The sequence below is a fragment of the Onychomys torridus genome, chromosome 2 (genome assembly GCF_903995425.1).
Source record: "Onychomys torridus chromosome 2, mOncTor1.1, whole genome shotgun sequence".
Lineage (NCBI taxonomy): Eukaryota > Metazoa > Chordata > Mammalia > Rodentia > Cricetidae > Onychomys > Onychomys torridus.
Genome location: NC_050444.1, coordinates 5,761,222 through 5,905,400, shown reverse-complemented (window position 1 = coordinate 5,905,400; position 144,179 = coordinate 5,761,222). Strand labels below are relative to the sequence as shown.

The 144,179-nt window shown below is 39.5% G+C and overlaps 2 protein-coding genes across 4 annotated transcripts; one reads left to right on the top strand and one right to left on the bottom strand.

The window, feature by feature from the left end:
• Nucleotides 1-59,023: 59,023 nt before the first annotated feature.
• Tgs1 (trimethylguanosine synthase 1) lies at nt 59,024-101,666 on the bottom strand. Of its 2 annotated transcripts, XM_036177504.1 has the most exons (14): nt 100,916-100,979; nt 98,914-98,996; nt 91,005-91,069; nt 89,615-89,775; nt 88,542-89,349; nt 85,767-85,884; nt 83,694-83,780; nt 81,010-81,184; nt 78,949-79,252; nt 75,791-75,943; nt 74,015-74,158; nt 71,225-71,441; nt 68,052-68,130; nt 59,024-59,390 (listed from the first exon to the last, which is right to left on the bottom strand). In XM_036177504.1, the coding sequence occupies exons 2-14, from the start codon at nt 98,949-98,951 to the stop codon at nt 59,262-59,264; spliced, it is 2,478 nt and encodes an 825-aa protein (XP_036033397.1). In that variant the 5' UTR covers nt 98,952-98,996; nt 100,916-100,979; the 3' UTR covers nt 59,024-59,261. The 2 variants fall into 2 exon arrangements, with proteins under 2 accessions (XP_036033397.1, XP_036033396.1); XM_036177503.1 differs by lacking the exon at nt 98,914-98,996 and having other exon boundaries at nt 100,916-101,666.
• Tmem68 (transmembrane protein 68) lies at nt 101,201-127,177 on the top strand. 2 transcript variants are annotated; one of them, XM_036177505.1, is made up of 9 exons: nt 101,201-101,350; nt 105,850-105,931; nt 108,377-108,421; nt 108,994-109,382; nt 113,926-114,090; nt 117,014-117,207; nt 122,274-122,334; nt 124,491-124,630; nt 125,939-127,177. In XM_036177505.1, the coding sequence occupies exons 4-9, from the start codon at nt 109,058-109,060 to the stop codon at nt 126,041-126,043; spliced, it is 990 nt and encodes a 329-aa protein (XP_036033398.1). In that variant the 5' UTR covers nt 101,201-101,350; nt 105,850-105,931; nt 108,377-108,421; nt 108,994-109,057; the 3' UTR covers nt 126,044-127,177. The 2 variants fall into 2 exon arrangements, with proteins under 2 accessions (XP_036033398.1, XP_036033399.1); XM_036177506.1 differs by lacking the exon at nt 105,850-105,931.
• The last annotated feature ends 17,002 nt before the right edge of the window (nt 127,178-144,179 follow it).

Below are 144,179 nucleotides of genomic sequence, written 5' to 3'. Positions count from 1 at the left end.
TGGCTCTAATATTCCTTTCTGTCCTTCAGATCCTATACACTTAATCCATCCCACACTTTCTTTTATATTAGATCATTCCAATACCTGAGAATTGAATAGAAACTTTTTGCAAAGGCCAGATGGGATTCCCTGAGAAATTATAGATACATCAACACTAGAATCTAATAATCCTTTCATCTCAATCCCATTTAGTTTTATTTTTAATTTAGGCCTTTCATCACTGATGAGCACTTTTCAGAACACCACTTTTTCCCAGTACTTCCAAAATCTCCTGTTTGACTTATTGGAGCTGCTTTGCCTTTAAGATATGGGAGTCACAACAACTGAGCAACTTTACCACCAGAATTGATTTGCATAGTCCTTTTACATATGAAATCTATAGAAGCATTGAAAAAAATTTCTATAGGGTTTTAGGTAACTTTAGACAATGCTAATTGGGTATTTTTATAAAAATTTTAAAAGAGGATCCTTTTAATAGATCCCAAGTAACATGTTAATGAAACTTGCCAATTATTAACAGTGTGGAACAAACAATTTACCTGTATTTTATTTAGTGGAAAAAGAACTTTTAAAGGTTCTTTATCAGTAAGAGATTATTTATGAACTTTTACTTTAGTAACCACAATAGTTAATAAGCTAACACAACCTGCTCTGTTTCAGTGTTACATTTCTATAGAATTTAACAAAAAATTCCCAAAAAGCAACTTAAAGAGCAGAGCTTAATTCTCAGTAATGATACATACAAGAGCATATCCAATGATATAGCCCAAAATCATGAATTTTGTTTTACTTTATTATGAAAATTAAACATTCATTTAAACATTAATTAGACAATCAAGAGAAGAGAACATTGTTGCACAAATCCTAATGGTCTTATAATAAAAACCCAGAGCCAGATATGGGGTAAATGCTAAAAGATCAGAGAGACAATGGAACAAGCCACAGCCACTTCTCACCAACTCCTCAGCTGATCCTATATCCACAAATCCTCAGACTGAATGCCTCTGTATTGGTGAAATTATTAAGGCCACTCCACGTAGTTAAAAAGGAGGTTTATTTAGTGGGGTAACTTACAAATGAAAGGATAGGTAACAGGGTCTGGCAAAGGTATGACACAGTCTGGCGGTGTTCTCTGGAGAACTCTGCTTGGTCTACCTCCAGCGTCCAGGGTCCCAGAACCAAGAGAGGCCTTTCCTCTCGATCCTGGGTCTTCAGCTTCCTCCCTTAGACCCACCTTGTGGGTGTGACCATTACCGAAGCCTCAATGGGGGTTGGAACTTCCAGGCCAAGGCTGGGATGGCTACCCACTACATCTCCTCCTTTTGTCTAAATAAGAAAGTTCTAACCTAATACAAGACTATATACAAAAAAATGGTTATCAAATATTGTCCAGGAGTAACGAGGGATAATGACCTAGATAAGTTTGAATTACAATAAATGCAAACAATATCAAACGAAAAACACATACTAAAATCCAGGGAAGTCTAGAGCGTGGGTAGGTGGCATATTACAAAGATCATTCCAAAAGGTGTCCTATCCTAAAGAACCTGAGTCTAATACTTAATATATTCTATCTAAGATATTATATATGTATATATACTAAGTTGTAACTATAACTGCTAGTCTTCAACCTCATCAAAGACTTGAGAAGGAATATAATAATACCTGAGAAATGGGAGAAGGACGCAAGCAACTTTCAGGAGTCTTGCAAGAGTAGACAGAGACAGCTACTGGACAGTCACCTAATGTTTCTCAGCATCTTTGGTGCATTCAAATTGGCTACAGGTCTAGAGTATCTGACAGACCATTTTAAGAAGCAGGAATTCTGAAAGACCTTCTTACCCTGTCTTGGCAAAGTCCAGTGGTCGCTTTCCTTGTGTCCCACTTGTCCAGAAAGGACAGTATTTGTACTGTCAGCAGTTGAGGCTAGGGCAGTTCTTTGCCCAGTAGACCATTTTGTGCCAAGAAGACAAACTTCCAAATGGAAATGTCTTAGAAGCCCAACATTCTCTCGGGATCATATTGGTGCTGCCAGGAGCAATTGTGTCTCACGTCAACAGAATTCTAAGTTATTTAAATGCTATATTCTCTAGGTCCATGAAGTGTTTGAAGATTACCTGTCCATCTGACCTATGTATTTATAAATCTGGATAACCTAACTAACATAATTATAGAGATGACAAGCATAAGTGACAATAAATCTATAAGTCTTATCTACCTAAACAACCTAAAGACTAAGGCTTCATATAAATAAGGCAAACAGTCTGTAAGCAAATGTACAGTAAAAGGACAATGATTTTAAATTGTGACAATACACAAAATATCTTTAACAGAGGTAGGAATGTATAGTGCAGTATGCAATATGATAATAATCCTAAATATATATCAGTATACAGAATATCTTAAACAGAAGTAGAACATACATACAGTATGACAAATATAAATTCACATTTGTATCAATATACAAATATTTCAAATAAGAGTAAAAATATGTGTACAATATAACAAACATAGTTCTGTATTTGTATCAATATACAAATTATCTTAAATAGGAATGTAAAAAGTATATATTTGTATCAACATGTAAAAATTCATAACAGTGCAAAGGCTGCTATATTACTAAATTTGTTTACTAATGTATATGATAGTCTACCATAATATCTTATACATATCCATTCCATTTCTTCTTTTCCCTTTTTTTTTTGAGACATATTTTCTTTCCTTAAGGAGAGTACTGAGTTTAACAGTTTCTTCCACCCCCAACCCTAGAACCATTAACCATACCCCTGAGAAATATGAAACCTTAGGGAGAAGGGGTGTCATTTTCTTAGAATTGCTTCCTGCTGTTTAGCGGGCGATGGTATCTCTGTTGGGTATTATGAGAAAGCTCAGATAGTTAAATCTCAGATAGACTAACTGTAGATTCTGCAGCAACTCTCAGAGTAATGAATGGGTAAGATTGTTTGAAATTCTGGCAAGAAGTGTAGTATGATGATGATTATCATGGCATCATTCTGGATTGGGTAGAGTTGTTGTTGTTGGGGCCCCATCTTCTTTCTGGAGACTTCAGAGATTGCTATTGGAAAAACTTATTTTTTATCAGAATTGAAGGTTTGGATTTAAAGATGACATGACATGTAAGAAAGGATTCCAAGAAATCAAGAGTAAGCATGGTGAGAATTAGAATCTTGAAGACAATGGTCCCTGATAATTGGTTTCCTTCTGTCTCACATCAGAGGGCTCTTCTGATATGGGACTGAAGAATCTCTCAACCTTTCCTTTTATCAATATGCTTGGGTTTTAGAGAAGGAGTGAGACAATTCCATCTCCAAAGCCAGCTTGATTTATAATTGAATTGGAACCACAACTATTCTAGATTGATAGAGATATAGATGTTAGTGATATTTTACCCTGTGTAGATTGGTACCAATAAATTCTTCCTTTCTGCTGTAAACATCCGAATATCCAAGGCCTTATGATTTCTGGAAGATGGGTATTTCCATTATCCTGGAAAGACAAAAACAGAACCCTACCCCAACCTTTGACTGTTAAATTTTTCTTACAACTTCAAGAGATGTCACATTGGTGGATGATCTTTTACTTCTCCTCATCAAGGGGTTTCTCCTGTTTGAATCGAATTTTTATTAATTTTGTTGGTATCCATAGCTTTTCTTCTCCTGTGGAAACAAAAGCAAAACCCCTTCCCCAACGTAGGACATATCCAGGTTTCCATTCTGAGGTCAACACATCTTTGAAATAAACCGGTTGGTTTAGCTCAGGAGTTTTCTCTGTCGTCCAATGTCTCTCTGCAGCTGTTGTTCCTTTCTCATCAGAATTGAGAAAATTCAAGGTTAATAAAGCACTATGCAATCTATTTCTAGGAGTCATTGCTACCTGTTGCTGTTTATTTATCATATCCTTTAAAGTTCGATTGGATCTTTCTATGGCTGCTTGGCCTGTGGGATTGTGTGGTATACCTGTAACATGCTTTATATCGTAATAAGCAAAGAACTGTCTCATTTTATTGGGGCATTATCTGTCTTAATTTGTACAGTTATCCCATGATGGCCATAACTTCTAATAGGTGTGTAATCACAGAATCAGCCTTTTCAGAACTCATAGGAGTTGCCCACTGAAATCCTGACTAGGTGTCAATGGTATGGTGTACATACTTTAATCTTCCAAATTCTGCAAAATGAAACACATCCATCTGCCAAATTTCATTTCTTTGTATACCTTTTGGATTGCTCCCTGCAGGTAATGGAGTTTGGTTATAGAAGGAACAAGTAGGACATTTTTTTTTTTTTTCACAATATCCTTAGCTTGTTGCCAAGTAATGGAGAAATCCTTCTTCAAACCTTTGCTATTTATATGGTGTTTCTTATGAAATTCTGAGGCTTCTAGCACATTACCTATTAGTAACTGATCAATCTCATCATTACCTTGTGCTAGAGGTCCTGGCAGACCTGTATGGGATCTGATTTGTGTTATATATATATAGGATGTTCCCTTTTTCTTTTGAATAATGAAGTTAATTATGAACAACAACAACAACAACAACAACAACAACAACAAAAAGGAGTCTGGCTAGCTCAGTCAGTAGAGCATGAGACTCTTAATCTCAGGGTCGTGGGTTCGAGCCCCACGTTGGGCGCCAGATATTGGTGAAATTATTAAGGCCACTCCACATAGTTAAAAGGGAGGTTTATTTTGTGGGGTAACTTACAAATGAAGGGATAGGTTGTAGGGTCTGGCAAAGGTATGGCGCAGTCCAGTGGTGTTCTCTGGAGAACTCTGCTCAGTCTACCTCCAGCGTCCAGGGTCCCAGAACCAAGAGAGCCCTCTCCTCTCGATCCTGGGTCTTCAGCTTCCTCCCTCAGCCCCGCCTTGTGGGCGTGACCATTACCGAAGCCTCAATGGGGGTTGGAATTTCCAGGCCAAGGCTGGGATGCCTACCCACTACACTTGTTATTCCTCCAAAAAGGCTTTTAGTTCCTGTAGTCTCACATCTTATCTGCCTTTCTCCACCCAGTCATTTCACTTCCTGTCTCATCCTTCTTAGTGCTGGGATTAATGGCATGTGTGCTTCCCAAATACTGGGGTTAAAGGCGTATGCCACTTCTGCCTGACCTCTATGTTTAATTTAGTGGCTGGCTCTGTCCTCTGATCTTCAGGCAAATTTTATTAGAGTACAACAAAATATCACTACAGAACATCCTCCACACAATGAATGACTAATACCTATGGAAATCCAAATAGCATTGACTTAGTATTTTATGTTTTGACTGGAATTGATTTTTACTAAAAGTTGGGCTTGTTTTAATTTTTTCTTTCTCCTATTAATGAGTCATTCCCATTATTAGGGAAAAAAGCAAAAGACATTTCCCACAAAGTAGCCTTTAATATTGAGTTATTTCCACTACGAGGGAAAAAGAAAAGAAAACAAAACAAAAATACATTTACACCAAAAAAAAAAAAAAATTGCTCAGCTTTGTGCTATAATTTTCCAGGTTGCAGCTGTGAGGCCCCACCTATCATTCTTCGTCATTCAGATGTTGCTGCTCCATGCAGGTAGGCTGATCTCTGAAAGAGCTGACAGCAGCTTTGAGTTTCTAAAATCTTTAATTTTTGTCTATTATCGGAAAGAGCTCCTCCCCATTTCTATGTCTACTGGGAAGAGACTTTTTTCTTTTTAAAAAATTTTTCCTTTATAAGGTCTTTTTATTTCTAGGCCTTGGTTCACCATTTTCTCTTCGTCTACTGGGAAAGTCTTTTTTCTTAATTAAACATTTCTCCTTTTTTACATTGAGAAATTTCTTTTTTAAAATTTTCTTTCCTTCATCTTTCTCTATTGTGAAGATACTTTTTTTTTTTTTTTTTAAACTACCTTTCCTTTCCCTTTCTCTACTGGGAAGATTCTTTTCCTTGGTTTGTCTTTGTCCCAGGAGCCATTTTACTTGCTGCTTTGGCATTCTGGACTGCCTCTTGGGGACCCACCCAGCATCCTGATACCATCTTATGTAAAACCCCCTTTAAGGAAAAAAAACCTCTCCCTTCTTCTTCCTCTTTTCCTTCCTCCCTTTCTTGCCATGAGGTAGTGCACACTTCCATTTTCCCTCTTTCAGTCCTCTCTCTCTCTCCTTCCTTCTATTCCCTCTCCCCTCTCCCTTTAATAATATACCTTTCCATGTGGATGCTGTGTCTGCATGGTGTGAGCAAATATCCACTGTGTTTCATTGGTACTGTGTGACTTGACAGGCCCTCCTGGTGTTTTCTCCTACCTGCTGGCAGTCTGAGAAATGCTGGGACCCTGTACCTCCCAACACCATCACATTACCAGGTGGAGGATCACTGGGACCCTTCACCCTACTGGTAAGCCCCTCCCTTCTGGCCATTTTCTATGAGTGAGGATTAGTCTCATCTTGACCATAGTTTCTCACCTTTCACTCTTGTTCCAAAGCTCCAGTACCAAGGGGCCATGTTTCTTGGACTTAGTCCTTAGGCATCTATTCCCATGTGAAAACATACAGAAAAGCTTGACCCGATTACCCCAAGATCTTTGGATGACAATTCACTGACTAGCCTGTGATGTTGTCTGTCCTTGCTGACCACATGGGATGCTGGAGTTCAGTCTGCTGGACCTTCTAGCTCACTCATGGAAAACGAGTCTACCACCAAATCTCTACTATCCCTTACTACTTCGGCCAAGGATCCCTGACTTGTTCGCTCCCCTGTCCCAGCTAACCTGCTGGGTTGCTTCCACTCCCTCATCCTCCTCCAGCTTCTGCCAAAGCAGTTACATCATCACCTGTCACCAGGTCCCTTTCCATGGCATCTGCACCCTTTCAAATTGCCCGCCAGGCAGAGCTTGTTCTCTTTGCCTGTCCTTTACCTCTTATTCCTCTCTTTGTCTGTAATTTCATTTCTTGCCTCTTCTCTCTCTCATTCTTGTCTGTTGCCAGGACCTCATCTGTCTGTTTCACCTGTGGCAGATCTGCTCTAAGAAGGAACCTGGCACTGCCATTTTTTCTGCAGCTGCCTGTCCTTCTTGCCTGACCAGGCTCCAGCTGACCAGGAAATGGGTGGGGCTGAAGTCCAGGACCTGGGAATACCCCCTTGGTTTGAGAGCTTACTAGAAGCATGCAAGCCACGACTCTCCAGGTGGGTGGCAGCAGAAGGCCCTGAGCCCTGCCCCAGGCCAATAAGTGGGCTGGAAGCTAGTGTGATGAAGAATGGGGACCCTTGGGTAATTGGGGGCCCCAGGTCCCACCGGCTGCTGAGTGGAAAGAGTGGAAGATATAACATGATCCCATATGGGATTGCCACCATAGGATTACAAAAAAACAACAACAAACCCACATGACCACATGGTCAAGTGCCAGAGGGTAATCACATGGTCAGGCACCATCTTGACTAAGATCAAAGACAGACAGGTCATATGGCCTCATCACCGTAAGACTCCACCACTGCTTTTACTAAGGGCAGCAGAAAGTCACTTCCTGTCTGTGGCCCAAGCATGGTCAGGGGCAGTGTGTGCTCATGTAGGTGGGGGCCCAGAGACTTATCCTGTCCCTCCCTCCTGGGTTCTTTGGTATCAGCAGTGCCACATGCTGGCGATAAGACTGGAAAGAAAGATGTTTTCCTCCTCTCAACAAGCTGGCTTTCAGTTACCTATGGGCAGGGCTCCCACCGGCCCTAGAGGACCCACCTTCCTGCTGCACTGCTGGAGCCACCCCTCCAGGGTCTTCTTTTTAAGAAGTTTCTTTTTTTTTATATTCTTATATAATTTGTTGAGACTTTCACACAGTGTATTTTGAGCATATTCAACCCAATTTCTGTTATTTCTCTCAGATCCATCCCTATACTCCACCTCCCTAGTCACCCAACATCATGCCAGTCCCCCTACACTTTTCTATTGAGTATTTGCACTGCCCAAAAACACGTGGGTGTGAGGCCTTACCTGGAGTATCATCCACCTTCCAGGGATCGTCACATCCTTAAAGAAAAGTGACTTAATTTTAAGGTGATTTTTAAAAATGTTGTTTTAGAGTGATCTTAAAGAAAATTAATTCTCAATAACCATCTCAGAATTATCCTTCTGGGCGTTGATGCTCTGTGGCTGCTAATTGTCTCATTTCCTTGTGTTTGTTCTCAGCCTAGAAATCTCTGGCATATGCTTGATTGCTTTGTTCCTTCATTTTTCATTTATTCACATAGGTAAAAGCAATTAGCTTCAGCACAGTAAGTAGAAAGGATATTACTTTCTAAGAGCAGTTTTTAAAAGATTTAAATTTATAAGGCTATGGCCAACTTGCCAGCTCATTTTATAGATAAAAAAGTCAAGCTTTACTTTTTCTAAAGCTACTAGGTCTCTTGATTTAAAAAAAAAATGTTCTAAGATGGAAAAATCCATGCATGCTTTGAAGCCTTAAAAATAATTTAAGATAAAAATACCAATTATAAAGATATAAATAAATGATTTAAATGCTTCAGATTACTTCTATAATATTGTTATATTACGATTTTAAATTTTCAAATATTGACAGTAATAGAATTCTGATACTATTTGGGTCACAAGCTCAAGATTTTAAGTTTTCTTTGGTTGTCTTTTAAATATAAACGTAAAAGTTCCAAATAAGTTCATGAATTTTAACTTCTGTTCCCAGTTTGAACTTGTCTCAACAGGTTTCCACTTGGCTGGCAGACACAGGTAAGCATAGTTGCTAACTGCAACCTGCTGACTTCAACCTGTAAACCATAGACTTACTAAAAGCTCATATGGACAACAAGCAAATATAAGTGCTTCTTGTTTCCAGTTTACCAAATCAAATGCTTCTGATAAATGCCTCATTGCCCAAATTCCCTCCTTCCCTTTGACTAGCCTTTCAGCCTTGTTGGGTTCTGACCATCTTTGCCTCATTTCAGTGTGAAGCAATTATAGAACAGAGTACATTTTCCCTACCCCCAAAACAGGGCTAAGTCAAAGGAAAACCCCCTGGCATGTGGGACAAAATGTCTACATACTAGGAAACTGGGCCCAGACTTGTCAATTAATAGATTTATTAACTAAAATGGTTCCTCAAAAAGATAAGACATTTGACCTTCATTATATAAAACAAAAGAGGTATTAAATGACTTAAGAAATTATTATTTCTATATAAATCATTCAGGATTATAATCTGGCTACAGCAATACAGGGCTGTAAAAATGCAATATAAGAATGTATGTCTGGTCTCCTTGTCCTTCCTTGCTAAGGAAGCAACAAGACTCAAATATTTGGGATTGGTATGGATTTTTTATATGATGATAGAGATGCAAAGCTATATTTGATTCAATGCTGATTTATACTACTATATATGAAAATAGAAATTTAAATTTATAAAGATCTATTCAGATTAACAAAGGCTAACTTAGAGCTTTATACCTATGTTTTTGCCAAAGTTCAACACAAAGCTTCTAGAGAATTTAAATAAATGGTGGCATAGGTTTGATAAGTAAGGTATTTGAGAAATAAGATATATATATTCTATGATGGAGTTTCTGGTCCCCCAGAGGGTCCTTTTCTTAGAGGATCCTTTTCTCAGAGTTGGGCCCCTCCCCAACTCACAAGCCCCTTTTCTCTTGTTCCCATTTGGCCCTGGGACCCTTCCCCTGCCACTTTTCTTTCCTTCTCAGGAGACAATTAACTACTAGTCTTATGAAAGCTGCTAATGTATTGGAGACTTAGAGAATATTAGTTGATAGTCAGCAATTCATGTCTAATGGACAGATAGTCCTCAAATGATTAGAGATATGAAGAATATGGCATTTGAAATGTTTAATTAAAAAGCTGTTCATGATAGAGAAACATGCTGGCTCCTGGAAGCACCTTTATTTCCTCCAAAGAAGATGGCTGGGCACAGAAGGACCTTCACTCAGAACTTGCTCCATAGTGGCAACACCACTCACCAAGCAAAAATTGCCTTTCACCTCAACTACTGCCTTTCACCTTGACTGCTGCCAGGGCCTTCTTCAGCTCCTTGACTTCTGCCAGGGCCTTCTTGAAACCATGGGCAGCAGGACTCTGGGAAATCCATTGCCTCACTTTGTTCTAGACAAAGTAGGCTGGTCCTTCCCACAAGTTTCTATCCCACAACTGTCAGATCTTCTGAGGCCTGGCAGGCCTAGGCCCTGAGACCTCTACCTTCAACAACCATGAAGGACCCTGGGGTGGCTGTCTAGGTAGCAAGCTAGTCTCTGTCATTTTTAATTGCTAACTCAGGTAAAAATTATCTTTCTCAGCTCTCTGATGTCACTTGACAACCAAGTTTTGTCAGTTCAACAGTAGCAACCAAGTCCTTACCTGCCTTTTCAGCTCTCTGTGTAAAATTCAAAGGCTTAGTCTCTTAGAGCTAATACTGTATCTCCTGGTGAATTAGATTTTTTTTAAAAGCTTAAAGCTGTCTCACTTCTGTTCACTTATTCATCCTTTTCACATCTGATGATGTTTAGGGAAGCCTCCCTCCTCCTTCACTCACTCAACCACTTCCATTCAATAAATTTCCTCTGGTTATAGAATTAAAGACATATTTCATTGGGCTGAAGCCACACCCTAGAAAATGTTCAGACCTTTTGGCCCAAGGCCATATATAGCTTTTGCCATGACACCAAGATGGAGGTCTGTTCTAGTTGTTTTACATACACAGGTTCCTGCACAGATCCACCCCTCCTGGCAGACTCATGCCAAGGCCAGACCCTCAAAGGCCCTCCAGATACACCACCAGCCACTGCACCAACCAAGGACACCAACTGGGCAAATACTGGCAGGTTAGCTTCACCCACATGCCAACTCTGTTATCTCCTAATTCATTGGCACTTTTGCAGGATGGATGGGGGCATTTCCTTTCTCCAGAGCAACAGCAGCTTTGACGGCTCCTGTACTCCTGATTTGGCATGCCATTCCCCCAAGCTTCTGAACATCACTGCTGGTACCATCACATCAGACTCAAGGGCATATGTACCCTTGCCTCTTCTGTACACCAGGGCACTTCTCCATCCCATTCTTCCTGGCAGTTATCACTCTTCCCATGGCTAGCCCCATTCATGAGGCCAATGATAACAATCTATTTTTTTCCCTAGTAACCTGCCTTCTCAGCTCCCTCAAGGGGTCTCCAGGATGACAGTTACTGAATGCTTCTTCACTCACACCTCCTGCTGTACATGACTCCCAACTTCCCCCTCCCCACTTTGCCCCAAAACAGCAGGAAACAGTCTCGAGAAGTCAGCACCCTCATTTTCCCTTCCCACTTGCTATTCATAACTCACCTTTTTATTATAATCAAAAACAGAAGAATGTTGATATTCTGGCCTATCCCATGGGGACCTACCCAGTGTCTTGAAGTCATCTTATGTAAAGCCCTCTTTAAGAAAAAACCCTCCCTTCTTCTTCTTCCTCTCTTCCTCCCTTTCTCACCATGAGGTAGTACACACTTCCACTTCCCCCTTTCTCTCTCTCTCCCTCTTTCCCCTCCCTCTCTTTTTCCCTCTTTCACTATGCCCCCTTCTTTCTATTCCCTCCCCCCTTTGAATGATAAAACATTCCATGTGGACATGTTCTGGTCCAAATAGTTGGGTCTTTGGACTGGGCAAACAACTAGACCCCAATGTCTATGGATGGCAGCTGTGCCATCAGCAGCTGAACTCATGTGGCAAGCTCTCAAGATCACCCTTTTATGATATACTCTACCTAACGCTTCTCAGACCTTCTGAGTCATTCTTTTCTCCCCTTCTTTGGGCCCTCATGAGTCCAAGTCTTTCACTTATTGTTTCTAGAAAATCCTCAAATTACCTTTGCCTCCAGTCCTGCCCTCTACCTGGCAACCTTCCTGTCCCCTCCTCTTCTGTTACCTCCTCTCACTCCTGCCCAGAGGCTGTAGAGGCCTTATACTCACCCCGCCTGGTCCCCTAGACCAACCCCTCACAAAACCCTAACTCACCCTCTTTGTTGATGGAAGCTTTCTTATAGACAGATCAGGAAAATGCCAGGTGGTGTATGCACTGGTCACTTCCACTAAAACAGCTGAAGCGCCAACCTGCCAATGGGGACCTCTTTACAAAAGGCCAAATTAATCACCTTGACTAGAGCACTCCAGATGGCCAAGGGTCAACAGGCTAACATTTATAATGACTCTAAATATGCCTTTTTAATAGCCTATATCCACTCTGTCTTTTGAAGGGAAAGGGGCTTCCTCACTATCAGGGGAATTCCCATAGTTAATGGACCCCTTATAGCCAAGCTCTTGGAGGCCCTCCAGCTCCCTGCAGAAGTAGTCATAATTCACTGCTGGGAACACCATTCCTCCAAGGATCCAGTGGCCTTAGGCAATGCCAAGGCTGACTTAGTAGCCTGGGGATTGGCCTCTGGCTCCTCTGGATAAACAGAACATATTTAGTTTTTGACACGTTCCTATCATGCTTGTTATCAACCAGAGGAGAGGGACAAACTCTTGAATAAAAGGGGCCATGCAGACAAAGGATGGATGGGTCTACTTAAATAACCACCTCATCCTCCTTCAGGACCAGGCGCTGTCCATCATTTCAGACATCCACCAGACCTTACACATAGGCCCCAAAGCTTTGTTCCATTTCTTAGAGCCCCTCTTTGATCTCACCCATCTTCAAGTTAATATTTCATTTCACAAGTTCACTCCTGCCAAACAAGTGCCAAGGCCAACCCTCAGGGGGTCCTCCAGATACATCAGTCTCTGCAGCAACTTCAAGGGCACCAACTGGGTGAGGATTGGCAGGTTGATTTCATTCACATGCCCACACATAAAAACAAAACAAAAAACAAAACAAAACAAAAAAAAACTCTGTTACCTCCTAACTATAGTTGACACCTTTTCAGGATGGTTAGAAATCTACCCCATCTCCAGGGAAATAGCAGATATGGTGACCCAAGTTCTCCTGGACCACATCATCCCTAGATTTGGCTTGCCACTGGCCATACAAATGGATAATGGGCCAGTCTTCACTTCCAGGGTCATGGACCTTGTGTCAAAAGCTCTCAACATTTCCTGGAAACTACACATCCCCTACCATCCACAACCTTGGGAAAGGTCATGAGGGCCAATGGGCTTATCAAACAACAACTCATCAAGCTCTCCATTGAACTCAAGTTATCTTGGCCATCCCTTCTCCCCATTGTCCTTATTTGCCTCTGGCCCACCCCACATTCTCCTACATGACTGAGCCCTTTTGAGCTCCTTTAAGGAAGGCCATTTTTCCTCAATCACCACCTCCCAGCCCAAACTCCTCCGCTGGCCAGGTACCTCCCCTAACTCTCACTTCTGAGGTCACTTCTCCATTCACATGCTGACAGCTATCTCCCTGACCCAACACCAACAGACCCAACTGCCCCCGAACCTGCCTCACTCTCCCTTTGGCACCAAGTACTTCTCAAACAGCTAGCTCCTAAGTCTCTTGAGGTTTGATAGACAGGACCCTACACCATGATCTTCACCACCCCTTTGGCTGCCAACCTCTTGGGACATCTATGCTGGTACCATTTCTCCAGGCTCAAGCAGTAACCTATTCTGGATACTTGGTTTGTCCAGCAGCTGGGACTTTCCACTCTTCAGTTTTCTAAGATGTCCCAATGAAGGGCCTATCTGCTCTTCTGCCTTGAGTATCCATCTCTGTCAGTACAACTAAGGCAGGTGTTAATGATCTATTTTTATCCTAGCAAATTGCCTTCTCTGTTTCCTCAAGAAACAGCTGTCTGAGGTCTGTCTCCAGGATTGTGGTGATATTTTATTTGTGCTGAAATGTGGTGATATTTTATTTGTGCTCTAATAAATAAAGTTTGCCTGGAGACATTATAAGTAAACACAAAAGTCAGGTAATGTTAGCACACACCTTTAATCCTACCACTGTCTGGATCTCTGTGAGTTCAAGGCCACACTGGAAACAGAGCCAGATGTGGTGGCATATACCTTAAATTTCAACACTAGTTAACCTTGGAGGTCTGGAGGTCTGTAAGACAGACAGGAAATGACAGAGCTGGGCAAGAAGAGGAAGTGATGTAGCTGGACAGAGAGTAAATCAGATGGCAGAACAGCAAGGCATATAGGTATGGGTAGACAGGAAGTATCTCACATTTGGAAGCTGCAGAGTTGGTGAGGTGAGGTTAGCTTGTGGGTGTCCCTGTTCTTCTGATCTCTCTCAGGCTTTAGCCCCTATATCTGGCTCTGTGTTTTTTATTGATAAGACCATTTAGAAATTCATCTACACAGGATGGCAGTTAACTGGATGCTCCTCCACTCACACCTCCTGCTGAGTGTAAGCCCACTAACTCCTGATTCCCTTCTCCCCCTTGCAGGAAGCAGCCAGACATGAACTGGCATCCATATACTCAAAGAGTGTGGAATCTTCTGGAGGAAGCTCCACCTTAGCCCCCTCTCCTCTCTCTCTCACTGATCTCTGCCTCATCTCTGAAAGCCTGCCAAACATGGCTACTTCCCTAAAGATGCTCAAGACCACTCCCACATGGTATTTAAACTGCCCCTCAGAAAATAGACACATGGTTTTTCAATCTCTCTTCCTCATCTCTTCTAGGGGAGGGGGGCAGACAGCAGAAAATCATCTGGGAGCATTTATCCACTAAGCCTTGTCTTTTTTGTAATTCAGTCTGATTCGTCAGTGGAGAGGCTTAATGTTGGGGTGCAGAAACTTTTCAGTTAATATTAAAATATTGTTTTATGCTGTTCTACTTTATTAAAAAGCTGGCTCTGGATTTGGGGTATGGCTTCATCTTCTGACCCAAGCATGATTGTTTAAAAATTTTCTCCAAAATCTCTGTCCTAGTTCAGACTCTAGGACGAAGAGAGAGAACAAAAGATAGGACACTGCTTCAAACAGGTAACATAAAATCTTCTTGTGCCTTAAGATTTGTACACTTACTGGAAATGGATAAAAAAAACCCGTAAAACAAAAATCCATAAAGAAAACAAAAACAACCTGATTCTAACATTTTCTACATTCCTGTAGATGTCTCGATCTTATAGTTTTCTGTTTAATGGCATCTAGGTTACAGATACTTACATTATTCTACAACTTAATGACTTTATAAGATAAAGAATACTTACTAAGCCCCAGGTTGTCTGCCTCCATCTGCAGATAAACACAAACTGGTTATAAAATAAAATCTATCCAGGTGTAGTAACACATGCCTTTAATCCCAGCAACTGGGAGGCAGAGGCAGGTGGATCTCTGTGAGTTTGAGGCCAGTCTGATTTATATAGTGAATTCCAGGACATTCAGGACTACATAGAGAAACCCTGTCTTGAAAAACCAAAAAAAGAAAAAAAAAAAAAAAAAAAGAAAGAAAATCTTCTTGTTAAAAGTTAATATTCCTTCAAAAGAAGGATATAAACAAGGCCATTGGACCTTCACCTAAGAATCCTGCTGGCTGGAAGCAAGTAGGCCTTAATTGCACGAAGCTATGTAATGGTTTGAAAGAAAATGGCCCTCAAAAGGAGTGGCACTATTAGGAAATGTGGCCTTGTTGGAGGAAGCGTGTCGCTGTGGAGGAGGACTTTGAGGTCTCTTTTCTCAAGCTTCCCTCAGTGTGACAGTCACTCGACTTCCTTTTGCCTGCAAGATGAAGCAGTCTCAGCTCTAGCACCATTCTGCCCTGCTCCCTTTCATGATCATAATGGACTGAACCTCTGAAACTGTGAGCCGCCCTCAATTAAATGTTTTCTTTATAAGAGTTGCCCTGGTCATGGTGTCTCTGCATAACAATAGTAAACACTGACTTAGACAAACCACAAGATTTTCTGGAGAACCTAAGCTAAAATCTAAGGATAAAATATATTTAAAGAATAAAATAAAAATAAAAATAAAACATGTATATCCAGGTTAAAAACTAAGGATAAGGATGGGTCCACCTTGGCAACAATGGGAATATATATACTGGGTAGAGCTCTAGATACTGTCTAAACCCCCTAGGAAAAAGTTTCTTGCAACAAATGGTAAATTTATTTATTACTGTTATGTTGAATGCCATTTCAATTTTTTACAGAAGGATTTGTATAAACATTAGGATGGCTAAATGTAATTGAAGATGTCTAGTTCTTTGTGTGCCCCCCTTTCTTGGTTCTTGATTAAAAAAATGTTCCTTCAAGGTCATGGATATTCAAAACTCTTGCTAAAATGTAAACTTTCTTTCTCTCAAGATCTGTAAGACCATTGTGGGGGAAGGGGGGAATGGGAAACCTATAAAATTTCAAACAAAAAATTAGTTTAAAACATGTAATAAAACAGTTAATTACTAAAATTCTATGCCCATGTAATCTTAATTTGCTATTGTGTGCTTACATGTAACTTGAAATCAACTCTGGTTGTCTCCTTTTTAGACTAAGAAAACAACAGGTCCCTGAGATATTTTGGATTAGGGCAGACTTTTATATGATGATTTCTATCCTAAAATTTTAAAATAAAGAACAACATATTTAATAAATAAAATATATTTAATAAATAAGGCTTATAACTTCCTAAGGCCTACTCAGACTAATGAGATCTGACTTGGGAAGATAACCAGAGGCTGCAACCAGACACTGGACCACTGCTGCTTATAGTAGGCAGAAGACAGCCACATACCACTATGATGAGCAAGCATGTGGTGGTGAGATAGAAGAGAAAGAGAAGCAGATGATTGGTACACTATGAAGAGGCAGAACTGGAGATGCAACTGTGGTGAGGAACAGCCTGCTGTGAGAGCCACCTGAATCTATGATGATGTCCAGGCCATGTTGTCACTGAGGGCCATGTCTGGGTCTGTGGTCCTACTGCAGCCAGGATCTATGTTGATGTCCATGGCTTGTGTTACCATTGAAGGTCATGTGGATATTCCTGGTCTGTATTACAGCTTGAAGCCATGTTGATGTCCAAGGGCCATGCTGAACTGGCTATGTCCCTTACTGGCTACCTCGCAGTAGCACAAGCAGAGATGTGGATAAAGGAGAGCTGGTTCCGCTTTTTGACTGGGCAACATGGGAAAGTCGGCTCTTGTGGCATGGGAACTGGAAAGCTGTCCTGCCTCTTGCAGGGGTGGTGTGGGAAAGCTGGCCCTAGATGCCTGGGCATGGTTGAGTGCAGAGCTAGCTGGTCCTGGTGGCATGGCCATGGGAAAAGTCAGGGGCAAACCAACTCAGCTACTACCCAGGCCCAGATCCAGGGCTTTGAGTCAGCTCATCCCAACATCTACCCCATCTATGAGCTGCTGGAGCATGTGAAGGGGCTGGTCCTGCAGAACCAAAAGCCACAGGATCTCCATGACTCAGGGCCACAGCAGGATATCTGAAAGACATCAGTGAGGGTCTAGTATTGATGATGCACCAGAAGTCAGAGACCATGAACCAGATGAATGACTAATTGTAATGAACATGTGCAAGTAAAGCTGTTTAGACCAAATGGTGTACTGGGTGACACAGTGGGGTTGGGGTGCATGATATGAAATTTCCAAAAATTTAGTAAACAATTGTTAAACAACAACAACAACAATAACTGACTTAAATGTTGGGAGCCATGTAGCCTAGTTTCAGATCAACATATGAGTGCTTATCCAATGGGTCTTCACTAGCAAGGCCCATGGAGTTTTAAAAAAAGTTTCCAATCTCTCCATGGACTAAATAAGTTTTGGCATTAATCAATGGAGTTCGGATTGTCCCCTAAACTCCTAACTTTACCTTCTGTCCCTAGTCTATATCTGCCCCAGCAGATTTCCAATCGACTAAAGACTACAAACTGCTCCAAACACACCAGCCTCAGGGGAAACTACCCCAGACTCGCTGAAGCCAATGTAAACCAGGGGCTTCTGACAGAATTTCCTACTAGGTTGAGTCTCAGCTTTGGACCAGCATTCCAGACTGCTCCAAAGCTACCTGCAATTCACTAGCCTCAGATGGTCCAACAAAATCAGGGCAGTAAGCCAGATGCACACTGCCCCCTCCAGGTCTTTGACCAGCATTTCAGCCTTCCTGGGCCGGACAACAACATCCTATTTCAGCTAAGAAGCAGTTACAGAAGACCTGCATTGCCCCTTATCATTAACAAAAGGTTGAAAAGTTTCTACAAAAAACAGTTCTTTTCTACCAAAGGAGCCATTTCCCTGTCACTGTCAAAAGACAAATAGCTATCTATGGTGCCTATTAGTATACCAAAGTTATCCTAGCCTCTAGGCTTCTTCAGTATTACAAATACCTGTTAAAATCAGAGAGTTAACAAAAGGGTTACTCATGCTGGGGTCTGGGATCAGACTGAATGGCTTTATTAAAATATCAACCTTCATTTCTACATAAATCTGAATCAGTGATTAGATTCATATGATCTAGAGACAGTGGGGAATGTTATGGCTAAAGAAGTTTCATTTTATGCTAGGCATCCATCTTGGTATCCATCAGCTATTTGTCTATGACTCCAATCCCTGGAAGATAGGTTCCTAGTAACTCAGACTCAGTGAACCCACCTAAAAATGAACAGCTATGACTAGCTACTTTTTATGATATGACTGATTTCTTTTCTTTTGCTCTGTAACTTGCTTACACAGATACCCAAAGATTGTTTTGAGTTGCCTTAACCACTTAACCTGGCAGAACAGAACAGTTTTTCTTGCTTCCATATATATCGAAGGTCTTTGTATGGTTTTCCCTTTAAAAGTCCTTTTCCATATCCCTCCTACATGACAATCTCAAGTTTATCTCAGAGATTGTTTGTCCTATCAGATAATCAATAAATCTTTAAATTATGATGCCTATGAACTTTTCCCAGAGGTCACAAATTCCATAACAGAAACTTGTGAACTTGGCTGAAACACACACTTGCCTAGTATGTACAAAACCTTTGCCTTAAGCCATGGAAATAAAAGCTGAAAGTTGAAGTTCCAGTGGCTCCAGATGGATCTTAGTTTTGTTTTGTAGTGTTAATAATAGAACTCATGGCACCTGTATATACTAAGCATGTACAAGCAACACCCCCAGCCCATGATTCCAGCTTTTATGAGAACTTGCTTTTAAAGCTGACCTTAAGCCCACTGCTAGAAAGAGTACCACATACCTCCAACACAAGGACATTGAAAGACTCAATGTATGTGGTCTCTATTTGTATTTTTGCAGGGAAGTCCTGATCCTTTCTATGTCTGTCCCTGTATAGGATATGGGTGGTCATATCCATTTTGGATTCTTGTGTGGTAGCTATGTAAAAATACATATGGAATCATGACAACCCACACACCCATTAACTGCAACAACACACGGGTGTTGCTGTAAATATTCTCTGGAGGGGTTGAGACTGCTTCATGGTTTTTTTTTTTTCCAAGCATTCAAATAGTTCATGAGCATGCTATGCCTGAGACATATACAAACAAACCTGTGTATTTCCACAATGTCAGAATTTACTGAATAATAATAAATAGACAAAGTTTAGCTCTTTCAACCACAGTAATTTGTTGTTTGCCTACCTTAGTAGTCTGACTCAGGTGAATGCAGTTTCTTTCGTTTCAGTCTTAATTATTAGTATCACTCATATTACATGTTGCACAGCACACAGTAAACTTAATTATTCTGCTGTTAATTCTACAGATGTGTGGAGAAATACAACTGGCCCAAATCATGGCCAAGTTAATTAAAGCAAGCAATTAATTAAAGTAAGCTTTAAAAAAACATATACATTGGGCTATCTTTCCCTAAAAGTGGTGTTCAAGAGATCAGCATTGGACATAGGTGAGATGAGAGTTTTTATAGTTCAGGAGTAGGGGGTTTCCAAATAGGGAATTTGGAAAGCAAGGAGGTGAGGTTACAGAAGTAGAACATAAGCATAACAAGTTGGTCATAACAACCTATTGAAACAAAGATGTGGTTGCAAGGTGGTCATAACATGGTTGTTATAATAGCCTTTCAAAACAAAGACACAAAGACTCGGTTGTTGTTTTCTGGAACAGGAAGTACAGAACCATTTGGAGTTAAAGTTACAGATGGGACATAACCCAATTCTTGAGAAACAGATTTAATCATAAACAGAAATGAACCTAGTTTGTTTTTATTATAAGATGGCTTTAAAGCCTAAAATGGAGGCAGGCTGGCTTATCAATGCACATCTATGGGTAACAGAATGAATACAAAATAGGAGACTGCAGCAAGGTTCAAGAGGCTTTAGAAGTGGGTGGAGTAAGTTTGTATTGATAAGATGAACCAGACCAGTGTTGACAGGGGGCTGCTGCTGGCTGGAGCTGCTGGAGGTGCTGGAGTCAGGGTTTTAGAATGAAGCTGTTCCAGCTGTGAGGTGGAAGGCTGAGAACAGCAAAAGACCAATTCAGGTTCAGGTCCAGATGGGAGAACTGGTGGCAGGCACTCAGTGGGGGAGGATTAGTCAACACCAGGGAAAGAAGTTAAGCCAAAGCTTCAAGTACAGTCCGGGAATCTTCAATGCACACAATGGGATCAGATGACAGAGAGCTGTGGTGCCATGCCATAGTAATATTAGGTGTAGTGTTAGGACCCATCATTGTATGTATCCAGATGAGGGAGTTACACCTTTCCCTTGGTCTGCTGTGTCTGATAAGTAGATTTTTTTTCCCTTTAAAAAAATTATATTTGTGTTTTAATTTTACACATCAGCCATGGGTTCCCCTGTCCTCCCTCCTCCTGCCCCCGCCCCCACCTTCCCCCCATCCCCTCCCCTCCATTCCCATCTCCTCCAGGGCCAAGACTCTCCTGGGGATTCATTTAAACCTGGTGGATTCAGTACAGGCAGGTCCAGTCCCCTCCTTCCAGGCTGAGCAAAGTGTCCCTGTGTAAGCCCAAGGTTCCAAACAGCCAGCTCATGCACTAAGGACAGGTCCAGGTCCCACAGCCTGGATGCCTCCCAAACAGTCCAAGCCACTCAACTGTCTCACTTATCCAGAGGGCCTGATCCAGCTGGGGGCTCCACAGCCTTTGGTTCACAATTCATGTGCTTCCATTCATCTGGCCTTTCGTCCCCGTGCTTTTTCCAATCCTGGGCTCAACAATTCATGCTCCCACAGTCCCTTCTCCTTCTCGACAACTGGACACACGGAGCTCCACCTGGGGCCTGGCTGAGGATCTCTGCATCCACTTCCATCAGTCACTGGATGAGAGTTCCAGCCTGATCTTCAGGTTGTTTGGCCATCTGATCACCAGACTAGGTCAGATCAGGCTTTCTCTCAACCAATGCCAGCAGTCTACAGAGGATGTATCATTGTGGATTTTTGGGGACCTCTCCAGCACTCTGCCTATTCCTGTTCTCATGTGGTCCTCATCCATCATGGTCTACCATTCCTTGTTCTCCCTTTCTGTTCCTGATCCAGCTGGGATCTCCTGTTTTCCCAAGCCTCCCTTCCCTCAAACCTTGCCCTTCATTTCTCCCACTCTCGTCCAGGTTGTTCATGTAGATCTCATCCATTTCTCTGTCATTGGGTGATCCCTGTGTCTTTCCTAGGGTCCTGTTTTCTAGGTAGCCTCCCTGGAGTTGTGTAGCAGTCTAGTCATCTTTGTTTTATATCTAGTATCCTCCTATGAGTGAGTACATACCATGTTTGTCCTTCTGAATCTGGGTTACCTCACTCAGGATGATTTTTTCTAGATCCATCCATTTGCCTGCAAACCTCACGATGTCATTGTTTTTCTCTGCTGAGTAGTACTCCATTGTGTATATGTACCATATTTTCTTTATCCATTCTTCAGTTGAAGGGCATCTAGGTTGTTTCCAGGTTCTGGCTATTACAAACAATGCTGATATGAACATAGCTGAGCAACTAGATTTTAATATACCTGTGTACCCCTACAGACTCAGTTCACATGAAAAATGTATAGGTTGGCTCCCTTTCTACTTCCAGACTTAAGTAATTCATCAGCTGTGCTGGATGGGTGGTACCTGAGGCTGAGATTTCTGTGTCCACTGAGGCCTGTGGCCAGCCCTCTCCTCCAAAGAGAATCAAAGTCTTCTTGGAAAAATTAAGTCTGCTGGGGCAAGCTACAGCCCAAGAATGCAGTTTTTTACAATATGGAACAACTTGGAGCAGAGCATAGTCCAAACTTAACAGTTTTAACTTCATTTCCTGTGATGTGGCTTCAGCTTTTCAGCTGGAGCAGGTCACTTTCTTCTAGAGAAAGGAATGGAGGACCAATTATAAAATTCCTGTGTGGCAGCTATTCAAACATCCAAAAACTAAAAAAGAAGGACAGGTGCTGGAAGATCTCTGGGTAGGAAGATCTCTGTGAGTCCAAGACCAGCCTGCTCTAACAGAGAGTTCCACGGTGGCCAGGGCTACATAATTACATCTTGTCTGAAACAAATACACAAACCAAACAAACAAAAAACAACCTAAAAATTAAACTATAAACAATAAATTTAATACATTTTTATCAATATTGGAAATTAGTAAATAATAACACTTGATTTTTAGTTTATTTTTTTCCATGTATGAGCATTGTAAAACTTGACTGAATGAGGCTGGAGAGTGTAGCTAGAGTTTTCCTGGTCCTGCCTGGCCATGGTCAGGACAAATCTCTCTCATCCAACAGTCCTGCAGCTGCTTAGACCCAACCAAGTAAACATGCACATGGGAGCCCATTTTCAGGTTCCTCCTGGCTTCACCCAGCAGGTCTGCATAGAGGATGATTAGGACCATGGGCCTGAGTGCAGGTGTCTGAAATGGCCTGCACTTGGCTGTGCTGGGGGAGGGGTCTTTTGCTCCACCCCTTGGCGTCTCTATAAATACCCTTGGGCAGAGACAGTCAGGCCCTCTGGAGGCTATCTTTTGTTTTCTATCTGTTTATCTCTGTGATATAAATCCTTCTGTCTAATATTTCCTGCTACTCACACTCAAAAAAATTCTGGGGAGTTGTGGGGTTGGTGGGTAAACACTCCACACATGCAGAGACTTATATTGCTTACAAACTGTATGGCCATAGCAGGCTTCTTGTTATCTAGTTTTTATATCTTAAATTAGCCCATATCAGGGTTGGGGATTTAGCTCAGTGGTAGAGCACTTGCCTAGCAAGTGCAAGGCCCTGGGTTCAATCCTCAGCTCAAAAAAAAAAAAAAAATAACCCATATCTATTAGTCTATAAGTTGCTACATGGTTCGTGGCTTACCAGTACCTTACATCTCACTTTTCATGGTGGTGGCTGGCAGTGTCTCTCCGCCTCAGCCTTCCACCTCCCAGAATTATTCTTCCTCCTTGTCCCACCTATACTTCTTGCCTGGCTACTGGCCAATCAGTGCTTTATTTATTAACCAATCAGAGCAACTCATTTAACACACAGAACATCCCACAGCAGGAGAGTGAGTTCAAAGATATTGCTTGAGCTCACCACCATGGCCTGTTCACAGTGGCACACCTCGCTCCAGATACAGCAAGATATATCCTCAGGGTAACCAGCAGCCACATAATTAGACTAAAGTTTCACTCAATAGAAGGAAATAAACGTAGCCCACTGCCTGTGCCTGCTGAGGTCATGGGTCTAAGAGGAGAACCAACTCCTGAACCAATGTAGCTTCTAACTATGATCTAAATCCTTATCCTTATCCTTATCCTTACATCTGCAGGTCAGTACAGCTCTCACTTCCCATCAAAGGAGCTAGTTTTTACAGCAGACAGAGATCATTACAGAAAGCCATGTCTGATCAAAATGAAGAGATCAACTCACCATGGAGTGTCCAGCCCAATCTGTTAAATCTACAACACAACCTTTACACCTGAGGCTCAGGGAACATCATGGAAGATGAGGAGGAAAGAGTGTACAAGCCAGAGGACCAGGAAGTCTGCTGTGAGATAGTGACTCTTCAAATGATGGGGATATAACACTTATGAAATCTCAACAATATGGTTGCTTACATAAGACCCCAAAAATGATGTCACCAACTGATATGCCAATGTGAATAGCATGTCAATCCATCTAGGGGGCAATATAAGGCCCAACCCTAGATGAAGAGTTACAGGCAATTAACCTCTGCTGAGAAGATCAGTCATCTCAGGGAGGGGCCCCTGATAGGTTATCCAGTCCCAAGTAGTCAGCTAGAAAGCATACATATATGAGTAGTACTAAATGGATTTAGCATGCTGTATTTATAAACGTGTGTGCATGTGTGAACATTAATAAAGAATAAGAGGAGTGATCTTTGAGATCTATGATCTTTGAGAAGGAGTAAGGGGGCTGTAGGAGGAGTTAGAAGGGGGGAGGGAGAGAAGAAATTATGTAAATGAGAACTTACATGTAAAATTCTCAAAAATTGATTAATGAAAAGTTATTGCTTAAGCATTGACCACAGGTGATGTGAAACACTGATTTTTATCATTGATAGAATAGAAAAACTTTCTTTTAAGAGTTCTTATGGGTTGGGCGGTGGTGGCGCATGCCTTTAATCCCAGCACTTGAGAGGCAGAGCCAGGCAGATCTCTGAGAGTTCGAGGCCAGCCTGGACTACCAAGTGAATTCCAGGAAAGGTACAAAGCTACACAGAGAAACCCTGTCTCAAAAAACCAAAAAAAAAAAAAGAGGAATTTTCTGGATCTGTTTAAATGCTCATGTAGTCTCCTGGGCTTTAGAGGTATCTAAAGCATGCACAGGGTTTGGTGATGCCATCTGGGTGTTGCCTTTCTCATACACAGAAAGGAGGAATCAATGGATGTGTGAACTTGTGTAGAAAGAGGAAGTGGTCCTAAGAGCTCTGGTAGAAGAAAGATTAAAGAACTGTGTGTGTCAGCCAGAAGCGGTGGCGCAGGCCTTTAATCCCAGCACTTGGGAGGCAGGGGCAGGTGGATCTCTGAGTTCTAGGACAGCCAGGGCTACAAAGAGAAACTGTCTTGACAACCGTTGTCCCCACCCCCAAAAGAATTATATGTGCTTTCCTGATTTTGAAACTCACTGGTCATGTGATTGTTGGGTAATCTCAGTTTCTCTAAACTGAACAAGTGCATGGTATCATAATCCCTCACTTGCTCTGTGTTGAATGAAGTAACCCATTTCAGTACATTTCAGCAAAAACAAAGGGCAGGGATGATATCTGTAGCTCTGAATGACTATGGCAAATAAAGGGTTTCCACATTTTAGCAGCCATTTTCTTCTCAAAGCTTCAATACAAAGGATAAACTCCATAGACTGACACAACATGTGAGGTTCTGATCGTGGACAGTGCAGGGTGCGCCAGGAGAGGAAGGAAGGGGTGGCTTTCCAGGGTTGTCCACAGGGGCCTGACTGATGCCAGGCCCTCTGGAGGACCAGAGCGTGAGCTGAGACTTGGCAGCTGAGCTGGTTTTAGAGCAGTGCAGCACATAGAACCTTCCAGTCAAGAGGCAGCCTGGGCAAAGGCTGAGAGGAACTGAAAGCAGCAGTTTTGGGGCTAGAGGGCAAGACAGGGGAGGCCCCGGGAAGGAATTTGAACTAAACAACACGGCACATTTGAGGGAGGGCTCCAGAGTGATACTGTGGAGTTTCCCTCAATCAAGGACAAATGGAGCAACTGTTACTAAGATTGGTTTTTATTTTTAATTGTGTGTGTGTGTGTGTGACTGTGTATGTGTCTGTGAGTGGGTATTTGCACATGTGTGGTCGTGCCCATGGAGTCCAGAGGCGTTGGATTCTCTGGAGCTGGAGTTAGAGATGGTTGTAAGCTGCCTGACAAGGGTGCTAGCAACAAACTCAAGTCCTGTGAAAGAGCAGTAAGTGCTTTTAATCACTTAGCCATGTCTCTAGCCCTCAAAAGAGTTTTTCTTGTTTATTTATTTATGCTGTGATTTGAAGACAGGTCTCCTTCTTGCTGAGCCAAGGTAGTACACACCCACCCAGCTGAAATACTTTAGTGCAGTTGTGCTGGATGAAGAGCTGGAAGACAGAGAACAGTGCTGTAGTTAGGAGGCTTAGTAGAAACTGAAGCTAGAGATGAGAGTGGCCTAAAGGATCACTTGTGAATGGAGTGGAGAAAGATGATTTGCCAGTTGTTTACCCGTTAACTCTATTGAAGACACTAGGGTGTAGGGAGAGTTTCCACAGAGCCATCCTATCTGGCTTGAATTCTTGAATGGTAGTGCCCAGGCTTTGAACCACCTTTTGTTTAAAGTCAGGGCTTTAAGAAGTTGTCTGAGTTATTTCTGAAGGAATTTCAGAGCCTTTGGAACACTTGGTCTTGACAGGACCTGACAAACCAGGAGATCTCATGGCTGAAATTTGCTTAGGCAAAACCCGGGCAATAAGCGGTGGTGGCACACGCCTTTAATCCCAGCACTCGGGAGGCAGAGGCAGGGGGATCTGTGTGAGTTTGAGGCCAGCCTGGTCTACAGAGCGAGATCCAGGACAGGCACCAAAACTACACAGAGAAACACTGTCTGGAAAAACAAAACAAAACAAAACAATAAAACAAAACAAAAATTGGTGGGCAAATGGTTCCTTCAAACAACTCCAGGTAAGAGGTTTTGGTATGTGGAAATTGACTTACTACAAGGTACAATTTGTGTAGCAATAAAAGGAGGCTTTTGCAAAGCCATGAACAGCCAGTCCATCAGAGGCTGGACCTCCCTGCTGTAGAGAGCCTAGAATTGCTCTTGGAGTGACCATTTTTCTTTGGAGACCTGCTCAGAACAGAGCACTGACACTAGAGAAAGTAAAACCCACCTTCTGGGAGCAGGGAGATGGGGCGAAGCATTTGATGAGCAAGCATAAGGACCAGAGTTTGTGTCCTCAGCACTCAAATAAAAGCCTGGCCATGATAGTGCTGACAGGCAGAGAAAGGAGGATCCCAGAGGCTCACTGGCCAGCAAGGGTAGCTATCAGTGAATTCCAGGTTTGCTAAGAGACTCTGCCTCAAAAATTACAATGGGAAGTAAAGGGGGAGACATCTGTAAATGACCACATGAGTGAGCTTGGAAGTGGATCCTCCCCAGTGGGACTCAGTTAAGTGCCAGCACCTTAACTGCAGGGTTGACTGTGGACAACCTTTGGACAGCTGTGGCTTGATCTTTGGCCTCTACCTGCACTCACATGGATGTGCATACTTACACACACACACACACACACACACACACACACACACACACACACAGGGAGAGAGAGAGAGAGAGAGAGAGAGAGAGAGAGAGAGAGAGAGAGAGAGAGAGAGAGAGATCTAGAATTTGTTTTGGTCAACCAAATAGACAAAGTAGGCTTCATGATGGTGATGGTGTGGTATTGGTTATCTGCTGCTGTGTACCAATGATTGCAAACTCAGCAGGTTAAAGCATCTAACTCAGTAAGTAGCTGGCTGTCCCAACTCAAGGTCTTGGTGAGACTGCAGTTAAGGTGCTGGCAGGGTTGCAGTGCCATTGAGTCTCACTGGGGAGGATCCACTTCCAAGCTCACTCATGTGGTCATTTACAGGTCTCAGTCACTTGCCACAGGGGCGTCTATGTGAAAGCTGGTTTCTCAGGTGAACCATCCAAGAAGGAGAGTGTCCAAACAGAAGCCAGTGGCTTTGAAATTTAATCTCAGAATAGATACATCACCAGTTCTGATAAAATCTATTTGTTAGAAGTAAATGAGTCACTCTGACCAAAAAGAAGAGAGGTTTTATAGTTAAATTAAGCTAGAAACTGTTCCTCTTAAGAATTACTTTTGGTACCAAATGTTGTAGTTGTCATTAATAATTTTATGAAAAATTAAAAATTAAGCTGGGTGTGGAGGCAAAATCCCAGCACTGGGGAGCTGGAGGCAGAAAGATCACGAGTCTTAAGCAAGCTTGAAATACAGAGCAAAATTTCATCTCTAAAAGCTCATTGCACACACACCTTTAATTCCAGCACCATGTGGCAGAGGCAGAAGTAAGTGAATCTTTGTAAGTTTGAGGCCAGCTTGGTTCCAGAACAGCCTACATAGTGAGACCTTGTCTCAAAATAACAACAACAACAACAAACTGAAAAGAAACAAAGAGAGCAAAAGAACAATAAACATTAAAAGCTTTTTGAAAAGATCAGTTCTAGGAAGATGAACCACAACTGTGTCAAACTGGTTTACAAGGCGAGAGCATTGGGGCCACTCTAAGGAAGAATGTGTTTCCCAGCATGGGTATCCATCCATGTCTGTAGACATAAATACAGCTTGTGCAGTGAGGCACAGACAGAACAACAAACCCACAAAGGGCTGCAGTCCTGGAATAGACCTTACAGAACCCTTTCAGTCTATTTTGGCTCTCTGTGGCCCTCTGGAGGCTGCCTTGGTGTTGAACAAGAAGTCAACAGAACAATACGGAAGTGCTGGCTTTAGAGAGGCTGGGCAGACAGCAATCACAACACATCTCTCTCTGTTCAACCACAGAAGTGTAACCAGCCCTTAAAAACGAACCTACAGTTCTATATGCACCAAAGAATAAGCCAGAGTCTTAGGAACTGTTCACATTTAAATAGATATGCTGTCTCAGTGGTCACAATACAGAATGGTTGTGTACTGTTACACTGAATGGAGATGATATACTTGGCCAGTCTTCCTTTATTTAATTAATTTTTTCTACATACTAACCAGTCTTCCCTCCCTCCTCTCTTCCCATCCCCTCCCCCACCTCCCATGTACCCCCACATCCACTCCTCCTCCATTCAGAAAGGGGCAGGCCTCCCATGGGAGTCAACAAAGGTGACTAAGCATAGTTTTCAGCAAGGGTGTCAGCATCCTAACAGTGTTGCTTTGCTATGGGAAAGTCCAACATAATTTTGTTCTCAGGGTGCAATCCAGGGCTGCAATGAAGTTAAGCACACGATTACTTGCTGTGGAACATTAGTTTAATGATGCGAAGATGTGTTGCATTCTTTTATGTTGCATTTGTTAAACTCCATGAAGCTGTTTTACTTTACATGGTGGTCTAATAAGTAGCTGATGGCCAATAATGAGGCAGGAGAAAGGATAGGCAGGACTGGCAGGCAGAGAGAAATAGAAAGAGAGAAAGAGATGAGGAAGCAAGAGAGATCTAGGAGTGAGAAAAGAAGGGCCATCTATCCATCCAGCCACGGAGAAAGAGTAAAAGTAAGATTACAGATGTAAGAAAAGGAAAAAGCCCAGACGTGTTAAGAACAATCCATGTTAGTCTATTTTGATGGGTAATAGGGATTTATTAAGATATAAATTGAGGAAATGCACCTGGTTGTTCGACCACACCAGAAAGAAGGAAAAAGGAAGCTTGTGACCCCTCTCCCTTTCCTTTTAAGAGGTCACATACAAAATCAAGAAGTGACACCTCAGGGTTGGGGATTTAGCTCAGTGGTAGAGCACTTGTCTAGCAAGCACAAGGCCCTGGGTTCGGTCCTCAGCTCTGAAAAAAAAAGAAGTGCCACCTCATTTGGGCTGTATAGCCCAAGGTCATGGGTGGAACAAATACCACTACATTTCCCCTTTTTGTCTAAATAAGAAGGTTCTAAACCTAATGTAAACTGTATACAATAAAAATGATTATCAAGTATTATGCAGGAAAAACAAAGGGTAATAACATAAACAAAAAATGGAGCTACAACCAACAAGAACAACATCAAACAAGAAACACATGCTAAATGTCCAGACCATAGGTAAATGGCAAATTACTGAGATTACTCCAATAGCTGTCCTATCCTGAAGAATCTAATTCTAGTATCTAATATGTTCTTAGTTAAGACATGAGAGGATTTTAACTATAACTATGTAGTCTTCAACCCCATCAAAGACCTAAGAAAACAGGAAGTGCAAATAAGGAACATCCAAAAAAATTGCAAGAATTGACAGACAGCTGGCAGCCTGGACTGTCACCTAATGTTTCTCAGCACCATTGGGGCATCCATTTTTGGCTACAGGCCTAGAATATCTGACAGACCATTTTCAGAAGCAGGATTTTTGAAAGACTGTCTTGCCCTGTCTTGGCAAGATTCAGCAGTCACTTTTCCTTGTGTCCTGCTTGTCTGGAAAGGACAGTGTACATACTGTCAGCAGGTGAGGCAAGGGCAGTTCTCTGCCCACCAGGCCATTTTTTTGCCAAGAAGAAGACAAACTTCCATACGGAGTGTTTTTGAAGCCCAACATTCTCTTGGGAATAGATCCATGCTGCCAGGAGCAATTGTGTCTCATATCAACAAAATTCTAAGTTATCAAAACATTTAAATGCCATATTCTCTAGGTCTTTGAAGTGTTTAAAGATTACCTATCTATTTGATTATTTCTGTAAATCTGGAAAACTTAACTAACATAACTATAACTGTGACAAGCATGGGTGACTATTAATCTATAAGTCTTATTTATCTAAATATCCTAAGGACTAAGGCTACACATTAAAAGTTTAAGGACAATGACCTCAAAACTGTGACAATATACAAAATATCTTAATTGGAGGTAGAAATGTATAGTGCAATATGACAATATCCTTAAAATGTATCAATATACAAAATATCCTAAACAGAGGTAGAACATAATATAGTATAATAAATATAATTATACATTTGTATCAATATATAAATATTTCAAATAGAAGTAGAAACATATGTACAATATGATATATACTTTAGTATTTGTATCAATATACAAATTATCTTAAATAGGAATAGAAAAATAATTTACATTTTGTATCAATACACAAGAATCCAATACCAGTGCAAATTATCTAAGACTGACAGTTTGCTAAATTAGTTTACAAGTAGATATAACAATAATCTACATTAATCTTATCTATTCCCCTTATTTGTTTTCCAAAGGAGAATTTTGAGTCTAAACTTTATTGGTCCACTCCCAACCCTATTACAACTTATAACCAACTCCTAACAGGTGACAATTGTCCTATAACCCTGAGAAAACAAATCCTTTTGGGAGACAGAACATTGTTTTCTTACAATTGCTTCTTGCAGTCTAAGGGGCGATGGTATCTCTGTGGGATCCTGTAAGAAAGCTAAATGGTTAAGTCTCATGAGGACTAGTTGTAACGTTTGTAGCCAGTCTCAGAGTAATGGGTAAGGTTATCTGAGGCTCTGGCTAGAAGTGTAATATGATGGAGCATCTCTTCTTGGAACTGTCCTGAAAAGTTTGCAGTCCAAAGCTGAACATTGAGTGGTGTTTACTGGCTCAATGGCATCATTATAGACTGAGTAGAGTCATTGTTGTGGGACCCCATCTTCCTTCTGGAGACTTCAGAGACCACTATTGGAAAGATTTATTTTTTCACTGTGGAAAACTTGAACATTATTAATATCAAAATGGAAAATTTAAATTTTAAGAAACATGACATGTAAAGAAGGATTCTAAGTCTACCAGGTTGAGTTGAATCCCCAGGGGAGTCTTTGTCCTGGAGGAGATGGGAATGGGGGGTGAGCTGGGGGAAGGCAGGGGCAGGGGAAGGAGGAGAGAGGACAGGCAAACCGATGGCTGATATGTAAAATTAAATTAAATTATAAAATAAAAAAAGGATTCTAAGGAATCAAGAATAAGCATGGAGAGCAATAAAATTTTGACAACAATAGTCCCTAGATTATTGGAATTCTTCTGTTCTACACCAGTTGGCTCTTCTGATATAAGTCAGAATCTCTTAATTTTTTTCTTTTAGCTATATGCTTGGGTTTAGAGAAGGAGAGTGCCATATTCCAACTCTAAAGCTAGCTTGGTTTATAATTGAGTTGGGACCATAACTTTTCTGTAGGTAAAAAGATATTGATGTTGGGCAGTGAGATATTACCCTGTGGAATATGTTGGTACCAATAGATCTGATATTCTTTGCTTGTAATTTTTTTTCTGTCCAAGGGTTTTTGACTTCTGAAAGATGGATATTTCTATTATCCTGTAAAGACAAAAACAGAACCCTGCCCTGACTCTTGTTTGTTGAGTTTTCCTTACAACTTGTAGAATTGTCATATTGGTAGATGAGCTATCACTTCTCCTCTTCAAGGGGTTCTCCTGTTTGACTTGAATTTTCATTAATTTGGTTATTACCCATAGCTTTTCTTCTCTTGTGAAAACAAAAGCAAAACCCTTTCCCCAACATAGTACATATCCTGGTTTCCATTTTGAGGTCAACACATCTTTGAAGAAGATGGGCTGATTTCGCTCAGGAGTTTTTTCTGTTACCCAATGTCATTCACAGCTCTTGTTCCTTTCTCATCAGCATTAAGAAAATTCAAGGTCAATAAAACATTATGCAATCTATTTCTAGGAGTCATTATTACCTGCTGTTGTTTATTTAGCATATCCTTCAAAGTTCAATTAGATCTTTCTATGACTGCTTGGCCTGTGGGATTGTGTGGTATACCTGTAATATCCTTTATACTGTAATAAGCAAAAAACTGTTTCATTTTACTAGAGACATATGCTTGAGCATTGTCAGTCTTAATTTGTATAGATATTTCCATGACAGCCATAACTTCTAACATGTAATTATAGAACCAGTCTTTTCAGAACTCATAGGAGTTGCCCATTGAAATCTTGAATACATATCAATAGTGTGATATATATATATATATATATATATATATTTCTAAATTCTGTAAAATGAAAGATGTCCATCTGCCAAATTTCATTTCTTTGTATACCTTTAGGATTACTTCCTGCAAGTAATGGAATTTGGTTATAGAAGGAACAAGTAGGAAATTTTTCTATGATTTCCTTGGCTTGTTGCCAAGTGATGGAAAAGTTCTTTTTTAAACCTTTGCTATGTACATCATGTTTCTTATGAAATACTGAGGCATCTAGCACATTTCCTATTAATAACTGATTAATTTCATCATTACCTTGTGCTAGAGGACCTAACAGACACATGTGGATCAGATGTGTTATATATATATGATAGTCCCTATTTCTGATGATTTCCTGTAATTGTATAGTGAAGTTATTCTGTTTTGTCAAAAACAAATTCAGAAGTTTCAAAATGTAAAACAGTTTTTTCTGCATATTGAGAGTCAGTAACTATATTGAGAGGTTCTGTGAAGTCCATTAATACCATAAGAATGGCACACAATTCTGACTTTTATACAGAATTGTAAGGGCTTTGAACCACTTTACTCAAATTTCTTGATTTATATCCTGCCTTTCCTGATTTATTTGCAACATTATAGAATGTAGGGACTCCAGAGATTGTTTTTGTCATACAAAGTGAGGAAGGACCCAATCAGTTCTTTTCATGAATTCTATCCTCTTGCTTTTTGGACAATAGTTGTTAATCTCTCCCCAAAAAATTATTACAACCTCTTTGCCAATATTCATTATCTTTCCATAAAGAGGAGATTTCCTCATTAGTTAAAGGTACTAAAATTTCCGCTGGGTCCATTCCTGTCAACTGGTGAAGTCTTAATTTTCCTTTTAAAAACAAATCAGAGATCTTTTCCATATATGTCTTTAATTTATTCACTTTACATGGTAGAAATATCTATTCCAATATAATATCTTCCCTCTGCATTAAAATTCATATAGGGAATAATATAGAGAGTAATATGAACAGAATGCAGTTAAGTTCTGGGTTCACATGATCCATATGGGCCTCTTATATTTTCTTTTCTACTAGAAGCAATTCCTTCTCAGCTTCAGCTGATAATTCTCTTGGACTATTTAATTCCTTGTCCCCTTCTAGGGTACTGACCAAATGTACTAGTTCATCTTTAGGTATCCCAATAGTGGTCTGCAAGTTGAAAATGTTTCCTAACAATCTTTGAAAATCATTGAGAGTCTTCAATCAATGTCTTCTGATCCTTTTGGGGTCTTTTTTTTTTTTTTTTTTTTTTTGTAGACCCATCTTATATCCTAAGTAATTAATAGAATCTCATCTTTGTATCTTTTCAGGAACAATTTACAATCCACAGCAAGGCAAAACTTTCTTTACTTCTTCAAACATGTTTTCTAAAGTATCTAACTTTGGATCAGCTAATAAGATGTCATCCATATAACAGTAAATTATAGATTGTGGATATTGTACACAAATTATTTCTAATGGTTTTTGCATAAAATATTGGCACAGGGTGGGGCTATTTAACATTTTCTGTGGAAGACCCATTGATATCTCTTGATGTCTGTGAAGGCAAATTTTTCTCTATCATTTTCTTGTGAAGGTATAGTAAAGAAACTGTCTTTTAAGTCAATCACTATAATAGGCCATTCTTCCAGTAACAGGGATGGCAATGGTATCCCAGGTTATAGAGAGACCATCCGCTGAATTACTTTATTTAGGGCTCTCAGAGCTGTGAGCATTCTCCATTTTATAAATTTCCTTTTAATAACAAATATAGGAGAATCCCAAGGGATGACAAATTCTTCAATATATTGAGCATTTAACTAGCTGTTCTAAGGCTTGTAGCTTGTCTTTTGTCATAGGCCACTGCCCAACCCAAACAGGTTTGTCAGTTAGCCATTTTAAGGATAGAGCCATTGGTACCTCTGAGAGTTCAATAGCTGTTGTGCTCTGTTTATGTACAGCCTAAATATTTGGTGGCTGGTTTTTTTTTTGGGGGGGGGTGCTTTATAATGTCTTATAATATTAGTCCCAGAAGCGTGAGTTGGTTTATGGTCCAATTCTGAGATTGGAGGAATATTCATTTGTGTATTCCATTGCTATAACAGTTCATGGTCCCATAGGTTCACTGCTACACTAGCCACATATGGCCTCAACATTTTTGTCTTTCTGGCCCTATGCATTCAACACATCCAGTGCTTTTTTTTTTTTAAACCTAAGATAGGGTTCCAATCCCTAGAAACTGAACATCTACCTCCTGAAAAGGCCAATTTGGATGCTATGATTTTGGAGTAATTATAGTCACATCCACACCTATTTCCAGTAATCCTTCAAGTATAAGGCTATTTATTCATACCCTTAACTTTGATCTTTTTTTTATTTGTGAAAGTCTGCCAAAATATTCATTTTATGGTGTTTCATGGAAGTTTTAATTCATCTATTAATGCTGTTCTATTACCCAGTGCAGTGTGCTTTTTTTTTTTTTTTTTTATGTTAGGCATTGTATTATTTATTTGTCCTGGGGAGGAGTTTCCTCCACAGTGTCTGAAAATGACTGGACCACTCTTGCAGGCCCCTCAAAGTGTTTCCCAATTGTAAAGGGTTGCCTTGTATGTCTCTTGTTGACCTGCATTCATTGGTCCATTGTTGCCCCTGCCACATCTTCTGAATAATCCAGAAGATTGGGACCTTCTGTTTGCATGATACCTAGAACAAGTATTGTCTTTAGGAGCACCCTGTGTACAATTTCTTCTTATATGGCCTAATTTACCACAATTAAAACATTTGGCACTTGGATGCCTCTTTATGCCTTTGGAAATCACCTCTCCTATCCAAGCCTCATCATTATAGTTAAGAGACTCAACACTGATTATGTGTTGGATATATTCTTCTATGGGTGCTAATCTGACCTTTAAAGGTGTAAATATCTTTTTGCATTCTAAATTAGCATTTTGAAAAGCCAGAGTTTGTCTTAGTACTCGTCTAACCTCTTGACCTGCTATTGATCTGTTTACAGCTTTAGTTGATCTCTGTAAAAAGTCATTAAATGGTTCTTTTAGCCCTTTATGACCTTGGTGTATAGCTCAGTTGGTTATCCTGGTTCTGGAATCTTTTCCCAAGCATTTAAGGCTGCCATACATCATATGGATAACATATGCTCATCAAAGATAGATTGCTATTTACATCAGCAGAATAGCCCTCACCAAGAATTTGATCTGGGGAAATCTTAAAACCTCTAATCTTATCTTGCTTCTCAAGGGCTGTATCTTCTTTTATCAATCAGGTTTTCCATTGTACTTGTTGACTATATTCTAATACTGCTTATAGTAATTGATTCCAGTCATTTGGTATGATTCTATTTCTAGAAGACCATGTATTTAACATCTGTTTCATGTATGTTGAATATATACCATACAGAACTATAGCTCCCTTGATGTCCTTTAAATCTCTCATATGTGTAGGCGCCCATCTATATTCTATATATCCTTCAGGATATTTATCAGTTGCTGGCTTTTAACAAATAATAACAGGATATAGCATAGCAGGGGAGGAAGGGGAGAACGCAACTTTTGGTAAGTCATCTCTAACTCTGAAGATTACTGGCAATGTTATTTCTCCTCTTGTGGGGTCAACAAAGGTTTCCTAGTGAGGTCTGAGCTTACTTTACCCAGCAGGGTTACATTAAGGGATGGCTTGACCATGTGCATGGTTACCAGGTGATTGGAAGGGTCTGCACTTGACTGTACTAGGGGGAGGTCTTTTGCCCTGCCCCTTGGCATTCCTATAAGAAACCCTTTTGAAAAGACAATGGTTTTGCAAATTATCAAAGTCCTGCCTCTTAGTTTCCTTCACAGGGGCCCAGAAGACACACTACTAATGTGTGGTAAACCAGCTGCCACTTTTATGACCCAGGGTACTCTGGAGTAAGGAGAAGTGAGAAATTTGTAGACAGAAGTATATATATAGAGAGACAGAAAACAGGATAGCCTGGGAGGGCCTGGATCCTAATCCACTGGCCCCTTATGTCTCTACTAAAGGGTCTTTTAAAGGAATGCCAAGGAGGTGAGGCAAAAGACCTTCCCCCAGCACAGCCAAGTGCAGACCATCCCAAATACCTGGTGACCATGCATGTGGTCTAGCCATCCCCTAATGCAGCCCTGCTGTGTAAAGCAAGCTTAGATCTCACTAGAAAACCTTTGTGGGCTCCCACACTAATGGCAGGAAAAATATGCAGGAAAATAATTTAAGTACATTGTGCTCTTGTGCTCTTACATCTGTCTACTTTATTCCTCTGAGACAAAATTCTATCTACACAGCTTCAGTTCTGTTCTCACATTCAGCTCCTCTCTGTCCCTTTTCTTTCTGTCCTGTTATAGTCCTGGTTCTAACTAAGCTCTTTTGCTCTCAACCTCACCTTGGTCCTCCAATCCTCAATCCATTACATTCTTTCATCTCTTACCCTCCCTAGGCAACTCACTTCACCTACAGTCTGCAAAAACTGCCTTGCAGCCGGTGGTGGTGGTGGTGGTGGCGGCGGTGGCGGTAGTGTACCCCTTTAATCCCAGCACTTGGGAGGCAGAGCCAGGTGGATCTCTGTGAGCTCAAGGCCACACTGGGCTACAGAGTGAGTTCCAGGAAAGACACAAAGTTACACAGAGAAACCCTGTTTGGAAAAACCAAACCAAAAAACAAAACAAAACAAAACAAAACAAAACAAAACAAAACAAACGAACAAAAACTCCTGCCTTGCTGCTTCCTGGTTGGGGGGGGGGCAACTCTGCTCAGAGCTAGGAATTCTGCCTTAATACTTCACTCCACCTAGTATGCAAAAAGCCCTTTTGTTCTGAGTCAAATGCTCTGGAATACCACTTGGCCTGTGAGATGAAGGAAGGTCTGAGCTTCATTTGCACAAGAAATAAAGCTATGTACCTTGTCTCTGGAAGGGGGTTTATCTTAAGTCAGGTGACTGCCATTATGGCTTAGGATGCTTGAGAAGTATATCAGATAAATACATGTTAGGAACTCTTGGAAACATACATAGAATACAAGAAAATCATTGCAGGAACTGGCTAATATATATACAAAAGCTAAAATATCACCAAGACTCCTTAAGCCATGGCTTGACCTTTGGAAAAGTCCTTGACCTTTCCAAGTAGTAGCTTTTGTGAGAGTAGCTGGATTCCATTATACTTTCCTACAGGTTGAAGCAGAATGTGCCAGGGGATATTGATCCAGGTTCTCCAGAAGCTATCTTGTGTTTCTGTTTCTCTCCCCACTATATTTTTATCTGACATTTCTTATTCCTTTCTCCTCAAGAGTATGCTAGGGAAAAAGTGGGAGCCAGCCTCCCACACATGGTGCCAGAACATGGGGTTCATGTTCAGGGACCCTCACAGAACAGTAATTTAACTAGGGAATTGGTGAAAGAAGAGGGGGAACACTGTGGGGGCAGGGCGGCATGTCCAGTAGTGAATTAAAAGTCAAGGCAATGGTATTCTATTTTGGGGAGTATATAGATGAAGCAAGGTGGCTGAAAGAAATGCCAAAGCAAGAAATTAGGCTGCAGCAAATAACTGTCTCTGTCTAGGTTTCTTTCTTTCTCTTTCTCTCAGTTTCTATTAAAATTAGGAAAAATATAGGGTTAAGTATAGGAATATATTGTAGGAAAAAAGCTTAGGGTAAGGTAAAATATAGGAATGTAGTGTAGGAAAAAACTTAGAAAAGCAACAAGACAGAGGAACTGTATTCTTGGGACTCTGAATGCAGACTCCTAGGGAAGAATCAGAGTCTTACACAAATACTATGAGGAAAATGGGCAGAAAAAGATTCCTGTGGAAAGCTTAGATCTGAGTCCTGAGTGGCAGGAGAAAATTTTTTCCCCTGAGGTGATGCGGGTCACACAAAACTGTCCACTGCAGTGCTGCTGGATAAAAACACTTGCTGATAACACCATCCAATCAGGATCAGTTTCCTCTTGGCCATGAAGTGAAGTTTAGGGAATAGAAATGTTGGGGGAAACTTAGTAATTTCTCTATCTCAAAAACGGAAAGCTTTTCAGGTCTTTTCTTCTCATGTCCTTTTTATTTCTGTTAGGGCAAAATTAGACTCACCTGAAAGGAATGGAAAGATTTCCTGTAATTGCCCTGTCACAAAATACCTCTCAGAGTATGGCAAACCCTCATTGATAGTCCTGTTTCCCCTTCAAGCCAGTATTAGAAAAGCAGCAGACACTTTGGACCTTAGCCAGAATCCCCTGTGGTCAGAACCTAGTGAGACATGCCTTGGAAAGTGCAGGCAGAGAGCTGAGTGCAGCCGCATCCCCCCACCCCCCACGGGTGGAATGGCAGTAGAGGTAGTGCTGCAGGCCTGAAGGAAAGGTGCTGGCATGGAGAAAGCAGTGGAGGCTTTGAAATCCTCCCTGCAATGAAAAAATGCAGGGTCTAAATCCTTATTAGTAGCTGCAATGCCAGCGTGGAAAATACGAGACAGAATTTGGCCATACAAAGAAGGCAGAACTGGGGATGCAAGCCCCTACCCCCAGAACAAAAAGCAGCTAGAAGAGGGCTGAGCCATGGTTGAGGCATCAGGGACTCTGCATCTGGGGTAGGAGACAAGCCAGGACAAAGAGGAGCTATCTGGGGGGAAATCTCTCTGAAAAAGCTCTTATTTCAAGTACTCTTCACTGACCTGGTGAGGTGGGGAGTGAATCCCTGAAGGGTTTTCTGCTTCTGGCATCCAGCACCAGTCTGAGTGCACACAGGTGGGTGTGACCCACTCTGGGGACAGTGCCAGGTGATGAGTCTGATTAGGGAGGTACATCTGTATGAGAACCTCCCATGACAAAAGAGCAAATTATGAATACAGACCTGTGAATGGAGCCAGGAGTGCAGTGGCCACAATTGGCTGCAGCTGGGTTTCCTCCCAGACCTCGAAAGGCAGCTTGGGGAATGTAGTTCCTAACAGTGTGGCCATATAGGTAGGCCCAGAGGAAAATGCAGATGGATTGGGACAAAAGTTTTTAAATGTTCCTCATAACAGAGCAGCAAGACACCCGAGGGATATATCAAACAAATGCATGCTTTAGTTCCTTTTAAACAGCTTAAGGAGTTAAAAAAGGCTTACTGCCAGAATAGCCCCCAAACGCCCACTTTTCTACAAGCTCTGTCAGCCTGACCTCCTGAAAACAGGAAACAGGTAAAAGCTTGCCTGGCAGGAGGCAATTAAAATACTAATGCCATTGGCCAACAAACAACTTTGAAACTCTTTAGAAAGCAAGGAAAAGCAGTCCAAACATGAGGAAATTTCTTTGGGTGTAGAAAAAAACTTGTAAATAAGAAACTTGGGTTGTGCTTGAGAGGCAAGAGAGAAACACTGGCATCATTAAAAGAACTCATGGCAATCTTAAAATTCAGATTCAGAAAATTAAGAAGGGAAAATTTTACCCTTAGTCACCCAATGAAGCATGCTGGCTTCCTGATTTTAGTATGATCTGTGGAACAGAGAAATGTCAGCTCTAATGATACAATAGCTGCTGATGTTCTTCCAGAAAACTGGAATAAAATGGAACCTGGAGCCACATTGCTTCTAGTGGCAAATTAATGTGTGGCCTCTTTAAGAAACAGTTTGAGTCTAACCACCTGGACTGAGAAATGCCTTAATTACTATGGGGATCATTCTCATCCTGAGGCAAGGCTTCTAGGGAAAACTAAAGTGCTGCTCTAGTGGGGAAGGAAGTTTCAGCAATGTTTGTTTGAATTGTGGCACTTAGGGGAGATGCAGTGAGTTAAGGGGCAGCTGCCAACTGGTGACCATCTGTCACTAGGTACATTTCTGCCAGTTCCAAAATGGCTGAGGGACCAGCAGGAAAGGTTTTGGGGGGAGTTGCATTGTCCCTAGTGTTACAGCCCATTAGCACTGAGGGTTATAACCACTAGCAGCAAGTGTTCCAGCCACCTAGCAATGGCACTCACTGAATTCCAGGATCTAGGGAGCTGGATAAGAAGACTCTAGAGCCACTGATGAATTAGCCTCTGACTTCAAACTGCCATCAAAAATTTCAGGATAATATCACAGCTGACTGTGAACTCCAAACTTCAAGAATGAAGCAGTTTTGAGTTCACCTACAATTTTAACTGTGGTAACTCATAATTTGCATAATCTCTGTCTTATTGGAAAATAATGTAAATAGTTCAGTTAAGAGCTCTTTTCTAGATGTTTGCTAAGGCTTATAAAGTAGTCAGTGTAAGTTTGTAAAAAGTGTAAATAGGTATAGTAATAATGTAAATAGTCTGTTAAGAGATTTTTCTCAGTGTTTGCTAAGGTTTGTAAAGTAGTCCTATAGAGTTTGCTTTTGAATACATGTTTGTAAAAAGTGTAAACTTGTATAATGATAGTAATGTGAAGCATGGTTTGGTGAAACTAAGGGAAACTTTAAGTTTGATTCAGTTTATTTGATGCATTTGCACAGAGAGTTTTGATTTAGGAAAAGGCTTGGCACAACCAAGGCTGGTTTAGACATTTTAGACACATTAAAAAAAAAAATTCTATCCTTATCATGCTGTGATCTCTTACTGGGAGGTGTGACAGCCTAGGGATTGCCGTAGATGTTCCAACTATTTGCAAGCTCTTAGTAGGGACTTGAATCAGAGCTGAGTTAAGCTTTGTACCCCCTCTTGCCAGAGGCTGGTAGTCAAAGATGGGCAACTTTCTTCTTGCCAGCTTCTAACTTAAGCCAGAGTATGCTTGATGGAAAGTGTGTCTCCATGAAGGTAAGGAAGATTAGTAAAGAAGAACAACCTAATACAGACACAATATATCTTGAGGGTCTCAACGGTCCTTTATTATATATAGGGGGGAGTTGTGGGGGGATTCCAAAGGTTTCCTAGTGAGATCAGAGCTTGCTTTACCCAGCAGGGCTGCATTAAGGTATGGCTTGATCACATGGGTTGTTTCCAAGTAATTAGAAGAGTCTGTACTTGGGGGAGGTCTTTTGCCATAGCAGAAGCTGGGCGATGGTGGTGCATGCCTTTAATCCCAGCACTTGGGAGGCAGAGCTAGGCAGATCTCTGTGTGTTCAAGGATACAGCCAGCGTGGCGACACACGCCTTTAATCTCAATACCAACCATAGAAGACCTGGAGGTCTGTACAGACAGGCAGTGATGAGGAGGTCATGTGGCTGGGTTTACAACCAATGAGAAAGCAGAATAGAAAGTCTATAAAAAAGAAAAAACACACAGAAAGTAGTTCTCTTGCAGAGAGGAAAGACAGCAGAAGCAGTGAAGGGTAAGGTTTTCAGCTCTCAGCTATTGCTCTGACCTCTTGGCTTTTAACTCTGCAATTGGATCTGTGTTTCTTATTTAACAAGATGGTCATGACTACAATTGGCATGCAACATGGCAAGAATTCATTAAAAAACCGCTTGGCTTGGCAGTGGGTCTGGCTTCCTGCCTGGGCGGGCCCAGCTCCCTCGCTCAGGCCTAGCTCAGGCCTAGCTGAGGCCTAGTTCAGCTTAGGACTCAGGCCCAACCTACCTTAGCTACAAGCGGTTACCACCATAGCTGGAGTTACTTGCTTAAAAAGCCAGTGCTACAAACAACTCAGGCCTGCAGGACCTACCGCTAATTGCAGTAGCTACACGCAACTGCAGATAGGCTGCTTTTGGCTGAAAAGCCAGCACACACAGTTGGAGCTTAAGGAAGCCAGAGCCCAGGCTTGACGCGGCTCAAGTGGGAACATGTGGTTGGATTCAAGCTTTTAGTCAGAACGTGGCTACGCTTTCTTGCTCTCTCTCTCTGGATTCCTAACTCAGATGCTAGGTAGCTGTGTTGAAATTCCCTTGGATTTCTACTGTTCTACGCAGAATAATAAGTCAATTATATCAGATATTTTAATGGAAACTATTTAAAAGAGATTTTTTTCCACATTTAAAAAAAAATGGGTTTTATGTGTACATTGGGAGAAAATTGGGCTTTGTTTGAAATTTTAGGCAGTCTGACAATGGAAGATTAATGTTGATTGAATTATGTACATTATTATTCTTCTTATCCTTATTTTACAATTAAAAAAGATAGTCTATTTAACTGCCAGGATAAAAATTTTAGAAAAACTTGTTAAACCTGTTAAAATGAATTATAGAGAAATTCATATTCAGACAGAAGAAATTAACAGTGAAGTTGTTTCAGGATTGGATTATAAGGTTACAAAAAGAAAGCCCGTTTTCACACAATCACCCTTAATTTATCTGGTAACCATACAACAGCTACTTGGGTATACAAGTGAATACACAAAATATTTGGACTCCAGTTGAAATGTTAGACTTATGAAGGTTTAAGGAGGTAATAGTATCTTATGGCATGCATTCCCCATATGTAAAGCAAATGTTAAACTCCTGGTCAACTTATAATAGGATTATAGCACAGGACTGGTGAGAGCTGACACAGGCTGTTCTGGGACCCGGACAACAGCTCCAGTGGCAAATGTGACTCAAAGAGGAAGCTAAAAAACATAGCAAAACAATGTAGGTTTAGAGGTATACAAGTCTTCCAGGATCAGCTTCTTAGAAAAGGCTAATATACTGCAGCACAAACACAATGTTTAGATGATATCCAAACCCTAATTCTATGTCAAATGGCAGCCTTGAATGCATGGGACAGAGTTGAGGAATCAGGAAAGAAAACTGAGTCATTTACAAAGGTTATATAGGGCCCAAAAGAATCTTGCACAGATTTCTTACAAAGACTGGCTTCAGCAGTAAATAGAATAGTCCCTAATTCAGAAGCTAGCCAGATAATAATTGAATCTTTGGCTTTTGAGAATGCAAATGCAGCATGCAAGAGAATAATCAGGCTGTTAAAGGCAAGATCTGCTCCCTTCGAAGATTGGATTAGAGACATGGTTAATGTTGAGGCTCATGAGCATGATAATATGTGGGTAGAAGAAGCAATTTCAAGAGGTTTGAGGAAGGTCAGATGTTTTGGATGTGGAAAGCAAGGACATTTGAAAAGGGACTGTAAACAGCGCACTTCTAGAAACAATGTTTCTTCAAGGAAAAATGGCAACAGAATGCCCCTTCCTTCTGGAGTATGTAGAAGGTCTGGTAAGGGAAAACACTGGACCAACGAATGTAGATCAACAAGGGACAGACAAGGTAATACTTTGCTTCAGTCTTCAGGAAACTCCCAGAGGGACCTCAAGCAGGTCCCTACAGTGAATCCAGTTCAGACCTTTCCTGCAATTGTAGAGGCAACCCCTACTCAGAGCAATTAAAATAACCAAATGCCTATTGGAATAAACCAGGCTACTCAGAGTAATAGAACAACTGAGGCAGAGAAAACAGAAAATTCAGAAGAAACCATAAAGAAAATTTTTTGGCAAACTTCTATAAATGAGCAAAGACTAAAATTAACAATAAAAATAAATGTTTTGTTGTCTGGTCTGGTAGACACAGGTGCTGACATGACCAGAACTGCACCAGAATTTTGGCATCCATCTTGGCCTTTCAGGAGGTAAATGTTCAATTGTTAGGAATTGGAACATTATCTCAAGTGAAACAGAGTGCAAGATGGCTTGAATGTATAGGCCCAGGACAGAGAGGCAAATTAAAAACATATGTGGCTAACATAGCTATGAACCTGTGGGGTCAAGACCTGTTACAACAATGGAATACTCAGATTAACATCCCTCCAACCTCAGGAATAAATCATAAATTAGCACTTGTTTCTGAGAGAAATATTAGAAGGCATTATTTTAATGAGTGGTCACCAGCCATCCATATTATACAAGAACAGGGCACAAAAACTGATGACCTTTCAAAGACACCAACAGCTTTACCTTTAAAATGGTTAACAGACAAGCCTGTATGGGTTCATCAATGGCCTTTAACAACAGAGAAACTCCAGGCTTTAGAAGAGCTGGTAGAAGAACAGTTAAATGCGCAGCATATTGAAGAATCTACCAGCCCTTGGAATTCTCCTGTATTTGTTATTAAAAAGAAATCTGATAAATGGAGAATGGTAACAGACCTTAGAGCAATGAAAAAGTAATTCAGCCAATGAGCTCTCTACAATCTGGAATTCCTTTGCCTACTCTGTTACCTAAAGGATGGACTCTCATAGTTATCGATTTAAAAGACTGTTTCTTTTCTTTTCTTTTCTTTTCTTTTCTTTTCTTTCCTTCCTTCCTTCCTTCCTTCTTTCCTTCCTTCCTTTCTTTCTTTCTTTTTTTTTTGAGCTGAGGATTGAACCCAGGGCCTTGTGCTCTACCACTGAGCTAAATCCCCAACCCTGACTGTTTCTTTTCAATACCCTTACAAGAAAAAGAGAAAGATCTGCTTTCACAGTGCCTACTTACAATAATTCTCAACTGGTTAGAAGATTTCAATGGAGAGTCCTCCCACAGGGAATGTTGAATAGTCTAACCCTGTGCCAATATTTTGTACAACAGCCCTTGGAAGTGATATGTAAAAAATTTCCTAAATCTATGATTTATCATTATATGGATGATATTTTACTAGCTGACTCAAATGCAGATACTTTAGAAAGAATGTTTGAAGAAGTAAAGAAAATATTGCCTTGCTGGGGATTACAAATTGCTCCTGAAAAGATACAAAGAGCAGATTCTATTAATTATTTAGGATATAAAATAGAGCTACAAAAAAATAAGACCTCAAAAGGTCCAAATTAGGAGAGATCAAGTACAGACTCTTAATGACTTTCAAAAATTATTTGGAGACATTTCTCATCTGTGAACTATTGTTGGGGTAAAAAATGATGAACTGAATAATTTGTTCAAAACCTTAGAAGGTGACAAGGACTTAAATAGTCCAAGAGAATTATCACCTGAAGCTGAGAAAGAATTGGCTTTGGTAGAAAAGAAAGTACATGAAGGACACGTGGATCGTATTGCATTTTGGATTTCATTTTGGTTATTTTACCTTCTAGGCATTCTCCTACAGGAATGCAGAGAGAAGATATTATATTGGAATGGATATTTTTTTTACCAAATAAACCAAATAAACAATTAAAAACTTATGTGGAAAAAATCTCTGACTTAATTTTGAAAAGAAAATTGAGACTTCGTCAATTAGCAGGAATAGACCCAGGAGAAATTGTTGTACCTTTAACTAAAGAGGACATTGAAAAATTATGGACAGAAAGTGAACCTTGGCAAAGAGCTTACAGTAATTTTTTGGGAGAAATTAGCAGCAAATATCCTAAAAGCAATAGAATTGATCTTATAAAGCGAGCTGATTGGATCTTGCCTCGAATTGTATGGGAAAAACCCTATCTGGAGGTTGCACATTTTATACAGATGCCAACAAACAAGGAAAGGCAGGTTACAAATCAGAAAATTTAAGTAAAGTAGTTCAAAGTCTTTATAATTCAGTTCAAAAATCAGAATTGTATGCTATTCTGTTGGTATTAATGGATTTTTCTGAACCTCTCAACATAGTTACTGACTCTCAGTATGATGAAAGTGTGGTATTGCATATTGAGACTACAGAAATTAACCCTGAATCTTCAGAATTAACTTCACTATTTATTCAATTACAAGATACAATCAGGAAAAGGAGTCATCCTTTATATATAACTCACATCCAATCTCATACTGGTCTGCCAGGCCATCTAGCACAAGGTAATGATGGCAGACTCAGAATTTCATAAAAAAACATCATGCCAATAGTAAAGATTTAAAAAAGGATTTTTCAATAACCTGGCAACAAGCCAAGGAAATTGTAAAGAAATGTCCTACTTGTTCCTTTTACAATCAGACACCATTACCAGCAGGATGTAACCCAAAGGGTACTCAGAAGAATGAAATATGGCAGATGGATGTGTTTCACTTTGTGGAATTTGGAAAATTGAAATATGTACACCATACCATTGATACTTATTCAGGATTTCAATGGGCGACTGCTTTGAGTTTGAAAAAGCTGGTTGTGTAATCACTCATTTGCTAGAAGTTATGGCCATTATGGGTATACCTGCACAAATTAAAACTGACAATGCTCCAGCATATGTCTCTATTAAAATGAAAGTTTTTTGCTTATTATAATATAAAGCATATTGTAGTTAGAGTTTTCCTGCCTGGCCCACAGTCAGGACAAATCTCTCTCCCCTGCCAGGCCCATAGACGCTCAGACCCAACCAAGTAAACACACAGAAACTTATATTGCTTACAAACTGTATGGCCATGGCAGGCTTCTTGTTATCTACTTCTTCTATCTTAAATTAAACCATTTCTATTAATCTATAATTTGCCATGTGGCTTGTGGCTTACCGGTGTCTTTACATGTTGCTTGTCATGGCGGTGACTGGCAGTCAGCTACTATGGCGGGTTCCTGGCGTGTGTGTCTGATCTACAGTGTGGCGGAAATGAGGCGTCTACAAGTGGCACTTTACTCTGCTGCACAGTGGATTTAGCCATTGCTGGTTAAAAAAAAAAAGTTTCTGGGCTATGCACTGCTTTGATAAAACTGCTTCTGATAGTTGATGGTACACATGGCTCCAGACCCAGAGCTGGTGGTAAACTGTACCACCACCATGTTGGGAAGCTGAGGTGGGCAGAGCCAGCAGCCACAGCAGCGTTTCAATCTTACAAAGATGGATATTACACAGAGAATCTGGATTGTGTTGTCTTTGGGATTTTTAACTACAGAAAAAGATTTGATCATAAAAACTGTTGAGTTAAATAAATATGTATATTTTAAAGGTACCTTGACTTCAAAATTTAGATATAAGGATATGTTGCTTTGGAAAAGAGTCTCTGCTTTTGTTTCTACAGAAAGCCAGAGGCTATGGATTTGTTCCAGATTAAGATACATCAGGTTTGATCAGCCAAGACCACCTGAAAGGTCTCTGATGACACCATGGCCCAGATGATCCAACATCCAGAAGGTTTCAAGGCAACTGGCTTAGAGGTTTACCCTCATGGACTACTCCAAAATCCTAGAATTTTCTTTGTGTCCCCATAAGATACAGCGCCCCCCTCCAGCAGGAAGTAGTAAGAGAAACTACACCCAATTTCCCCAAATTATCAAGCTGGCTTTGGAGATGGAATTGGCTCACTCCTTCTCTAAACCCAGACATGTTGCTAAAAAAAAAATAAAAATAAAAAAGGTCGAGATTTTTGTGTCCCAAATCAGAAGAGCCCTCTGATGTGGGACAGAGAAAAACCAATATTTTATTTAAAACAGGTTGATTATAAATGTGATCTCTTTCTAAAGAAGAAAAGGGGATATAATTTAGATATAATAGGATGAAAGGTAGATTAAGGAACTTACTTCTAAAGAACAACAACTTGTTTAAAATGTTTTACATTGGTATAGATTTTAGTCTATTGATATAAACTTAAAGTCAATTTTGTTATACTGTGTGTATATTTCTACTCTTGTTTAAGGTATTATGTTTGTATAGCTCATTTAAAATTGTAATGGATAATTAAAAATAGATTAATAATTAGTCATCTATAATAATCGTACTCGTAGCCATGTTAGTTAAGTCTTCTACATATACATAGAGATATTTCAGATAGATAGTTAATCTTCAAATACTTCAAAGACCTACAGAATATGGAATTTAAAATATTTTTAAAATTTAGACTTTCTGGACAGTGAGACATGTCTGCTCCTGGCAGCACGGGATTTACTTCAGAGAGGAAGATGGGCATTGAATATACTTCATATGGAGTTTATCTTTGCCTTGGCAAAAATAGCCATTTGGGCAAGAAACTATTCTTGCCTGGACTGCTTGATTGACTGGACATGCAGGACCCATAGAAAGGTGACCACTAAACTTTGCTTGACAAAATGGTCCTTCAGGCTCCTGCTTCACAGAGGAAACTGCCAGACATTCTACAGGACACTGAGAGAAGTGACCAAGAGACTTTAGCCCTGTGGGCTGAAGACAAATGCCCCAACTTTACAAAAGAACATTAGGTGACTGTCCAGGCTGCCAGCTGTCTCTGTCTACCCTGCAAGCCTCCTGAAAGTTGCTTACATCCTTCTCCTAGTTTTCAGGTAATATTATATCCTTCTGAGGTCTTTGATGTGGTAGAAGACTAGATAATTATAATTTCCTCAGTTATAATAAAAAATAAGTTAGTTATAAAACCTTAGACTCACAAATATAAGATGGATAGGATATCTCCTTTAATATTGTAACTAATTCTTGTTTCATAATTGTTTTGTTATATGTAATTTTACTATGTAAAAGTTAAAACCTTCCTTTAAAAAAAAAAAGAAAAGAAAAGGGGAAGTGCTGTGGATATTACTCTGTGTAAATAAAATTCTTATTGGCCAGTGGCCAGGCAGGAAGTATAGGCAGGACAAAAGAGAAGAGAATGCTGGGAGGTGGAAGGCTGGGGGAAAGAGACACTGCCCGCCGCTGCCATAGTAGCTCAAACTGGCAGGCTGCCGCTAACTTGAAAGAAACAACTAGAAAAAAGCTGGTTTTAGCTCCATCCTGAGCTAATGCCCAAGCAGTTTAAATAACATAAATGCCTGTGTATTTATTTTACAAGTGGGTTGTTGGACTAACAGGGCTTGGTGGCACCTGGAGAGAAGCTCTCCAACTACAGCATATTACAGGTATACCACATAATCCTACAGGCCAAGCAGTTATAGAAAGATCCAACAGAACTCTAAAGGACACGATAAATAAACAGAAAGGGGTAACAAAAACCCCCAGAAATAGACTGCACAATGCTCTATTAACTTTGAATTTTCTCAATGCTAATGAGAAAGGAACAACAGCTGCAGAGAGACACTGGTTAATAGAAAAAAACTACAGAATTAAATCAGCCTATATACTTCAAGGATGTGCTAACCTCAGAATGGAAACCAGGATACATGTTATGTTGGGGACAGGGTTTTGCTTTTGTTTCTGCAGTAGAAGATAAGCTGTGGGTACCATCAAAATTGATAAAGGTTCGATCTGAACAAGAGAGACCTCTTAATTAGAGGAGGTGATAGTTCATCAACTGACATAACCATCCAATTTAAACTAACTTATACCATTAATACATGCCTTTTCATTTAACCAGATATAACGTGCCAAAAGGGAACCTCCCCAAAATTAGTCTTGGGGAAGGATTTTTGTTTTTGTCTTTTAGGAGAATGAAGGCTAAGGAATTTGAAGAACACTGGACAAATGAGACAACTGAAGAAAAAGGACAAATCATCTGTCCCAGGAAACAGAGTAAAATGGCCTATTGGTATATCATCTACAAAATTCCATAAATCTTCCTAAATGTTTGTTTCTGTTCTTCTCTAAAGAAAAAATTAACACTATTGGTTTTCTTGTAGTCCCAGTTCAATTAAAATTTAAAGCTGACTTTGGAGTTGGAGAATGGCTCTCTCCTTCTTTAAACTCAACCATGTTGTTAAAAGGAAAATGCAAACTCCCTGTATCATACCAGAAGAGCCACATTAATTAAAGGACTATTCTATTACTAATCTCAATTCTTTGATTCTATTCTGATTCTTTAAACTTTTCTTAAAGTATGGATTTTATGTCAAAATTTACAAGATATATATATATATATATATATATATATATATATATATATATATATATATATAAAACTTTATTAAGATAATAATGGCCATAAAGAGTACTAATTAGTTTTAGAATAAAGGCTTCAATTAGTGGCCTATGCATGTCTTTGTATTTGAGTTTCTTATCAGTTTTCTGCAGGAAATCATGGCCAGGCCTAACATCAACTGAAATCTCCAGGAAGAAGATGGGGCCCCACAATGACAATTCCATGTGGACAATAGTATTATCACTAAGCTGACAAACATCATCTACAGATCAGCTTTGGACTACAAAGTGCTTAGAGCAATTCTGAGATGGCTAGCTGAGATGATCCAGTTTCAAAGACTACTTGAATAAGGACTTGAGATATACCCTGAACTTTGGCATGATGGATAACAAAGAATATAGTTACCTTTCCTAGAATTTGACAATTAACCCAAAATTTTTCTTTTCAGAATAAAGATAACTTCGCCCATACCCAGCAGGAAGCAATTTTAAGAATACAACATTCACATTCCCAAAGGGGTGGTGTGGGGCGGGTGGTTTTTGGTCTTTTTATGGGTTTTGGGTCTGGAATAGTTTTTATTCTTTAGGAAGGTTGGTTACAAGTTGTTGTTAAGGGTTAGGAAAAGGGCTAGGCAAAGGAGATTAGATTTAAGGTGCTTGTTTAAAAAAAAAAGAGAAAAAAGAAAAAGACAATTACTAGTTTTAAATACTTTGCACTGGATTGGATTGTTTTATATTGTATACATATATATATGGAGAGAGAGATTGAGATTGTTAGAATATGCCACACACATATTTCTAATCTTGCTTGAGATATTGTACTTATACCATTCATTTAACAATGTAATGCAATTTGCTAATCCTTATTATTACCAACCATTAGGATATGTAGAAATGAAAGTTAGTGGCTAAACATTACACTTGAACTTGTAGTCATATTAGGTGTGTTTTCAAGATCGAACAGATATATTTTAGATAGACAGGTCATCTTCAAACCCTTCTGAGATCTACAGAATATGGCATTTAAAATGTTTTAATAACTTAGCAATTTTTCTTTTTTGCTATGACTATGAGACATGTCGGCTCCTGGCAGTACCAATCTACTTCAGAGAAAATATGGGCATTGAAGAAACTGCATATGGAGTTAACTTTCATTGTGGCAAAAGTTAGCCACTGGACAACAAAGTATCATCGAATCAACTGCTGACAAACAGAACAGAGAGGACATGAAACAAAGGACAACCAATTCTTGCCAAAACAAGTGTGGTTGTGGCTTTAACAAAACACATCTTCTGAAGCCAGGACAATATGGCATCATCCCTGAAGTGAGTGGCCTTTGCAATCTGGAAAAGGTACTGTGCCCTTTTCTTCAAGGGCAGTTGAACAGACAGTGGGCTGATGGCTTCTGATGTGCAATGGTACAGCAGATGAAACAGTTATTCTTGAAGAATAACTAAGCTCACCCCTCTCAACAGTAGACTGGCATTTAATAGAGGGATGTGGAGAAGAACGGGATGCCAAGATGAAGCCACATATACACAGCCAAGAAAAATTGGACAGCTGAACTAAAAAACAAACAAAAAAACCAAACCAATCTCCAGAATTTAAAATCCTGAATCATGACATGAAACTAATGGAATTCAGGTGTTTCTGGTACATGGACTGCTCTGTTTACCTTGTATACATCCTAGTTCACAAATGAGTCTGTCAGATACGCTAAGCCTATAGGCTAAAGATGATGCCCCAACACTGTGGAGAGACCTCAGGTGACTGTCCAGGCAGCTGGCTGTTTCTGTCAACTCACATTTTTTTTGGAAGCTGCTTGCATACACTTCCTGTTTTTATTTTTTATTAGGTAGTATTATTTCCTTCTTGGGTCTCTGAGCGAGTTGAAGATCAGTTAGTTATAGTTTTCCTTGTTAAGAATTTCAGAAAAGAAACTCACTAGAGCTTAAGTGTATAGTTATAAGACAATTCTGTTATATTACTAACAGAAAGTGAATCAGGTACATTTTGGACTTACCAAAATAGGATAGACAATGGAAGTATTTTCTCTGAATTTGTCAAATACAAATGGACTAGACATTGTTTAGGTGTTCATTGCTTGTATATATGGTATATAGTTATTGTACTTTTGTATATAGTTTTTCTTATAACTTTTTTCCTTTTTATTAAAATAGAAAAGGGGAAATATAGTGATACTTTATTTGTATTGAAATGTGATTTTATTTGTATGTTAATAAAGTTGCTGTGGGGCCAGAGCAAGCCAAAGCAGAAACTGGGTGGTGGCGCCTTTAATTCCAGCACTTGGGAGGCAGAGCTAGGCAGATCTCTGTGTTCAAGGATACAGCCACCATGGCGACACATGCCTTTAATCTCAATACCAACCATAGAAGACCTGGAGGTCTGTACAGACAGGCAGTGATGAGGAGGTCATGTGGCTGGGTTTACAACCAATGAGAAAGCAGAATAGAAAGTCTAAAAAAAGAAAAAAACACACAGAAGTAGGTCTCTTGTGGAGAGGAAAGACAGCAAAAGCAGTGAAGGGTAAGGTTTTCAGCTCTCAGCTATTGCTCTGACCTCTTGGCTTTTAACTCTGCAATTGGCTGTGTTTCTTATTTAACAAGACGGTTACATCTCCATGAGAGTGCTAGAGATCTGAACTAAGGTTCTTATGCACAATGGAACCATCTCCCCAGCCCATGCCTCAGCTCTTTCTAGCTATAGCTTGGGTATTTTAATCATATCCTGCAGTTTTTCTAAGTTATGGCTAGGCTCACATCTGTTAGAATGCAGTACTTCCTTGAACTTGTCCTCCATCTGCTAAATGTTTTTTAATGCTATTTTGTAGTTCCTTCCCACAGACCTAATAAACAGTCTTGAGTCAAGCAAAACCACAAGTTACTATGTGAGGCTGAGGAAAAAAAAATTAGAGATACATTTTACAATTGCAAATTGCTGACTTTGCTTCTGTAAACTTGCTTGCGTTAGACACTGACCCATCCTCTCCCTGGAAATAAGTAAAAAGTTTCAGAGCCCAGCCGTCGGCCTTGGGACAAGGTCTGCAATTACAGATTAAAATAATAAGTCCCTGTTTAAAAATTCCTCAAAGGGGACCCAAGATAAGGACCATCTGGCGAGTCCAGCAAACTAGGTCAAATGTCAGCCAATCATAAGCCTGTAACTATGCGAACTCCCCTCCAGAGTAACTGCTCCTCCTAGACCTCCCCTGAACCAACCAGTTTACGATGTTACAAAATTTCCCACGTAACAAAATGATTGCTGAAATGTATGATTTTTAAATTGGGCCAAACCCGGCGCACCTGGTATCTTATGCTAATTTTGTAGTTTCTGCCTTTAAAAATGCTTGTAACCACTGCTCAGGGCTCTCTGACTGACCAGGACAGAGAGCCCACTTGCACCAGTGCTAAATACATTCCTCATGCGTGTTGCATCCGCTGGTTTGGAATCTTGGTTTCTGGGGAGGGGGGGGAACCCTCTCGCAGACGAAAGTATCCCAGGGGTCTGGGGTCTTTCAAGGCATGCCCATCATTGTGTAGCTACTGGAGAAGCCCCATCAGGATGGACTTCTGTAACCGGATAGTCTTCAATCTAGATAGTCTCTTGGTGCTGTATTTACCAGGCAGATTCTGATTGCCAACAATTTTGTCCCAAACTAAATTTCCTTGTTCAAATTGTCTCTTGTGTAGCTTAGTTCATTCGCATTGCTGTTTTGTTTTCTTGTTTTTCATCTTGTTGACTTTCTCATTTGATATGCCTTTTGTCTCCAGGAATTGGATTCATTTCGTCAATCATATCTTGATTGTAATATCTTTGGGTCACTGACTATTTTTGCTAGTAATCCTTTGAGATTTTTATCTAGTGTTTTACCTATTTGTCTTTGAACTCTGTAGCTGAGGGGTTAGTCTTTTGCTGGAATGGTGATTTATGCCCTGCTTTTTCATGTTTACTTTTTTTTTTTTTTTTAAATCCTATTTTTAGTGTGTGTGTGTGTGTGTTATGGTGGGTGTTTGTTTGGTCAGAGAGCAACTTTGTAGTGATTATCTTCCCTCCACTGTGGGTTCCAGGGATCTAACTCACGTCAGCCTTGTGTGATGTCATAGTTAGGTTCATTTTTCAACTGGATATACCTGGGAAGAGGGAAATCCAATTGTTGAGTTGCTATTAGATTGGCTGTTGAGGCGTTTTCTTTATTGCTTATGTAGGAAGGCTTAGGCTACCTGAGCAGTGCCAGGTGCTAGATGTTTTAGATGTTCCCTAGGCAGGTGGACCTGGGCTGTAAGAAGGCTTCATCATTGGCCTCTCCATTATAACAACTGCATTGACTCCCCTCAGTGGTAGACTGGGACCTGGGAATTGTTAAGATGAAATAAACCCTTCCTTGCCAAGCTGCTTTTGGTTAGTGCTGTATAGAAACAACACCAGAGAAGTGCTTTCATCTGCTGAGCCACTTCACTGGTCCTACTGTGTTTTTGTGTTGTGATTTATGTGTCTGCTAGTTTGAATATAATTTCTGATTTTAACTAAGGCTCTTTCAAGTGACATTTTGCTCTTGAAGGCTTAATCTCCAGTACCATTCATTGAGAAAACTAGTGTAAGCAATGATATTAAACCATTTAAGATACAGAAACACACTTAAAATCAAGTAAAGTCAACTAACACATAACCAATGACTAGAAAGGTACTAATGTACTGATGTGGGATGTTCTTCTGTAAGCTGTGAATATCTGCTGCTCCTATTGGTTGATAAATAAAACTGCTTTGGCTTATGGCAAGGCAGGATAGAGACAGGAAGAATATCCAAGCAGATACAGAAGGGCAGAGTCTGGGAGATGCCATCTCGTTACCCAAGGAACAACATGCCAATACACTGGTAATGCCACATCCATGTGGCAATACTTAGATCAATAGAAACAGATTAATTTAAATGTAAGAGCTAGCTAGTAATAAGCCTGAGCCATTGGCCAAACATTTATGATTAAGCCTCTGAGTGGTTATTTGGGAATTGCTGGACGGGAGAGAAATTTCTGATTATAGAGTACTATGTACTAAAAAAATTAATCAGGTTAAAAATGAAAATAATAAATTAATGAGATAAAGGGACAGGGCCAGAGGAAGAGGGGAAACGGGAGAGACACAAATAAATAAGGAATGTAGAAGAATGCTACTGAGGAGACAAAGGCAAAACTGTTAAAAAAAAAAAAAAAACCAAACAAACCTAAAATATTTCCTAATAAGAAAATTCATAGCCAGGCAGCGGTGGTGCACGCCTTTTATCCCAGCACTTGGAAGCAGAGCCAGGCCAATCTCTGTGAGTTCGAGGCCAGCCTCATCTACAGAGCGAGATGTAGGACAGAAACCAAAACCACAGAGAAAACCTGTTTCGAAAACGAAAACAAAAAGAAAATTCATAAATGCAAGATTACTAAAGAGTAGATTTTTTTTTTTGAAAATAAAGATAGTAAAAATAAAATAACCAATAATGAAAAGTATGTATAAATAAAACTAGATAAATTGTATGGAGAATAAAGGAAACCAATAGTTTTAGGGAAATAACAAAAATATGGCACAGGAGAGATGACACAGTGGTCATTAGCACTGATTACTTTTGCAGAGGATGTGGGTTTGATTTCTAGCACCCACATCTGTTTCTAACTCCAATTCTACCGGACCTGACGCTCTCTTCTAGCCTCAATAACATCTGGTAGGTACTCACCAGAGGACAGATATACACATATGAATACTCATCCACATAAAACTAAAATAAACAACCCAATACAGTAAATGTATTTCTAAAAATATTAAAAAGAAAACCCAAACAAAACAACTAGGGACATGTAAAGGAAAAATATTAAATGCTGGAGTGCCTTCTTTCCTGGGTCTTTGAATTTCCTGATTTGTATTACAGCTAAGCTTGGTTCTACTGATGGCTGATGAATGCTGGCAAAGGCTTCAGTTCTGGACCTTCTCTTTATATACAGGGGATCTGCTGGCCACAATGAACTCTTACAGTCTGGTCTGGACAGGTTCTCTCCTACCCTCCCCAGTTCACACCCTTTGAGTGGGTAATGCTATGGCTGGGAGTTGGTTCTCATATATATTGGGAGTGGGGGAAAGCCATTACATCACTGAAGAACTTTTTGCACACTTACAAAATCTGCTCAGTGTTCATTCCGTGCTGAGAGGATGCAGCTCTGATGTCAATCAAGTCTTCCACTGTGGCTTTGCAATTTAAAGTCAATAGCACTGGACCTCATGGCACGCAGCTGGCTCTAGGGACTGCAGTCCTCTGGCCCAATGTCTTAGTTAGGGATACTATTGTTTCTATGAAACACCATGACCAAAAGCAAGTTGTGGAGAAAAGGCTTTATTTGACTTTATTTCCATATTATAGCCCATTACTGAAGGAAGTCAGAACAGGAACTCAAGCAGGGCAGGAACCTGGATGCAGGAGGTGATGCAGAGGCTATGGAGGATTGCTATTTACTGGCTTGCTCAGCATGCTTTGTTATAGAACCCAGGACCACTTGGCCAGGGATATCCCCAACCACAATAGGTTGGGCCCTCCCACAACAACCACTAATAATACCCCATAGGCCTATCTATAGCCCGATCTTATTAAGGCCATTGAGGCTCCTTCCTCTCCAGTGGCTCTGGCTTTTGTCAAGTTGACATAATACTAGTCAGCCCACCCAGGGTTACCAAACTCCTTATCATTTATTTATTGTTTGATGAGGACTGTTTCCAGGTACTGGTGGTGCTACCTCTCCTCCCTGCTCCTTTAGATGTTAGGCATATATCTCTCTCAGGGTTGTCTTTGACCTTGAGATGGTGGAAGGTTGGATCCTGATATGCTAGCTAGATTTGTCCCATGTTCTCAGGCCCCAGTTTGCTCAGTTTTACACAATAGGTTTCCTCTCAAGATGGCATCTGAGTAAAGCTCTTATTTTATTTTTCTTTCTTTTGGTGAAAGATTTACTTTAAATGAAATTATTTAAAGTATCACTGCATGTAAGTGCATGTGCAAACAGAGATCAGAAGAAGGCATTGGCTCTCCTGGAGGTGGAGTTACAGGTGGTTGAGCCTCCTGACTTGGGTGCTAGAAAATGAACTTAGGTCTCTACAATAATAGTATTCACTCTTAATCACTGAACCATCTTTCCAGTCAACTGGGAAACCCCCTTTAATGTTACGCTATTCTGCAGCTGCAATTGTATCTAATCAGGCTTTCTTAATTTTGGTTCATTGTTCTCATGCTTTTTCACAATTTCCAGCTGCCCTACACTCCTGCTGTGCATTTCTGAAGAGCTTCCTCCATTTTTGTCTTTGGATACAGTCTATTTTCCTTAACCTGATATTTCTGCTTCAGTGGATCCCATGGATGCACACTGTAGACTGCAATCTTAATTGGATGTCTTAACAAAATTTCAAGAATATAAACTTCTATATTAAATTACTTCATACTGATTTTACAATGACTAAGTAAAAAGATGAGTGCTGGAAAGTTAAGGGCCCACCCTAATAGGAGCTCACAATCACTTATAACTCCTATTCCAGGAGATATGACACCTTCTTTTGGCTCCTGGGGGCATCTGTACAAGTGGCATACATTCACAAATTTGACCTCATGCATGCACTCATACACAAAAGCCTTTAAAAAAGAAATTCTAGTTAAAGCAAAGATATGAAAACAAAATTTGAGATAAATAAGCCTACAAGCAAGTTCAAATTTATTGAAGCACTCTGGCTGTATTTATCAGGACTAAATTATACACAAGACCTATGGTCTAACTGCTAGAAACTTACCAACTGAAAATACTTGTTCAACAGCAAATATTGTAAGGAAAGACCGTACATAATAGTCGGTAATAGTAAAAGCATGAAAACTGCTTGAGTGCCTGTGGCTAGGGAAGTAGTTTATATACACAGACAGTAGTATATCAGACAGCTATGTAAAATACGAGGTAGACTGACATGTATGGACTGAAATGGAATGGCCTTCAGATAAACTGCTAAGCCAGCTGTGGAGGCAGGAGGGCCAGGAGCTCAAAGTCATCCTCAGCTACACAACAAGTCTGAGGCTGGTCTGGGTCACACAAGGTATCTGTAGAAACAAACCACACCGAAATAGAAAAATAAAAACATTGATTGATTAAATAAAAGCATCTTGGGCTGAAGAGATGCCTCAGTATCGAAGATCAAAAGAGTCATGTGAATTTTTTAGTACCCACACTGGGCAGCTCCCAACCACCTGTAACTCTAGGTCCAAGAGATCCAACACCCTTTCCTGGACTCTGGGAACCTGCATACACATGGGCATGGGGGTGAGTGTGCACACACACATTCACACTCTCTCTCACACTCTAAAAAAGGCATCTATTCAATAAAATATACGTTAAGTATCCAAAAAGGGAAGGCACGGAATAAACGGTGTATCAAAGGAAAAGTGTATCTGTATACACTGGTATACTGCAATTCAATCTTTTCTTCAGAAGAATTAACATGGGGGCCAGCAGAATGGTTCAGTAGGTAAAGGCTCTTGCCATATATTTCGCCTGGTGACCTGAACCTGGTTCCCAGGAACTCACACAGTAGAAGTAGAAAATGGATCTCTGCAAGTTGTCCTCTGACCTCTACACACGCACACGAAATACAAATGCAATAAAAAGTAAAATACAAAACATTGTTAACTGTGATTATCCTTAGACAGTTGAATAAAAAATAGGTAAAGCAGTGGGAGAGTTTTACTTTTCTTGTTATAGCATTAAATTAGTAGCATTATTTCACTAAGGGTTAACGTGTAGGCAGGAACTGCTTTGTTTTTCTTTAAAAAAGCAATTACACACATACAAAGATGTTAAACTAAAACAAAGAATAGGAACATACATATATACACAGATGCACTTAATTTAAGCACAGGGTCATGCCTAGACTAATTTTTTGAGGCAAGGTCTCAGGTAACTCAGGCTGACCTTGAATTTATGTAGCACAGGATGGCCTTGAACCTCTGAAGTGCTAGGATTATAATAGGTACCTGCCACCACCTGGCCCTGATGCTGTTTTAAAGTACAGAACAGTTCAGTTAATATTACCTGAAGATCTCCAACCACATCATTAGCCTTCATTGAAACTCACAAAGGTTTCCATATCACACATGCACACACTGTCAGGAGCCCAGAAGACCTTCCCAAGTATCCCGTGTTCACACGCCACTCTCACTCTTCATGATCTTGCTGTCCTCACACTTCTGCCTCAGAGGCTGGTCTTCTGATCAGGTCACCAAAATATGCAGTGATTGTCTTTAATTTGTTGTTAAGAAAGTTCTGTTCTATTTCTACTTGCCCTCCAGGCCCAGCCAAGGATGCCACCTGCCAGGAAGAACACAAAAGTCATGCACACTTGCAGGATTTTTTTTCTTGAGGCATGGTCTCATTAAAAGGCTCTGGCTAGCCTATTTACTCTGTAGACCAGACTGTCCTCAAACTCAGATATCCTGCCTCTGTCTCCTGATATTAAAGGTATTCACTGCCATGCTCAGCACAAACATGATTTTCAAAACAGCTTTTATTCCCCCAATCTAAACTATCAGTAAGAGAAATATTGGCTTTTTATATAAGTCCTTCCTATAAAGGAGTATCTCATTCATTGCTGCTTGCCAGATTATGTACTAATGCAGTATCTGGTATAGACATACTTGTTTATACCACCTTGACATGACTCAGATTGCTATGCCATGCTGTTCTAAAGATGCCATCTCTCCAGTGCCATAAACTGAGGATTCAGACAAAGAGAAAATGGACAGACCCTGCATATGTCATGTCTGTTTTATCACAGACATTTAAGAACCCACTTTACTAAGAAATTCAATTTTAATTTTTTTCTCTGTAGGTGGAGGCAAGAGGCCAACTTGTCCAACTTGTATGGGTAAGCTCTCTCCTACCATGTAGGTCCCAGGGATTGAACTTAGGTCATTAGGCTTGGTGGCAGGTACCTTTATAAGTTGAGCACTATCATCTACTAAGAAACCCTTTTCTTGCTCACCTTATCATGTTCATAATATTCTCTCAATTGCTCAACATTTACTGGCTTTTGAGTAGAGCCTACACTTTTCTAATTATCTCTTTTGTGGATCTTTATCTCTGAATACCTCCTCTGTCCATAGTTTTTTTGGGTGTTATTGTAAATTTTAAACATATTTGTGTGTGTGTCTGTATTACTGATTTTGAGGTCTACTAGAACACAGCTACTTACTCAAGTAGATAAAAGCGTGCCGTCTTCCAGAGTAATTATCAAGATGTCAATCAAACAACCGGACAATAGAAATTAGCTGCTATGGAGCCTTTTGCTCTGAGAACACTTGTTCTGGTCTTTGTGATATTTCATACCGGCTAAGTTTCCTTCCTTCCTTCCTTCCTTCCTTCCTTCCTTCCTTCCTTCCTTCCTTCCTTCCTTCCTTCCTCCCTCCCTCCCTCCCTCCCTCCCTCCCTCCTTCCTTCCTTCCTTCCTTCCTTCCGAGATAGGGTTTCTCTGTAGCTTTGGATTCTGTCCTGGACTAGCTCTGGTGACTAGGCTGGCCTCGAACTCACAGAGATCCACCTGCCTCTGCCTCCCAAGTGCTGGGATTAAAGGCATCAGTTTTTATACAGATAAGGTTTCCATCTAGTACCACCCCCTTCTCCAACATTTGAAGAGATTTATTAACTGAGAAATCTCTACCTTCTAACTAACATACAATCTTCTTCATCAATCAGGATGCAAGATTGGTAAAATTGAGGACATGGGGATGCAGTGGACAGGCCCAGCCAGTTAGAACAGGAGTCATGTGGTAGAGAAAGGGAAACTCAAGTTCTGGGGGCAGGCAAACTACATGGTTAACTGCCACTGGCAAAACCCAAGCTGTCCATTCTGTAAGGAAAGGTTCGTGGGCTGGAGAGTTCAAGAGCACCAACTGCTCTTCCAAAGGTCCTGAGTTCAATTCCCAGCAACCACATGGTGGCTCACAACCATCTGTAATGAGATCTGGCGCCCTCTTCTGTATACATAATAGATAATTCTTTAAAAAAAAAAAAAAGGTACTCAGTGTCATCTGGATTCACAAGCTGACAGAACCTGATCTCACACCACAGATAACCTGGTGGAGGGTGAGAACGACTGTGTATTACTGGTGAGCATAATTTAAAGTTATTATTTCGCTTCCCTGTTAGAAGACAACTCAGATACAAAAACGGACATAGAAACAGACTATTCTATGAGATACGTCACTCTCCATACCCACCTCTGGTCCTGCAGACAGAATTTGGGGCTCTACATATGATAGGCAAACACTACCACTGAGCTGTAGCTCCAGATCTGTATGGAATGTTGTTAAACATTGTCTTGAAAAAACCCAATCCCAAACTCAAACAAAACTAACCATCCACCCAAACAAACAAAAAAGCCAAGGAGGGTCGAGTTGTCCTAGAGGAGGGCCAGGAGTTGCCTGGTAGGTGGTTATGGGTTTAACTTATTTTATTTATTTTTATGGGTATGGGTGTTCTGCCTGAATGTCTATGTACCACATATGTGTAGTACCCGCAGAGGCCAGAACAGGGTATCAGATCCTCTGGGACTAGAGTTACAGCAAGTGCTTTTAGTTGCTGAGCCATCTCTCCAGCCCCCACATTTACTTCAACTTCTGTTAAAGTCTAGGGATGCTGTCTAGGGTCACCTTGTTATTATATGAACCAGCATGAACATGATCCAAGTGCTTAAACTTTTTCTAAAAGTATAAATGCTCTGACATGTTTCGTGTAGTTTTGAAAGCAAACAAGGACAAGGAGCTACTATGCTACATGGGCTGGGAGGCCTGCTCAATTCTCATGCCTGGTGAGAAACAGAGAGTCCATGCATGGGGATTTCATATAAAAGTGGAATCTGAAACTGTAGCATGCAGCTACCCTAGATGACAAAGTTGTTCTGAGGTCTCCATCTCCATCTACTACATAGGCTGACTATTTATAAGACTTCTCCATGTTTGCAAAGTGCGGTGAATCTAAAGCCAGTGCTTCCTGAAATTCTAGACTGTTAAGGGAAAGGAAGGAAGGAAAATAGTATGGATAGGAACCAAGCAGCAAGACACATTCCAAACTGTGCTCTCTTTAAATAAACCCAAGCCTTTGGATTTCAGAAGCAATTTCAGAGAGATACTTTATCTCCAAAGAGCCTCTCCCAAAAAGATGTTTTTAATGAAACAGTTCTGGTTTTATAGTGAGAGTATGTATAGCAAGGGATACATGTTCTAGAATAACTAAAAAAAAATGCAGCCAGAATTTCAAACAGACTTACAATCTTACAATAAACTCCTTACACCTTCCAACCTTGCATAACTATTTCCTTTCATTTTAAAAACCTCACACATGGATACAATTTTTTTTTGTTGTTTAAAAAAATGTAGATTTCCCCCTGAAACTCATTTCATACCAAGCAGTTTCCTTTATCATTTTCTAGTGTCAATACTCCCTCTAGAGGCAGGAAACACAAATCAACTACCAAGTTTAATACTGTGTGCTGTAGATGTTGTCTACAGGTGCACTCTCAGACGCATAAGATGTGAGTGCAGGGGAAAATGTGAAGGCCAGAGGTTTACACCTGGTGCTTGCCTATCCTCAGGTACTTTTCATCTATTTTTCTTTACCACATGAACCATCTCCTTAATTCCTACAGGTCTAATTCTGACAGGGCTGGAGGACGAAAGCAAAAGTAAAAAGAAAGATAACTTTTCTTTTTGTTAAAAGAAATTTAATCACCCAAACTTTCATAATAAAAAGTGGCTTTCGAGCTTGGCATGGTGGCACACACCTTTAATCCAAGCACTTGGATGGCATAGGCAGGAGGACCTGAGTTTGAGGCCAGCCTGCGTTGTGGCCCAGAGGTTTCCTAGTTAGATTTGAGCTTGTTTTACACAGCAGGGCTGCATTAGGGGATGGCTTGACCACGTGCATGATCACCAGGTGTTTGGGATGGTCTGCACTTGGCTGTGCTGGGGGGAGGTCTTTTGCTTCACCCCTTGGCATTTCTTTAAAAGCCCTTTAGCAGAGACAGAAAGGGCTGGTGGGTTTTGACCCAGGCCTTCTCAAGGTTATCCGGTGTTTTATAACGGTCTCTCTCTCTATATATGTTGCTATCTACACATTCCTTATTTCTCCCTGATCAAGAGTACGGGGTGGGAGGTGGGGTGGGGTGGTGGTGGTCTCCCTCAAATGGCACCAGAAACACGGACAAACCAGGGACTTGGCGAAAGCTTGGGGAGAAATCCCCGTGGGAAGCAGTTGGACTGGTCGAGTTTTGTAGTGAAAGTGGAGGCAGGGTTTTTATTCTTAGGAGGTAGAATGGGGGGGGGGCTGAAAGATGCCCAAGTAAGGCTGCAGCGTGGATATATCTCCCTATCAAAGTTTCTTTTTCTCTCTCTTAAAATTCCATCTGAAAAATAAGGAAGGTAAAGTGTAGTAATACAGTGTAGGAAAAACTTAGAAAAGTAGAATGTAGGAATATAGCGTAAAGTAAAACTTAGAATAAGATAAGCAGCAAGACAGAGGAACCATGTCCTTAATTTTCTAACTATGGGGCTATGAACACAAACTGAGATAAATCAGAGGAAGAAACGGGGGAAAAAAGATTCCTGTGGGAAGGTTTTGGTCCCAAGCAGCAGGCAGCAGAGAAAGAATTTCCCCTGAATTCAGGTGAAATAAAACTTTCACTCTATTGATGCTACCACTGTCTGGAAATATCGTACCATCAGAATTAGTTTCTTCTTGGCTTTGAAGCCAAAATTTAGAGAATAGAAGTTTTCGGAAAACCTGGTGATCTTTCTCTCTCAAAAACTGAACGCTTTATTGGGAAAAACTTAGCAATCTCTCTCTGTAAGGACATAATTAGATTCAGCTGGAGATATCAGTATGGGAGAATCACCTGTAATGGCTTTAGAAGCACCATCTATGTTGATTCCTTTGAACAGTAGCAGTTTTGGTGAACAAGTAACCTTGCCAGAAATATTGGGCTTTAATAAAAATCTATCAAAAACATCAGCATTGTTAAAAGAATTCATGGCAAATACAGCTTTAAAAAAATTAAGAAGGGGAAAAACTGACAGCTTGGTGATGAATGTGAAACAGAGGAGCTCCAATGACACTCCTCTAGATGAACTGGAGTGAGAAGTAGCTAAGTCAGTTTTCCTGACATGAAGGTTCCATCCTGCAGTCTGGGGATAGTAGGAGAATAAGGAGACCTCCAGACTGCTGAGGAGTTTGGGATCAAGTTTCAGCAATGTTTCAGGTACACAGGGGAACCTGCTGAAAGCTGCAAGTCTGGAACCCCACTCCAAGTTAAGACAATCATGGGAAATTGACCGTTGTAGAATTGCTACACGAGCAGTTCAGAAACAGAATGCCCTGAAGTTTCTTCTCATTCTCTTTTCTTCCTTTTGGGGTTTGGTAAGTTTATTCTCATTTCTACTTTCTATATGAAGTCCAAAGAAAATTACTCTGTATTGTTGGAAGATAATGTAACATCTCTTCTAAATGTTAAGAAAGCTTTTCTAAATCTCTTCCAGGTGTTAAGAAATATTTTAGGTGTTTGCTAAGTTAGATATTTGCTAATGGTAGCCCTATATAGATTTTGCTTAATATTTCTTATGAATATAAGTTTGTAAAATAGATCTATAGTTTCTTTATGAATATAAAAAGTATATGTTAAGGCAGTCCTATAGTTTCCTTAAGAATATAAGCTTGTGAGAAGTATAAATAAGTATATGTTGAGTGTGAGTTTGTGAAAAGTGTAAGTATTGAATTTGAGTCTAAATGCTTAATGTAAGCTAGCAAAAGAAAGTGTAAATATGTATAGAGATGTTTATACCAGAATTATGTTGAGGATAATAAAGCAGAGTTTGGTAAAAAGCTAAGGGAATCTTTAAGTTGGATGTAGTCTATTGGATACAGTCAAGAGTTTAGTTGAGAAAGGGCTTGGCACAGCTCAAATTGTTGTAGACATCTTAAGACCCATTCCAAAAAAGATGCCATCTCTATCATCCTCTACTCCTGTAAAGGATGTGATGTGGCAGCTATGGAGATTGCTGTGGTGGCTGTAAGCTCAAGAAGAACCTGGGTCAGAGCTGAGTTCAGTACTCCCTCCTACCAGGCAACTTTTCTTGAGAGCTTCCAGCCTAAAACAGAGTATACTTGTTGGAAAGTGTATCTCCATGACAGGTAACGGAAGAAATAATCATGGAGAATGACCTAAGACAGACCTCAGTCTATCTGATGGGGCCTGAGGGGCTCTTTAAAAAAAGAAGGAATTGTTGGGGTCCACAGAGGTTGCCTAGTTAGATCTGACTTGCTTTATACAGCAGGGCTATATTAGAGGATGGCTTAACCACATGCATGATCACAGGTGTTTGGGATGTCTGCACTTGGCTGTGCTGGGGGGAGGTCTTTTGTTTCACCCCTTGGCATTCCTTTAAAAGCCCTTTGGCAGAGACAATCAGGGCCTGAAGGATTAGGACCCAGGACCTCCCGAGGCTATCCTGTGTTTTCTGCCTGTCTCTCTCTAGCTATATTTCTATCTAGTATTTCATGCTGCTCCTACTCAAGAGTACCCTGGAGAAAAGTGAGGGTAGGATGGCACCCCACAAGCCTATTCTATACAGCAAGTTCCAGGATAGTTACGGCTATTACACAGAAAAACCCTGCCTCAAAAAACCGAGGGGAAAAAAGTGGCTTTCCTATTGCTACTGAAACACCCAAATGAGTCTGTCTAATAGTACTTATTAAGGACCATGGCTTAGCCTGTGAAGATCATGTAGCTGCTTAGGAGACAGTTCTGGAGCATTGTGGCAGCCTAAGTCTAGAAAGCAGTTACGTAAGTAATAGATAACAGGTTCAACATGAAGGCTGACCTAAGAAACTCACAAACCTAAAAAGAATAGGAGTGTCATCACACAGACTACCTTGAGAGGCTTAATGTTTGGCCAAAAAGATAAAAAATGGACAACAGAAGGCAAGACAGAAATTCATTTCCCTCTAACTCAGTATAAGCACTCAGCCTTTTATTTACACCCCGCCCCCCCCTTTTTTTGGAGCTGAGGATCGAACCCAGGGCCTTGCGCTTGCTAGGTAAGTGCTCTACCGCTGAGCTAAATCCCCAACCCCTTATCTACCCTTTTTAAAGCCCAGAGAACCTCAACTGTGGAGCACATTATAATTACTTGGAGAGCTAAAAACAATTAATGTTTGTGCCTCATCCCAGAAAATAAAGAATCTTTTTTAGTGGATCAGGGTTATCAGTGGTTGGAGAAATCCAGTTAGCTCAAGCTACAAGACTCTTCAAGAAGACACAGAAACCCATATATGAGTTGAGGGTGATATAGACTGAGGTGATCTAGATGGAAAAAGTAAAGTCTAAAACACTAAAACTATACTGAAGGTCAACATGAGTAACAGGCACTCTGGCAAAAAAACAGGAGATGGTGAGGAGGTGGATCTTTGTGAGTTCGGAAACCAGCCTGGTCTACAGAGCTAGTTCTAAGACAGCCAAGGAAGGCTACACAGAGAAACCCTGTCTTGAAACAAAACAAAACAAAACAACCCACAAATACAAAAACCCCAAAACAAAGGAGATAGCAAGGACAGTTAAAATTGCTCCTGGTCAAGTTAAAGGCGGTCATTTCCTTTTCTCCCTTCCTACTCACAGAGACTTTTCTGTCTTAGCTGAAGTGCTGGCATTATGAGCCACTACACCTTGGTAAGGTCTTATCTCTATAGCTTGATCACTGCCTTCCAAACTATGTAAAAAAGCTCCTGTTCTCAAGGTGGGTTCAGTAAGGTAGGCCTTGCAGAGTTGCCATGCAAGCATCTGTAACATTCATCATCCATCATCCTATCAACTCATCTGCATCTCTGGGCTCCTCAGGAGCTGTGGTGGTAGAGGACAAGCCAGGGACAACTTCTTTTTTCTCCCACAGGTGAGGACCAAACCCAGGGCCTTGCGCTTGCTAGGCAAGCTCTCTACCACTGAGCTAAATCCCCAACCCCTGCCAGGGACTTCTTATAAGCAGGTTCTCTGGTAGCAATGGCCATACCAGAGGTGCAGCAGATGGCAACTGAAGCTAGGTGTCAGACTACTAGGAGGTAAATCTCTGATGGATCAATCTCATTTTAAGGCAAGGCCATCAGACTACAGATTCCAGAATGTACTTTGCTTCTGTTGTGTCCTTGCATGCTGACTGCTATTATGTATACGGTGTGGGGAATCTCCCACTGTCTGTATTGTAACGTGTTAATCTCATGAATATATTCCATCTACTGGGCAAATTTATATCTGTGGATTGTCAAGAAAATGATTTCTTAAGCTGTTAAATTTTAATGAATAGAAATAATGCTAGGATTTTTATAACTAGGTCTATTGTTCCTCGGGGACTGTGAGATACTTAGGACCTGTTTTATATCACAGCTTAGGCTCACATTGGAAAATAGTTGTAGCCCCACAGCTCTATGACAACTGTACACTGATTCAATGCTTCAAAGTAACTTTAGACTAAGATCAGGTGCCTTGCTAATGGTTTTTTAGATAAACATTCCCCATTTTAGTTCTATCTGGCTAGGTCATAAGTATAAAAAGCCCAGTTACTGCACTCAGCTTTTTATTTACCCTTTTAGTAGGCAAATGATTAAGTTGTTCCACCCATTCTTGACCTCGATTTGTGAAAATATATTCTGACTAGTGAAGGATACAGAAAATAACTTGATTCTGTAGCCCCTAATGAGGGCTGCACATGGTTTCAAATGTAACTTTTATATTGCCTGAAGGATTTCTGTTGGGTATATTTAGCTGTGTAGAACAAAGAGAGACTCAACAAGAGAGAATAAAGAAAGTAACTTTCAAAATGCATGTGAGTTTTTTCCCCTCTTCTCTAAAAATCCCTCAGATGGAATCCTTTTCTACCCATTCTTTCTAACAGGTAAGCAGAGGCACACAGAATTTTCTCAGCAATGGCTTACCTGGTCAATATCAGCATTTCTTGGAAGAAAATAAACAATATTATTAGTGATCTTCTGGGAAAGCCTGAAAATTTCAAAGGTGAAGAACAGTTAAGGAAAAAAAGGGTAATTTCTGAGCAGAAAGAGATGTTCATTATTTGGCACAAATCAAGTGCATTTTGTTAAGTAACAAAAAGGCACAGATTTAAATCCAGAGGATAAGATACAAGATTTTGGAATCTAGAAACAACAGCACCCCGAAAGTTTAGAAGATTTGGCTGCTTTAGTGTAAGGCAGTATGAGTTGAAGACCACTACCAGCAGACCCGAGGTTTTGAAGAAACTTTCAATTTGTGCTAATTCCAATTCCAAACAGCAAATACATCTCTTAATCCTCAAGGCAGGTTCAGCACAGACCCAGATTGTGGGCAGTTCAGCGGTGCAGTTTTTGTATCATGAATCAGCTGCATGTCAATCCATCTTCATAAAACTCTAGCAGACAGCACTGTTGTCTACATTCCTCAGGAGCTGTGGCTGGGCTCTTTCTTTACAATGGCAAAATTAAATAGTAAGAGGGAGCTATATCTATAGATCAACCAAGTCTTTATTTACATTGAGTGTTTTAAAATACAGCTAGAAGTTCTAGCTAGAGCAATAAGACAACAAAAAGAGATCAAAGGGATACAAATTGGAAAGGAAGAAGTCAAACTTTCACTATTTGCAGATGATATGATAGTATACATAAGTGACCCCAAATATTCTACCAGGGAACTCTTTAAAAGGACAGAGAAACATCACCCTCAACAATAGCCACAAATAATATTAAATACCTTGAGATAACACTAACTAAACAAGTGAAGGATCTTTTTGATAAGAACTTTAAATCTCTAAAGAAAGAAATTGAAGATATCAGAAAATGGAAGGGTATCCCATGCTCATGAATAGGTAGGATTAACATAGTAAAAATGGCAATCTTATCAAAAGCAATCTACAGATTCAATGCAATCCTCATCAAAATCCCAACACAATTATTCACAGACTTGGAAAGAACAACATTCAACTTCATATGGAAAACCAAAAACAGGATAGCTAAACACATCCTGTATGATAAAGCAACCTCTGGAGGCATCACCATCCCTGACCTCAAGCTCTACTATAGAGCTATAGTAATAAAAACAGCCTGGTACCGGTATAAAAACCGACATATGGACCAATGGAATCGAATTGAAGACCCTGACATTAATCCACGCACATATGAACACCTGATTTTTGACAAAGAAGCCAAAATTATACAATGGAAAAAAGAAAGTATCTTCAACAAATGGTGCTGGCATAACTGGATGTCAATATATAAAAGATTACAAATAGATCCATTTCTGTCACCATACACAAAACTCAAGTCCAAGTGGATCAAACACCTCAACATAAATCCAGTTACACTAAACTTAATAGAAGTGAAAGTAGGAAGTACTCTTGAACGCATTGGCACCAAAGATCACTTCCTAAATATAACACCAACAGCACAAACACTGAGCACAACAATTAATAAATGGGACCTCTTGAAACTGAGAAGCTTTTGCACGGCAAAAGATAGTCAATAAGACAAAAAGCCTACAGAATGGGAAAAGATCTTCACTAACCCTATATCTGAGGATTGATCTCCACAGTATATAAAGAACTCAAGAAATTAGACATCAAAATACCAAACAATCCAATTAAAAAATGGGCTAAAGAGCTAAACAGAGAATTCACAAAACAAGAATCACAAATGGCTGACAGGTATTTAAAGAAATGCTCAACATCCTTACTCATCAGAGAAATGCAAATCAAAACAACTCTGAGATACCACCTTACTCCTGTCAGAGTGGCCATGATCAAAAACACTAAGGACAGTCAATGTTGGAGAGGATGTGGAGCAAAGGGAACACTACTCCACTGTTGGTGGGAATGCAAACTTGTACAACCACTGTGGAAGTCAGAATGGCGGTTTCTTAGAAAACTGGGACTAGAACTACCTCAAGACCCAGCCATACCACTCTTGGGCATGTACCCAAGGAATGCTCAACCATACCAAAAAGATACATGTTCAACTATGTTCATAGCAGCATTATTTGTAATAGCCAGAACCTGGAAACAACCTAGATGCCCATCAACTGAGGAATGGATTAAGAAGATGTGGTACATATACACAATGGAGTACTATTCAGCAGAGAAAAACAATGACAGCATGAAATTTGCAGGCAAATGGATGGAACTAGAAAAAAAAATCATCCTGAGTGAGGTAACCCAGACTCAGAAGGACAAACATGGTATGTACTCACTCCTAAGTGTATTCTAGATATAAAGCAAAGAACAATCAGACTACAATCCACAGAACTATGGAGGCTATATATATATAGCACGGGAGACCCTAGGATGACTGTAGCTTATAGTAAGATTTGGTTTTACTCAATTACTGAGCAACCCTCAATGAAACATTACACTATTAAGGTAAGAATTTATAGTGTATCAAGCTGATAATAGAAAAATTAATTAATTAATCTAAAAAAATAAAAAAGAAAAATTTTACTAAAAAAACCCTAACAAACCAAACAAACATATTTTGCTAAAGCAAAAAGGGGAAACTAGGGGCTCATCATTCCTTTCCACATTCTATTCTTTTCCTTGTTTTATATATTTTAATTTCTTTATTGGTGGATTCTGCTGGAGTATCCACTTCAGATAAGCACTAGAGGGCTCCTGTTGCAAATCACCCTCTGGAGCGATGGAAGGATCTTTCTACTGACACTTGCAGGCGACCCTATCTGATGTTGGTGTGGGCCCAGGATTCTGCTTATGTCTTTCCCTCAGGACAATGAGATTTCTCATTGGGTTTCTGAGCGCTGTGTGCGCCCTATGCCTGCAGCTGAAGCCCAACATGGCAGAGATCTATTAGACCTTCGTGAAAAACTCTCCCTTTACATGGGTTCTGGGACTCAAACTTGGGTTGCCACATTTATGTGGCAAGTGCCTTTACCAGCTGAGCCTTCTAGTTGGGTCCACATGAACTGTTTTCTGTGTAAAATACAATGAAATCATCAACTGTGATTAGTTAATACCTTTCCTCTACACACACTCTCACACACACCCTTCCCTTTCCTCTCTAAAAGCATTTGTATAGACTACTATATATATATATATACTTCCAAAGGATATCCATCAGGAAACATCATTGTCCTTATGTCGAAGGTCTCTGTAGTGGCATAATCTGGTCCCCCCCAAGGTGGGCTTAGGAACACAACATCAGCCTTCACACAGGGAGCCAAGAGCAGGAAATCTCCACAGATAAACTCTATCTTATCTGCTACCCCATAAACTTCAGCATTATTACGAGCAAGATCAATCTTAACAGGGTCAATATCAATGGCAATCACTAAAAATCAAAAAGAAAAAGTAAGTTGACATTGAGAGTTCATCAGTCCAGTAATCTGGTTTTCTGAATAAAACACACACACACACACACACACACACACACACACACACACATGTAAGAGACATGTAGCTACACATAAATGAAAATTTTAGTTTACATATATTTAAATTAGAAGGACTCACATAGAGTTGTATCAAGAAACCATGATCCGCCAGGTGGTGGTGGCTCATGCCTTTAATCCCAGCACTTGGGAGGCAGAGCCAAGCGGATCTCTGTGAGTTCGAGACCAGTAAGTAAGTTCCAGGAAAGGCGCAAAGCTACAGAGAAACCCTGTCTAGGGAAGGAAAAACAAAAACAAAAACAAAAACAAAAGAAACCATGATCCATAGAGCAGGTTTTCATGTTGTCTTGCCCCATCATCCAAAGCAAGTGGCAGTAGTTGCCACAAAATATGGAGGACTTGCAGGGAGGGGTTGTTGAGGGCTATGTAAAGTTGGAGCAATAAATGCTTACAAATGCTACTTCTTGCATGTAAACCCCAATGCTGGTTTTCAGAAAAGACCAATTTCCTTAAAATGAGTCAATGTTTCTAGTCTCAAAGGCTGTCAGGGCAGAGGCTAGGTCATCATTGCCCTAGGAAGACCCAGTATTGACTACTTGCTTCCTTTTCTTCTTAGGGTCTGATAATTTGTAAGGGTAAGTGATAAAGTGACAACTAGAGGTTATAGAGCAGTGGTTCTCACGTACATGTCTGATATGCTTGATCTCTGGTATGATATCCTTATGAAAGAGTTGTTCAAACCACAAAGGAGTCAGCGGCTGAGAACCGCTGCTATAGAGTGAGCTGACAATGAGGATATGGCACTAGCCTTCCTTTATGACCCACATTGTACATCTTTTTTTTTTTTTTTTTTAAATCAAATGTGTGTTAAGCTACATAACTTGTCAACAAACCTCAATTAAGAAATCAATCTACAATATGCATGTTTTTCCATATTTAAATAAAATTTCTAGACTTGCTTTATAATAGTGTAGATATTTTAACCACCATCTTATGACAAAATACTAAAAAGGAGTGAGTTTGATAACTTTTCTTTTTTTTTCTTCTTCTCGTTTTTCGAGACAAGGTTTCTCTGTGTAGCTTTGCACCTTTCCTGGAGCTCGCTTTGGAGACTAGGCTGGCCTCGAACTCACAGAGATCCTCCTGGTTCTGCCTCCCGAATGCTGGGATTAAAGGCGTGCGTCACCACCACCCGGCGAGTTTGATAACTTTTGAGGAAAAATATTTTCATGCAACACACACACACACACACACACACACACACACACACACGAGGCTTATTTGAAAAAATCTGGTAAATGTGAAAACCGCTTTTATCTGTTACTGGGAGATCACATGAAGTCAGCAAATGCCATGCATGCCTAGAACACAAGATCAAGGTTTTGGTCATCAGTTCTGGTTTTAAAAAGGCAATGGGCAAATCCACCTTAGCATTTTCTGACTTCTATACTCTGCTTCCAGAGTAATATTTTGCTTTCCTCATCAACTTTAAAAAGTTCATATAAATTAATGAGATTCTGCTGAAATCCACTAAAAAGGAAGCCACAACCTATTGGTGAATATAATATGAAGATAATGTGGGAAAAGTATCTTTGGAGTATGATTTGGCTGCCTTTGATTTCCAAAGCACTGGGATAACAGAAGAGCCATACATCCAGTACACTGTAGGTAGGGCTCTACCAGGATATATCTTTAGCAACAGGCAGTTAAAAAAAGGGGCTGGGGGCTGGGGGTGACCTCTCTGTAGCTCATTCCAATCTCTAACCTGCAACCCTCATTCCTGTCTCCCAAGTGCTCATATGCATCACCATATTCCACGAGAACATTCCGTTAATTTTTAAAAGCATTTATCTACTTATTTATTTATGTGTGTGGTGGCAAAAGCCCTTGCCCACTGAGTTACCTCACTGCCAAACAGTCCACTTTTTAAAGCCTTCGTTTCCTGACAAAAAGCACACTACACATCTGACAGTAATTAGTAGACAATACAATAGTGGAGATTTTTTCTCTCCTGGTTCCATGGTCAAACAATCAGGAGGATGACATACTATTTAAAGAATTTTTGGAGCTTTGGGATTTTACAGTTGAAAAGTATCACAAGACTAAGTGATAAATTCAAATGTGTCCTACAGAGAAAGCTTGGTCCCCATCCACTGTACTTGGATTCTGAAGAACGATTATTTATAGACTGCGAGAATCTTGGCTCCAGCGATTCATAGGTATGTTCACAAAATCCTGTGCAATTATTTATCTTTTTTATGTCTTAATTTATCTGTGAAATCAGGATAGCAAAAAATATAATTTATGACTGCTGACTAAATATACACATATTAAGTGCTTACTAAACTTATTATATAAGATTAATAATAAACACATAAGCTACTGCTTTAATAAATATTTGGTATGAAATTACCGATTATGTTAAATCTCATCAAAGAAATGAACAAAAGTAAAAATATTTACTGTATAAATTGGAAATCAAACAGTTCTCTGCCACGAATGACTAATTTACCTCTTTTCCCTGTTAAGGCAAACTGAATGGTATTTCCTCCAACTCCACAGAAAGCATCTACTACAATGTCACATTTGAAGGACTGACTGACACGGCCAGCAATATGCTCAGCAATCTTCTCAGGAGTAACTGAAAACCAGCCCTCTGTAAAGGAGAATATTTGTGTAAAATGTTCAATTCCAAGAATCCAAGCATGAAGGAAAAAACATTGCTCAAGTTCAAAAACCTTTTGGATCTGAAGAGACTGCTCAGTGATTAGGAGGGGCTCGGGTAAAAGCTTTCACCACTTTTATAAGGGATCTGTTGTTAGCTTCATGTCTACATTGGGTGGGTCACAACAACCCCTAGCTTCAGTTCTATGCATCTGAGCCCTCTTCTCTCTCTACACAGATATTCACAAAAATGCTTAGTTACCTAGCTTTAGATAAAGGTTCTACAAAGTGGCTAATTCCTGACTAATTGGTAAGATATATTTCTCCAGAATATATATTACAACTTTTCTGTTTGAGGCACTACCTACTGCTTATCAGCTATGGGAAACAGCAAGTTCTAACTGGTGAGTTTCTCAATGATTTTATTCACAATGGAGAGGTAATGATGGATTCCTACTAACATTTTGGGAACATTTACATGTTTTCAAAAATATTTATTATTATTTTATGAGTACTTTGCCTTCATGTATATCTGTGCATGGTATATATGACAATACATGTTTTTAAGTGTCAGAAAAAGCAAAGAATGGTAGCCATCTTCAGAAATGAATGCCATGCTTAGCTGGATGAAAGAAAATATAGGCTTTCCTTTCTACCAGAAGAGCCTGCTTTTTTTCAGAAAGAGATTTAAGGTTTTCCTGTTCCCACTATTTAAAAACTTTAAATGGCTCTTCATTACTTAAAGAATTCTAAACCCCTTTAAACAGTTTATATGTCTTTTTTCTCCTAGTAAAATTCCCATATACTTTCTGTACCACACACTATTTTACAAATTATGTAGGAGGCATAGAATCACTTATATTCCATAATAGACCTCTTGATTTTGATTGTTAACAAAGAGATATTCAGTTAGTTTCAATATGAAAATGAGTGTCAGTCTCTGAGACTAAGTTAAGTCTGTTAAAATCAAAGAAGGAAAATTCAATGAAGAATTAATGTTTTCAGCACTAATTAAATTATAACTTTCTGCATTAAGTATATCTTCATCAGATATTCTTTTTAATAACCTATATACTTTTGCTACTTTGCATAAGATGCTACAAATATGGATTAAACCTGAAGATAAAACAGATAGCTGTATATATGAAATTGAGTGATACTACAAACAGAACTACCATCATTACTTGAAAGATGTTAAAGTTGTGCTAGAGGAGTGTCTGGCTCAGGTGAAGCCCTGAGCATGAAAGTCTGAGGATCTTCAAGTTAAAGGAAGCTAAGGAAACATGCAAACTAAATGCACAACATGTTCCTTTATGACAACATATGGGTTATAAAGATAACTTACTATCTTTGTTTTATTTTCTGGTGTTACTGTGGGCTGATCCCAGGGCCTTGATTATTATTACAGGAAAACATCCTTGTTCTTAGAAAATGCATACTAAATATTGGGGAGTGCCATGATATATGCAACTGGATCACAAAGAGACAACATACACAGAATGAAAATTATAAATGCTGGAATTAGCTGAGTTTAGGTAAAAAGGATATTAAAATTTTGACAACTTTTTTATAATTTTTAAGTGGCTTCTAAATAAAGCTAAAAACATACATATATTTTATTTACCTTTGTCCAACTTGATCCCATCATCAAAGCGAGAGAAGAGCCTGTACCTCTGGGCCCAGTACTTTGCCAGCTCTGGGACAGAGGCTATTTCAGGTGGCAGACCATTTATTTTTTTGTTCTTGTTTTTTTTCTTCTTTTTCTTCTTCAATTCAACTAAAATAAGATGCAGACAATACAGATCTGACCATGAGAATGGAACAAAGGAGTTCCCAAGAAGCACAGCCACATTACATTATCACAATTTTGTACTAGACATCTATGCCGTGACATGCAGAGAAGCACGAAAGTAAGACACATCACCAGCACTTCAGGTCATAGCCTGTTGTTATTTATTGGCTTGAGAACTTGGCTTTCTCAGCGCTAATTCCTTTTCCCTACAAAGGAAATGATGGATGAATGCACAGTATTTTACTAACTTCACTTACAGCACTGATGGGAGATGAAGGCTAAACATCTGAGATTCCCTTCAAAACCAGAACCCTGAGACACATCTGGTCCCCACCATGTTATATACAGGATATTCAGCCCATATACAAAAGCACTAACACCAATCTAAAAATTAACAACAGCCACAATACTGCTTTAGCTGGTGAATTACACAAAATGTAGACTCTTCTTCTTTTGTTGCTGTTGTCCCAGGGACTTGAACTCAGAACCTTGTGGTAGGCAAACACTAACTGAGCTACATCCTTAATAATTTTTTTTTAAATTATTATTTTGAGACCAGGTCTGGGAAATTTAATTTGTCTAGGCTAGTGTTGAACTTTTGGTTCTCCTGCTTCAGACTCCTGAGCAGCTGAGGTTGGAGGTGTGTGCCGACAAGCTCAGCCCTTTTCACTCTAAGACAAAATCTTTCCAAGGCCCTAAGTTCTACCCCTGGCTATATAAATTCTAGAGAACACAAGGTGTCTCAGAAGTACGGTCAGGTTCCAGTTGATAATTATTTAGAAAGACAATTACTAGCTGATATTAGGCTTCAGTCTGCAGAAGATCCGAAGCAGTAATGCAGCAACATTTGAAGAGGAAACTGCTGCACAGAATAAAAACAAGAGGACAGCAGTCAAAGAATAAGGCGCTATCACAGTCAATGTTTTCAAGATCACTGCAAGTAGCTGAAGTGTTAGAGGACATTACTGTTTTTCACTCACTGCAGCAGGATACTTGAGAGACTAAGAACAAAAACGTTAGCTATTGGGCTGGAGATGGCTCAGAGGTTAAGAACACTGACTGTTCTTCCAGAGGGCCTGAGTTCAAGTCCCAGCAACCACATGGTGGCTCACAACCATCTGTAATGAGATCTGGTGCCCCCTTCTGTATAGTAAATAAATAAATCTTAAATAACCCCACCCCCAAAGTCAGCTGTTATAACACCAGTAAAGAAAAACCATAAGCCGGGCGGTGGTGGCTCACGCCTTTAATCCCGGCACTCGGGAGGCAGAGCCAGGCGGATGGATCTCTATGAGTCCGAGGCCAGCCTGGACTACAGAGGGAGTTCTAGGAAAGGCGGAAAGGTACAGAGAAATCCTGCCTCAAAAAAACCAAGCCAAACAAACAAACAAATAAATAAAGATATACATGTAGTGGTATTTTATTTGTGCTCTAACAAACAAAGCTTGGTTGAAGAACAAAGGAAAAAGCCAGCCACTATATTAAACAGAGGTAGCACACGCCTTTAATCCTAGCATTCGGGAGGCAGAGATTCATCTCGATCTCTGTGAGTTCAAGGCCATACTGGAAACAGAGCCAGGCATGGTGGCACATGCCTTTAATCCCAGCACTAGTTAACCATAGAGATCTGTACAGACAGACAGGAAGTAATAGAGCTGGGTGGAAAGAGGAAGAGATGCAGTTGGGTGGAGAGAGGAAGTAAGATGACAGGGCACAGAAAGGTATAGAGGCATGAGGATACAGGAAGTAGCTCTTTCTTGGGTTGAGGATTTCCTAGAGGTAAGAACTTGTGGCTGACTTTTTCTATCCCTCTGATCTTTTAGCTTTCACCCTGCTATCTGGCTCTTGATTTTTTTTTTATCAATAAGACCATTTAGCAATTCATGTTACATATACAGAAATAGGAAAAGGTAAAAGCCCAGAGGCAAAAGGTAGATGGGTTAATTTATGAAAAGCTGACAGCCAGGTGATGGTGCATGCCTTTAATCCCAGAACTTGGAAGGCAGATCCAGGAGGATCTCTGTGAGTTCGAGGCCAGCCTGGTCTACAGAACAAGATCCAAGACAGGCACCAAAATTACACAGAGAAACCCTGTCTTCAAAAAAACCAAAAATAAAATAAAATAAAATAAAATAAAGAGAAGAAAAAAAAGCAAAAAAAAAAAAAAAAGTCAAAGTAAGGCTAAACATTTACAAGTAAGAATCCTCCTCCATGTGTGACTTATTTGAGAGCTGGGTGGCAGGCCCCCCAAAAGAGCAAAACCAAACATCAATACTGCCTGGTTTGAGTTCCTGCCTGGGCTTCCCTCAGAAGACTGTGACTCAGGATATGTAAACCAAATAAACCTTTTCCTCCTCTACTTGTTTCGGTTATGTTGTTTCACCAAGGCAACAGTAATCATACCTAAGACACTGAGCTACTATAACTAATCATAAAAGGAAAGAAGGGCCATAATATAGTTGTTTCAGAAGGACAGATGTGAAGCAATTCAACAAAATGATACTAAGTAAAAATGTTTACCTGCAATGTTCCATCAAATATTTTCATCTTTGTTTATAAAAAAATTTGACCATTAAAAAAATACAAAAGGTCATCCATGAAAATGTTAGTTTTCATATTTATTAGCGCCAACTACTATAAATATATTTCGTTAATGTTCCATTAAAAAGCCCCAAATCATTACAAAAAAAACCAATTATCAAGAAGAAAGTGTGTGCTTCATCAATTTCAGGAGGAACATGCTACTGTCAGCCAGGGACAGAGTGGCAGCAGAGATCAAGTTCCACACAGATAAAAAGTGAGGAACAACCATGATGCAAATCACAGCCATTAGCTCATTCACACGGACGGACATGCCTTCTCTCCACCTAAGAATGTTTAAAATGAATCCAAAGGCATAAATGATACAAAAGTGAGAACAATGGTAACATAAATAAAAAAAATGTACTTACCACAACCCAGAGGCAAGGGGGAAGGGTATTTATATTTACCTCCTGTTTCTGCTTGGGGATAGTTAGCTATCTCTTCAGTTACACAACCCTGCTTCTCGGGAGCAGTTGTTCCGGAACCTCCTTGCCTCTTTTCTGCTTCAAGTTCACTGGCTGAAGAGATGGTCTGGCATGTGTCAGGTTCTGGATCTCTGGTCTCCATCAGGTCATCAGCTTTCTCCAAGGGCATGTCTTGCTCCTCAGAGTCACTGCTTGTGCAAGTGTCTTGCATTTTGTTGTGACAAAGTGACTCCTGTGATGTCTCCTCATCTACTGGTTTATTAACCCATTTTAGGAATTTTTCCACCTATAATTTTAAGATACCATAATGAACACCAACTAACTGTAAAGAACACAGAATCTTTTCACTTTTTATCATCTGTGACTTGATTAACAAGCCATCATAAAGTAAGTATTAGCTCAGAGAAGTACAATGCAAGCTATAAGTAATTCTGGGCTATTTGGAATTCAGGAGAGCATCCAATAACCTTATTAAGATTCCTCTAAAAGAAAGTAACAGGTTAAGAACTCTAAGAATAGAGCTATGCTATGAAATTATCATCACAAATATACCTACTCAGCTACTCACTGATTTTTACATTTTTAAGAACTTTCTGTAATGGTCAAGCTACAAACTATGTTAAATGTTACATAGTATCAACAGAATGCCAACTTGTCTTAAAATAAAATCAGAGAACTAGGAAAAAAACGGGTGAGGATGAGATGCTCAGCAGTTAAGAGCACATGCCCCTTTTGCAGAGGATCTAAATTCTGTTCCTTGGACCCACACAGTAGTTCACAAATGTTCCTAACTGCAGTCCCAGGGGATCTGATGCCTTCTTCTAGTCTACACAAATACCAGGCATACATGTGATGTGTACACACATACACACACATAGGCAAAATAAATATAAATCTTAAAACAAAACCAAAGTCAGAGAGACCTAAGAAAGAATGAGTAAGAACAGCAGAACTGATAAGATTAAGACATAATAAAATAGGTTTATTTGATAAAATGTTAAGGCATCCCGAGATTGGAAGATGAAGTTCTTCTCATCTGCCATACAGTGAACCTTCTATATATTAAGTTTTTATGACGGTAAGAAGTAAATTTCAGAGAGTGGTAGACAAACAATAAACAAAACCTCACACACACTGAGGGAAAGTGCCACCTATCTACAACCAATCAGAACTAAGGACACAGTAGCCACTATATACAGCTCTTTCTAGGCTCATCTACAGGTGAATATATGGGAATCATTATTCTCAACACATTCATTATAAAAAGTCTTAAGAGACTGACATGAAGCAGTCTATTTCAGATGTAAGAAAGGGCCATTAAAATATCACCAGCACCGAACAATCTGATATATAATAATAATAATAAACTACCTATCAATTTGCTGAAGTCAGAAAATGTTATATACCCCGAGGACTACAAAGTCCTTCAGATGCCTGAGATTGTGCTCCACATCATTAAAGGAGGCCAATGTCAACATCAAAGACAAGAAGGCTCTGCTCATCAGAAATGTTCCCTCCCCAGAAGAAGGAAAACTCAGCAGATCACATGATGTTCTGGTCTGTTTTCTATTTCTTGATAGCAAAGACCAAGAGAGGTCTTGGAACTCTCAGATTACAGTGTGAATCAGTAAAGTGGGCTTGTATGTCACATTCTTGAGTCAAGCCTATTACATCAAAGTGTGAACAATCTTTGGATGAGCTCAGATCCAGGCTTGTAGTTAGAGATGCATCAGAATCTGGACTACTGGGGTCCTACTTTGTGTGAAACAGGTAAGAAACTTCCCCTTGTCTTCTTTGTCTGTACTTCATGAGCAAAACATCTACCTGGTTTACCTTTAATGGTGTAGTTTCAAACACCCTTTTCTTCATATTACCTCAATTGCCTTCCCACCCCCAAATTTAGTTTACATAATATAAAACTAGTGAAAAATAATTTGAGGTACCCCTCAATCTTGAAGGGTGGAACTTCCCATTTGAACCAACTTCAGGGAGCCAAGTTACAAACCATAATTGTGTCTCAATTGAAGGCAAGCGGGCACGCACCTTACTCCGTACTTTACTTTTCTTAAGAAGAGGTTTTCCTGACTCTTCGGTGAAGAGGATGTGCTTGTTCTTCACAGTCATTCGCTTGCGCATATCCAGGTACTGTGACTTGTATTTCACATTCTTCTCTAGATACCTGACCTGTCGATGACTGAAATTTGGAATTCCACCATACCTGGGTCAGACCAAAAGAAGTGACTCACATGTTAAGTTTTAGAAAAATTTTCCCGGTGTGAAGAGAGCAAGTCAGCTCAGCAGCACCATGGAGGAGTGGGCATTGCCGGATCCTTCACAGAAGAATCTCTACAACAGTGTGATGCTGGAGACCTATATGAACCTCAGTGCTATAGGCTACAATTGGGAAGATCATAAAGTTGAAGATCATTGTCAAAGTTCTCAAAGACATAGAAAGTAATTTTCATGTGTAAGCTGATACAAATGTGCCTCTGGATGTATTTTAATGGATCTGGAAGTTTTAAAGAAATACAGCAGTGTAAATGATCACAGCTTAAAGTGAATTCATGATCATTAAATACTCACAACCCATATACTTCAAAGGCAGGTATGAAAGAAGTTATACAGGAGAGCAATCTTCTCAATGTACTCTATTTGTTAATGCATTTGCATATCAGAGTCATCCTCAAAGGCATGAAAGAATTCATACTGGAAAGAAACTACATTATAGTGATGACTTTGCATGTCATAGTAGTCTCCAAATACATCAAGGAATGCATACTAGATGGAAACCATATGAATGTAAGCAATGTGGTAAAGCCTTTTCCTGTCCTAGTCATCTTCAAATGCATGAAAGAAAAATTTTCCCATATAGAAAAAAAAAAAAAAGAAAAAAAGCACCCCCCTCAACTTAAGAAACACAAAATAATGATTTTCACCAGTATTTCCTAGTTATTGTCACCATTTTAATCTTCATAAATTTTGAAAATGATGAGATCACACACTAACCGCAGAGAGTTCTGGTCTAGTTTTGATGACAATTTAAAGACAAATGTGAAACACTTAATGATGAAACTAGCAAGGTTATGTTTTCCTGTTTGAGATGGGGTTATATGCTGTAGCCCAGGTTTGTCTTGAATGCTGGGATAAAACCAAAACACATTTCTAATGTAGATTACAAAGTAGAGACTGTGTAGCAGACTGCAATAAACAGGAATAGAAAAACAACAACAATGTATTTCCTTTTGAGGGAAATTTTCCTTAGAGTGGTGACAAAGGCCTTGAAATATATTTGAACATATTCCAATTTAATGAAGACCAGTCACTGAATGCTCAGTCTAGAGCAAATCTGATCAAATCATCCAGTTTTTATGTCTGCCACAAAGTTTTATGTGTCAAGCCCCACAAGGGGCTTTTTTTCTCAAGTCATGTTGTCTTCATATATATATGTTGTCTTTATATACATATATAAAAAATATACACAATATGTACATACATATATAAAATAATCTTTATCTTTAAGTAGAATTCTATTTCTAAATAGAAAAGACAAAAGTTAAATCCCAAGCAATAAACAAAGAGCTAAGCAACAGTTTGAATAAAAGCAATGCTGATGCCAATGCAAACAGCTTTTATATATACTGTTAAACTCTATCCTCTTTATTCTCAAGTGACTATACAAACTACTAGTGTCTTTAGGTACCTAAGCCGGTGACTATAAGTAATTTACAGAATTTTAATTATAAGCATGTACTTTTGAACTAATCTGGTGTTAATATATTAATCATAAAGCGATTCTCATTTTCTTTCCCTGCTGAATTTATGATGCACAGGTTATTTACATTTCCTAACATATAGGTAACTAGGACATTAAGTCTGAACCTTTAGAAACATAAAAACTCAAAAAATAGGATAAACTGACTTAAACAGTACATATTGAGGCTGTTTTATCCACTCAGTTCAGTTTTGCTGTCATGAGATGAAATCACATTTATTCTTCTCATTCATATTTCTCTTTAAACACTTGGGCATTTAAACACAGAGAAAACTTCTACACACAAATGTTCATAATAGCATTTGTTCATGTGTAATAGCATAATGCCATCAACAACCCAAAGACTTTTTAAAAGGCAAATGGTTGAACCAATTTTGGTATCTCCACACAATGACTTTGTCATTAAGGAGAGAACAATGGAATGCATGCATAAAAGACATCATGCTTAGATCTTAGGAAATAACCGGAATACTGTTATTGAGAATGGAGAATTAAATATAATACATTCACTGAAAGGATTAGGCAAATGCTGTGTGTGCCAAAAAGAAAGGGAAATCATGGCATACTGTTGTGAAAAGCAAGCTGTGAATTGTGCATCCTACATTAAGTAATCTATATATCTACTGTGAAACATTTGAATTTTCATGTTTGCTACACGGTATGCTTCCTAGTCTTTAGAAGCACAAAGGAGTAGTGCTATGAGATGCCGGGTGGGAACCATAATTAGAAGTTCTAAGATCTAAGCATAAACCCTTTGTGAAATGTGATCTAGACTAGGACAAAATGTCTGTGACTTAGAGCTGCTTATCTGTGGAATAACATTTGTCTGCTACTCAGTGCAAATGAGTTAATACAGTGAATACATCAACTATATAATATGATTTCTACTGTTGAATACCAAAGAGCTCTAAGGTTGCTGAAGTTATTAGGATTTCTAGAGGGCAATAGCGCTTACTTTTGTCCTGAGCCATGCTTGAATCCTAGAAGTAAACCATTGTCATCAACTTCTGAATTTGGGTTTTCATCGATGTCCAATTCATGGCTAAAAAAAACAAAAATAAAAACAAAAACAGTAATAAGCCTTGCCTTTCAGAGTGATCAGTATCACACACAAACCTAGGAAATCTTGGAGAAAAAGTACTTTAATCAAGATTGTTTTGGATAACTTAACTCAGCAGTATTTGAAACATATTAACAAGCATTCACACCCTTTTCTATGTATATGTGTGTGTGAACACAGTGCCTAAGGAGGCAGAACAAAGGCCTCAGGTCATCTCAACTGTTTTGAGGGGTCTGATACTTAGGGTGCTTGGAACCTAACTCAGGTCCTCTGGAAAAGCAGCAAGTGTTCTTAACTATGGAGCATCTCCCCAACCACCATCTTAAAGTCCTTAAGTATTCTACTTCTATTCCTGAAGATGGTGTAAATATGTATCTCTCTATCTTCCTTTGGAAAAACCCCAGTAAAAGCTGAAGCCTGAGATTAATTTTCTGTAGTGATTTTGCTAGGTCTCCCTAAAAAGAAATATTTGTGAAGTACCAATCAGACCAAAAAAATTTTTATAAAAGAAATATTAAGAATAAGGCATGGGGGCTCAGAGGTTAAGAGCACTTAGAGGCCCTTCAGAAGACCAGTGCTGGTTCCCCACCCACACTGACAGGCTCACAACCACCTGTGAATCCATCGCCAAGGGATTTGATACCCTCTTCTGGCCTCCTTGGGTGCCTCACATACTACCTTCTGAACATACACATACAGAGACCCAGAAAGCAGTCTTTGAGAAAAGCCGTGACACAGGTGATAAGTAGCTTAGGAGAATCTACCACTTAGGCCTATGATGGTAAATCTTCACTGTCAACTTTATTAGACTTGGAACATTTAGAAAGCACACCTCTGCCTATGTCTATGAGGGGTTTCCTAGAGGTTTAACAGGGGAGCCACCCCAAATGGGGTCCCAGATGGAATAAAAGAGAACTAGTTCTGGGGCTGGAGAGATGGCTCAGAGGTTAAGAGCACTGGCTATACTTCCAGAGGTCCTGAGTTCAATTCCCAGCAGCCACATGATGGTTCACAGCCATCTGTAATGAAATCTGGTGCCCTCTTCCGGCCTGCAGGCAGAACACTGCATGCATAATAAATAAATAAATATTAAAAAAAAAAAAAAGAAAAGAAAAGAACTAGTTAGTGTTTATCTCTCTTTGCTTCCTGACGCAATATAATCAGCTGCTTCATGTACCAATAGCTAAAACCTTGAGCTGCTTCCAGCAACACGCCTTCCTACTGTGATGGGACTAAACTCTCCAACTGTGAGCCCAAATAAGCCTTTCTTTCCTCATGCTGTTTTTGTCACAGAACTGACAAGTGCCTTAAACAGGCACTTTTAGAAACCCTGACTTTATGACCCACAGCATCAAGCAGATAAATCAAGAAACAACTCTTACAAACTTTGTCTTCCCAAGTAAGCCAAACTCACTAAATATTTGACCGAGTACCTACTACATTTTAGGAATGTAAGCACACATCCTTTTGCCTCTGGGAACTTGTACCAAATAGTGGGACAATTAATAAGCAAATTTACTCTGCAAGGTAACACAGCAGCAGCAGTGGCATGCTTTTTTGAACTAAGGTACCAAGACTTCAGAGTTTGCACATCATTTTTCCAGATGCTATCTGGAAGGAAAGGTCTTATGTGGAACACTACAAAGACATGAAATATCTGCAGCTAATGCTCCATTCTGTAGCCATCTACCCTTTCCTTATATCTATAGTGTCAGCACTTGGACACATTCGACTTTACATTATGTACTTCACTGACAGCTACTGTCACATATATCAGGCGATAGCTCCAGTTAACCCTATGTTCTCACGAAAATTGCTATCAGTCTCATTTAATAGATGAGGAACTAAGAAATTTATTCGGAGTTGTGAGTGGCAGAATTAGATTATGACTGTGTCTAAAAGCCTTACTCATGGATCCCTCTTTTGCTTACAGTACAGTGTTGCCAGGCTAGGTCATGTGTAACTCACCTTCTCTTCACTTTGCTGGGCTTGTGCTCAGGTGGATCATCATCACTCTCATTTCCATCAGCCCTGTCAGGGTATGCTTCATCTTTGCTTGTATTTGTTCCTGAAGACTCCTTCAACTCTAAGGGGAGAGTACAGTATATTTTCCTTGGGGTCTGGCAACTTTTCTATTATTTTCAAAGGCACAATTATAGCTATGCCTGTAAGATTTAAGGTTTCATGATCTAACTACATAGTCATGTGTTGTAATGTTTTGGCCAACGATGGCTCTCTGTATTCGAACATTCAATGGTGGTCTCATGCGATCTTATTACAACTCAACTGTTTTAATTTCAGTGTCCTCTGATGTATGCACAGCAGTGAAATCACCTGATAATAAACCTCTCAGAACTTCATCTAAATGAAATACAATTGTGCTTTAAAAAGTAAGCCAAAACTAGTTTGTGCATATCTATACAAAGTATCCCACTGTAAGGGTACAGCCTTACCTTTCTGCTAACTGTTGGCAGGTACTCTTTTTTCTACCTAAACCAGTTAATCTGTGTGGGGTGGGATGAGGAGGAAGCATGTATGTATGACCTGAGTGTTGAGGTCACAGGACAATCTGTGGGAATAGGTCCTCTCTTCTACTATGTGGGTTCTGGAGATCAAACTCAGGTTGTCTGGCATGCCTTTACCCACTGAGCCATCTCACTGACCTGGCAGGCACACTTTTTTCTTTTCTTTTTTTTTTTCTCTCTCTTTTTTTTTGAGCTGAGGATCGAACCCAGGGCCTTGCGCGTGCTAGGCAAGCACTCTACCACTGAGCTAAATCCCCAACCCTCAGGTACATTTTTAAAAGTGAACAGAAGGGATATGTTGAAACATCTTCCAAGATTAAGAGGCTTGTGACCTCAGTTTCTTCAAAACACAGAATTATTCTTGGAATGGGTTTCAATGCTCCTCCAAGGTATAGCTAATAGATGTTTATTTTAGATTATTCTTTAAAACTGGTTATTATTAACTGTTTATGTGCCTCTAAGGAAAAACATGTTTTTGCTACATGCTGCTTGTCCTTGTGATTGTATACTTTACTAAAGTTGACTCATTTATCAGCTCTATTCTCCCAGGTCCTACCACCTCTAGGGCAGTAAACAGGGATAAACCGAAGAGTACCAGTGACAAAAAGTAGAAATTACATGTACATACATTTTCTGTTTTGTTCTTAATGGGAAAATGAGAGTATGTTATAACCTCAAATCCTCACTGATCCTGAGAGATGACACAAAGGAGCAAATTAAAACCAACGAACATATATTTCCTAACTAAGGAACAGGAAACAGAAGGCAGTGATTAGGAAGTTTTACTCTGATTGGAAGAGGAAAAAAGTAGAAGCAGGGAAAGGAATAAAAAGGGCAACATAAGGCAGAAACATAGCCTAATTACTGACCAATATGTAAGTAAAGAAGCCGTGATGGCTGGTGTTCACTAGCAACTTGACAGATCTGGAATCACTGTGCTGACAGGCTTCCAAGGACATTTTCTTGACAAAGTTATCTGAATGAGAGAACAATATCCTAAAGAGCTGGGTGGCATCATTCTCTAGACTTGGGCCTGGACTGCATAAAAATATGAGCTGAGTATGAGCATGCATCGCTCTTTTCTTCTTGACTGCAGCTGAAGTATGCCCAGCTGCTTCAAGATCTCACTGCTTTAAATTCCTTGTCATGATGGTCCATATCTTCAACCGTGAGAGAACATAAATGCTTCCTTCCTTAAGGGTTTTGTCAGCAACAGGAAAGAAACCAAGACAGATGCACTGGGAGTATACAGAGGGATATCTGAACCTTAATATCAAATGTCAGAACAACGGAAAGGATGAACGAGAATGCAACAACACAGAGAAGAGAAATAGAAAAGCCACAGAACTTGGAAAATTTCCAGTTGGAGCCAGGATTGGTTCACACCTGCAACCATCTCAAGACTGGAGAGGCTGAGGCAGGAGGACCATGAATTCAAAGACAGCTTGGTTATGAAGTCACGCCTTAATATAACCTCAAATTTCTAAATTAGAAGATCAACAATCTAAGATAATCAAAGTCAATCAAATTGTTAAATCAAAGTTCTAAACATTTCTTCAATGCCCCCACAAGATCATGAGTTTGAACACCTGGTGGTACTTTGTGGTACTCTTTAAGGGGTGGGGAAAAGCAGTAGTGAGTATGGGCTAAATAAAGGAGGAAAGTCTGCTTCTAGATCAGCCCAGATCTGAGTAAGCAGTCTCAAGTTCCTGCCACCACAGCTGACAGCCATTCCTGTGGCTGTGCCTTCCCAGGCAAGGTGAACTCATACCATGAGCCAAAATAACAGTCTCTCAAGTTGTTTCTTGTCAGGATCTGGTCAAAACTACCATGGAATTAATGAATATAATGAGAATACTGAAATCCTTTCAATTACCAGTAGTACCAGGAACTCTTGGCATCCTTTATAGAGCAGGATGCCTTATCCTGAATGAAGTCCATATGACTCTGGGTATTTGCCTGTCAAATGCTTATTTCCTAGTTGCAAGTTTATTGTAATTTCGATGTCCCAAGAGATTTTCAAGTTTGCCTTTACTGGCAACAGAAGCACAGGAGGAAAGGAAAAATTTTGAGGATACAATGCAAATCTTATTAAATTAATATAGATGGAAAATTAATTGTGATATAAAATTAAGATGAGATACATACTTCCATTGTGTATTAATGTGTTAATAGACTGATAACCATTACCTGACAGAATAAGTCTGGATACTCCTACCTTGAGCTGGCTGGTCTGTGCTTCTGTTCCCAGATATGTTACTTTCCTTGGGTGTTCCATTACCAGGGTCACTTCCTGCAGAGGCCGGACACTCTTTGCCACCGCCACTCTCACTCAGCTGCTCGTCACAGTGGACAGAGGACTCCAAGTGGCTCTGTTCTACTTCCTCCGAACTCAGAACTATGTTCTTAATTCCAGTAAGTATTTCATTATGATCTTTACCATTTGAACCAGAGCCTTCATCATCAACTGTGTTAGGTGAAGATGAACGAGACATTAAATCTATTTTCATGCTGCTCTCATCCTTTTTGTCAACCTCTGTTTGAGATGCATACGCTTCTATACCACAGTTCTGTGAGGCAGCAAAAGTCCAACCCTGAGCTTCCCAATACCGAAACTGTTCCAGATAATACCAATAAAGCTGACTATAATGTTGCTCCCATTCTTCCTTTGTATCAGGAAGGTTCCAAGGCTCAGAAGACAGTGTCTGATCTGGATGTTTTTCCTGCCAGCTTTGCCACAACAGCCCTTCTCCATATTCACTCCAATACTTTTCCCAATTCTCTGTGACCTCTAGCTTTGGTGATAGTGGATTTTCAACAGGAAGATCTTCTGTTTCAGTTTTGCTTGGAAATTCAGATGTTCCGTTATTTTCGCAGTGTTTAACTGATGGATCATCTGAAACTACAACATCATCTTCTTCATAGTCATTTCCCCAAGATTCTCGTACCATTTCATCTAAATACTTCTTTTGGTGTTTTCTTCTCTTTTGCTTTACTTTAGCTTTATTTCTAGTATTCATAGACACCTATGTCAGATAAATGATGATAAGTCTGAGTCTATTCAAAGGCTAACATAACCAAAACCACACCCAAACTCCCACTGTGGATCTTACAAACAAGTGACTTTTAGATTATTCAAATTACACACGAACATATCCCAACGTGTAGTTTAGTTACAATATATAAATAAAGTGTTCTAACCATGAATGTATTTGATTGTAAATAAAAATATAACACTTGATAGGATTTTTTGAAAAATAAGAAATAGAAATAGTAAGGGTAGATTAATACCTCAAAACTTTCATGTGCAGACACTCTTCCAAATTGAATTGGCAATCCCATACTTCTCATGAGTTTGGCCTCAGAATCAAGTTCACTTTCATCTGGGCTCGCATCTTTGCTGTGTGAATCTGCGGGGCCATCATCTTCCTCCTCTTCTGTAGCTTGGTCTCCTAAAAACAGCATCTGTTAGTGTCATTGCAGGGAAAATGGAAAAGCAGCCTTTCTTATCCCCATTTAAGAATCTGAGATCCAGAACCCGTACATGACTTGCCCACACTTGTGTTAAAGCTATTAACATATATTTAAAAAGAGAAAGCAAAAGAATTGGTGGTAATATGTACTAATACAAAAACCAACTATAAAATTCAAGGCCATCTGGTCCATACATGCCAAGTTCCAGGGTATAGACAGGGTATATGAGACTGCCTCAAACAACAACAACAACAACAACACACACACACACACACCACACATACATACACTTTCCACCCCTCAGTTAAAAAAATACTCCAACTTCAGAATTCAGGCAACAGAAATAAACACTGATAAAGGAGAAATCTCATGTATGAAATTCTACCAATGAGTTCTTCAATGAGGAAAAAAGATACCCATCTAAACAGTGAAGGGCACTTCACTCAATATTTCATCTAATGAAATTAGGAGTGCTCAAGTGAGCACAGGATGGGGAAAATGAATCTACTAATTTTGTGGTCCTCTCATGCTCATGGTAACACATCTTCTCAGGTTCAGTAGGAGCCTACTGTTCATAGAATCCTTATTTGTATAGCACAGTAAGAAACCTTGCCTTGTCTTATCTTTGAGAAAGTTAATTTCAAAGGCAACTGTGAGAAAGTATACTGGGGTTGTCTTTGACTTTTAACTCCATGCTGCAGTTCTGTTCATTTTGAGAAACACTGGAAAGACTAGGGAAGTCTGAGAGAGTATAAAGTGAAGTCATAATATATACTGTTTTTTACTTGGGAAGATAACTCAGATGGGGTTGCAACGTGTTATTACTTCAGGAAAAGGTTGGAGATGGTCACTTAGGATTTACCTTAATTCTACCTTTACTGTAAAAATCTGGAAGAGGACTTCACACACAGGCAAAATACCAGTATCATAAAATTAAAAAAAAAAAAAAAGTCAAAATCCAGGCTAACGGTTACAAATCAGAAAGGAATGGTAGACAAGATAAAGTCTAGTCAAGCAACACAAACTACAGGAAAAGAAAAGATAGCTTTCATAGGGGTTCTAGAATGTGTGTGTAATGCAATAAGGGTCTATAATGACATGCTTACCCACCATTCACCATTTTATGCCAGCAAGTACAACACATTACCATAACTGGGAGTACAGTTAATTTTTACCAAAAAGGGCCATGTAGTCTTATTTACATTACCTCCATTATTGTCACTGCTTTTGACATAGTAGCCTTTTAACCCCAAGTTGTACAATTTTCGATCCCTGTGAAGCAAAATAAATAATCCATTGGAATAAGAACTATAAGCCAGGCAAGAAGAAAGGCTTAACACTCCATAGATTAGCTAATAAAAGGTTAAGAAACAGAATAGCAACCTTTTCATACATTTCTCTCACCTATATAGAGTCAACAATGTTTCTCATGGAGCTGTAAAAATTGATCATATAAAATAGCATTTCTTGACACACGATAACACTTATAACTACTAATCTTTAAAATTATGTGGAATTTCTCCTGGATACTTGGAGGGGGGGATCTGACTTTTTTTTGCTATAGACAAGCAATTAGGTATTCTCTAAGTTTTTGGTACATCTGAACATATTCATATGGAAAGGTTGAGCTTACTCACATATAAAGCTACATACATAGTGTAATGTATTTATAACAGGAAGAATATCTATTACCCAATTCTTACTGAACTTCTCTTTAGCATACTTACTTCTAAACTTTTTAATTATTGTAACTGGAATTTCATTACCAAAATAAACCTACAGAACACTCAATAAAAGCATACTACACATTGCAGCTAAAACTACCTCCTCCTGCCTATGTTCTCTGATAGGGTCTCACCATGTAGCAAAGTCTGGCCTTGAACTTGAGGATCACCTCCCTTCAACTGCTAGAATTATAGGCACAAGCCTCCACTTCTGGTGAACTTAGAACTAACTTCACAAAATAAAATCCGTGTGTAGTTGATCTATTTCATCTCCTCCTGGTAAAGGAATACATTATGAAACATAAAGTAGATAGATACTCACAAAACCGTGAACAGGAAGGGGATAAAGTGCAAATGTGCTTTGATAGCATGACTACTATCCACCAGGAACACAGGCACTATGGGTAAGGGAAGGAATGGGAGCCACACACAGGCATTAGTGTCTTGTCTATAGGCACCCAAAGACATGGGACACTAAGAGATGGAAAGAGGGTCAGTATAGTTACCACTATGGTTACAATGAACAAATAAGGAAATGGATTGAGGAAGACAGAGCTAAGATTTGCCTTGTTAAAGGAGGTCATTTAAGACATAATGAAGATAAGATATCACCTGGAAACCTGGAAGGCTATGGAGAACCCAAGGTATTGATTCAGTATTATAAACTCATGTTATTAAGTACAAAGTAGTATAGAAGTAGCTTAAAATGTTGAATGTGTACATATATGCAAATATGCACATTCCTACACGTACTATAGTTCAAACGTATACTGCATAACTGTACTGAGAAGACACAGGAACAACAAATACAATGAACACGCAACTAACTTTCAGTTTTAAAGTTCTAAGATGATTAGCTTTAATTGTCAATCTGACACAATTTAGAATCCCTGGAAGGGCCCATTTTTGTGAGCGATTATCATAATTACATTAACTGATGTAGGAGACCTACCCACAGGGGGTGGCATAATTTCTTGGCACATGTCTGAGCTTGGAGATTCTGAATTGTGAAAATGGACAGAATAGTATCATGTATGCATTCATACTGCCTTTTCCCTGACTGTGGCCTGGATGTGACCCGCTCCCTCAAGATCTTGCTTCTGAGACTTTCCCCTATGATGGACTGTAACCCGGAACTCAGAGCTAGAATAAATCCTATCTCCCTTAAGTTGCAAATATTTCAGTGCATTTTCATCACAGCAAAAGAAAAGAAACTTGAGGCAAGCACACACACTATCTATCTATCTACCTATACCTACCTACCTACCTACCTACCTATCTGCATGCCGGAGAGCTGCCAGTGCTCTTAACCTCTGAGCCATCTTTCCAGTGTGAAGCAAGTACTATTATCTACTAGAAGAACCAATTTGCCTTGGAGAAGTAAGTCTAGAAACTGGAAAGATAATCTGGGTTATCTTGTGTCAAGGGTATGTGAGCATTAAAAGCCATCCTGAAAGATCTCTCACTGGGAACATTAAAGATGGTGTGAAAAAAAAAAAAAAAAAAGACAGTGTGAAAAGCAGTATCAACAATGGCAATGAATTATAACTCTTAATAAACTAAATAATAAAGAGTCGAGAATCCATGTCAGACTAGGTATAGTGGCATACACCTTTATCCCAGTACCCTGGAGGCTGAGGCAGGAAGATTACATAGGTTTGAGGTGAGGCTAGCTTAGGATACATAGTGAGAGTCTGTCTTAGAAAAAGAATCTACACTAACATTACCAATATGAACACACAGAAACAGAAAGAAAAACACTCCTTACAAAATGCTGATACATCACAACTTTCAGAAACAGCTGTTGGAGGTGTAAGGTGTTAATGAAGACTAAGGCCTGTAGGCTTGATAAGATGTTACACTGCAGTGTGTCTCCACAAAGTACTGATTCATACAAGAGGAACTATTACTTTACAAAGAAACCCTGGCAGTCAGTAGCATCACACCTACGGTATTGGGTCTATACAAAGTGCTTCCTGAAACAAGCCTTGAGAATGACATTATGTAGCAATCTTGCTAAGGCATGATCTAATAGTACTCCTGATGAAATGTCAGATGGACCCAGGTCAGGCCAGGTAATCTTACAGGATACAAGGATACCACTTTTAATAGCCACTGAGGACAGGAGACTTGGTACACTACTCCTTAACAAATTAGGGATTGTTCCTGTGTTCCCAATTATAGACTGGCACACACTGGTGCGCTCTCTCTCTCTCTCTCTCTCTCTCTCTCTCTCTCTCACACACACACACACACACCCACCCACACACACACACACACACACACACACACATACACTCAGAAAGGAAAGAGACACTGCTGGGAAAGGAGTAAAAAAAAATAGGTGGTCTAATTCACTACAGTAGGTACGCAGGACAATAGCATTGTATATGGGAAATATAGAACTTAGTATTTAGAAACACATCCACAGCTTGTTTTTTTGGTAAGACATGATAGTATGTGCTCATATACGTAAATAAAACAAAGTAGATTGGGAGAAAATAAGGAGCAAATGCAGTTTTTTTTTTTTGTTTTGTTTTGTTTTGTTTTTCCGAGACAGGGTTTCTCTGTGTAGTTTTGCGCCTTTCCTGGAACTTGCTTTGTAGACCAGGCTGGACCCAAACTCATAGAGATCCGCTGGCTCTGCCTCCCCGAGTGCTGGGATTAAAGGCGTGCTTGCGCCGCTGCTGCCGTATTGGTGTTTGCCTGCATACTTGTGTGAGGGTGTCAGATCTTGGAATTATAGACATTATTAGCTGCTGTGTGGGTGCTGGGAATTGAACCCAAGTCCTCTGGAAGAGGAGTCAGTGCTCGTAGCCACTGAGCCATCTCTCCAGCCTGCAAATGCAGTTTATTGAGTTGTTGGAGATTAGGTTTATGTGTGTGTTCACATGTGGGTGCATGCATGTGTGTGGTTGTACACATAAGAGGCCAGAGATTAAACTCAGGCACTGTCTAGTATCTTTTTTAGACACAGTCTCTTAGCAGCCTGGATCTCCCCAAGTACTCCAGAATGGAAGGCCAGTGAGCCCCAGGAACCTATGTGTCTCTGCCTTCCCAGTACAGGGATTACAAGCATGGACCACCATGTCCTTTTCAGGTGGGTTCTGGGTATTGATCTCAGGTTTCACATGCAAGTACTTTACCAACTAAGCTAACTCCATAGCTTTTTGTTTTCTGCAAACTATTCTTGTAAGTTTAAATACTTCAAAATGGATTACATAAAATAATAATTAAAACATGCACTGTATAGCATAACTTTATAACAGTAACTACCATTTCCTATATTTTATTCTGTGATTTATTTACAGTCACAGAATAGAGATATTTTGTATTGTGATGAATGCCTTGTCTATAAGACCAGTACAAACTTCAAGGCTTCAAACCAATAATATCTAACTTATCCATCCTTGTGTATCTCAGACTCCTCCAAAATTAAACTGATGATACTCATATTACTGCCCCCCAATAAAACTCCGTATTCACCAGTGATCCCTGTCTATCACTCAAAAGTAGCAATACAAGAAATGAGTTACTTATGCCCCACTCTTCTCCTTTGTATGCTTTGCCCTTACTTTACTCCTCTCCATCCAATACCCACAATTTCTCAAATCTTTTTTCTTTTCTTTTATATTGCCATTTCTAATTTTAAAAATTGCTTTGTGACATGGTCTTGCTATAAAGCCTACACTGGCCTAGAATCTACTATCTTTCTTAATCCAAGCTATATTCTCTTTCCTGCACAAAGTTTGAGTGGTTGGTCCTTCTACAACCACCATTCATACTACCTTAGATAAATCTTGTAAAAATGTCAGTGTAATGGCTGGGGCAAACTGATATAAGCACTTCATTTTCCTGCTTGAAGTTTTCCTTCCTGGGGTTTAATTATTTTTGTTTAATTAGTTCTATAAAGTCACAAGTAAATTTTCTGCATTTAAATTCTTTCTTTTAAAAAGTTTTATTAGCATAATCACTACACACGGATGGATTTCAAGTATACCATTTACTTTCCTCATAGTTGCCTCCCGCATTATCATCTCTTGCTCCCCTCCCTGTCCTGCCAGCCATCTTCCTTTTCCCTAGCAGTCCCCAACCTGGATGCTCCAGTGAGTGGCACAGCACAGTAGCTTGGTGCACATATTGTACCAAATACTCCCCATTTCATTTCTCATGTCATGATATATATATATATATATTTCATATATATTATATTTATATGCACACACATAAAATCCAGATTCCACATTTGAGAGAAAATGTGATTTGTCTTTCTTAGTTTAGCTTCTTTTGCTTAAGATGATTTTCCACAGTTCATTTGCTTTCAAATGACACAATTTCGTTTTCTTTATGGATGAACAACACATCATTGTGTATACAGAGCACAGTTTATTTACCCACTCATCTGTTAATGGATACCTAGACTGATTCCACAACTTGGTTACTGTGACTAGTGCTACCTACAACACACACAACAAGCAGTTATCTCCATAGTATGTGAACTTCAATTCCTTTGGGTCTATTACCAGGAGCAGTCTATCTATATTTTTGGGTAGTTTTATTTATTCATTTATTTTTGAGTAGCCTTCATACTGATTTTCATAATGTATGATTCCATCCAATAGTTCCATAAGGCTTTCCTTGTCCAATCCTAGAAAGCATTTGCTAGGACTGATGTTTGTTTTCTTAAGAACAATCATTCTAGAATGAGATGGAATCTCTAAGTAGTTTGAATTTTCTATTTCCCTAATGTCTCAGGATAATGAACATTTTCCCCTGTATTTAATCTTTCAAGAAGTGTCTGTTCAACTCATGTGTCCATTTATTGATCCCCCCACCAGCGACACACCTCTTAATGCTTCCCAAACAGTTCTAGTAACTAGATTCAAACATACAAGTCTATGGTGGCCATTCAAATCACAATACTACTGTTAAAAACAGGGTGGGCAGAGGAATGAAGAAACTGTCTCAAGGGCAAGAACCCTTGCTGTAACTCCAGTGTTTGGCAAGGGAGTTCACTGGCCAATGAGTCAGTCTGGCCAAAAAAGCAAGTTGTGGGTTTCAGTGACAGACCCTGTCTTAAAGGAATAAAGCAAAGAGGAAGAGAAGAAAATATTAGGCATCTCCTCTGGCTCCCTCATGCACACAGTGTGTGCACCCACTCACATACATGTACCACATAACTAACACACACACACACACACACACACACACACACACACAGGTCATGAGCCTGCAGGTACCACAAAGTGGTGGTTTGAATGCTAAATGCCCTCTATAGGTTCAGGTGTTTGAACACTGGTCCCCAGGTGGTGGCACCGTTTAGGAAGGTGTTATGTTCTTGCTGAACAAAATGTATTACTTGAGGCAGGATTTAAGAGTTCGTAGCCTTGCCCACTTCTAGACTACATTCTTTCAGCGTTCTGCTCCAGCTGTCTGCTGCTATGCCCCCCACCTGACATGGACTCTTCCTCTGGAAAAGTAAGCCAAAATATGTTCTCGCTCAAGTTGCTTTTGGTCATGGTGCTGTATTACAGCAACAATAAAGTAACAAATAGCTAACATGAAAGACACAGGCAGGGCACTTTTGAGAAGCACAAACATAAATTCTCGGGGTGTGTCTCCTTTTGATTTGCATTCTTTCTAGTAACATTCATGCTTACCTTTGTGTTAAAAAAAAAAAAATCTCCAATTCAGCTCTTTTTTGCTTTAAAGTTAAACATTCTGTCTTCACCTAAGTAGCTGTCTCTAAAAAGTACTCTGGGGGCTGCCTGTGACAACAGAGTTGTTTCTGTACTTTGGACCCACTAGGACTGACATAAACTTTCTCTACAGACAAAGGTTTCTTTGGAGAAATGGCCTTGGAAAAAGGTCTAAAAGAAACAAATGCATAAGTGTGAATGAGAAGCACTCCTAGTAACCTGTACTTTGTGTAAAGCCTAGAGGGAGTAAACGAAAGCCTACGAAGCTGAAGGAAATGGCTGAGAGATAGAGACAGAGACAGTGAAGTAGGCAAGGGCTCAAAACATACAGGATGGTGTAGAAGCCTAGACCGTCTTTAATTTATAACTGTGGTCCAATTTATAATGACAGGAAATGAATCTATTCAGTAGAAACCAAAATTTAGATTTTGAATTTAAACTATAGTTCAAATTTTAGATTTTTGAGACTCAAGGCAAATCTCTTAACTGTACCCCAACCTCTCCCAAAATCAAGAACCAAACTACATACTTCCAAAATAAGAGCAGCACAGAACAGTGAGGAAATGCTGGACCAAAGAAAGACCAAATTTGGTATCTCCATGTCCTGTGTCTACAACTTTAATTTCAAAGGGAGCTTAGATGGCTGAATGGCACCCCCAACCCTCACCAACAGACATCTCTTAGGCTATTTCCACACCTTTTATTAAGCGCTCCTTGGTATCTTCATTAACTTGGGGTCTCTACTCAGGATTCATTTTCCACAACTACAGGCAGTGGCTTTTTAAGGCCTTCACTTCATGCAGTGATCCAGCCATGTAACACGTTGCCTGGCTTCTCTCAGAGGCTCTCTGAAACCATTCAGGAAGAATTGTGGGACCCCTCTTGCACCTTTCTTGACCCCAAAACCACCACCACACAGAAAACTGCCACATGTGATTGCTAGGCTGGAATGGACCCTGGGCCCCTCGGATCACAACTGTAGCAGTTTTGTTGCAGCTGCTTTATAGGAGCAGAAAACTTAAGTCCCTTCTTTCACAAGCTGGAAGCTGGCTGGGGGAAATCCAAGACACCCTTCTTTGTTCTAGGGCAGAGCAGGAGGCCTCTCCCTGACTATGCTAACATCATTATCAGTTATATAGCCTCTTCCAGCACATGCCTTGGCTGTTAACGTAAGCTTTCTAGTGCTCTTTTTCTCTCCAACCTGTACATTTTCTATTTCTTTTTGCCTCACTGCTCATTTTCATTATGGACCCGGATAAGGGAAGTCAGTATTAATCACACCAGACTCAATGTCATGTGCTCTTGAAGGTTTCTCTGCCAAAGAAATGAATCCAAATCTTTTAGCTTCAGGAAAGTACTCAGGAGACAGGCAGAAAATAACTAGATTTTGCTAACACATCATAGGATTGGCCAAGTTAGTATTAAAGTCTGTTTCCCTCTTGAACTGGGCCTACATAGTTTGCCTTATTCTCAACACTACTGCTAAGCTCTGTTTATAACACTCAACCTCTTTTCTAGTCCAAAGTTTCAAAGTCTTCCACATTCCCCCCAAAACAAAACAAACTCAACATGGCCAGGTTCTTCACAGCAACAGCCCAATTTCTGATACCAACTTCTGTCCTAATTACTTTCTGTTGCTGTGATAAAACATCATGACCAAAAGCAACTTATGGAAGAGTTTATTTTGGCTTACGATTCCAGAGGGAGAGTCCATAATGGCAGGGGAGACATGGCAGCAGACAACTGGAACAGGAAACTGATAGATCACATCTTCAACTGAAAATATGAAGCAGAGAGAATGCAAACTAGAAGTGACAATGTAATGAAATGCTCAAAGACTACCCAAGTGATCTACTTCCTCCAGCAAGGATGCACTATCTTCCCAAATAGTGCTACCAAATGGGGATCAAGGGTTCAAAGACCTGAGCCTATCTTTGGGGGTCATTTCTCATTTGAACACATCATCCACATGTTTCATGCTCTATCTCAGTGTGCCACTAAGAAATTTAGATAAGATTACAGAGCAGCTCCTGATGATAGATAGGATTATAGCTGATAATGGCCTAGGGCAGTGATTCAGGTTGGGTCAAATGAAAACATGGACATTTACATTATGATTCATATCAGTAGCAAAATTGCAGTTATAAAGTAGCAATGAAAATAACTTATGGTTGGGGGTCACCATAACATGTGGAACTTTATTAAAGGGTCACAGCATTAGAAAGGTTGAGAACTGGTCTAGGGGAATTAAGATATTTTTACTGTAAATACAACTTCAGTCTTAGGTGACATTCCTAGAAAATTTCAAATTCACATTTGGGAACTAGTAAGATCATAAATGTTTAAACATGGCTAATTGTTATTTTAGTATTCTCTTAAGAAAATTATATACAGTAGGGTGTGGTGGTATACACCTTTAATCCTAGTGTTGGGAGGCAGAGGCAGGCAAAGCTGAGTTTGAGGCCAGCCTGATCCACACAGTGAGTTTTGAGACAGCCAGAGTCACTTGGTTAGACCATGCCTTAAACTTGTGGGGTTTATTCTCTCCTCCTACCATGTGGGTCCTGGGAATTGAATTCAGGATTGGTGGTAAAAGCCTTTACTCACTGGGCCACCTCACTGCCCTACTTTAACATTCTTATTCAAAACATTTCTAATAGAAGCAATATTGTCTTCACTCAGGCCATCTTCACAGCAAATTTTGTTAAGGATGCTGGTATTCTGACATGAGACTTCAAGAAGACTTTGAATGGCGGAATTCCTTTCCCTTTCCGAAACCTCACAATTTTCACTCTATTCTGCCACAGATTCATATCAAAGCAGCACCAACCAGTCTCATAACCATAATTAACTGAGTAATTGTGCAAACAACTGTCTTAGTGCAATACTGATCTTCTTTGCTTATAAAATAAATTCGGAGCAGCCCGGTTCTGTGTACACAATGAAAGAGTACCCGCTAACTTCAATTCTTAAGCTATAAAATTCACCTCCGCAAAGATCTACAAAGATCTGAATCTATCAAGAAGCACGTGACACTGCGGTAAACACACATATTTCTAGGGACAAACAAACAACTTAGGTGGCTTAATTCATACCATTAACATAATAAAAAGAATGTCTGGGTTTGAATTTTCTTGTCAGTGCCTTCCTTTGCTGCTAGTAGGTTCTTTCCATTCAATTTTTAACATGAAACAAACATTTCCCTACCATTGCTGTAAACAGACTTAAGCCTTTCATCTCAATTAGGAATTCAAGTTTCAATTATGTGAACTTTTGTTGGATAAGATTTTACAGTTCGAAAAGAGAGCTCTATTTTGAACCTTACCTCATGCTATATCAATTAGTTTACACTTCACATCTCCATCTTACTGGTGTAGCTCAAGCTGGTCTCGAACTCCCTCCCGATCCTTCTGCCTCTGCTACTGAGGCGCTATGATTACAAGCCCAGGTCACCTCGCCCAACTAACTCAACTTTGAGACTGGCCCTTCATTTATAAATGCGAAAGAACATATGCAAGCTACCAAATTTTTAAGATAAAAATTAGAATTAATCTTTCCCTGAGGGGCTCCGAGTTTTCTTAGACACCACTCAGCCTAGAGGCAGGTCATCCGGCTTTCAGGAGAGCCTCGTTCGACCTCGGCGACACCCACAGTCTCGAGCAAGGATAAAAAGGAGAAGGGCAGTCGCGACTTACTCCACAAATGCCCGGGAGCAGAGGCAAAGGATCTTGTACTCCTCGTCGCGGTCTTCAATGAAGAGCAGCATTTCGGCCACGTGGTTCCACTTCTCGCAGCACATCTCGTTCTCGGGGGTCGCTCTCCTGTCCGCGGCGGGGTCTTTGCGCGCTTGCTGGAGACAGAAAGGACTCAGGGGTCCCGGCGGAGGAGCAGGAACGCGCCAGGGGACGCTCGAGCCGGGAGCATGCCAGACGCGCCACCGGAAGCAGCTACGGTGGCTACCGGAAGGGGCGGGGCGACGGCGGTGTTACGCCCAAGGCGGCCCGGGCTTCTTCCTCACAGGTGTTTAAAGGAAGTCTGCTGGGCTGGAGCGTCCTCCTCTCCCCGCAGCTCAGACACTGACGAGCTGCGGACCTCCGAGGCAGTCTGGCTTCCGGTGTCTTCCGCGGCAGGTGCGTAGGGCCCCACACGGAGCTCCCGCGCGGCTCCAGCCTGTAGCAGGCGTGGTGTCGGGGTCGCGGGGCGGGGAGCGGAAAGGCGAGCCGGTCCCCTGGTCTCTGCGTCTGCGCTGCCCCGGCAGGCAGCCGAGTTAGTGCCACACCCGTCCCCCGCGGGCTCTCAGTGTCCCGCGTCCTCCGCTCCCGGAACTCCCGCAGCTTTTCTTGTGAGGCTAGGCGGCTCGCTTGCCTGGTGATGGCCCGGTTCTGCTTGCATCGTAGCTGGAGCTGGAGGGAAGCGTGAGGCTGTAGTGATGGCCGAGCGTGCTGGGAATCCTAGTTTATGCACTTTAGTACCATGTGACCTGACATATGACTTGGCCTTTCTGAAAAGCGTCTGATCATGTATAAAAAGGGGCTGAGTAGCAAAAACTACCCCGTGGGGTTGCGGAAAGGATCAAAGGAAGCAACACTTACAAACTTCTATATTTGCACATTCAAGTCGGTTCAGAACTTGCAGATGCTGCGTTGCTTTGGTCATTGGATTTTCCTACTCACTTAACATTTAGTAAGAAATACTAATACATAAATTGGATATAGAAAACTTGGAATATTGCTGTATTTGGGCAGGAAAAAAAAGACATTCAGTACTAGGCGCTGTTTTAGACTGGCCAACAGCTTCTTCAAAAACAAAACAAGCTTATGCTCTAAGGTTGCATCATTGATGACTTAGTTTATGCTATTAATTTTTTATGGGCTTTGTAAGAACTGAGTTGAAATCCAGATATCTAGAATACTCATTTGTATTTGAGCCACGTTGTGAATCGATTGAAATACTTTAATTTCCAAAGGAAATGTTTATTCCTGCATTAACACTGTTTTGAGGTCAAAGATATATTGAATTTAGGAGTTATGAAGGAAAGAGTACTGAAGTTGCAGACACACCAGTCTAGATGTGTGTTATAGCTGGGCGTGGTGGAACATACCTTTAATCTCAGACTTGGGAGGCAGATCTCTGAAAGTTCAAGGCCATGTTGGTCTGTAAAGCCTGTCAGAGCCACACAGTGAGATTCTGCCTCAAAGTAAATAAATAAATAGATAAATGAATTTGTATTACAGCATTATTGGAGTGAGTGACTAGACTTAGAATATAGTACAGTATAGAACAGCAGTCATCAAAAGATGGAAGAGCACTTTTTATATATGAATACTTTTTTTTTTGCCGGAGCTGAGGACCGAACCCAGGGCCTTGCACTTGCTAGGCAGGCACTCTACCACTGAGCAAAATCCCCAACTCGTTGCTTTCTTGTTTCTTTTCTTTTCTTTTTTTTTTAAATAATATTTTAAATATATTTTATATTTAAAAAACAAAATCCTTGAAACATAATGCATATCAGAGCTTGGAGAGAGAAACTTGAAATGGCAACGTTTTTCTTTCCTTTTTCTTTTTATTGTTAAATGACATCTGGGCGTTGGGGAGAAAGAAGGCTTATTGGTTAAAGGTGCTTGCCACAAAGCATGAACTGACTCATGAAAGTTGTCCTCTACCTCCATATGAACATGGCACATGCTCACTTATGTACTCTCTGCATGGGGTCAGGTAATAGGAATATTTTAAGATTCTTTAAAAAGTAAATGGGAACTAGCATTTCAGTGCATATACACAGTGTATTTGTGATCAGGTTGGAGGAACACCTCTAACGTCAGACATATTTCTTTGTGTTCACAACATTCAAAATGTTCTCTATTAGCCAATTTTGGATACTCATTTTGTGAAACATATTTTCCCGCTAGGCTTCAAAAGCTTACTCTTCCTTTTGACTGTGCCCCATACCCATTAACTCATTCTGTCTATGTCCTTCCTGCACTTGTCTTGAGCTATGCTACCTCATTATTCTTTTGTTGTGTTTTGTTTTTGTTTTTCAAGACAGGGTTTCTCTGTGTAGCTCTGACTGTCCTGGAACTCACTCTGTAGATCAGGCTAGCCTCAAATTCACAGAGATTCGCCTGCTTCTGCCTCCCTGACTGCTGGGATTAAAGGTGTGTACCATCACTGCCTGGCACACTATTATCTTTGACGTTAATTTCATGCATGAGAGCATGAGATGGTACCACCCAAAGTTAGAGTGAGACTTCCCACCTCAGTTTACATAGTCTTAAAAAAAAAATCCTTACAGAGGTTTGCCTCTTAGGTGGCTCTAAGTCCATACGCTGGTAGTCAAGAGTAACTACAACAGCAATGCTGACTGTTTTTCAGATGCTTGTTGGCCTTTTGTATTATCTCCTGAGGAATGACTATTCAAAACATTTGCCCTCTTTTTAATGGGATTATTTGGGCCTTTCTTGTTGAACCTTTTGGGTGCTTACTACAGTCTGGAAATAATCTGTTGCTAGAAGAGTAGTTTGCAAGTGTTTTTTTTCCCACTGTCAGTTTTTTGCTTTTGATGTTTGTGCTTTGAGGCATAGTTTTCCCTATATTTTCTTCTAGTAGTTTTAAAGTGTAAAGTCTAACATTGATGTCTTTGAAAATAAATTGGCTGTAAATGTGTGTGTGTGTGTGTGTGTGTGTTTATTTTTATATTATGTTTCGTTCTCTTGGTCTGCATATCTGTTTTCATGTCAGTTCCGTGTTGTTTAGTTACTGTAGTACACATTGAAGGCAGATATGGTATTGAGTTCAGCATTATCTCTGTTGCTCAGAATTGCTTTGGTGATTTCAAGTCTTGTGTTTCCTTATGAGTTTAGGGGTTGTTCTAGTTCTGTGAGTACATTTTGCTATTTCAATAAAGAATGTCTTTGATATTTTTATTGGAATTTCTTTTCATCTGAATATCATTTTGAACAGTGTGCACCTTAACTGTTAATTTCTTCAAACCACAACATGCAATGTTTTTAATTTTTTGTGTCTTTTTCATTTCTTTCATCCTTGTTTTTTTTTTTATTACTGTTATTGTAGAGATTATTCCCTTTCATTGTTAAAGCTATCTCTAGGTCTCTGCATCTCACTCCTGTGTACTCTGCTTGTAGCTGGAGATTTTGTTGTCGTGCCGGCAGTTTTCACTGTGACTTACCATATGAGGTTGTGAAATTAAGTGTGGAATTTTATACCTGGTGGCATTCAGGTTTTTCTGATTTTTGGAGCAATTTGGATTTTGGGGTTGGCAGTTCTTAACCTGTATAGAACTGGGCCCTATCCTTAGTTTTAGGTCTACTTGGGTCCTAGAATGTATGCTTTGTGGATAAGGGAGACTACTATAATTCTATTACCAGTTTGTCTGAGGAGGTATGTTGTGGTAGTGCCTGTGCTACCACCACCCGAGTGAGGGGCGGTTGACTAAAAAAACAGACAAGAGACAGTGGGTCATTCGCCTCAGCAGAATGCCGAATGCCATTTATTGAAGGAGGGAGGAAGCTTTAAATACAGGCTTACAGCATAATGGGAGAACCCTGGAGGGCAGAAGTTTGCTACCGATGTTCTACATTCTTACATCTAAGCTGTTTACACCAAATCCAGGATACACAAACAAGGAACCTCCAGTGAGCCTTCAGCAGGAAGGAAACTGGCAGGGAATCAGCATGGGGAGGACATCTGGTCAAGGTCAGCAAGCAAAGCAACAGCTACCCAAATTGGGGGGCCAGAACCCTACTAAAGAAAGATATAAAGTCACAAGATACTAAAACCTATTTAAAATATAGATAAGTATGGATTATTGTGGTCAGTTGCTTTAAATAACAGTCAAAAGTTTCAAATTTGGATGGGCCCAAATAGTTTCTTTTAACATATATGCAAGTATATGTATATACTCAGAAACTTTTGTCTGCATTGGCAGTCAGTCTCTTTGACTGTCGCCAGCTCCTGGCAACCACTAGTTTCCCTTCCTCTGGGATTTTTGGATTACCTTATTTTGGATGTGCGTGGACACATGCTGTGTGACTTTTTGCCTTTTTTCCCTCTCCTTAGTTTAGTATGATATTTTTAAGGCTTACATACGTTGCAGCAGATCTCTGCTCTCTGACTGATGCTGCATTATATGGATATATCATTTTTATCCACTCATCAGTTGATGGACATCAGAATCTGTCCACTGTTCAGTTATTATGAGTAATTCTGTTACAAATATATAAGTTTTTGTATGAAGAGTGTGTCTTCAGTCTTCTTGTGTTTATAACTAGTAGTAGATTTGTTGGGTAATAGAGTAACATTATGTTTAGCTTCTTCAGAAACTGCCAGCTTGGTTTCTAATGGCACTAAAATTTTTCTATATTGAATTTTAAATGATCAAACACAGATGAATTATAATTTAACTGTCATGGTGTTAGTATAATGGTTAATTTTTTGTTATCAACTTGATTTAATTAAGAAACACTGGGTATGATAGTGAAGCACCCTATTGGCTGAGTCTGAGACAGTATTTTCAAGGGGTTGGGGCTTGGTACTGAATGAAAAGGGGGGAAGCAGAAAGCATGGTGATCACCAGCATTCCTCTTTGTCTGTTTCCTGTTTGTTGCCACAGGACCAAGACTTTTCTGCTTCATACCTTCTGCCATTGTCTCTGCATTCCTTTGAACTGTGAGCCATAGTAAACCTGTCTTATGGTAAACTGCTTTTCTGTTGAGTATTTGATTGCTAAGAGCTATGGTATAGAACAGCAGATGGCAATTAATATTCAAGGTGTCAGCCCATCAGAATAATTCTGCCAATGGGGCTATAGACTCCAGAATATCATTTGCTTCTGTCTGTAATTTCTCATGTGCTATTGCAATTTTTCCCTAAACAGCTTTGGGAATTTCCCCACTGCCTGTATTGTAGTGTGTTTATCTCAAATACATTCCATCTACTGGGCACATTTATATCTATATGGTCAGGAAGACGATTTCTTCTTAAGCTGTATAATTTTGATGAATAAAAAATGTTTCATAACTAGGACTATTGTTCCATGAGAACTGTGAGACACTTAGGGCCTATTTTATATCACAACTCAGGCTAACATAGGAAAATAGTTGTCTCCTCAGCTCTAAGACAGCTATATACCATTAGCTGATTAAAAGCTTCAAAGTAACTTTAGATTAGACCAGGTGCCTTGCTAATGGGTTTTAAGACAAACTGTTCCCAAGAAATGCAGTCCAGTGTACAAGAACATATAGCCAGTCTCAGTCCAGTTCACAAGGACATATAGCCAGCTCTGATTTGTTGAACCACAGTTAAAGGTGCAAAGCAACTTAATCATTGAGCCAGCCTCTCTCACTAGGTCTGGTTGATTATCTAGGACAACAATTAACTCCCTGCACAAATTCTTAACCACAGTTATATGATATGGGCCTCTAACCTGAAGACTCAAAGTTCAGCCAACTAACTGCTTTTTGTGTTGGATCCTGAAATTATGAGAGTGATAGAGAGAAATTAACTGAGCTCTAGAGACAAAACCAGCTTTCGTCCAGAGACACTTGGGGGAAGATTTTCCAAATGGCCAGGGCTACAGAGTATAATCTTATTTCATAGCCCCAAGAAAGAGTTGTAAGTATCCTTTTTTATGGTCTAACGTTACAATGCAGAACAGAAAAATACATTTTAAGATTTAAAATGCTTTTAGTGTCACTAGGCTTTGGAGAGTGCACAGCAAGGTTAGCTGGGCTCTCCTCCCACCTCCCTGTAGCTCTCACACTGGGAGGCCTACCAGCTGTGCTGTTGCTGCAGCCTGCACTCTCCCTGATGATACAGCAGAGAGCTCAACATTTGTACCATTGTTAATCACAAAATGTTAGTTTAAAATGTTATTACACTCAGAAATACAAGATGTACTACATGATTTCCTTATTTTTCTTAGACTCCTCAGTAGTTTAGTCTTATAACTCCTTTAAAAGTCCTTTATAAGATTATCTCTTTGGGTAGATAACGAAATGACTGGTTCTTCTGTTGTGGCTGCAGCTACAAATTACAGCCCCACCAATTAGGAAGCTGAGATTTATTACATGTGAATTATTGGAATGACTCAGTTTCTTATCACTTACTTAAGAAATGAAATGTGACCTTCAAATGTAACTTCTTTATTGCCTGAAGGATTCTGTTGGATATATATAGCTGTGAAGAACAAAGAGATAGAGATTCAACATGAGAGAATAAAGAAAGTGCATGCGAATTCATTCCATTCCTAAAAATGTCTGACAAATAATGACAGCCCTCAGATAAAACTCCTTAGTTTTGCTATGCTATGGCTTTCTCTTTGAGCCCTGTCTGCAGCCTTGGAGCTGGTCTCCCATACTGTAATATCTGGTGACAATGATGAGAAAAGTAACCAATATAGTGATAGAATAACATGTAATCTGAGGAGCTTAAGTTAAGCTGTGTTCATCCTCTATGAACAGAATAGACCAGAATTCTCACAATAAGTGCTATTAGTTACAAGGAAATCAGACCTAATTCCCTGTTAGTCAAAGTGTGTGCTCTGTTACAAAGCTAGCAAGGCAATCTTGGTAACAAGACAACATATAACTGCTCTTGTGCGAGGGTCTGGTTTAGTCCCTCTCTTTTATTTATTCCTTTCCTGACTCTCATAAAGAATTTGAGAGGACTTTCTTAAGATTATATAATGTGAAATGATGGCTAAACCGACTTTAGGTTAGACTTTGAACCAGTTGAAAATATGAAAGAAAGAAGGAAATTTTATATAGGTAGTTTTGTCTTAAGGATACTATAGTTGTGTTATCCTATATATTTGACAATTTGACTGATAGCATATTAGTAAACATTAGTAAAAAGTGGCATTCACTTAGAATCCTGTACTTATACTTTCCCCTTGCATTTGCAAATGTTTTCTAGTTGTAGTAAAGGAGTTTCAGGGGTGAGCCTTAGACTAGTGCTAGTCAAAGGTCTTAAGCTATGCAGAGCTATCCTGAGTATTCCTTACTTCGGATTCACCTAGGGCTGTCATTATTTGTCAGACATTTGTGACTTTATCCTGCCATTTATTTCATGGAAATGTAAACTTAAGGTATAAAGATTTTTACTCAATAATGTATTTTACTTGTTTACTGTGTTTTCAGAGTACATATATTGAAGCTAGAGGCAAGATATTTGTGTAATTTCTGGTAAGTCAAGTAATTGTTTTAGAGAATGAGTTCATACAATACTTTTGTAGCTATGTTTTCAGCCATTTATGTTTTAAAGAAATTTAATGACCTTAAGGTAAATAGTATAGTTTTTAAAAATTCTATAACATCAAAAGAGCAGATAAGCTGTTATATAAACCTATTTCTCTATAAAAGAAAATATCCATAAGTGTATGTCATCATTTCCTAAAGCTTTGGATTACTTTTTTGAATCAGAAACTGATGTTTTTCTTTGTGAAGGACACAGTTGGTCTTAGTATAAAGAGAAAAATGTCCTGCATGATCCACGGAAGGAATGAGTTAGATTAACAGTTTGAGCTATAATTTAATCTGCATCTGCTTTTCCCTCTCAATCCACAGCTTGCAAGGTATTTTAATAACTAAAACCAGCACTTTTATAATTTTGCAGACAAAAACTTACCATTTTCGTAATTGAACATTAAAAAAATCTACTCATCTTTGGTATTAAAAATGACTATAGCATTTATGTAGACTAAAATATTTAACTTTGTAGTTGTGAAGAGAATAACTGGATTATTTTTCCCTTCTAGTGTTGAAATTAATACATATGGCCATGAAGAAAGAGACAGAATTTGGGATTTTCATCTAAAGAAAATGATAGAGAACAACCAAACCTGTGCTGCAGGACAGAACTCTGTGCCCTACATGACTTGTCTGGTTCATGTGCTTGAGGAATGGTTGGGTGTAGAGCAACTGGAGGACTACTTGAATTTTGCAAACCATCTCCTGTGGGTTTTTACCCCACTGATACTTTTAATACTTCCGTACTTTACGATCTTTCTTCTCTACCTTACTATTATTTTCCTCCATATCTATAAGAGGAAGAATATGTTAAAAGAAGCCTACTCTCATAATTTATGGGATGGTGCAAGGAAAACAGTGGCAGCTCTGTGGGATGGACATGCAGCAGTGTGGCATGGTAAGCAGGGATGCTGCAGTCTGTTGCCATAGTGTGGAGCACTGCCACCATATTTCTGTTTATTGACTGGGAAATTACTGAAAAATAGAATGGAAGGTAGAGTTAAAATTCCTTGTTAATCTGTTTCCATGTATTGTGTATATGTATGTTGTGAAATGAATTTTATAAACACATTTCTGTTTAAGAATTACACAGCATTCTCGATTACTATAAACTGAAATATGAAAGCTGATAATTAAAACATCTATAAAAATTACTTAAAATGTCAAAAACTTCTTGTTTTCTGAACACATAAAATGGTAGCTTTTATTGTGACATTTTCATATGTGTCTGTCATTATGCTTTGTTCTTACTCACGGCCAGTTAATTTTTCCTCTCCCCATCTTCGCCTCCATTTTATCCCCCCCCCCCCCAAGCAGTCCCTCTGCTTTCATTTCACATAGATTCCACGATTGTCTTTTGTTCCCTCCTCCTTTTCCCTTCAGACCTTTTCCTCCTCTCTTTCTATTTCATAGAAACTGCTGTTTCCTGTTTTTAAATATGTATTCATTTTTATTGCACGTGTGTATGCGCATGTAGGTGAGTGTGCTGGTAGAGGCCAAAGGAGGCTGTCAGATCCCTTAGAGCTGGAGTTACAGGCTGTTGTGAGCCAACTAAATTTGTGCTGGAAACTGAGCTTTGGTCCTCTGTAACAGCAGTAAGTCTGCTGAGCTATCTTTGCAGCCATACTTGGTCCTGTTTTCGAGGTGAGGTAGGGATGTCTTGCTCTGTAGTCTAGCCAGCCTGGAATTTGCAACCCTGCTTTGGCTTCCTGAATATTATGGGGTTATAGCAAGTGCCAACATGCGTTGCTGGAGTTTTTTATTTTTATTTTTTAGTTTTACTTCTTAGAGATAGGGTTTCTATGTAGCCCTGGCTATCCTGGAACACTCGATGTAGAACAGGCTGGCTTTGAACTCACAGATATCTACTTGCCTCTGCCTCCCAAGTGCTTTAATTAAAAGTGTGTGCCACTGTTAATCTGTTTATGGTAAATTTGAGTCTACCAATGTGACATTTTAAGAGTGAAATATTATAGCATAATAGTAAACATTGAATATAAGTTGTATGTGATGTTTACCTATTTGTTGTTTGATTCATCTAAGAAGTTGGAGTGTCTTTCTCGATAAGTGAGATAGCAGTACATTACTCTCCAGGAAATCTACTCTTTCTTTGACTTGAGAAGCTGTGATGCTGTACACTTAGGGATGGGTGGCTCAGTTTTTGGCTGTCATGAAAATTGCCTCTGGTTGTCTGTTTTCAAGGACTTGGTGGTTTTTACTTCATTTTCCCACCAGTCCTTTATTTGTAGGTGGCATGTATTTGGACTATATAAAAATGCCAAAGATTTAATCCACATGTGCCTCATACATAACAATACCTGAAATTAGATAATTAGTAAATGGCTCAATTTTAAACGTCTAAGAGTATGGGCAGATACCTCCTTGGCTCCTGGTGAAAGTCTCATTTGGCTTTGTGCATGACGTAAAGTGGAAGGGCAGTCAGGTGCCTAAAAAGAAAGAAAACAAAGGATAACCTTACTTTATAAGAGCCTGCTGTTTTAAAAATAGTTAATGAATGGCTCAGTGTTTGGAGTACTTGTTACTTTTGCAGAGGACCCAGATTTGGCTCCTGGCACCCACATGGTAGCTTGCAGCCATTCATGACTCCAGTGTGTGGGAATCCAATGCCCTCTTCTGACTTGTTGGGCTTCAGGCATGCATTTGGTGTGCAAACATCTACACAGGCAGAACATTCATATACATGAAATCAGTCAATCTAAAGTAAATGTTAACACAAGATAAAGGAAGAAGCTCTTGTTCTCTAGATCATTTTAAAGTATTTGCTTTTGTTGTTGCTTATTCTTTACTTGCTGAGCCTTGTGGTCCTATCTTAAAAAATTCCCTAAGAGTAAAACTTGCTTATGGGAGGCTGCTTTAATCTATTCATAAGGGTGCTGCCCCATCATCTAACAACTTCCCAATAGACCCCATTTCTTATAACTGCTGCATCGAACAGTTCAACCTCAGCATGTGTTTTGGTGAGGGTGAAACCACATTTGAGCCAAAACAGCCTGTGACAAAGATTTCTATAGAATATTGTTGTGCCCCAAAGTGGTTTCAGAGCAGAGGTTTTTTGGTTTGTTTGTTTGTTTAGTTTTGTTTTTTAAGACAGGGTCTCTATGTAGTTCTAGCTGTTCTGGAACTTGCTATGTAGACCAAACTGGCCTTGAACTCACAGAGATCCTGGGAGGACAGACTTTGAAAATAGACACTAGGTGATACACATCACTGATGTATATAGGCTGCCATTAGGAAAACTCATCATTGATACCTCGCTTAGGCTAATGTGTTGTGGAAACACTACATTCATATTAAAATATCTATGAATCCTCTCTTGTGAGTTTTCCAAGCACTGTTAAATACTTTGACTAATTTAAACCTTATATCATGATAGATAAAGTTTGTATAATATCTCCATTTTACTCCTCAGGAAATGGAGGTTCAGAGAATTTATTTCCGAGGTACACTAGGAAGCAGAATGAGGATACAGTCTTTGACAAAGGTTTCTAGATCCCTGCTCTAAACTGTACAGTACATTGGTCCTGCACTGGGGATTCAGGACCCCAGTCCTGGTATTGAGGTTTGCAAACAGGAATCATATGCTTTTGATGCTTTGAGTTCTTAGTGTTTACTGTTAAATCCCTGCTGGCGGGTACAGTTCTCTGGCACCCTCAGTGTTTACACAAAGCAGCATCTTAGCACGCATATGCCTGTCACAGAGTTGCAACTTGATGGTTTTAAAACAGTGACATTATATATATTAACTTATATTTCAAAATAATGTGTTTTAAGCAATTTCAATTTACATGTGAGTAGATAAGACAATACAGGTAAATTTAAGCACTATTTTATACTGGAATTCCAAGGTAATTTTAGATACATACGTATGGTTCAGAGGAAATAAATATTCAGCACTTAGCCCACTTTAATATTTTAGTGTGATGAGATATTTTATCTGGATAAGTGATAACTTTTTAAAAAGTTGATCTTGTGACAAATAAAAGTTACTGGTGTCCACATTTGGATTTTGTTTTACTCAAATCAGTTTTTTGTTTTTGTTTTTTCGAGACAGGATTTCTCTGTGTAGCTTTGTGCCTTTCCTGGAACTCATTTGGTAGCCCAGGCTGGCCTCGAACTCACATCAAATCAGTTTTAATGTGTGTTTTTTAAACTTCAGAAACATAAAAAAAAATTATTGTAAAAATATAATTTTAAAAAAGCTACCTAAAATTTACTATGCAAATTAACTTCGTTAAAATTTTGGTCTATTTATCATTTATATACATGTGGCTAAATAGTACTTTTCATGCCATTGATCCTTCTCGTAAATACGAATTTTAATAATTTAGTAATTTATTTAGTTACCTATTACTGAACAGGTTTTGTTTGTTTATGTTTTTACTACTTAAAAATATCTTTATGCCAGAATCTATTCAGTATTTTATATTTTGAAGTTAAAATTTACCCTCAGATTATATATACTCGGATTTTTCAGAACATTTGGTGATTCTCTAAACAATACAATGAAACACTAATTTGAAGCTTTTTAAATAACTTAGTTTGGTTGGCAATGAGTCAGTGAAGTCTCTACCCTCAAGTGGCTAGCAGCCTTTTAACTCAAACCTTTCACTCAATTTTTAAAAAGCATTATCCCCGGAAAATGGGAATAACATTCTTAAAAGCTAGGTTCTTATCATTTATTTCCCTTGAAAATTAATAAGAGAAAGTCCTTAATAGACATTTTATGTTTTTCAGAAAATTAAAAAATATGTGTACTGGATAACTGTAGTAAGGTCACTTCATGCGTTGTAGATTCCCGAGGTACACTGTAGGACAGAAATGACCCCTAAGTATATTCATGTAGGATCCTACTTATGCTAAATATACATCAGCAACAGTAGTGGTGAGTCATGTATGGGTGTGAGTGTGCAAAGCCATGAGCATGGGGAAGCTAAGCCACGTTACAAGGGATCTCTGATGGCTGTCCTCAGATGCTCAGGGAGCCCTCCCCTAGGATCTGCTTCCTCATACATGGCTCTAACCTCTTAAACCAGCCCATGCCTGGGGTGGATTCTGTCCTTGTTTCTGTCAGGCCTATGTCTGTATTTGTGCTGTCTGCCCTTGGCTGCCTTCCTCTTCTCCAGGCCTCATCACTGTGGACTGCTTACACTCCTTCTTGAGTATTGTCCCTTTCAACTCTGCTTTGCTTTGACTCCCACTCCTGGGCTACCCTTGCTTGTGGATCCTTTGTCTTTCCTGGACTCTCAGCACTCTCCACTCCAGTGCCTTGTTTATTATGTCTCGCTTTAAGAACCAAATTATTCTATGTCCAAAAAGAAGGGAAAGGGCGGGGAGAACCAACCAAAGGAGAAGGGAATCAGGAAGGCAGACAGATTTTAAGTTCCTGCATTTTATGTATTGGCAACTTGTCTTTCAAACAGGTTATGAAGTTCATGGGATGGAAAAGATACCAGAAGGACCAGCACTTATAATTTTTTATCATGGAGCTATTCCCATAGACTTTTACTACTTCATGGCCAAAATTTTCATCCATAAAGGCAGAACTTGCCGAGTAGTAGCTGACCACTTTGTCTTTAAAATCCCAGGTAAAACTTAACTGTGTGTAGCGATCAAATCATGTGGTAGACTGTCTTTAGTATTGTTTAGAAAGTGTTTGCCTCTTTATGATAACAAATTTAAAAAACATCTAATTATCAAGTTTAACTAATATATCTTTTAAAAAAAATTGGGGGTTGGGGATTTAGCTCAATGGTAGAGCACTTGCCTAGCAAGCGCAAGGCCCTGGGTTCAATCCTCAGCTCCAAAAAAAAAAGCCAAAAATGTCACCTACTTTTTTCTCTGTTGCCTAAACTGACTTTGAGTAGGTAATCCTCCTGCCTAGCTACTGCTGACTAATTATCCCCTCCCTCCCTCCCTTCCTCCCTCCCTCCTTCTTTCCCTCCCTTCCTCCCTCCCTTTCTCCTCCCCTCCCTCTCCCTTTTTCTACCACTGACTCCAGTTATTTTCTTCCTCCTCCTCTTTCTTTGTCTTGTTTTTGGCTGTGCTGGGGATTGATCCCTAGGGATGAGCACATGCTAGGCAAATGCTCTACCACTGAACTACAGCCCTCCAGTCCTATTTATTTTTCTTTATTAATGGAAATTTAGTCAGTGTTTTCTAAGTTACAAAAAATTTTAAAAATTGAGACGGATTCTGTTGGTTACCCAGACTGGCTTTCAGCTTGTGCTCTAGAGTAATCTTTCTGCCTCAGCCTACCAGGTAGGTGGGAATACAAACATAAATCCCGAACATCAGGCTTAAATCCTGAACTTTATTTATTATGATGCTGCAGATGGAACACTAGGCATGTGCTCTGACCTTGAACTATATCCCTAACCCAAATCTTCAAGTAGAATTAAAAGAAAAAGATAACGTAATTTTGTACAGAAGGTAGTTAAAATTTCATATTTTTGTATGATAATTTTTTTCTTATTTAATGCTGCTAAAGTTTAATAGCAATCAAAATTGGGAAAAATACATACAAGATATATTTGTCTTCACTTATCCTAAAGAGTATGCATATACATTACATCTCTTCCAGTGTATGAGTTGCCTCACAAACAACAATCCTCTTGAGATTGAGGACTGCATTTTAGAAGTCTATTCATGGGGTTGGGGATTTAGCTCAGTGGTAGAGTGCTTGCCTAGCAAGTGCAAGGCCCTGGGTTCGATCCTCAGCTCCACAAAAAAAAAGTCTATTCATAATAGCTTTATATTAAAAAAAATTAGTCAAATTGTTTAAGATAAAGTAGTTATTTAAAAAAATCATTGAATGAAATTACTGAGAATAAATCTTATTTCCTTTCATCACTAAATCACTAGAAACAAGCCAGGAGAGTTGATAGCTTGTTCTCTGGAGTAATAAAAACAGAGCTGGCCCAGCAAACAGACTCAAACCCAGCAGCGAGTGCCTTCCATACATATGGTTAGTGCTTTAGTATAATGTTAGAAAATCTGTTGATACTTTGTGTTGTATGTTAAATCCAATGTAAGGCTTTCCTTTGCAAAGAATGTGATGAGTTTCTGTAGATTGGGGACAGGGGTATTATAATCTCATCATAACTAGTTATTTTTATTTTTTTAAATGACACCTTTTCACACTTTTACAATTTTGTGGATTTTATGCCCCAAAAGATTTCATGGTAAGCATTACTATCTCACAATGCCTCCTATGCCTGTCAGGTTCTGGAGGTTAAACCTAGGGCCTTCCACATGCTACCCAGTCAGTCTTACCACTGAGCCTCACCCCAGCCTAAAAAGGTTTTTAATATCTGGCTCAAGTATTTACTTCACTATTTTTTTTTTTAATAGCTATAGAGGTTTGCTTTTAGCTTTTCTTTTTCATAAATAAGAAAACTGAACGTTTTTAGGTTTTTCAAAACATTTTTTTCTCTATGCTCATAACATTGTGACATTGATTTACCTTCAGTCATCTATTATTTTATGAAGTTATAAAATCATTATAATTCTTAGTGCAAGAGAGAAATTCTGTATTTTACAGACCCTCCCTTCCATTTACTCTGTGAGTACATCTAATTAAGTCAGTGAGGTTTTGGTACAGGGTAAGCATTATTTCAATCTTAATGACATTTATAATGTTGTTTCAGCTCCTTAAGGCAATGGAAGCTATGTTAGTCTGCCCAGGTCTATGGACCATCCATGTTCCCAGTCTCAAGCAGGAAAATACATGTACAGTGGCAATCACATGAAGTTCCACTGTAGGATTTTTAATAAAGTATCTCTTTTTGACAGGTTATCTTTCATGGAGGAATAGTCATAGTTTGAAAAGCTATATAGAATGTTAAGGTTTGGAATTAGCTATTCTTGGATTGAATTCCATTCTTCAGTTGATTAAAACTCTCAATGATTTTTGCTGTTATTATAAAATTTTAACTGTAGGATTAGCATCATTTAACTTTATTTCAATAGATTTGACTATAGTCATAGCTAATTTTGGTATGGCTGAACATAGATTTACGTTCAGGTGGTTCTTTGCTGCAGGGTTAGTGGGAGATTAGAGTTTTGGTTGCTGACAAGACATCATCTCTGATTGTTTTAACAGTGCTTGAGAATATGTATGGCATGAAATTAAGTGGAAGGCACCTAGGGCTGGACATAGCGCAGTGGGAAACTGTTGTGTGGCTTTGAACACACTACTTAACTTTTAAGTCTAAGTTGTCATCTGTAAAATGGGGAGAAGGATCTCGATTTTTCATGATAAAGTTTTAATTAAGAGTTTGAAAATGTAAAGTAGCTATAGTAAGGAGGTGATCAGCCAGGAAGTAATCAGTAGTAGGTGATCAGTAAGATACATGTTACTTCATAAGTGAAACTGGTCTTGTACCTTAAGAGCTATTGACTTAAAGTTTTCAAAAGTCTGGGTAGTAAATTGCATAGATCATGATGAGTTTTGCTCTTAAAAGAATTGAACAAGATAAAGATATATCTTTGTGATTATGTTTTTTACAGGGTTCAGTTTGTTACTAGACGTGTTTTGTGCTCTTCATGGACCACGAGAAAAATGTGTAGAAATCCTGAGGAGTGGCCACTTGCTAGCTATTTCACCAGGTGGAGTCCGAGAAGCCTTACTTAGTGATGAAACCTACAACATCATATGGGGTAATCGTAAAGGCTTTGCTCAGGTTGCAATTGATGCAAAAGTGGTAAGTCATAGCAAAGTCATTTTTCAAGCAAAGCTTAGTTGAATTTCAAAGAAATGCTTAACAAGTGAGCCAAAGTATATGAAACCAGGTTCTTTTATTGTAATAAAAGTTACAATATATAACAATTTATAGGGATATATCAAAAGAGCACTATTCCTTATATGTGAGAAGCCATCTTAAAAAACAAAAACTGATCTGGCATTTTGGCAAGTATCCAACAAAGTTTTATTTTTCAGTTGTAAATTCCATGTTCTTCTTTATTAGATTTGTAATTCTGTACACAGTCCCACTTTCAGTTATTCTTTTTTTTTTTTTTTTTTGATACAGTCAGCTCATTCTGGTAACTTCGATATGAATGAGTTAGTGTGTTTCATGGATGGTTTAATAGTTTATAATCAGATTTTATAACAATACAAGTACTATGTGACTAATGTCATTTTTCATCAACTATGATTAGCTATTTTTATAGTATAATGATAAGAATTGGACAGTGGAGAAATTTGGATATTTCTAAAGCACTTTTCACATGAATTTATCAATGAAATTAAATGTTCTTGGGAGAATCCTGTAATTATTGTACTTTCCAGACTGAGTGATATAAATGTGCTTTTGATGTTTTCTTTTACATTTGGAAAGTATTTCTTAGTCTCTTGCTCTCCATATCCCAAGGAACTTTATCTTAAGGGATAATTATTATCAGAAGGGGACATTGCTGTCCCTTATCGGACTGTTGTTCTTTTCTCCAAGCTTCAGTAACTTATCATTTCAGGTTGCTGTTATTAGGGAGACCAACCTGCATCTTTGGTCTGATTGTCCATCATGTAAACGTAGATCATTGATTAAAAAAGAAAGATTGTGGGTGATTCATTCTAACCAAAGATTATTATCCAAAGGAGAATGGATATTTTTATATTTAAATTACAAAGTTTACAGTAAAGCAAAATACTCCAAAGCTCTCAGGAGCCCTTTTCTCTCTTGTGCTGATGCACTTGCTTATGTGTGACTCCTGGAAGTCACTGCTCTAGAGCTTCACTGTGGGCCCCAAGTTTAAATGGATCTACCTCTTAACTTTTAAAATACTATGTGTTTAAACAGTATAGTCCTACAGTAGATTATAAGTTCCTTGATTATAACTTAAAATTTTATATTTAAATCCTTAGTGCAAGGATCTACTTTGAGTAGGGTTTAAGTGTTTGTGGAATTAACTTTTTTGTCTTTAAACACAGATTACTTTACTCAGCAAAAAGCTTTTTAATTCATTTATGCATTTGTTTTGCTACTAGTAAAAAAATTGACTAATACCACATTTTACCTGTTTTCTAAAGTTTTTTAAGCACAGATGTGAAAACCAGAATTGTAGCTTGTGAGTAATATGGAATACAAAGGCTGCTTGTAGCTATGTGAAACTAAGAATAATCAGTGCACTATTTTAAAGCAAGAATAAAATTGTAATCTAAAACAAGACATTGAGGTTTTTTACATTTATATTTTGAAAGATTTTTTTATAAATTTCAGATAAAGATAACAGAAATAGTTTTGAATCTTATTAGTTTATCATGGAATTCTAGTTCTTCATCCTTATGTTTACATTTTTAAGCAGGATATTGCTTAGGAGACCTGAAAGAGAGAAATGATGAAAGAACTTTCTCAGATTCTTGAGTTTCTTGGTAACTTTTTATGATAATGTAGATAATTCAATTAAGATCTTTTATAAAGTTCTAAAAATTTGAGAAATAGCCTCATATAAACTTAAAATAAATACAACATTTTAATGCTGTGAATTTACCAATAGCATAAGTCTGATAATAATCTGTAGCACTTTGGAGGTTTGTCCCAGGACTACACAGTCAGGGAGTGACTTACAATATTCTAATGCTGTGGTTCTCAACCTGTGGGATGCGACCCCTTTGGAGGTCAGACAACCTGTTCTCAGGGGTCACTTAAGACCATCGGAAGCCACAGACAATTGCATCATAACAATTAGTTATCATAACAGTAGTAAAATTATATGTATGAAGTAGGAGCAAAAATAATTTTATGGTTTGAGGTCACCACAACATGAGGAACTGTATTAAAGAGTCACAGCATTAGGAAGGTTGAGAAGCATTTTGTTAAAGGGTCTCAGCTTTAGGATGATCGAGAACCACTATATTAAAGGGTCGCAAGGTTAGGAAGGCTGAGAACCACTGTGTTAAAGGGTCTCAGCATTCAGGAGGCTGAAAACCACTGTATTAAAGGGTCTCTGTGTTAGGGAGGCTGAGGATCACTGTGTTAAAGGGTCTCAGTGTTAGGGAGGCCGAGAACCATTGGTCTAATGTTACAGATGAGGAGAGTCGGGCACAGAGAGGGAGGGCTGGGAAGGATCTGGTCACAGCAAGGCCACTCACTGCCTCCACTCACTGCAGAGTGGAGGCAGTTGAGGTAGCAGCGCTGTGGCCACCCCTGACTGCATTTCACAATGAGCGCGGATGTCAGAGATTGAAGGGGCCTTCTAGAGATGTGAGGAAAACTTCTCAGTAAAAAATACACAGTTGTAAATCATAACTATCCCTTAAAGACCAAACCACGCTTTCATAAACTATGAGAACACACTTAAAACTACAGAAGCAAGATTAGCTATGTTGAAAAGGGACTGCAGGTCTGAGGCTGTAGCTCACTGGAAGAGCACTTGCTTAGCATGTGCCAAGCTTTGAGTATGATTCTCCAATAATGCCTCTTACCCCAAAATAGTTTAAAAAGTAAGCTGGACATGTTGAAAGAAATTCGAGAGGAATCCAATTATAGTTCACAAAATATCAGCAGAAACTATCTAAAGGTCTTTTGAATGGGACAGACTTTTTATTTTTATTTTTTTATTCTTTTCTCATACATTACATCCCAACTGCAGTTTCCCCTCCCTCCTCTCCTCCCACTCCCTCCCACTACATTAAAGGGGTACAGAAAGAAAAAATTGTCAACTATTTACGCAGCTGCCTTATATACAGATATGTACAAGAAAAGGGTTAAATGACTGTATGTGATAAAGTTGTAATAAATTAGTGCTGTGTTTTTAAGGATCGAAGCTTGATGCACTTAAAAACCATATGTCCAGAGTATTATATTAACATGGAAGACTTAGCCAGCTAAGGCAAGCTTTCTTCTATGAAAAGGCTTCTAGAATGTTCTTCTCCAGAGGTTTAGCTGTTTAAGGAATGGTGTTGAACTTGAATCATCTTCATGCAGTGTACCCTTTAATACAGCCTTTGGGGACCATGCCTGTCTATAGACATGGTCAGTAGTTCCAGTCATGAGGAAAAAAACAGTGTCTGTGAGCTGAAAGGTTTTTCTGTTTCTCCTATGCATTCTGAGTTCTCAATTTTGGGAATGTAACTTTTAAAACATTAGGATTTCAGCCATTTAATTTTACAAAACTTGCAATCCCTTAGATAGTAGTAGATTTTTTACGAAAGAATTCAGTGTCCATTATCATCTCTATGCAGCAGTTTCATGAATTAACCTTATCATTTTACAATTTGATAGCTGTGTGTGCTTTTTTTAATGTTGACATCACTGCTGCCTGTCTATGACCTCTGTGTTTACAGAGCACAGTTCATCAGGAGCTCGTCTTTCTGTATTTGCTCATTCCTTCTTTAGTTCTTCCATAACTTCCTTTTATTTCATCTATTCCAGGTACTTTTCTAAGTGCGAGGGATACATCAGTGAACAAAACATGTATTAGGTGTCCCTGAAATATGTTAGATGTCTTCCCTCTGGTGAGAGGGGTCAGCAGGTGATCAGCTAGTTCAGTGTGAGGACAATTGGTATGAAGTTTATCCGTGTGTTTTCTTCTGCCCAGTGGAGTGAGTGAAGTGAGTGGAAAAGACTTAGAATATCATTATCTTTATCTAAACCTTGCTTGTAAAAGTGTATAGTTCTGCAGATAATGTGGAACTTCATGAACACATGTATATATTTTTACCTATTCTAAAACATTTACTTCAGTATATTTGTTTATATATGAAAATTTTTGTTCAATTTTGATATATTTTACTGTTTATAATAGCATGACCTTCCTATATGATACTTTATGATATTTCATTATTTTATGACATTGACCTAGTATTTACATTTTTAAATATCACATTTAACCATTGATGTTCATGGATTATTCTATAAACTTGTTATCTAAAATTCTTCAATTTATACACTTTAAAATTCTTACACATACTTTTTGTTGGTACTGAACATTTTAGATTTGGTGGACTCACAAAAATTTGTTACTAATTCCATGAGAACATGTTGCTGAATCCTACCATTTAAATTGATTTGAACTTTCCTTTTGTCTTAGTTACTTTTCTATTTCTGTGAAAATGCCACGATGAAGGTAACTTATAAGGAAAGCATTTAATTTAGGGCTCATGATTCCTGAGGGTCACACAGTCCATGATTATTAGGGCAGGGAGCATGGCAGCAGGTAGGTAGGCATGGCACTGGAGAAGGTGCTGAGAATTTACATCTGATCCATAAGCTAGAAATAGAGAGATCTCACTAACTGGCATAGGTTTTGAAACCTCAAGGTCCACCTCCAGCAACACACCACCTCCAACAAGGCCACACCCCCTAATCCTTCCAAAGCTGTTCCGCTAACTGGTGACCAAGAATTCAAATAGATGAAGCTATAGGGGCCATTCTCATTAGCCACCACACTCTTCAAAGTGTCTTCATTTATAACTTCTTTAATGAGCATATTATTTAGGAATGAGTAAAACTAATTTACCACATTCGCTTTATTTAATGAAATTAGTGAGTATCATAATCCTCTTGAGGTTCAAGGGTTTATATATGTAAGAAAAATCAGTAGATAAAATATTGCATGCTGCAACTAGAGGATAGTCTTTCCAATTTATATTTTCATAAATAATGAAGTCAGTTTAGTCTGATAAATCATACCACCTTAGATATGCCTTTAGTTTTAAAATCTACTTTTAGGATCTCAAATGTGCCTTCACAAAAGTTGCCTTAGTGACTCAATGGAGACCTTAAGTGGATTTATTTATTTACTTTTCAATTCAAATTCTTTTCTTTAGCCCATTATTCCTATGTTTACACAAAATATTCGAGAAGGATTTAGATCACTTGGAGGAACAAGTAAGTTCTCATTCCTATGGTTTTTAATTATAGTGTAATCTATAAAACAGGCATTTTGAACACTGTTAGGAAATTTTTTGATGTTTTTTTTTTTTGAGACAGGGTCTCACTGTATAGTTCTGGCTATCCTAGAACTCACTGTGTAAACCAGGCTGGCCCTAAACTCACAGAGATCCATCTGCTTTTAAGCCTCTCAGGTACTGGGATTAAAAACATTCACCACTATGCCTGGTGACTTTTGAATTATTAATTTTAGGAAATGAATATTTAGGTACTGTTCTATGTAAACTTTGAGGGATAATGATTCTAAGTAATGGTGGTTATTATTTTGCAGGGACTAGGGATTGAGACTGGATCTTACCATGTAACCAGGCTAGCCTCAAATTTGTGATTTACATGCTTTAGCCTCCAAAGTGTTTGGTAGGCATTATGCTTTTGTTAAGAGTATTATATACATACTAAATTTTATTTGAAAGGGCTTTTCAAAATGTAGAAGTGATTCATCTAATACATAGTGTTAAATTATGTTGATAAGATTTAGAACACATTTATATACTATCAACTGAAGAAACTAGCTTTAAAATTGGATGACCTACATATTAAACTAAGATTGGCATCATAAGGAGATGGGATGTCATTTCATTTGGTTTATCCTATTACTTTAGAAGAATACTATGGACCATAATATGTTTATATTGATAAGTTATTATGTCTCTTAGTTTATTAATTAAAAATTCACTTTTAATATAGTTGTAGGAATAAAACTTAGGATTTTTTTTTCTTAAAATGTCCCTTATTTTGGAATGTTCAATTTGTTTTCAGCTTGAGGTTTATATGTTATGTTGAGTTGAGTATATTTTTTGTAACTGTTGCTGTTCTTATCCACATGAAAACCCCTTAGCAAGCCTTACATTAGTATTGCTTTAATGCATTTTTTTCTATTTAACTTTAGAAATTATTTCTAATTTTTTGCTAATCTTTTAAAATGGCAAATCAGAAATTATTACAGAAATTGTTTCTTGAATTATAAGTTATTTTCAAAATTCTATTGACTGCTTTTCAATTTTACTTAAATTTAAATTCAGTGTCTCTAAATTGTCTATTTTCTTTTATTTTAACTTTATTTACTTATTTACTTATTCATTTATTCACTCATTCGTTCATTTATTTATTTATTAATTTTTATTTATTCATTTATTTTTGAGGCAGAGTCTCACTGTTGCAGTCCTGGCTGTCCTGGAACTTGTTATGTAGACTAGGCTGGCCTTGACCTCACAGAGATCTGGCTACTACTGTGCCCCTCCCCACCAGTGCTGGAATTATCACACCTAGCTAATTTTAATTTTTTGAATGTTACTTTGGGTGTGACAGTAAATTTTCTGTTTCTACATGTAATCAGTGTTTTCAGTGTATAACTGTGTATTTCAAGAAACTTACATTTTTGGATTGCATTGTTGCTGGTTTTGTTTTTCAACCTTCTCCACTTATTTATGTTTAATACCTTTAAATCCAGTCCTGCTGAGTTGGAAACCTAGTTGTGTCTCATCAGCCCATGTGTGGTGTCTGCATGGGTTGGGTCTGGACTCCCTGCCATTGTCTTTTGTTCTTGTAGATCATTTGCTCCATGTCCTAAACATTTTAGCTTCCAGCTTTGCTGGCACACATCAGTCTTGGTTCTGCAGTAATAGTAACTTATTGTCTTCTGAAACTTTTATGTTTTTAAAATGTTACTTGGTCTTTTAATGAATTTATTTAATTTTTCCTTTTATTTTTAAATTATAAAAAAAAACCCCAAAACTGAATATGTTCCTTCAGCAGTCTCTAGGCTCCATCCCTGTGAGCACATTGCACCAGTATGGTGATGAAATGCTTCCTTTAGGAAATTTAGGAAATGCTGTGCTGGTCATGTAGCTCAGTGGTGGAGCACTTGCTTGGAACTGAAATCAGTGCCCAGCTTCAGAATCCTAATACACACACACACACACACACACACACACACACACACACACACACACACACACAAACTCACACACTCATTGCTAAGAGTTGGTATTTTTTCTACCTTCCTGCAAGTCTTGTATAATTAATTAGAAAGTTTACAGTTATATGCATAGCACATTTGGCTAATAAGGATGATTTTGCTTACTTTAAAACAGGATTATTTAAATGGCTTTATGAAAAATTCCGCTATCCATTTGCTCCAATGTATGGAGGTTTTCCTGTAAAGCTGCGGACTTTCTTAGGTGATCCCATTCCATATGACCCAAAGATAACAGCAGAAGAATTAGCTGAAAAGGTAATTTGTGTTTTCTTTGTTAGTCTTAGGACAGATTTTTGTTTTAATTATTTGAAATTTCATTGTATATGTATTATATGTACTATGTATATAATATATATGCCAGAAATTCTCAAACAGTGATTTTACCCCATTGGAAATATTTGGCAAGGCCCAGTGATATTTTTGCTGACATGAAAGAGAATGGGCAGGGGGTGAATAGACATTTAGTGTTTAGAAGCCAGGGATAGGTTTATAGGCATCTGCAGGAAATCTAGAAATACGTTTCTATATCTCAGTTTTTAATAATAAATAAGTTGGGTGCTGTGCAGTGAATGGAAGCCTTGAGGTTTACAAGACAGAGGCAAGAAAGCATGATTTGAGTAGCAGAAGTTAGTGAGGTTTTTGGTTTTTTGGTTTTTTTGTTTGGTTTGGTTTTTTTGAGAAAGGGTTTTTCTGTGTAGCTTTGTGCCTTTTCCTGGAACTCACTTGGTAGCCCAGGCTGGCCTCTAACTCACAGAGATCCACCTGGCTCTGCCTCCCGAGTGCTGGGATTAAAGGCGTGCACCACCACTGCCCGGCTAGTGAGGATTTTTAAAATGTTGGAGTGGTCAGTAATCTAGCAAAGAGATGAAGAGTCATGAGGACGAGAAAAGCTACTCCACCTGGAATTAAGCTTTGAAGGAGTCTAAAACTGAAAAAGCAATGCTGCCTGACTCATGCTAGGCAAATGCTCCACCACTGAACTACATCCCTTGCTGTGTTTGTGTTTTGACTATAACTTTTGTACCCACCTTTATATACTGTATTAGTGAGGTTCTTTAAAAACATTTTGAATTATGATGGAAACTATGTAAATTTGCTGGGCATGGTAATGCACCATTAATTTGATATTAATTCCAGTTCTGGGGGAAAGGGTAGAGATAAGTGAATCTCTGTGAGTTTGTGGTCAGTCTAGTCTATATAATGAGACCCTGTCTTAATCAAAACAAGATGAAATAAAACAAAACAAAAATAGGTATACTTATAGTTTAGTTCTGTTAAATACATCCATGTTGTTGAACAGAAGATATCTTGAAGATTTTTACCATGAAAAACTAGGTCTATTCCCACTGAACACCATCTTTCCATTTCTCCCTCTACTAATTCCCTGAAAAGGCCTCAAAACCTGAAATACAGAAATTGCTACAAGAAAGCTTAGGCCATGCCCTGCAAGATATGTGTGGGAGAGAAGTTCTTTTGCAAATAGTATAACATGAAAATCCTACAAGATGATTGCTCTGTACTGAGACCAAACCAACAGTGACTTTTCTTTCATTTTCTAAATAGACCAAGAATGCTGTTCAAGCTTTGATTGACAAGCACCAAAGGATACCAGGGAACATTAGGAGCGCTCTGCTGGAACGCTTTCATAGAGAGCAGAAGGCTAATTAGCAGATGATTTAATGTGTCTATAGTGAAAAGCTCATATATATAGTACTGTCTTTTAAATTTTTGTAGGTTATATAATAGTGTTTCTAAAATATCATGTTAATAAGCATCTTTCTTAGAGCTAGTTTATTAAAATATATACTATTAATCTTGTCCTTTCAATCAGTTGTGTCAAATTTAATAAGTAACTCTTCACTTTCCTGACTCAGAAAATGATCATGCTGCATTTGCAAACTTTAGTAATATATGATAAGCATAGAGTTTTAGATTTAAGTCATCTTGATATCAGCAAGTTAAGCAGACTTTGCTAACTTGTGTCTATTGTGTTGATCTGATCAAGAGAGCACATGCATTAGGGTGTAGTACTGGCTTAACTTAGATGAAAAATGCCTTTGTCTTCATTCCATTCACAACTGCGGGTAAGTTGTGGAATGCTTTTGTACCTCGGTGATTTATTTTAAGCATGACAATATTTTGGTGATGCACATTATTTTAAGTTGTTTATATCTATTGTGATATCTGTAGTGTGAGAACTGTAACTGAATTGATTTCTGAATTCTTTAGGAGTTATGTGCATTTTTTTTGTCCATTGGGTGTTGAAACTCCTTCAAATGTGATGTCCAGTTGCCAAGCACATTGAAAGAGATGTACTGTTTTATAAATCAAGACATTGTTATTTGTAGTATTTATTTACTGAATTGTTTAGTATTTATTTTAAACAAGTATCTGAGTAAACATATAGGATGAATTGTCAGCATGGTGTTTTATGGTGTAAGGATAGGAAGCTGATTCTAGGCTGAGAAATAAAGAACAAGAAAGCCCTGGTTTTCCTTAATATCGTGGCTTGTTTTTCTGGGCTTTGCATCTAATCTCGTGGCTTATTATTTCAATAAAACGTACTTGAATGATGAATTTCTGTAAACATGGAGCCCTCTGAAAATGTAATGGCATTCGATTTGTTGTCTCCTTGAAAATTGATTTTAAAAGTATTTAAACCGCAAAGTGTCATAAATCTGCTGCAGTGTGTCCTTTCAGCCCTTGTAGTACTTGGGTCTTATATGGACTTTAGTTACGAGTGTATACTTATAATACATATGTGTGTTTGTAATATATATAGGAATACTGTGAAAAATAAAGATGAATTGCAACTCATTCTCATGAAATTGTGTGTGTGACATCATTTTAAAAGTATTTTTGTTTTACACTCCTTATTTTTCATCAATAATGTCTTTTATCTTAGCCACAATAAATGTATAGTAAGTATACGTCCCATGTAGTCAGTATATTTTAGAGGCAATTTCAGTGAAAGAAGTTTAATTTGCTAGCACCCACCCCTGTTTGTGAGCTTTATTGTGTTCAAAGATACTAAATATTTCCAGAATAAATGAATAAAGGACTATAAAGTGAACAAGAAAACTGTTTTGGAAAATCAGTTTCTTTTAAAGATTGAAGAGTGCCATTTGTTGTCTGTTTGTGAATGTTACTTGGTTCAAATATTTCCAGAATAAATGAGTAAAGGGCTATAGTGAACAAGAAAACTATTTTTGGGAAATCAGTGTTTACATATTACTGTTCTTTTAAAATGATCTTAGGTTCCTGGTACTCACAATGTCAGGGTCCCATCCTGATTGATACATTTTTATCTGTGCCGCTTGCTTCATAAGATCCAGGGGCTGTGATTTGATACAGACTTGGAGATGGTGATGGAGAGGTGCATTAGCACCTGCTTTATGTTTAGGTCAGTGTTCACAGTTAGTCCTATGCCAGCATGAGGGGACTTTGGAAGCTTGACTCTGGTCTGCTTTGCAGGGAAAAGTTTCAGACCCCCTTTTAAAAACTTGTATTTTGAAAAAAAGAATCTCCAACTACAATATTGCAGTCTTAGTAGAAATGCCCCTTGTGCTCTGCCATAGTCAGCGATTGTTAGAATGTCACGTGGTTCTATTTTTTCACACCTCTCCCTCTCTTCACTTCCATATCTAGTTTTTTCTTTTTGCTCCTGAACAATGATCCATAAACTAGGAAATTTGTCATTAATATAATAGTTATGTACAGACCATCCATGCCTTGGTTTTCATGGGCTCTCAAGATGGTTTAACAGGTAAATGCACTTGTCACCAAGCCTGCACTCAATCCTTGGGACACACATGGTGGAAAGAAAAAGCCAAAATCTGCAAGTTGTTCTCTGACTGTCATACAAGTTGACTGCGGCTGCTGTTTGCCCACACACATACACAGTAAATCAGTCGATTTTAGAAATTCAAGTTTCATTAGTTTTTCACAGGAATGGTTATGTCAGACTTCCTTCATGTTCCATCCTTCACAGGAGACTTCAGTTTTCCTGCCTCTTTAGTCCATTTGTAATCTGGAGTGATTTCTCGGCCCTCCCTTGTCTTTAGTAATACTGCGAATTTGAAATGGAGGGAATAACTGTTTCCCAGTTAAGCCCTTAAATTATTTTTTTTCCCCGATACTTTATATCATGATTTGATTCAGGGTGTGTGATCCAGACTGTGACTTCAAGGATATGGGTTTATGCCCACATCACAAGGAGGTGTATGTTGATTTGTATCATTTGTAATGGTGGTCAACTGTGTGCACTATTCTTTCCCAGAAGTCATTTTTCTCCTTTTAATCAGTAAGTATATGGACAGATACTTTGAAGGCATCTGTATCTCTGGTCTTTACCAAACTTGAACTCACTACCATATTGTTCTAGAGATTAACTCCAGGCAGTCAGGTTTGGCATCAAGTGTCTTTATCTGCTAAACCATCTCACTCCATAATGATTATTGCTCAAAAGTATGTTTTGTTTTATTTTTGTAAAATATACATAGCTTCAAGTTTTATTGCTTGACCATTTCAAATATTACTGGCATACATTCGCACAGTTGTGGGACCATTCCTTCTAATAATGTTCCAGAAATCTTTCATCATCTCAGAGACCTTGTAACAACTGAAAATCAGCCCTTCACCCCCCACCCCCAAACCCTGCACACATGCTCAGCCCCAGCTGAGCCTTTTTCTACTTTTTGTTTGAATACATTTGTCCACTCTGCTTAGCTCAAAAAAATAGAATGAACCTGTTGTCCTTTGTGTCTAACTTATTTTACTTTGTGTTGGTGCATGGTGTTTTTTTCTCACACTGTGTTGGCTAGTTTTTAATGTGAGCTTAACACTGGCTAGAGACATTGGGGAAGAAGTGCCTTAGCTGAGGAAATGCCCCCATTAACTGAGCTGGTGGGAAAGCCTGTGTGGTATTTTCTTAATGATTGTTGTGGGTGGCTCACCCACAGGAGGTGGTGCCACCTCTGGGTGGGTGGTTCCTGATAGTATCAGAAAGCAGGAACAAGCTAGTAAGCAGGCTTCTGCTTCAGTTCCTCATTCCAAGCTCCTTCCCAGCTTGAGTACCTGTTTTAGCCTTTCAGTGACTGAATAATATGTGTGAATATTGCCATACAGGCATGCATCTCTGCCTTTAATTTTTAAGTTCTTACTATTCCAGGAACTCTGATGACAAGATGATGGCATGGAGGTAAAAGTATTTAGCAGAGGATCGAGGATAGACCTCGGTGGTAGACCACTTGTCTAGCATGCACATGGTGCAATCTACAGTATTTGGGGGAGGGTGGTGTGGTGGTTTAGATGAGAATGGCCCTGTATATTCACATATTGGAATGCTTAGTTTCTCAATTGGTGGAACTGTTTGGGAAGGATTAGAAGGTGTGTAAAGTTGTTGGGGGAGGTATACTATGGGGGGTGGTATTGATGAAATTATTAAGGCCACTCCACATAGTTAAAAGGGAGGTTTATTTTGTCGGGTAACTTATAAGTGAAGGGATAGTTAATGGTCTGGGAAAGGTGTAGCGCAATCCAGCGGTGTTCTCTGGAGAACTCTGCTTGGTCTACCTCCAGTGTCCAGGGTCCAGGAACCAAGAGAGCAGGCGCATCCAGATCTTGGGTCTTCAGGGTCCTCTCTCAGCCCTGCCTTGTAGGTGTGACAGTTACGGAAGCCTCAGTGGGGGTTGGAACTTCCAGGTCAAAGCTGGAATGGCTACCCACTACATCTCCCCCTTTTGTCTAAATAAGAAGGTTCTAACCTAATACAAGACTATATACAAAGAAATGGTTATCAAATATTGTCCAGGAGTAATGAGGGATAATGACCTAGATATATTGGAATTACAATAAATGCAAACAATATCAAACAAAAAACACATACTAAAATCCAGGGAAGTCTAGAGCATGGGTAGGTGGCATGTTACAAAGATCATTAGTCCAACAACCTACTCAAATAAGAGTAGAAATATATATACATTATAACAAATACAGTTCTGTATTTGTATCAATATACAAATTATCTTAAACAGGAATATAAAAATAGTTTACATTTGTATCAACATACAAGAATCCATAATAGTGCAAATTACAGTGTAAATTATCTAAGGCTGCTATTTTACTAAATTCGTTTACTACTATATACAATAATCTACCATAATATCTTATGCTTATCCATTCCATTTCTTCTTTTCCTTTTTTTCTTTTTTCTTTTTCTTTTCTTTTTTTTTTTGAGCTGAGAACTGAACCCAGGGCCTTGTGCTTGCTAGGCAAGCATTCTACCCACTGAGCTAAATCCCCAACCCAAATCCCCCCCCCCCCCCCCCCCCAGACAGGGTTTCTCTGTAGCTTTGGAGTCTTTCCTGGACTAGCTCTGTAGCCCAGGCTGGCCTTGAACTCACAGAGATCCACCTGCCTCTGCCTCCCGAGTGCTGGGATTACAGGCATGCGCCACCACTGCCCTTTTCCTTTTCTTTTTTCTTTCTTTTTTTTGAGACACTTTTTCTTTTCTTTTCTTTTTCTTTCTTTCTTTCTTTCTTTCTTTCTTTCTTTCTTTCTTCCTTCCTTCCTTCCTTCCTTCCTTCCTTCTTTCCTTCTTTCTTTCTTTCTTTCTTTCTTTCTTTCTTTCTTTCTTTCTTTCTTTCTTTCTTTCTTTCTTTTTTTTTTAGCTGAAGACCAAACCCAGGGCCTTGTGCTTGCTAGGCAAGCACTCTACCACTGAGCTAAATCCCCAACCCTTCTTTTCTTAAAGAGAATATTGAGTCTAGTATTTTCTTCCACCCCCAACCCTATAACCATCATCCATAACCCTGAGAAATATGAAACCTTAGGGAGAAGAGGCATTGTTTTCTTAGAATTGCTTCCTGCTGTTTAGGGGGTGATGGTATCTCTGTTGGGTATTGTGAGAAAGCTCAGATAGTTAAATCTCAGTTAGACTAACTGTAGATTCTGCAGCAACTCTCAGAGTAATGGGTAAGATTGCCTGAAATTCTGGCAAGAAGTGTAGTATGATGATGATACCATGGCATCATTCTGGATTGGGTAGAGTTGTTGTTGGGGCCCTATCTTCCTTCTGGAGACTTCAGAGATTGGTATTGGAAAAACTTATTTTTTTTTATCAAAATGGAAGGTTTGGATTTAAAGATGACATGACATGTAAGAAAGGATTCCAAGAAATCAAGAGTAAGCATGGAGAGAATTAGAATCTTGAAGACAATGGACCCTTTTTATTGGTTTCCTTCTGTTCCACACCAGAGGGATCTTTTGATATGGGACTGAAGAATCTCTCAACCTTTTCTTTTAGCAATATGCTTGGGTTTAGAGAAGGAGTGAGCCAATTCCATCTCCAAAGCCAACTTGGTTTATAATTGAATTGGACCCACAACTGTTCTAGATTGATAGAGATGTAGATGTTAGACAGTGATATTTTACCCTGTGTAGATTGGTACCAATAGATTCTTTCTTTTTGCTGTAACATCTGAATATCCAAGGCCTTATGATTTCTGGAAGATGAGTATTTTCATTATCCTGGAAAGACAAAAACAGAACCCTACCCCAACCTTTGATTGTTAAATTTTTCTTACAACTTGTAGAGATGTCTCATTGATGGATGAGCTCTTACTTCTCCTCATCAAGGGGTTTCTCCTGTTCGAATCGAATTTTTATTAATTTTGTTGGTATCCATAGCTTTTCTTCTGCAGAAACAAAAGCAAAACCTCTTCCCCAATGTAGCACATAAGCCCACTAATCCCAGTATTCTCTCTGCCTCGTGCTTGTGGATGGAGATGTGAGCTCTCAGCTCCTCTCTAGTGCCATGCCATGCCTGCCTATTGCCAATCTTCCCTACCGTGACGAGTCATGGCTTTTAACCCTTTGGAACTGTGAACCTCAAATTAAGTGCTTTGCCTCTGTCACATTGTTTTGTTAAAACAATGGAAAAGTAAGACAGAAGTAAAGGGTGGGGGAGGGAAATTGAGGCAGGGAGATAGATTAGTTGATAAATTGCTTGCCACAAAATCATGAGGACCAGAATTTGATTCCTAAGACACAAGTACAAAAGTTGGGGATGCTGATGTGTGGTGTGTAATCCAAGCACTGAGGAGATGGAGGCATGCAGATCTCCGAGTCTCATTAGCCAGTTAGCTGAATCAATGAACTCCAGACCAGTGTGAGAACTTGTCTCAAAAAACAAGGTAAATGGCTTGCGAGGTGTGACATCTGCAGTTGTCTTCTGACTTACTCATGTGAAAACACACACCAACATTTTTTAGACCAGAACAGTTAGAAAAGATTTAATAAAGTATGGTGATATTTTATTTGTACTGAAATGTGATTTTATTTGTATGTTAATAAATAAAGTTGCCTGGGAGTCAGAGCTAATAGCAAGCCATAGCAGAAACTGGGCAGTGGTGGCACACACCTTTAATCCCAGCACTTGGGAGGCAGAGCCAGGTGGATCTCTGTGTGTTCAAGGACACAGCTAGCATGGAGACACATGCCTTTAATCTCAATACCAACCATAGGAGACCTGGAGGTCTGTGCAGACAGGCAGTGATGAGGTGGTCATGTGGTTGGGTTTACAATCAATGAGAAGGCAGAACAGAAAGTCAATAAGGACACACAAAGGAAGTAGGTCTGTTGCTGAGGGGAAGGACAACAGCGGCAGCTTAGGGTAAGAAAGGCAGTTTTACGTCTCAGCTCTCAGCTATTGCTCTGACCTTTTGGGCTTTTAACTCTGCAATTGGCTCTGTGTTTCTTATTTAATAAGGCTGTTCATCTACAATGAAGAAAATACATTGCAGGAAAGACAGTGGCCTAGGTGAATTCTTAGAGGCAACGAGAGTTCTAATAGTTAAAGGAAGTTACTTGGTCTTGTGAGCTATTTGTGTGGGGTCCATGTCTAGACTTACTAAGAGGACACCTCACTATCTTCATTAAGTAACTATATATTGTGTGTTTAACATTTAATGGAACCCCAAGATATTTTCCATAGAGACTGCATTATTTCATATTTGTGTCAGTGACACTTGTGTTAAGTGACACTTGTTTTTTAAATTATTTTCTGATAATAGCTATGCTATAAACAGAGTGAAGTGTTTTGATTTGCACCTTTGAGGATTAGTGGTGTTAAATGTATTTTATGTGCTTACTTACTATTGGCCTGTCTTTGGAAGAGTGACTGTTGAAGTGCTTTTTTGTTTGTTTTGTTGAAACCAGACCGTGCATGTAGCAGGGATGGACTTAACCGCTAGCCATCTCCTTTAAGGGGCTTCAGTGCCTTACTTCCCAGTCAAGAGAATGGAATCCACCTCTGCGCAGATACATGCCCTTGTCTACTCCCTCCAGAGATAATCCAGTTGTGCAAGTCTATCATATGGCCAAGGGACTACTACTCAGGATGGAGAGTTTACCTTATACTATGCTAAAGAGATAGGAAGAGTAATTAGTCCTTTAATGAGTCAATGTACTTTTCCCTCCCAGAAGTGCTCTAAGGCAGTCTTTACAAGGTGCTATGAAGTTCTGTTCTGTTGTGTCTGCTCACCTTTCTGAGTTCTGACTCTGGCACACTGTTTCCTAAACTTCTTTTCTGTCCCTTTCAGGTGCTAGTCTCAGTAGGAATTTTTGTCCCTTCACCCCCACCCCCACCCCTGGGTACATTGGTCTTCCTTACCCATTCTCTAAGGATGCTCTCCCTGCCAGGAGGCTGCTTAACCACCCTGTGGCTAACCACCATACAGTCTTAACCCAAACAGCACACTTCCTCTCTATCTCCTCTAGGCAGTTGCTGAGATTTAAATTGCCTGCTTTGGAGTTTTAACTCTGAAATGAAATAACCATCCTCGAGCTTCCATTTGAGTACTTTCTAATTCATTTTATTAATTAGACTAAGAAACCCAAGAAGGGATCCCAATTTCTCTGGTTTCACTTTTATCTATCTCATCCTTCTGAGTGTAGGGTTTTGCACACTTCATTTTTGAGAATATTCTCTCTCTCTCTCTCTCCCTCCCTCCCTCCCTCTCTCATGACTGCAGCCTCATGTGTACTATGGCTCTTGTGACACTCAGAGGACAATCTTAGGTGTTTGTTGGAGTGGTCCTGTCTCTTTGTTGTTGCTTGCTATTCTCCACTGTATATGCATGCCAAGCTAGCTTGCCTGAAAGCCTTTGGGGAGCCTGCTGCTCTCCCTGCCTTCCATCTTGCTGTAAAATCACTGGAATTGCAGAGGTGCACTACTTCAGTCTACTTTTATAAACTCAGGTGCTCACAGTTGGGTGGTAAGCACTTTACCCACTGAGCAATCTGACTAGCCCAGAATTAATCTATCAGGCATATGATTTGTAAATGTTCCCTCACCTTTTCTGGATCTTCTCTTACTTCCTTGAGAGTGTGCTTTGATACTTAAAAGTTTTTCTTAATTTGGTGAGATCCAATTTAATATTTCTGTCTAGTTTGTTTTGTGCTTTTGTTGTCATAACCAAGAATTATTGTAAAATTTAGTGTCATGAAAAATTTTAATTTTTTTCTCTTATCTTGAATGACTGTTGTTAAAGCACATAGTGTTGATTTTATTTGGTTATTTTTCAATTTTCACAGATGATGTCACCTAGTGTCAACATATTTGAAAGAATTGAAAAAAAAAAAAGTGGATAATGCTAACCCTAACATAAGACTAAATCACCAGAAGTTTAAGGCCAAACTAGTCTATATAATGATTTGATTTTTATGTCAGTCAGGGCTATATAGCATATCTTTCTCCCTTTCCTCCCCATAAATTAGTAAAATGAGAAAGTTAAAAAAGGGAAGGTTCTTATATATAATTGACTGATAATTTGTTGTGAAATATTACTTTAACTAGGCAAAGATATATTACATTTATTTATGCTGCATTTGTTTGTTGATGTAAGGATATGTTGCTTTGTTTGCCTAAGGCACATGATTGGTCTAATCAAAAGCTGAACAGTCAATAGCTAGGCAGTAGAGGGATAGGCAGGGCTGGCAGCCAGAGAGAATAAGTAGGAGGAGGAATCTAGGCTTGAGAGGAAAGGAGAGAAGAGGAGAAAACAAGACACAGAGGGAGACACCTGGGGGTAGCTAGTCAGGCAGCCACCAGCCAGCAGACATGGTGGAAGCAGGAAAGCAGGACATGCAGAATGAAAGAAAGGTAAAAAGCCCCAAGGCAAAATGTAGATGACGAGAAACAGGTTAAATTAAGTTATAAAAGCTATCAAGACATGAGCCTAAGCTAAAGCTGAGCATTTATAACTCAAAATAAGACTCTGTGTCACGATTTGGGAGCTGGTTGCTGACACAAAAGAAAGCCTGCTATGGAGATCACTTCCTAAATATAACACCAGTAGCACAGACACTGATAACAACAATTGATAAATGGGACCTCATGAAAATGAGAAGCTTTTGCAGGGCAAAAGACATGGTCAATAAGACAAAAAGACAGCCTACAGAACAGGAAAAGACCTTCACCAACTCCACATCTGACAGAGGATTGATCTCCACAGTATATAAAGAACTCAAGAAATTAAGACATCAAAATACCAAACAATCCAATTTTAAAATGAGCTAAAGAGCTAAACAGAGAACTCACAAAACAAGAAACACAAATGGCTGAAAGACATTTAAAGAAATGCTCAACATCCTTACTCATCAGAGAAATGCAAATCAAAATGACTCTGAGATACCACCTTACACCTGTCAGAATGGCTATGATCAAAAACACTAATGACAGTCGATGTTGGAGAAGATGTGGAGCAATGGGAATACCACTCCACTGCTGGTGGGAGTGCAAACTTGTACAACCACTGTGGAAGTCAGTATGGCAGTTTTTCAGAATTGGGAATCAAGACCCAGCCATACCACTCTTGGGCATGTACCCAAGGAATGCTCAACCATACCACAAAGATACATGCTCAACCATGTTTATAGCAGCATTATTTGTAATAGCCAGAACCTGGAAACAACCTAGATGCCCATCAACTGAAGAATGGATTCATACATAATGGAGCACTACTCAGCAGAGAAAAACAATGACAGCATGAAATTTGCAGGCAAATGGATGGAACTAGAAAAAAAAATCATCCTGAGTGAGGTAACCCAAACCCAGAAGGACAAACATGGTATGTACTCACTCATAAGTGGATTCTAGATAGAAAGCAAAGAACAATCAGACTGCAACCCACAGAACCATGGAGGCTATATATATGGCACGGGGACCCTAGGATGACTGTAGCTTATAGTACGATTTGGTTTTACTCAATTACTGAGCAACCCTCAATGAAACATTACACTATTAAGATAAAACTTTATACTGTATCAAGCTGATAATAGAAAAATAAATTAATGTAAAAAAAGAAAAATTTGAACTATTAAAAAAAACCAAACCAAACAAACATATTTTGCTAAAGCAAAAAGGGGAAACTAGGGGCTCATCATTCTTCTCCACATTCTATTATTTCCCTTGTTTCATAATTTAAAATTTTTTATTGGTGGATTCTGCTGGAGTATCCATTGCAGATAAGCACCATAGGGCTCCTGTTGCAAATCACCCTCTGGAGCGATGGAAGGATCTTTCTACTGACACTTGCAGGGGACCCTATCTGGTGTTGGTGTGGGCCTGGGGTTCTGCTTATGTCTTTCCTTAGGACAATGAGATTCCTCATTGGATTTCTGAGCACTGAGTGCACCCTGTGGCTGCAGCTGAAGCCCAACATGGCAGAGGTCTATTGGACCTTTGTGAAAAGCTCTTCCCTTCCGATGCTAATGGGGATTGAAAGCCCAATATGGCCAGCTTTGGCAAGCATTAACATAAGTCTAGGGACTGCAGCCATGAAGTTGGATTCTCCAGAAGGTAATGTATGGTAATTTCTTCTTCAAGTATGTTTGAGAACGTGTCATCCAGATTCCTTGGTGATTAGGGATAAGACTGAAGAACACTGTGTTGGTTAAATGGGCGCTGCTTGTGGCTGGCCACCACCCATGGTGGCTATGACGACCAAGGAGTGTGCTGGTTGGTGGAAGAATCAGGAGCTGAAGAACCATAAGCCATGGTTACCTTTTAGAGAGCTTTGTTGGGAGAGAGAGGAAGAGAGAGAGAGAGAGAGAGAGAGAGAGAGAGAGAGAGAGAGAGAGAAACAGAGAGAGAGAGAAACAGAGAGAGAGAGAGAAACAGAGAGAGAGAGAGAGAGAGAGAGAGAGAGAGAAACAGAGAGACAGAGAGCCTGTGCAGAGGGAAGAGAGCAGAAAGAGAAAAGGAACACATATAGGGTCCGCCCACTTTTTAGGGTGGGACACCATCTCAGGCTGATGACATAATTAAGGACATAGTCCTTACATCCCAGACTTTCACTTATTACAAAAAAAAAGCAGGTAGATGGGAATAGGGGCGTTGTTCCTCTCAATAACTGCTTCCAGCAGACTTTTGGATGTTGGTTGGCTCTTGGGAGAATGGAGAAGGGGAGTCTTCTTAGGTAGACAGGCATTGTGGGATGTTGTCTGTCATCCATTTGCTCTGGAGACATGTATCCCTCTTGGCTGTGACTGGGAACATTCTGTCTGACAAGATGCTAATGACACAGAAAAAAGCTTAGAGAGAAAACAATCATTATTATTTTATGTTGGTAGATCTAGCCTGTCCATATAGAATTTGAAACATGTTAAGCTTTATCAGAGACAGATTGTTTTAAAGCATCTCATAGTAATAGATATTTACATTAAAGTCTTTTTGTAGTGCCCAGATGCTTTTGGGTCTGGGGGTGTAAATACCTTTTAGCTGTTACAGTTCCTTATTTGATGATCTTTGGACTCCGGCTCTGTGGTGGTCCTGTACCATTAGCTGAACAGTGAGTTAGAACAGGGTACTGGGAAGAGAAAAGCTTGTGGTACATGAGAATTTATTTTTTTGGAATTAGGAACAAGGCAAAGATCATGGCCCTGTCTGTATGCACATGAGAAACATAGGCAGTAACTTTAAAGTGAGATAATGAGCTCTTATCTTAGTTGGAAATCTTTTTTTCATTACGTAACTCTGAAAGTGCAATTAAATCTGATGAGGTAAGTAAGGTTGTCCTCTGTACCTGATAATAGAAAAGAGAAGTGACATCCTAAGACTCCCAGGACTGAGTCAGTGGCTCTGGTGTCCAGAAGGAAAGAAACGGATCACTTCCCTGCTGAGTTCTGGGTTCCCTGCCATGCCTGTAGCCAAGCCTAGGTTTGTTGGAGGTCTTAGCTTAGTGTACCCATGTGTCTTCATGCCTGGGGGCCGTCAGCTGACTGGTTGTCTTTTGAGGCAGCACTTTTAACAAGGCTGTTGATGGCCTGGCAGGGCATTCACTAGACCGTGGCCTTTTTCACTTAAAACAGGGACCCAACAGCTTTTGGGAGTCAGCGAGTGCCAGCACTTGGCAATTTTGTTTTCAGACTTTTATCTCTTTCCTGGAACACTTTAAATGTGACAGGTGACTCTTGCCTGTGGGGTCAGGAGACTTGCTCTCCAGATGCTTAAGTTTTAGTTGGGGAGGTCTGGGAATAAGAGACAGATTTTACTCCTGATTTTTTTTCCTGATGATTGATGGCTTAAGGACAGCTTTTGGAAGATCTGCCAGTAGGCAGACTATAAACCAATCCGTTTGGAAGACTTGTCTGAGGCTATAAGCTCATTTTTTTGGCTTAGGAGCCATCCTGACTACTGTAAACTTATTTTATCAATCTTAGCCACTACCAGACCTGTCTGTGCTTCTCAAGGCATTTGAGAATAAGTGGGTGGAGTTAAGGTGAGTTAAGGCAAGTCTTAGAAGCCACCCAAGCCTGCCCATTTGAGCCTGCTGGTGGAAGTCAGACAGAAAAGGGTGCACGTGGCAGATGCAGAAGTGGGGAAGAAGAAGGGAAGGAGCTTTAGCAGAAAGCTTGGGGATAAAGTAACTCTTATTTGCCCGTTTGATGGCAGAAGTTCCCTTGACTCTGTTATGTGTCCAGGTTTACTGGTGCCTGTCCCATCTGCCAATGTAGGTGGTAAATGTATCCGATCCTTTGTTCCATGGCTATAACTGAGAGAGAAATAAAAAATTAATATAGGAAACTGGGATCAGACTCCAGTCTCGGGCTTCCCCGAGAGTGAAGAGGGATCTATGAATCAGCTCAAGTTCGCCATCCTCTTCAACAAGGGATAGGAAGGGCTGCGACTGTGGTGCAGTTGGTCTACCCAGTAGACCCAAGATGACATATTTCTCCTTGTCAGGAGTGAAAACGTGCCTGCTGTTGCCAGCTCAGCCCGAGGACAACCCCTGGGGTGTCCGTTGCAAAGAATATAGCTCAGACTATAGCTGTGAGAATGACAGACTCACTGAAGAATCATGGTGGTAGCTGTATAGGGGTCACGGTCTTGCAGTCTTGCTGGATGGGGGAGGAGGCGGAGGCGGCAAGCGGCAGCAGTCAGCAGGTCCTTGGTTGGTGTATCCAAGTCATGGCACCAAATGTTGGTTAAATTGGTGCTGCTCGTGCCTGGCCACTGCCTGCGGCAGCCATGCTGACCAAGGAGTGTGCTGGTAGGCAGAAGAATCATGAGCTGAAGAATCACAAGCCATGGTTACCTTTTAGAGCTTTATTGGGAGAGAAAGTGGGGAGGGGAGAGAGAGAGAGAGAGAAAGAGAGAGAGAGAGAGAGAGAGAGAGAGAGAAACAGAGAGACAGAGAGACAGAGAGACCACATGGAGGGAAGAGAGTGGAAAGAGAAAAGGAACAAACAGAGGTCCTGCCCACTTTTTAGGGTGGGACACTATTGCTGCCTGATGATGTAATTAAGGACATAGTCCTTACACACTGACCTCCATTTATTAACAGTAGCATGTCAGCTAAGCATTTTCATTTTCACAATCCTATTCAAGCTGGAGTAGTACCTACTTCTCAGGAGTGGCTCTGTGCAACATTTTTTGGCCTCCTGAAATTCATTTAGCCCCCTTTGAGGATACCTCAAAATTTGTGAGCCTGAATATAGCCATTATGAGACCATTAGTTCCGCTCCTTGTAGTTGCCTGTTTTTTTCTCTATGGTTCTTAGTTGTTCTTTTGCAGAGCTGCCAGCTTAAGTCGTGCTGGGATCAAGAAAAATGGCTCTCCGCAGTCTGCATTCCTGGAGTTGTGTCCATGCCACTGGATGACCACATGCTCCAGAAGAGAATTTGATATCACTGCTGCCATTGTTGCTGTTACAACAGTGATGACCACCATTACTACTGTTTCTGGAATTGTCATTTCATAATTGGTTACTACAGCTAGCACAGTGGAGACCCTGGCAGCAAAAGTAGCTACCACAGTTAGTGAATCTTTCATTCTATTGGGCATGACAAATTTAAATCAATAGTTATATACATTTTAATTGGCTTTGAAAGTTATAAATTTACAAACTCAAGTTCCATTTGCTTTTGGGATACCATCTTACAAGGACTCCAATTTGCAGTAAGGCTCGTTAAGGAAGGGAATGGCTCAGTTGCCTTTAGCCTACCAACTATGGGTAGGTTAAGACTTCTATTGGTCTTTTCTGTGTCGAACACACAGATTGCAAGCACAGCGCCACTTAGAGATCTTTGGCAACAGTTAACACTGCAGCTCTCACACAACTGGGCCTGTATGATAATGAGTATTTAGAGACGGGTAATGCCTGGGGAGCGCTCACCAACCTAAGATAGAACACCTGTGTGGCCTGGACAGGTGTCTCTATAACGGGTAAGGTGACCTGCTGACGTCCCACGCAGCCTAAGTCAGAAGCTCATTTTTTAGTAAAGGGGGGGACCTGTAGGGCACTGGTCCTCGTTTTGGGTAACTGTTGCCTTGTTTGCTGACCTTGACCTTGATATCCTCCCTATGCTAATTCCCTGCGAGATTCCACTCTCTTGAATGCTTAAGGGAAGTTTCTTGTCTATGTATCCTGCACAGCTTAGATGCAAGATGGTAAAACACCAGAAGCAAACTTCTACCCTCCAGGGTTCTCCCATTGTGCTGTAAGCCTGTATTTAAGACCACCTTCAATAAATGTCATTCAGCATTCAAACAAACAAAAAGAAAGAAAGAAAGAAAGAAAGAAAGAAAGAAAGAAAGAAAGGAAAGAAGGAAGGAAGGAAGAAAGAAATTGAAGACAGCAATGTTCTGAAACAGGAAGTGGTGATGTGTCATGGACCTATGAGGATGCTGGACTAAATAAAGTCTATCAAACTGTGCAAACAGGGAAATTGTATACTATGTGAACTATCTGTCAATAAAGATCTTATTAAAACAAAAAGACCCAGCCATACCACTCTTGGGCATAAAACCAAGGAATGCTCGATCATACCACAAAGATACATGCTCAACTATGTTCATAGCAGCACTATTCGTAATAGCCAGAACCTGGAAACAACCTAGATGCCCATCAACTGAAGAATGGATTAAGAAAATGTGGTATATATACACAATGGAGTACTACTCAGCAGAGAAAAACAATGACAGCATGAAATTTGCAGGCAAATGGTTGGAACTAGAAAATATCATCCTGAGTGAGGTAACCCAAATCTAGTAGGACAAACATGGTATGTACTCACTCATAATTGGATATTAGATATAAAGCAAAGAACAATCAGACTGCAACCCACAGAACCAGGGAGGCTACAGAGCAGGGGGGGCCCTAGGATGGCTGTGGCTTATAATAAGTTTTGGTTTTACTCAATTACTGGGCAAACCTCAGTGAAATATTTCACTATTAGGATAAGAATTTGTACTGTATCAAGCTGATAATAGAAAAATAAATAAATAAATAAATAAGTAAATAAGTAAGTGAATAAATAAATAAGAAAGAAAGAAAGAAAAAAAAGAAAGCCTGCTACAATAGTTACTATCACAAAGGACTCTTCCAGAACCACAGCCTTTCATTAAAATTGCTATTGTACACACACACACACACACACACACACACACACACACACACACACATTTGCATAGAAACTATCATTCAACCTTGTGAAAAGCCCCTGTACCCTGGTATTAAGCCTTTCTGCCAATGCAGTAATCCAAATCAAACCAAATCAAACTAAATTAAGAAAAAAGCCTAGGTTTAATGGGTAAAACACTCCTGAATGATTTTCTGGCCCCCAGAGGGAGTCAGGGAAGAGACATTCAGATTTCTAGTGTCCAGACTGTTGGCAGATGGGGCATGTCCTCATCAGAAGCCAAGGGTCAGGGCAATACTGTGACCAGTGACTCTCCTGGCCACATTTGAAGCAGGCCTCTGGTGGAAATTGTGGAAGGCCCCAAAATGTCTTGACTAGAGAGCTGCCATGACAGGCTTAGAGGCCCAGACATAACTTCCGGGAGGCAACAACTTGACCCAGGAAAAGCCATAAGCTGACCCCACCCAGTGAGGCCTGTATCTAAGAGGAAATACCTGACATTCCAAACATTCCCTACACCCCAACCTCTGATAATGATAAAAAACCCACACTGCCTGAGCTCTGGGCTCTCTGCTCTCATTGCAGTATTGGACAGAGAGCCCAAACTCCAAGCTTGAAATTAAAGGTTCTTTGCTTTTACATATGTGATTTGGTCTCTGAGGTGGTCTTTTGGGGGTCCCCATGATCTGGGCATAACAAGTTGACTTGGGCTGAGCTCTGGCTGCATGGGACCTTGTGATCAGTGGTTGACTTCTCTTGTTCCCCTTGTGGAGGTCCTGGTGGCCTCAGGGCAGCTGCAAACGCTTGGGCTTGGAGCATAGCCTTCTGCTGCAGCCTAGACTGTCATGAAGACTCAGCTGCCTCTTCTCAGGCATTAAAGATTTAAAAGCCGTTTTCACCAATTTCTGTATGGGGGTTTGGGGACCTACCTCAGCCTTTCTGACTGAGAAATGAAATGGGTGTACAGGACCATGGCTCCTGCTGGGGAGGCTGGATCAAGTTGAGTATACTGATCCATAGTCTCATAATCAATTTAGAAAAATGGCTGGATTTCCATTAGCTTGCTTTGTAATTTCTTGCAGCTGATCAAAATCAACAACTTTGTCTGAGACCATTTCCTTTGTTAGTTATTATGACGCTCTTACCCTGCGAAGAACATGTCCCGAACACGACAAATCCACAGAAGAGCTGTTTATTAATATAGGATAGGAAGAGATGTGACAGGGTCTGTGTGAAGCACTCACATGAGTGAGGAGAGAAGAGAAGAGGAGGAGAGAAGAGAGAGAGAAGAGAGAGAAGAGAGGGGAAGGGAGAAGAGAAGAAGAGGAGAGAGAGAGGAGGAGAGGAGAGAAGAGAGAGGAGAGAGAGAGGAGGAGAGGAGAGAAGAGAGAGGAGAGACCTGTGCAACATGTGTACAGGACCGCATGTGGCTACTCCACGCATGCACGTAGATTACATGGCTGCATGCGCTTTACGCAACCATGTAAAGCCACAGAGTCCTAGTCACGCGAGATGTTCTGACCTGGAAATGGCTATTTTGAACTGGAAATAACTAGGCAGTCCGCCGGGAAAGCCCAACCGTGTGGACATGTTGTGATTTCCTATCATCCTTACCTTGGAGGAGACAGAGAACCATGAGGTCTCTCCTCTGCTGCCATTTGGCCTGTTTTGTAGTCCCAGTAGGGCTTTGTACCTGGCACTGCCATGTCACTCTCAGGGACTGTAGGTGGGTCTGGTCTGCTTACTGTCTAGCTGCTGCCTGAACTTGCCTTCACTCCTTGGGCTTGAGAGTGGAGGCCTGGATGACACAGAGGTCATGCCAAGTCAGACTGTAGACTTGGGACACATAACAAAACTCCTTGATATAAACAGAAAGATT

Coding starts and splice junctions, on each gene's coding strand:
- Tgs1 (XM_036177503.1), bottom strand. CDS start 101,019: ATGTGCTGCGAGAAGTGGAACCACGTGGCCGAAATGCTGCTCTTCATT. Junction 89,776..91,004: donor AAGCAGTGACAATAATGGAG/GTAATGTAAATA, acceptor TGCTGTTTTTAG/GAGACCAAGCTACAGAAGAG. Junction 79,253..81,009: donor AAAGTAAAGTACGGAGTAAG/GTGCGTGCCCGC, acceptor TTAAAATTATAG/GTGGAAAAATTCCTAAAATG.
- Tmem68 (XM_036177506.1), top strand. CDS start 109,058: ATGATAGAGAACAACCAAACCTGTGCTGCAGGACAGAACTCTGTGCCC. Junction 114,091..117,013: donor CTTTGTCTTTAAAATCCCAG/GTAAAACTTAAC, acceptor TGTTTTTTACAG/GGTTCAGTTTGTTACTAGAC. Junction 124,631..125,938: donor CAGAAGAATTAGCTGAAAAG/GTAATTTGTGTT, acceptor TTTTCTAAATAG/ACCAAGAATGCTGTTCAAGC.